Here is a 121,896-nt window from a genome sequence, read left to right as displayed (position 1 = left end):
TCTGAATTCCTGCCTGCAAGAGGACTCCCCAAGGGGATGAATTTTTACTTGCAGTTCATAGAGATAGAAGAAGAAAGCTCCAGCAATGCCATCCAGCTCTTCACTCCCAAGAGTCCCTCAATACATCATCCACTGCCTTGATTTCTTGTGAGGAGGCATCAAGGATGGTGGCTCTAGGCCCTCTGCAGGTACATGTTAATCTTTGGTATCTGATTTTGACTATTTTATTGGAAGCAAAAGGAAGTACTAAGCTGTCATGTGCAAAGTGTCCTGGCCAAGAGGCCCCTGGTTCCCAATGCTACTGATACTGAACACAGGTGCTGCTGCTGGGAGATGCTCCTTTTGGGTGCTGGCATCCAGGGAGCTGAGTTTTGTTCTTTCTGAGAGCTATCAGCAGGGATTCTTGCTGGCATTAGGCTGTGAAACACAGCTGTGTGGTATTGCTGAGCAGAGCGTGGGAGGAAAGCCCCTTTTCAAGTGTGGGGTGCTCACACCCAAAGCAGGGTGTGGGAGCAGCCCATAAACAAGTTGATCTTCACTCTTGCAAAGAGACCACACGAGATCCCAGGCTGCTCTCAGAGCAGGATTGCAGAGCTACGCAATCCTTTCCTCAGACCAACTGGAAAGATGACTGCAATGCGAATCTTCTGGAGCTGCAGAGTCCTACAGCTCCAAATGCAACATAAATTTGTCAAAGGTCCCAATCACTCTCAAAGTGTAAAGAAACAGGATAGAGATAAATGCAGGGGAAAGACAGAAATGTACTGCATGGCTGCTATTTTGGGATATGAGCTTACCTTTCAATTAAAAATAAGGTCTTGAAGCTTAGGGAAAATCTGCACTTAGTTCTGGATCCTATTTCTTTGCCACTCCTTTTATTTACAGAGTAAGTTGCAGAAAGCTGTTGTTATTTTAGACATGAATATTTTTTATTTGAGTGTTACTGCCTACCAGAGACTTTGATTTTTTTTTAATGTTGGCTAATTTTGTGTTTTGAGTAGGAAGCTTCAACTTCACACCAGTTCTACACAGGCCCTTCTGCTATCTACCAGTCTGGGCAAGATAAACCTGTAACTATGACATTCCTCCCTTAACCTCTATGGCTTTATCACGATTTTATTATTGCTCACCTTACTGTGGACTTTGAAAAGATATGGGGAGTATCTGAAGTAGTTTAAAACAATTTAATCTTTTAATTATCTGGAATACAGGCAAATATCCCTATATATCCACCCAGCCTCCAGTTTGCTTTTGGATTCTAACTGCTGAATGAATTAGGGAGAGCAGGGCCAGGCGAGCTGCCTGCACTGATCTCTGCAGGGAGCCAGCTTCCTCCCACCCCTCAAAATGCACTAACCACCTCTGCTCCCACACCAGATGCCTTCCCAAATCCTCAGTCCCTGCCCAAAACATCTGTGCTGTTTGTTCTGCATCACCCTATTGCTCACAGAAGAGGGGACCCCCATGGGCACCACCCCAGCTTGCCCACACTTACGGTGGAAGGGAGCACCCAGGCAGCTTCAAGGCAGGAAAAGTCTCTGAAAAGCAGCAGAATTAGCAATGTCTTGCATGCCAAAGCAAGTCCTAAGGCAGGCAAAGCAGCAGCCAGGAAAGATAGAGACCCATTCCCAACATCCCACCTTGTCCATCCCTCCACCTCAGCACAAGGTGGGAGGCAATGGGCAGCTCCAGCACCCTCATCCTGCTCCGTGGCTCATCCATCAGGAGCAAGGAGGAGGATTAGTGCTTGGCATCAATGTGGGCAACTGCCTGCCTGCCAGGCTTGCTCTTTAAAACAGCCTGTCAAGCACAGATAGCTGTTGAATCAATATGTGCCTGGTAGCTGTTAATGCCACTTCTGCCAGCACAGGGTGGGCTGAGCCACTGCACAGCAGGAAGGATTCAGGCTCTGAGAGAGAGGATGCAGCGCTGACTCCTCAGTACCCATATCAGATGACTGTGAGAAAGCAGTCAAACAGGAAGACTTCAGTGATGGTGTCTCTGTGTTGCCGCTGCCAGTCCCCCTTCCCAGGGCCAAACATGAACGTTTGCCAAGCACAGAGGAGACTGGATATATTATGGTTGGTCAGTTCTTTGAATGAGATGTGAAAGCAGGGGCCTCCACTACCAGCCTCGACAAATCCTTTGCACATCTTGAACAGACCATGAAAATCAGCTGACATCCAGATCGCTGTCTCCTCTTCCTCTGGGCAGCTTCTCATGCCCAGGCTGCAAATTGCTGTGGATAATAGCTGTGACCATTCATCCAGACCATGGCTGCCTACCTGTTCTTGCGTGGAGGGCCCGGGGCTCGCTGGTCCCATTGCAGAGGGGATGATGTCCAGCTATTTGGAGCTGGTGTACTTGGTGACAGCCTTGGTGCCCTCGGACACGGCGTGCTTGGCCAGCTCTCCCGGGAGCAGCAGGCGCACGGCTGTCTGGATCTCCCGGGATGTGATGGTGGAACGCTTGTTGTAATGGGCCAGGCGGGAGGCTTCTCCAGCAATGCGCTCAAAGATGTCATTGACGAAGGAGTTCATGATGCCCATGGCCTTGGAGGAGATGCCCGTGTCAGGATGGACCTGCTTCAGCACCTTGTAGACATAGATGGAGTAGCTCTCTTTCCTGCTTTTGTGACGCTTTTTATCACCTTTCTTCTGGGTCTTTGTCACGGCTTTCTTGGAGCCCTTTTTGGGGGCTGAGGTTGACTTTGCTGGCTCTGGCATCCTGAGAGCTCTTTTGCTGTGTCTTGGAGCTGATTGGAGAAAACATAAAAAAAAAAATCTAATTATTTTTTTACCTTCTACAGAATAATTGTACTGCAAGATGAGTCTGGTTTGTGTATGGCTTTTTGTTGTTTTCTGTTTAAATACCTCCAACACTGGCCTTGTCAACATCTCCGAACGCAAGTCTAATTGGTGTCTACTAAGTAAATATGAGATGGAGCCTGAACATCTTTCTGAGAAGAACACTGCAGTTCCAAAGAAAACACTAACTGCAGCATGGATTAAACCAAATCTTGCTGGAATGGGCCCAAAACTGTTGCAAGGTATCACTGCAGCCACCTCCAGATGAGACTGGTCAAAATTATTTTATGTGGTTACAGTCTCCAGTAAACTCTTTTATTTGAGTATTACTGCCTACCAGAGACTTTGATTTTTTTAAAAGTTGGCTAATTTTGTGTTTTGAGAAAGAAGTTCTATTTTGAAGGTGCTTGCATTTCTGTGACTACTGTCTGGCACCATGTTTTCCAGTGAAATATAAAAAATAATATTGTTTTAAGCTAGCTAGCTGAGCTACAGGAATATATCAGTATTCACATTTGCTATCAAAAATTACCAGAAAGTAGAAAAGCTTAGGGGATGTGTCAGGAATCATTTGGCCAAGAAACAGAAATGTGGATACAAGTCAAAAAGCAAAGTGCTTTTGGACTACATGTTGATGGAAAAAAAATTTTCCTGCTATTGGATGTTTTTGCTTTTGAGAGCAAGCATTTGCTGGACAGTTGACAACAAAAATGCCTGATCCTCCCTCTGAGTTTTTCCTCATTAGGTCTCAAGGTGCAGAGCCATGACCTGCAGCTGACTGCTCGTTGGGGAGAGATTTGTTTCTTTTTTTACTTACAATTTTTTTCCGTAAGTTCCGAGGAAACGAACTACTGGGTACTTATTGGTACTTAAGTAAAAAACAAAGTAAGTGGCCAGAGGAGAGGAGTGCACTCCTTTTGTCCCTGGGGGTTTCTCTCCGAGGAGGAAGGAGCCCGGTCAAGCTGCTGCTTACTGCGGGGAGAATTCACTATCGTCACTGGAGCCCAGTCCTAGGGATTGACCAACATCTATCTGCTCGTGTGTCCAGGAATTCTGAGCTCGCCTTTTCCCGCCCTGCGGGAGCCGCTGTCCCGCCCCACCGGGACATCCCCACAGCTCCAGCTACCACCGCTGGGCTTCTGGTACACCTCATCACCAGCCCGGGATTGCTGCTCGTTCTGCCATTCCAGCTTGGTGCTCCCCAGAGCCCTGTAGGGCACCGGAATCAGACCGCCCCGGGCTTTCTGAAGCCAAACCTTGTTTTTAATGCTGTAGTTGTTGTTTTGTTTGTCTTGTTGTACATCCTAGTAAAGAACTGTTATCCCTATCCCCATACCTTTGCCTGAGAGCCCCTTAATTTCAAAATTACAATAATTTGGAGGGAGGGAGTTTACATTCTCCACTCCAAGGGAGGCCAGCTTTCCCCGTCTTTCAAATTAAGACATTGCTCTCATCCAGAAGTGCAGTAACAAAAAACATTACGTAAACCCATCAAAAAACTGTGTGTGCCTCCCCTACACTACAAATTGACGTGCTTTACTTCATGGACTAAGAGAAATAATTGTGTTGCAACCTGGTATATGGTTTTGTGTTTCAGAGAACACTTAGAAAGCTCCCTTGAAAGACAAGGCTCCTCCAGGATTCGCTGGAGGATAAGCTCACAGCATCACCCCAGGGCTTGGGCTTAGCTGCTCTACATCTCCTTTGAAGATGACCTAGGAATTAGTCTGCTGGCCAAGAGAGACTGGTAGAGAAAAAAGCGCTTCAGGGCTGATGGCACATGGGAAAATGGATAGAAGTAAACAGAAGAGAGAAAGCTGGGATGTAACATATGGTCTGCACACTGTGAGTATCAGAGAAGGACCTAAACGGTGCCTGTGCCAAGGCAATGGCTGCACACTCAACCCTGCCTCTCCTCCTTCGGAAAGAGCGAGTGAGACGTCTGAGGTGTCCATCTGCAGCCAGGGCAAGATGCAGCAGCACTGCTGCAACCAAGTCTACACAAAGTTCCCGGTTGCTCCCTATGGGAGGAGAGACATCTTTGATCCTGAGGCTGGATTTACACGTCCACCCACACCGGCTCCCGATTCCGAATCATGCAAGAAACCTCCGTGGCTCCGTATCAGGATGGGTGATGCTGCCTCCCTCCTGCCTGGAGCAGCTCTGGGCCACTGCTGCTGCTCTGCCCGACCAGGCTCCAGGGCTGGGCTCTGGGACCTGCATGGCCTGGCAGCCACTGGGCAAAGGGCAACATTGGGCACTTCAGGCAGGGCTATGCCCAGCTGCAAGAGCAGGTTGGCATTGCTTGGGATGCTGTGGAATGGGGAGGAAAAGTCACTACAACACCCTCCTCCAAAACACCCTCCTGTCTCGAAGCCAAAGTCAGCACCAGTGTCCTTAGAGCTGGGTTTCTGCTTCAGAAAAGCAGCTTCTTCTCCAAAGATATGATTTTCATGTGCTAAGTTTTTGTTTCTGCCACCTCATGTTCTTTCTTAATTCTTACTGGCATTCTTCCCAGTGGAGGCATTTGGAAGGGCAAGTGCTGGACTGCCTCAAAAGTTCTGGACACCTTTCAAAACTGACATCTGCCCCCTTAAACACCACATTTTCTTCCTCTGATGAAATCACAAATTTTCTTCATTTTTTTCTCTATTTGGGAAGCAATATTGGGAAAAGAAATCCCCTACTGCTCTGTTTGTAGACATGAAAATGTGTCATTTCAATGGAAAATTATTTTTCTACATGAAGAAATAACTGCACTTGTTCCCTGTTCTTTTGAGCTCATTTCCTGACTAAAAAACATCACAACTGAAAAACACAAATGAGTATTTCTTGGGCTTTTTGAAAAGTATGTCCCTCTAAAATATGTATTAATCCTTAAGTGCACTTCTACTGCAGCTTTTAAAAAGTGAATAGAGAGGCACCAGAATGATTTCACAGGGCTCCAGAACAGGTCACATCTACAGAACATCTCCATCTATTTGATCAGCTAATTCCCTTGCGTAGCACAGCTTGGGATCTCCCTCCTCTCCTGCGTATGGCTGCAAAGGGGGAAGCAGTGATGCTGAAGTCCAGAGATCAGCACAAAAGCTTGTGCTTCTCTCCACCCATTTCTTTGGAGCTGACTGTTTAACAGGTAAATAACACCTTCTTTGAAAATAGGTTGTGTTCTTTGTGGTTTATTTCAGCAGTTCCTAGCAGGCAGAGCCTGAGTGCATTTGCCAGGTGCTAAATAAATAATGTTAATAATGGTCAACAGTATCACAAATCCTTCTGTCAACAGTGCAACGCAACCCACAGCAGGTGCTACTCTGGTGTAAAGACAGAAGTAGTGAGATTATTCCCAAAGTGTCCATGTGGAGAGCTTGTCGAGGAAAACAGAAAAGTGACCTTCAAAAGAAAGAGTTTTTAAATAAAACCAGTTCCATATCTTTGCTTCCTTAAGGAAAAAAAAAAAAGAAAAAGAAAAAAAAAAGAGAGTTGGAGAGAGAACCTAAAGAGGTTAACAATTACTGGCTTTTATTTTGGAAGTGTTGCCAGCATGACTGACTTTGCTACTGTGAGATAGACCATTGGGTACAGGTTGCTCAGAGAGGTTGCAGGATCTCCATCCTTGGAGGTGCTCAAAATCTAACTGGACATGACTGAGAAACCCACAGTGGCTGACCCTGCTCTGAGTATGGACTGGACTAGATGTTTGCCAGAGGCACCTCTAACATCCATTCTGTGACTTTTGGAGACTGAAACTGGCTAGAACACACTTTATGAGCTGTTCCCTCCATTGACATTTCCCATGGGATGCTGCAGCCCAAGATTCCCACATGGACCCCTAAGAAGAGATGGTGTTCATCTCCAGGTCCAAGCCACTGAGGTCCCTGGGACACAGAGTAGGGTCATGCAAGAGAAGACACTTTCAAGCAGCACATTTGGAAAGTTTCAGGAAAATCTCTGGGAACATTTTTTTCTTTATGGCTTTGTAGGCTCTGAGTTAAATCAGTTATCAGTGCTGGCAGTTTTTTCCTTCCTCAGAAAACCAACAACAAAACCAACCACAGTAATTTTTCCAGTCAGTTCTAAGCAGCAGCCTGATTGCTGCCAGAAACCAGAGCAGTGTGGAGTGACAGATACATCTTCCTTTGTGTTGACACTCCTTTCTTCAGTATCATTAAAAGGAAAGTGAACGGAAAAACATATTCAAAGATACAAATCACCACAGCCTCTCAGATCTGAAATGGGAGAGGAGCCCTGCTGAGAAATCCCACGTGGAACCTGATGCTGTCTCTTTTCCCCAGACTTGATACATCAATGGAGAGAAACAGGCAGGGAAGCTCCAGTAAGATTTTTGTTCATTTTTGGCCTTGCTGCTGAGTCTCTAGGACTAGTGCCAAGCTCCTGCCATCAGTGTGCATGGGTAACCATGGGTGAACTATGAGCTGGCCTTCTGGACCTCTCCTCATGCAGGGCTGGAAACAGCACTTGGACTTTTTTTTTTTTTTTTTTTTTTTTTTTTTCCTTTTGAAAGCTGTCCTTGCTATGATGAGCTCTGGGGCACTGGGGCATCCACTGTAAATCCCCATGCCCTTTCTGTAATTTCCTACTCAACCATAAAAGTTACATTTCTAGAATCAGCATTTTGTTCTTAGGAGGTTTTGGTGACAAATTAAATATCTGTACGAAAAACTCAAGCTCTCATCTTTTGGACATCTGAAATTCTGGTATTTGTTAATCTTCTGATGTTCTACTTTAATCCTTGCTAGAGCAAATGACAGCCAGTGGGGACCTACTGATAGTTCTGCCCCTTAAATAGGAATGTCCTGTCTGTTCTGCCCAATTATTGCCCCTTTCCTCATTTTCTCCTACTATATAAAAGGAAGGATACTTGGCTTTATTCCTGCATGCCAAGAAATACTAAATGAAATTTGCTACTGCTGCTTTTTGTTTTATTATCTTTGAAACACAAAGGGCAACAAATCAGGGAATGTTTCCACCAAAAGGAAAAGGCTTTCTAATGAATTCACCTGCTCTGAAGTGCTTGTAAGATATGGTAAATATAGTTTACAAATTACCAGGCGTCAACAAATGACTGTTATTGGAAAAGAGAATTTCTGCAAACTGCAAACTCCCTTCCTTTTATTATGTATGGCCATCTACTATTATACAAGAATTTGTTTATCTGTCAGGTGTCATTACATAGTAATAGCTGAGAAAACAAACAATATTTGTGATTATTTGGTAGCAAGCTCTGCCTCAGGTATAATGCAGATCAGAAGCATGATGAGTCATTGTGAGACATTGGTGATGTTGCCTCGTGCAAAAACTGATAGTCATATTTTGGTCTGGAAAGAATTTTTCCCTTGGTATGTTGTCTAGCATGTGATGATGAGGTAATATTTGCTTTGAAGTAAGGAGGAGGAGAATTTCCTAGAATAAGGTAAACTAATCTGAAATGCCTGATTTCTTCCAATGGTGGAGGGGGTGCACAAAACCATTTTAAGTTCCTAGATTTCCTCCCAAGTAATCCAGTGCCAGGACTAAGACACCATCGTTAGTTCCACATGCTCTGATGCACTTTAAATCTCTGCTCCTGTAAAGTTTTCATTTAAATGGCTACCTTTCAAAATTGGATAGACACACACAGTTTTCTAGTGAACAGAGGACTGTGACTATAGGTTAAAACTGCAGATGACCCCAACTCACTAACAAAGAAAGAAATGCTATAAATTCAGTCCCTGACACAGACACACGATCTTCACATTAATCTTCAGATTTCTTTAGAACAAATACAAGCAGAACAGAACACTGCGTCTGAGATCTTTGGCTGATACTTATCTTGCTTGTGTTAACCCATTGCTTGGGAGTTCTGTACAGAATACTACAGGAATCTTTTCTGTTCTTTTGTATAATTTCAATTTATGATTTTTAGAAAGCGCATTTTTAATCACTGGTAACAGCTGTAATTTCTTGTGCTACTTCTGCCCAAGTTGCAAGTATTTCTCAGGGCTGTAGGGGTATCAATCAGAGATTATACATTATTAACTACAAAGTAAGGAGCAGGACCCTGCATCAGAGCTCTCTGCAGAGAAGATACATTGAAATTTTAAAGAAAATATAATTTTACCCATGAGTCAAGTAGAGCAACAGAGAGACAATGTTGCAAGAAGAATGACTGTCAGGAAACTAAATACTGCTTTCTTTATGCTGATTAAGAGTGTCTGAAGTCAATGGGGATTTAACATAGGTCTGAAAGCACAAGTACAATGTTTAGAGATGCTTAGCACCAACAGCTGACATTGCTTTCCACTGGAATCCAAAAGGCTCAGTAATTTACAGAAATCAGACTTCATATTTTATCAATGTTTTGTTACTGTTAATAAGCAAGTACTTAAAGTTTTATTACCTGCTCTTTGTAAGAGTACTTACTCTATACTTGCTTTGGGATAGCTCTGATCTACATGCTTGAGCAAGTATCTAATAAATACAAAAAGGAGAATGATGTTTTCTATGGATAAATACCTGTTAAATATATGTGGGGTACACCTGGTACCAGCATCTGCTATAATTCCACTCCAGCTTTCCCACAGAGTGCCAGGGTTTCAAAGAAACCTGAAGGAGTTAGATTTGATAACCCTTGTGGGTCCCTTCCAATTTGGAATATTCCATGATTTTGTATTACCACAACCATCTTCAGGAAGCCCAACAGAGTCCAACGGAGAACACCAGCAGGCTCACTTCCTTCCTGAGGTTTTATCAATAACTCAAAACGTCACACATAAAATGCAGCATGAGCTTCCTCTCCAAGTTTTAGAATCATTAGGATTTTCTGCTTCTGCCACAATTCCTTTCCTCAAGCAACAGCCTTCTTTTCCCTTCATATCCCACTTCAACTCAACTGGACCCACTGGGAGCCAACTTGTCAGCAGCAACCCCGTGTTCAGTTGCAGGGTTTAACTCCCATCCTTAGACTAGCTCAGCAAAATTGCTCTGGAGGTAAGGAGAGGTCAGAGCCTGCTAACCATGTAAGGGCAGCTGATGTCCAACTGACCTGGGACAATCCTGCTGGGCAGAATGAGCAAGACATCACAGCAGCACCACTGCTCAGAAGCATCACAAGCTCTACATATCTTTTTGGTGGTTTGCAAAGTACAGACTATTGGAGATGAGTGTGAGAACCAAAATCATAAATGACTGGGCTGTAATACCAATGGAAGAAATGTGCTTTATTTATTCCATGACACCCTATGCCATTGAAAATAAAAAGTGAAGATTTGAAATAAATTCCTCTGTGCTGTATCCAAATGAAAATCACTTGCTCTTAATCCACATTGTTTCAATTTCTCTGGAAAAGGAGAAAAGCAAAAACTCACTAAGGCTGCTATATCTAAATAACTCCTACAGTGGAGCAATGGTCTCTAAACTAGTAATGACAATAAGCCTAAAGAACTGCTATCACTTTTAAGCAAACTATTTTTATGCATTTTATGGAGCAATGGAGAATTATCAAAATTCTAGACTATTTTCATAAGTGCTGAAAAAGGCATCCATTAAAAATGTGCTAATTCAGCCATTCAGCCAAAAATAGGAGAGAAGCTACAGCCCAACACCTGCAGGCCGTAGGGAGAGAGTGGGTGGGAGATGGAGAAGAAGCCTCTTCAAGAGATGAGAGCTGCTCTAAGGTAGGAGTTATGTGGGAACCAATGCAGACACATGCAGCACCTCTTCCACCTACAGACCCCACACCCAGGCTTTAGCAGGTTCCTGTAACCCTTTTCCAGCACTGCAGATAATTTAGTGAAAAGAAACAAAAGCTGAGATTGTACCTCAAAATGTGTATTTTGGCCAAACACACTGACTGAGAATAATAATTTGGACATAAATCCATGCTGAAGTGGAAAGCTATGTGCCCATATTAGGCTGAAGACCAGACCAAGGTCATTAAGGCTTTTAAGAGTGATGTGATAGGTACATGACAAATGTAGGTGTTACCACATATTCTCAATGCCATAGATAAAATAAACCCAGCAAAACCTTTTAAAAACTGTCAAGGTATGCATATGGGTCTAAGGCATTTATGCTCAACATTACCACCATCAACTCTCCTCCTACATGGGGAGAAAGTATCAGGCAAGGGCACGATGTGTGCAGCTACAATATAATCAATCATGACCAACATTCCTTCTAAATGAGAGTCTCTCACTGCAATCATCACTTCCCAGTTACATTACTCACATTTCAGCAAGTCCTGAAAATGGTTTCAGAAAAAATAGTAGAAAGCATGCAATCAAAAAAGTCAGAGATATGTGAAAGCTGCTTTATCATGGTGGTAAAGCCTGTGTGCCTGGGAACACAGAGTGTAAACACAGGAGGTGAGGGTGCCAGACAGGTATATTCAAAAGGACTGCATGCCATGCCACAAGCTAAAGGATAGCAAGCAACACAGCATCTGATGTCATTGCTACAGGATACTGAAAATACTGTAATGTGTGTATTAATAATTAATTTGGCATGGTAAAAGCAATTTTACTGTAAAACAGGGATGTGTGACCATTACTGGAGCCTGCAGGGAAACAAAGATAAACGTCCTTCCCCAGATCTCGCATCATTCAATAACCGGATTGGGAACACGATCTAAGACTGCTGACACTTTTTTCTGCTGCTGCCACCAGATCACATTACCACAGGCAGAGAGTCCTCTGAGCATTAGAGGTCATCTTCTGTAGGAAACAGGAAAATGGAGAGTCTGTTAGATGGAAGGAGAGGAGAGAAGCAGGGCTGGGACAGCCAGCTCTGGCAAAGCTCTCCTGAAGAGAAGCTGGCTTTTCTCCAGAAACAGACAGGGGTGAGCATTAAAGACACAGGAGTTATTGAAGGTAAAAGTAAACTCTGAAACAAGAACTGACAATAAACAGTTTTAAAATGTTCATGAATAAATTTATACTGCAGATGAGAGGGAACATCACTTACATCCTTACTTGGAAGTGGGAGGATAAAGGCAAGGCAGGAGGGGAGAAAGACAAAGAAATCCATTCCTTCCATATTTCAAAGACAAAACAATATTATAAAAATTCTAGGAAATAGTTCCAGCATAGCAAGTACCTGCTCTATATTAACCAGGGAAACACTTTTCTGTGTTGCTGTGCTACTGAAGAATTGTTATCAAAATGCACAGATGTCCTTCACTTTGTACTTCTCCTTCCTTTATTCTTTTATTTATTGTTCCTTCCTTCTTTTTCTCACATCCACTGAAAGTGCCAGGAGGTTCAAAGCCCCGGCAGGTTTGCTGCCACTTGGTCCTGTCTCACATGTAGTATTTGTACAGAGACTAACAAAGTACTTTGAACAGCCACAGTGTTGAAAAACTGGCAGCCCTCCAGAAACTTTAAAAGAAATGGCTGTCAAGTTAGCCCATGCCCAAATTCCACATTGTACAAATTGCTTGTGAATAGTGTTTTAATTTACCTCTAAGTTGTGATAACATCATTATTGCATGGATTTAGTGTGCTCGTCACTATGATGATGCATATATAACACCATCTCCTTTCCAGAGAAATCAAGGCATAATGGCATAATTGGGGATACATCGATATTTAAACGAGGCAAGGGTGCAAAGAGCAATATGCTGAAGACTTGGTTGCAACCCCTAGACCAGAAGTGAAGAAAATGGGGGTTGCTGGGCAAAATTACAGTGGTCCTGGATGGTCAGTAGCAATTAGAACAACTAAATGTAAAGCTTGCTTTTCAAAACTCAGAAGGGTTTTCAAAGGCAGCAGGTTTAAAACGCCTGAGGAGTGCCATATTAGCTGTACAATACTGTTATTTTTAACTATCCTTGGCTCCATCCTCCCACATTTGCTTTCCTCCTGAGCTTTCCATGCCCTTAGTTTCCCCACTGCTTTAGTCCAATAGTCTCCCAAGCTGTTTCTTCCCTAGATGCAGCGCTCACCCTTTGCTCTTCTCCCTCTCTGCTGGTGCCTCTCCCAGCACACTCCCTCCACAGAGCTCATTAGTGCCTCTGCTTCCAGAAGCATATCTTTGCAGGTGACTGCTAAGTCCTTTCCTTGAGTTGTGTCCCAGTTATCAGGCAGCTGCAGTCAATAAGGAGGATGACTGGAGCTGGGCTGAGGACCCACAGTGCAGGAGAGGAGATAATATGGGGTTAATTCTGGCATATGAGAAAGAGGAGGGTGGTACAGGAGTCAAGACAGCTGCAGCCACCATATCTTCAGGACAGACCTGCTGCAGCTGCAGTGCATTTTAAGACAAACACATCAAGAATGAAAACAGCCTATATTTATATTAGGTATGGTCAGACAGCTCCTTCCTGACAGGATGTTCTCTGTCCCCCATCTTGTAGCACCCCACTTGTTACTCAGTCAATTTCCAGGTCCTCCAGAGGGCCCAAAGAGGACTTCTGCCTTTCAGTCAACATGGAAGCAGCTTCCTTTCCCTATGCTTCCTTCACATTGGTATTTACCAATGGTTCACTTCAGTCCTTTCAATTTTCCCCTTTTCTTCCTGTTGCTTGATTCTACCTGCCTTTGTGGCAGAGAAATGAGGAGACTCACCAAATGCTTTCCCTGGCCTCCCTTCACACTAGGTTTTATCTTTAAGTGCTGAGCTCCAGAATACCTTCCTTTCTGCCCTTCCCCTACATAATTTCAAGAATTTCTTCAGAAAAAATGTCACATGCTTTTCTGCTCCAGCTTTCTGACATAACCCATGTCCTCTTTGTAACCCCCAACAACACGGGGTAGTTCTGTTTTCCTACCCTTTTTCCCATTGCCTCCTGTACACACTGCCTATTGCATCGCCACCTTTGTGTTTTGTTTTCATTTATTCCTTGCAGCCTTCCTTCATGCAGTACTTTCTGCTTGACAAATACCATTCATATGATCTCTCTCCCCACAAGAGACAGTCACACAGGTTATACAAACAGGTTATAAGGAACAGCTTATAAGAAGAGATCTGATGTGCTCAAAAGCATGTCCATCTTTCCCAACTCTGTCTAGTATAGGCACTGCCTCTGACAAACTTTGCCCATTTACATCCTTGATCATTGTGGCTAAAAGCCCACAGTTTCTTCCTCAGCACATACCACCTGGGTGTGTGATTACCTGGGGGATGGTCCTCTACCTTCAGCTGGTGGATTTCAACTCTCCAGGTGACACATATCGTGTCAGAGATGTGATCTCTGCAAATGGAAACTCTGTCTTCCATGGTCCTCAGGTAAAGGCTATTTTTTAAAAAAATAGCACAGAAAACCTTGCTGCATTGGACCATCTATGTACTTTCACCAAATTCAGGAAAAAACCCTCACCCTATTTTATAAGAAGTTTTAAGGCTGGTTTGAAAGGTAAAGAATTCCTACTCCAAGAGGGTCGATGAAATAATATGACAAGTGTGGTGATTAAGTCTCACCACAAAGGAAAATGTTGAGTTGATGTAGGTGGCATATAAAACCCCCCACTCTCTTTATGAGTCAGGTAAGCTGCCAGAAACTGGAGGTGGAATCCGTGGGATGGAGCTGTTTTCATCCCAGCCAGTTAGTAGTAAGCTCTTTGAACAACAAAAAAAATTAGTTTAAATAACAATAAATATTTTTTAAAACTGAGACTCTTATCTAAATAGCAAAATCTAACAACTACCCTTGATCCTCAATGATGGTGTTTGTAGTCAGTGATAGTCAAGGGAAAAAAATGTTAAACAACTCTTCCCCCCACCCTCTGAGGTTAATGTAGCATTTTTAGATTATGCATCTATTCTTCCATCTCCCACCCAATACATATGATCCTGCAGTCACAGCTCTCTCCTCTCCCTCTGGCTCCAGCAAAAAGGGATGCTGACAAGCTGAAATCCCAGTCTCACCCCACACAGGACCCTTTTCAGAGGAAGAGCTTAGCTCTGCTGAGGAGAAAGCATTTCTCTTACAATAGCTGCACAAAATTGGCTTAACAAATGCATAAAACAAAACAATTAAGGGGGAAAAAGAAAAATATTTTGTGAAGTCTTATTTTGGGTCAGTCCAGCATCCAAGGGATATTTCAAAGATATAGCAGTGTCCCTAATGTAAAATTAAAGTCTTTTCATTTACAAAACACCCTGAACTTGAGAAATATAAAAAGAATGTCCTTGAGTTCAAGGGGCTTCAAGTCCTCCTGTGGTACTGTCAGTGGGAACACAACATCTTCTCTGCTCACAGTGCAGCCTGAGTAAGATGCTTGCTTCAGTACACATCTGAATTTAGGAACATTTCCCACATACTTAATTCTTCAGTCTACCCAACAGAGTCTTCAGTCTGAGGATGGGCAGGAGCAGTGTATTTCAGGTGCTAAGAAATGGATGAAATAGGATCAGATTATCAGCATGAGTAACTTCTTGTTTTCAGCTGGAGAGTGAAAGATGTGGAGATATATGTATACATAAATATATTTAAGCAAAATACATGTAAATGCAAGGGAAGTAAAAGAACAGCTTGGAGAAGAAATGTCAAGAGGAAGGTAGAGTTAGACAGCTGACAGAAGTGAGATATCAGAAAGGAGAGAGCAGGAGAGGATATAAAAAGAATGACACAGAGGGGGAAAAAAGAGATGTAAGAAGAAGATATATGAAAGGGAAAAAAATGAGGTGAAATACATGAGTGGACAAAAAATAGAGAGAGGAGGATGGTAAAGTAATGAGCACAAGGCAGAAACACTGAACATAAATTTGACACAGAAAAGAAAGACTCATAAGAAGGGTCACAAGAAGAAAAAAAGACCTTGCACAGCAGAGAAGATGTGAAATAAGCAGTGGGGAAAAAAATCACCTGCTAGTACAGCAGTTCTCAGAGTCACGGGTGAGAGATGCTGCTGTCCCAACAAGGGACAGTGGCAAACCCTAGGAAGTGACAGGCTAGACCCAAGGAGAACAAAGGACAATGCTGGGAGAAGATAACAATACCCTTGTACTAGGTTGCTGGCTTTTGTCTGAAACAGAAATCACAAACGTTATTGAAATTGCTGCTTAAATCTTACATCTGATACTTGAAAAAAACCTCTTTCCCAATACAATAAATTTTCCTTCTCTCTCAACGCTGGATTAAATTAATTACTGTACACTCAACAGTTGTATCTCCCTGCTGGGGAAGAAAACCCCAGACACCATTCTGCTCAAAGTAGACCTTCATCTCCAGCTCCCTTTGCCTATAGAAGCTTCTGTAGAAATCTTTCAGTAGACAAAGGTAAAATTCCTGCAGTTCCAAAATCACCATGATGGATTTGGCTATCATTAGTAAAATGAGGAAGGAAACAGGGGTAAGCACTCAAAGCTTTTTTTTTGTTTTTGTAATTAGGAAATTTAACCAGTACAGAGGGAAAGAAATTGCTGCCTGTAAATAAACTGTCACTTCTTTGCACATCAAATAATAGGAACAAGAGGGAGTGTGTGGGAAGTACATTCATATTATCCAATTCTTTCTGATATTAACATGTTCAATATAATGAAAACATAATCAGGAAAATAACATATTGTAACACAAACACTATGGAGGCTATAGAGAAAAAACCCTAGGAAGATCAGTGCTCCCAGGGTAGTGCCAATCTCAGAAACTAGAGCTTTATTAGTAGTAACAGGAGCAACATATGGAGATGAATGAAACCATGTTTGTAAATGTGATATGCAATTGCACACTCTCACTTGGCTTTCCTTCTTCACGATCTGACTCAGCCTCCACACTCCCCCATCTTTTGATTCATAAATTCTCGATATCAAAAAATAAAAGTTACAAAGCCAGCACGCAAAGGGCACGAGATGACGTGAAATACAAGGATGCTGGCGAGCACAGAACGTGCCATCAATCACCACCCTACAAATGGACAAATCTGCTGGAGATGAGCAGATAATAGGGCCAGCCTCTCCAGGGGCTCGCTGGAGGACCGAGCAGCAAACCAGAGCTCATCTCCACTGCAGCAGAGGCGCATGCTGAGGTAGACAAATCTATTACAAAATTGTATAATATTGCTTATGTTGCACAGCAGCCACTCGGTTAGGCAGCCCCTGCATCACCAAACCCGTGAGACTGGAGGTGAGAGGAATGAGAAATAAAAGGGTTTCTCATGGCATATACTCCCTGTATTTTTTAAGCTACGGAAAAAAGAGCAGGGTTAACCACAAGCAACACAAACACACAACAAACAGTGCATGACCAATGGTTTACAGCCCTATACACGTACTACATAATTAACAACCTCACGGAGTGTTGGCACAGTGGGGGTCTCTATAGGGGATAATAATCCCCTCTTTTCCCTGAGGGCCGGGGCTGCTCGGCGTGTGTTCGGCCCGGCTGCAGGCGGCCCGGCCCGGCCCGGCCTGCGGGTATCGCGGGCCCTGCAGCAGCGCCGGCCGCGGCCCCGGCCCCGCCACGGCCCGGGCTCGCCTTCGGCCCCGGTAAACCGGAGCCCACTGAGCTCCGGCCATACCGTTCCTACGAGCGCGGCAAAGCGCTGGCAAGGCTGACACCGCTCCGGTGCGTTCGCCGAGCCCGGAGAACGGCGAAGCCCCGACTGTGCGGGGCTCAGGGTCCGGCACAAGGCGGGGCAGGGCAGGGCTGCCCGCGCTCCGCATCGCGGCACGGCTCGGCACGGCTCGGCACCGATCGGCACGGCTCGGCTCGGCACGGCTCGGCACGGCGGTGCAGGCCTGGGCAGCGCGGCCCCGCTGCGGACACTGCGGCGTGTGCGGTGCCCACCGCTGCCGCACCGCGGGCGGCCAGCGCAGGGGAGGGTCTTGCCTGCTGCGCGTCTGGACTCCTCGGCAGGCGAGCTCCGGGCGGCGGCGGGGCGCGGGGCAGGTGCGCACGGCGGGGCCGGGGGGCCGCTCGCTGCCGCTCCGGGCGGATCCGCTCCAGGCGGGCGCCGCGCCGGGCGGGCCGCGGGACCGGGACCCGCCTCCGCTCCCGACCGGGCTGCGACCGGCGAGGCCCCTCGCTGCGCGCCGCCGCCGCCGCGGCCCGGGCCGTGCCGCACCGCCCATCGCCCGCCCGCCGGCCCCGCCCGCCCCCGCCTCTGCGGGCTCCCGCCGCGGGGCCGCCGGGGGCGGGGCGGGCGCGCGGCGCGGCCCGGGAGCGGCTGGGCTCGGCTGGGCTCGGCTGGGCTCGGGCGCTGCGGCGGCGGCGGCTGCGCGGGGCGCTCGGCACGGCCGTGGACGGGCACCTGCTGCCGCTCGCCCACAGCGGCGCCGCGCTTTGTCCGGGCGGAGCGGGCGCGCCCGGCCCGGCCCGGCTCGGCACAGCGGCCGGCGGCTCTCGGGGCGTCGCCTGGCTCCGGCGGCCTGGGCACGGCGGGGAGCGTGAATGAGAGTTTGCTCCGATTTCCGAGCAGGGTGAGTGCCGCGCCGGCCGTCTCGGGGGAATATTTTTTTTTTTAATCATTATTTTTTTTTATTTTTTATTTTTTTGTGTCTGTGCCTGTACACACTAGCCCAGCACCACCTCCCTGGGGCAGGGTTCCGTGCGGGGCGCGGTGTCTCTCGCCGCCCTCGGACGGGGACCCTCGGGAGGGGGTTACTGTGTTTTGGTCCCTCCGTTCCCCTTTGTTGGGCTCTCCCGGGGCTGGGGAAGGGGCGGGCCGGGGGTTGCGGGGCAGCCAACGGCGGTGCCGGCCGGTGTCCTGGCCGGTGTCCCGGCTGGCCCGGTGTCCCGGCTGCCCCGGCGTCCCGGCTGCCCCGGCTGGCCCGGTGTCCCGGTGTCCCGGCCGGTGTCCCGGCTATCCCGGCTGTCCCGGTGTCCCGGCCGGTGGCCCGGCTGGTGGCCCGGCTGGCCCGGCCGTCCGGCGGTTGCGGCGGGCACGGCTGTCCCCGTGCGCGCAGGGGGTGTCCGCCTGTCCCCTCCCTGTTCCCGGGCCCAGCAGGGGCCTCCTTCTCCTCCCCGAGCCCTCCGGCACGGAGGAGCCGCCCTGGGCTGCGGGGACAGGCGGTGGCATCGCCTCCAGCAGCCAAAGGCACCGGCGGTAGTAAACACAGCGCGGGGGGCGGCGGGGAGCCGGTAAAGGTCACATCCTTGTGCACACACAGCCCGGCCTCTCCGGGCCCGCAGCTGCTGTTGTCCTGGGGCCCGTGCGGTGGTGCCGGCGCTGGCTCTGCTCGGCGGTGTTCCCCGGCTGCGTGCAGGGATCTCCCTTGGCGAGCGAGAGCAGCCCGAGCTGCGTCACACCCTCCCCTGCCTCCTCCCGCCCCCGGCCGGGGTGGCAGCTGGGTGCCATCCCATTTAGCAGTAAGAGCTGGGAATGCGGGTTCTGCTGTGAGGTTTGGTTCCCGAGCGGTGGCTGTGCCTGGCCCGGTTCAGGGCTAGGCACATGTTGGTGTTCCATAGCAGCCGGCAGTGTGCGGATTCCTCAGAGGATGCAGTGTCTGGACGGCTCCTGGTGCGGAGCAGGGAGGCACGGGGGTGCTGGAGCAGTAGAGGCAGAGGAATGCTGCTGGAGAGTTTATTCCCAAGGAGACAGAGAGGATGGCACGGTAAATGGCTGTTTTGCAATTCAGGCTGCGAGCCTGGACTCCTCCAGACAGGGCAATAGGTATGCCTGGATTTTGTGGCTTTCTGTGTGCTCCTGTGGGTCATCGCTGAGCTTGTGTGCACAAATGGGGCAAATGGGAAATGGCAGCTTTTTGTCATGTTTTTGTGTCTTGCCTTGTTGATGTAACTCAGGAGTTTTAGGTGAGTAGATGTGGTGCTGTTAACCTTGTGTGATTATGGAATGGATGATGGACAAGTTCTTGGTATCACATTTCCAGTGGTAGTTGAGATGTGTGTGAGGAGAGGAAATATTTAATAAAGTAGGGCTCTCAGGTCCCTGTGCTTTGCATTATCTGGCAGTATCCTGCTTTGCTTTTAGCATGTGATACAGTTTCATTCCACAGAGTTAGAAGTGTTAGTTTAACTACTTTTTTTAATGCCATATTTAGTTATCAAATGTCACATCTAGTTGTTCAGAAAGGGAGGGTTTTTTTTAGTCCCAGTCTGTCTTCTTCAGAAGCTGACAGTTAAGCTACTAGCTCTGAAACTGATGAAATACAAAATTGGTGTTGTTATGGCACTGAATTGTGCAAAATTCCATGAAAGCCTGAGTTATGTTTCACTATTTTTCATATGGTGGCCACAAGAATGTTTGGCTCATCCCTTTGCCCTAATAAAGGTGGTTTTGGGCTGGGATGCCAGACTGAACTGAAATGAGCCATGTCATGCATCCTGCTCTGCAGGTAAGCTCTTGGAGCTGGTTTTGGGTGGTGATAGGTGGGACTAACCTGAGTTCAGGTATCAGACCGATGGGTTTGGTTTTGGTTTTTTTCCTCATTTAACTGTGGCACTATTGTGACGTGATCTGCTCAGCATGTCCTTGGTCAGGGGGTGGCTCTCAAGCAGCCTGGGGTTGGCTGCTGCTGTTTGGATGTGTGTGTGCCCCTCCTTGGCATGGTACAGCTTCTGCTCTGGGTGGAGGCATCTCCCAGGCCTTGACCTCCTGCCTGATGCCTTGACCTCCTGCCTGTTGTCTTGCCAGCATCGCCGTGTCCTGGTGGCCTGACATCAGTACCTCTGGCGGGGAGGAATTCAGGGCAAGCAGCTGGGAAAAGCCTGTCCTGGCTCCGGTCTTTTGTGGGACTCGGTTTCAAGGAGACTGGTAGAAGGGAGATCCCAAATGAGGAGACACAATCGGGGACTGACCAGCAGCCCTGCTATCTGTCCAGCTGGAAACTCCCAGTTATTTACAGCAGAAACAGTTCCCTGCCCCTACCCCTTCTCTCCCTGTGAGTGATACTGAAAGGTTATAGGAATAGAAGATCATTATGAGAACGAATGGCTGGAGCAGTATTACATGCCAAAGAGATTCAGTATTGTTTGAGACCTGGAGGAAAGAAACCCCAGCTGGAATACTTTATTTTGGCAAGGGAACCCTTGCAGTGTCTGAGAAGTGATTAGTACTGCTGTTAAAGGTCAGGTATAGGTCGTGAGTATGAAACATTGTGGATACATACGAAGCACATACATGTGATACTACATATATGTGGTGTGTCTTCACCATCATTCTGGTGCTTGAATATTCAACCCTTAATACGAAGACTTCAAAGCTAAGGAGAGGCATTAACTGTTTAACCCCCAAAGTGATGACAGATCTGTTGGAAGAATAACAAAGATCTCATTTCTCCTTATTTTGTCTGCTGAAAATTCACATTTTATTTTTTGACTGTATCGCCACCAAATCTATAGGGACTCTTGAACACCACTCTTTGCTTTGCATAACATATGGTCTCGTTAACAATTTTACAGTGAATAATTTTCTATTTAAGGAGTAATAGATCACACTTCCTGATGTTTTGGTTTTTATAAGTCTAGGTAATAAATACTGTTCAGGAAGGCTTGAGTCAAGGGCAACATATACCTCACTGATTTTTTGGGGTTAAAGTTATGTAGTTATTTAATGGTTTGTTGTGGTCTCTTCCTTCCTCTTGTTACTCCCCAGTGTTTATCAGGCTTAGCAGCAATACTCTCTAACTTCAAAGTCCCAAAAAGCCCTGGCTATAACCAAAATACTCCTGAATTATTTTCAGAAAATTCTGTTGTCTTGAATTGGAGGTTCTCTTGTCCAAACCTGTGTCAGGCCCAAATAAAGTACACAATTTTCTGGCTTTATCCTGTAGCACTGGTTCTATTGCTTTCCTACATAGATATTTGTAGCTAAAGAATATCTGCATGGCAGCATCCATGCTAGAAGGAGAGACCACTTTCTCTAATGTGTTATTTTTATGACACAGAGTTTGATCAGAGTGAAAGCTTTGGACACCAAGTGCTTATTCAGGGGTTTTCCTAGCAGATTTTCTCTCTGCCCACTGCCCTTAACCTGGCAGGTTAATCCATGAAGTAATCTGTCCACAGAAACACAGACAAGAAATGTACTGCTTCATAATACAGACAAAAATGTAGTGTAGTCATAATGTTGGGTGCTTTGAGGTTTTTGTGTGTTTTGGTCTTTGAAGTTTCTGAACATGCAGGTTTCCTCTTTGCTCCTTGTGTTCATGGTCGTTGCTATAGGACACACACCCACAGACCAAAGAAATTGGGACTTTTCCTAGAGGTCAAATTTTACTGAAAGACTTATAGTTTAGTTGTGAACGCCCCTTAAAATTTTATGACTTAGTGCTGCTTTTTGTTATGACATAAGAAATTGAAGTAAAGAGTCTTTGAAGCTACTTCAGACTTCATAAATATTAACAGGCTCTGCAGTCTTCAGAGAGAGTAGGTTCTGGATATTTTTTTCACCTTAATAGTATGGTTTCATTTGCACAGTAAATCTTTTTGTCTTGACTAAACTGAAAGAGCAGTTATCAGATGCAAATCAGAAATACTGTATTTGTGGGTGGGAGCACTCCTGCTGTGTTTCCCCTTCTCTATTGAACACCCAATCCTTTCTCCTGGTGTGTGCTCTGGGAGCAGTAGATTTAATTCCATGGCTTACAAGACCAGACCTTCAGTGGTGCTTAAATGATTGAAAATGCAGGGGTTTTTACTTCTGAGGGTAGTGGAAGGTAAAGATTCACAACTTGTTCACTTGCATTGAAAAATCCTTTCTATTTGCATCTTTGGTCACTATGTATTTTTAATACTTGCCTGTGTAATGAGGAAAAGAACCCCACAAGTAGTATTCTCTAAACATGGCTTGAGAATATTTAAAATTGTCTCTAGGGTTAAAAACTAATTAGCATTTTAATAAAAACTGAAATTCTTTTTAGTTGCAGCTTCCTATAAATCCCAGGTTGATGCAGAAAGTATTCTGTGATTGCCCATAAATAACATTTCACCTGTAGATACAGGTTAGATGAAGTTTGATGTATTCTTTTAAAGCTTGTTCCAGGTGTCTCATCAGTAATTGAAGAGAACTCATCTTTTTATTTCACAGAATCATGGAATGGCTGAGGTTAGAAGGGACTTCTGGAGATACCTGATCCAACCCTTGGCTCAAGCAGAGCCAGCTAAAACAGGTTGCTCAGGGACAAGTCCAGATGGCTTTTGAGTATCTCCAAAGATGGAAACTCTATAACCTTCCTGGGCAGTCTGTGCAACTTCTCAGTTAGCCCCACAGTAAAAAAAGTGTTTCCTGGTGTTCAGAGAGAAATTCCTGTGATTCAGTTTGTGGCTAGTACCTCTGCTTCTGTCACTGGGCACCTCTGAGCAGAGCCCAGCTCTGTCCTCTCTACACCCTCCCTTCAGCTTTTTATATACATTTATAAAATCCTCCCCCTGAGCCTTCTCTTCTCCGGGCTGAACAGCCCCATCTCTCCCAGCCTCTCCTCACAGGAGATGCTCCAATCCCTTTGCTGGACTATGTCCACTGTGTCCATGTATCTCTTGTGCTGGGGCCCTCAGAACTGGGGACAATACTATGGTTGTGGCCTCATGTTTCCCAGTAGGCTTTAAAAATAAGAAACTTCTAAAGTAAATTGCGCATATCTTTTTGGATGCAGGCCTGGGAGATCACTTTGGTGCTGTACATCACTGATGCAGCTTCTGAGTGCTTTTGCCCTTCCATAGTAGCTAATGTTCCTTGTTTAAAACACTTCAGCATTTTCCTGATCCCATTGGTGCAGGCTTTGACAACTCTTTTGACCTGTGATTAAGGGATTTATGATGAGGTTTACTGGCTACACATGCCTAATGAGCGTAACACTGGATGCTGAGTCACATGGGGGCATGTGTTTTTGGGGTGTGTTGATACAGACTCCTGTCTGAAACAGAGCTCATTGCAGCTTATAGTGAATGTGTGCTTACATTTGTGCAGGCACATTCCTGCTGGGGGTGGTTTGGTTCTCCAGCAGCCACCCTCGTACTCCGTTGGGGCTGACCTGCCTGGCCTGTGGGCACTTTCTGCATAACTGCGTTTCCCCAGAGAGGAGCCTGGAGGTGAGCAGCTGTCTGCAGACTAAACTGAGGGAAGTTTGGATGCTGTGTGCATATATAGGTAATTCTGTAGTTGATGTTAAATACAGGATTTGTAAACAGGGGCTTTATTTTTAGGTCAACAGGGTTTCTATTTTTAGGTGAACACTTCTAGGTGGAGAATAAAGATGCTGGTGTAATGCTTCTAACACTGGACATGGACAGGAGGGAGAGAGAAGAACAAGAAAAAGGCAAAAAGCACAAAACATTACTTTGTCCTTGGGTTTTACATCAGACTCCTTGAGAGGGGACGCTCATTTCTTTACCATTAAGTGTCCCCTCCTGTTAATGTGGATGTCTGTGGTTGGTGAAAATAGGATTTTTGAATGTTCTTAAAGGATATAGCAAAATCATCTCAAAAAAGCAGTTAGCAGTTGCTTGCCTTCTCTATGTCCAAATACAATGATTAATAGGCACCTTTCAAATTTTAGTATTCCCCCAAAAGTGACTTCACAACATGAGAAGTCTGTACTTACCTTAATTGGAAAGAACAAAACCATACTCTTCATGCAGGCCTGATGCATGCAATTAATGACTGAGTGCAATTAGTTTCCATCTGCTAAAACTGTCTTACCAGATTTCTTGACAGGAGTATCAGCAGTTTGTATTGCTGTCTAACATTACTAATGCTTGGCATTTTACCATGTTTAAAAGCCACTTGTTCCTTCAATATTCATGTCAGGTATCAGGGTTACTGACATAGAGAACACATCAAATTCACTGGTTTGGAAACCGACCAATTTTCAGAGATTGAAAATTAGTACCAGATTTTTTAGTGAAGGATACATAAGCATCTTTAGATGCTCTCAAGGCAGGGTTTAATTCATAAACTAAAATTTATCATTAGCTTAAATTTTGAAAACTGACTTCATAAGTTAGAAATGTGTATGAAAAAACTGACTTCTTAAGAGAATTTTAGCTTTAGAGGTACCTTCAGAAAAAGGTCCTCCAGCTCTCACTGTGTGTTTTACTACCTGAGGCTCCACATTCCAGCTACATTCGGAAAATGGTTTGCATGTTTTTCTTTCTTTCTTTCTGGATCTCTTCTCTGCATTCCCAGGTGTGCACAATGACTGCTTTAAAATACCTTGCTGCAACTTCTCAAGGTTAAAAGCATGTTGTAATTCCTGTGGAAGTGTCACAGGGCTGCAGAGAGGTGTGCGGATTTCTAGCTGTCAGCAGTTTTTCAGGAATGTCATAGCCATAGGGGTGGGGAAACGTGAGGTGTCTGGAGAAATGTAGGTGTTTTTTGGACTTCACCTTGAGTAGTCCCTGCTGCTGTGTTACAAGCCTGATGAGGATATCTTTTTTTTCCATGTTGTTTTTTAGAGTCCAGTGGTGTCTGTAGCTGTACAGCTTCAGGGACCCACGTAGTTATGTTAGGACTGATGAAGGTGTCTAAACCTTGTAATTTGCTCCAGATCAGAATCCAGGGAACTGTATGGTTGGGTGCTTTAGGTAAAGCTGTTTCCCATGACACTTCTGTAGTAGTGGGACCGCTACCAGTGTCAGACTTTGTTCCAGGAATAACCCAGAAAATGGGTGAGTTTATGCTTTCTGTGTTGTCTGGAGAGGGTGGGATGTCCAATTTGAGCCTTACAGATCTTAGCAGCAGGAACCAGTCTGAAAATACCTATAACCCCATTCTGCATTCTGATAGTGCAGGGAACAATAGCCTGGGCTCCTGAGCATTTTGTGAAATGCACAACTATTGCAATGAGATACCAGGATCAGGAAAAAAAAATAGCATTTTAAGCACCCAAAGATGAAATGCTGTGTACCTTCAATGTGATACTCCTTGCAGTTACATGGCCCCTGATGAACACAACCTTTACCTGATTCAAATCAAGTGCAAGATGCTCTGTAATCCACAGTCCTATCTCTGAACTCATTTTTGTGTTAGGGGCTTTCTTTATCTTTTCCCTTGCTCACCTTTTCCCTTGTGAGACAGGGAGTAGTGCCAAAGGAGTTGCCTGCACATACCTTGCTGTCTTTAGCTGAGATGTTTGATTCCCAGCAGCTGCCATCCTGTTTGTGTGGAGCAAAGATAGCTATGAAGTGTAGAACTTGGGAGCAGCAAACATCCAAAGCATCCTCATGGGACTTACACTAGGGCGTCTTTGAACTGATGGGATCATCAGATAATAGTAAAAAACATCTCTGTTGACTACTAAGTCTTGCATCACCCTGTAAGGATGATGTCATTGGAAGGAGTGGGAAAAAAGGGCAATCTATCTGAATATATTCTTTATGTAGTCTGACTTTTCCAAGCGTTAAAACACTTGCAGGTGTTATTATAATTAGATTAAGTTTATAATTCTTTGCACTTCTGCAGTGCTTTTATCCTATATCTCACACTCCTTTAAAAGCTAATTTACAAAGTAACCCAGAAGGTACCTCTAAGTGTCCAAGATCACTTTTTGTACAAAAATGTAGTGTGAATGCAGTGTGGCTTGGTTTTGTGTAAAACCCTGCACGGTCTCAGCAGCCATGTGGGCTCACCTGTGGTTGTGCAGTGGGGAATGCCCTTCCCAGCAAACTGTGAACAGTGAGTGTGGTTGGGCACGTTACCCTTGAGGAGAGCTGCCAGCTGCTGCAAGGTGCTGTGCTTGCAAGATTGTCTTCAGATGTGAGAGCTTCCTGGAAACTTGCAGTAAATGAAACTAATGTCAAGAGTTTTCAAAACACTGCAGAAATGTGAACTCTCTTCTCTTCCAGATTATCTGAAGCAAGCCCTTTTCTATTTTGAAGAAATGTTCTGAGTACAAAAGCTTTTGATACTTAAGAAGGGTTTCGGCCTATTTTGAACAACTTTGTCTTCCCTCCGTGGCAGAGTTGCTTATGGGACTGATGACTGTACATGCATTCAACAGCTCTTTTTACTTTCAGTCATGGGAATAACCAGCCAAAGTGGGATAGTTTCGACTTCCCCAGAAAACTATATTAGGCAATATTTTTACAGCAAATACACTTTTTGTAAAGTTATTTCCGCTTCTTTCCTGTTTCTTCCAGTAGCAATCTTTCCCCAGTTTGAGGGCTCTGCCAACAAAGGTTCTGTCTAATGGTGGATCACTTATTCCTATTGAAAATAAATGAAGCACAAATACCATTTCTTGGAATATTTTACAGGAGGAATGTGGAGCTTACTTTGTTTAGCAGTTCGAATTTGTGTGGTGAGCCTCTCTGGCCTTTGCAGTCCTCTGTTAAAGGAGAGCAGGGACAGTATATGCTTTTTGAGCATGAAACAATGGTTGACATTTTCAGTCCAGTTTTCCTGGTGCAGTGCAAGCCTGGCTGTATCCAGTGTCCTTTGAGTTTCACTTGGATGCATACAGCTAACCTGGTTTGAGACACTACAAGGATCTATTCAAAACTCATTCTGTGTTTTGTTGTTAATGCTTTGCAATTGCATCAATATTTTTTTCTTTAGCAATAAGCTCTAAGTATTAAGCTGTTGTCTGTGACTCATTAGTCTGTTGTTGGTGACAGTTAATTCACGGAAAATCCTTCTATGCAGTTTATATTCCTTATTGTCTGAAGCAAAGGATAGCTGTTTGTTTTACCCTGAAGGAGGCTTTCTTCTCATCTGGCTAAAAGTTCATAATAACATCTGAGAGCTAATATGAAAGTACAGCAGACCTCATTCATCAAACAAAATTTTTTGTGTGCTTATTTAACTGTTGAACAATTGTGTCAGATGAGTTTTGAAAACACTACATAGACTGACACAAAAGCCAGTGTCCATTTCCTTGTTTTTTTTACTTCCTCTTCTCATTTCAAAAGCTCCAGCAGAACTAAGTGTTGGTAGTTACACAGAGTGATGTTTTCTAGAACTTTTTTAATCAATGGCTAAGCTGCTGTGTTTATACTGCATTCTTGCAAAAGTCAGAAGAAAACTCAGTTAAAGACATGTGTACTTACTGGAAACACTGTGAAGGGGTTTGACCTTGAAGATGACTGAAGGACCACAGATTGCTCATTATCTGGAATGGGACATGGAAAACTGTGTTTAGGAAACAGATGCATTACTGATGTTTCTGAACCACAGAGGAAGCACCAGGCACGAACTCTTCAGGTAGTTTAGCTACAAGTGTGCAGGTTTTCTTTGTTACAAATTGATAATTGGAATATCTTATTTTTATGTTTAAATAAGGACTTACTAGTAGATTAATATTTTAAAGGAAAAGGTGTTTTGAAAACTGTAGTCTTAACTAGTAATGTGATTACAGTCCATTATGTGCACCCTTGTGTAAGAATACCAGTTTGCAGTGGTCTGACCTCTTCCGTAGGTGTGTTAACTATATGCCAAATCCAAAGACTTTTTTTTCTGTCCATATGTGAGCTCCTGGTCAAAGTCTTAGTGCTGGTTATATACAAATCAGACCCAGCTTTCTGATCCCAGTATCAGTTGTGATTCCTGGGCATTCAGAAACTTTTACACTTACTAGAAAACAGTCTTCTAATTTGGAGAAACTTGCTTTCATGTCTCTGGATTGTGTGCCTGTCTCTTCTGAAGGAATGATTTTAATAAGGAGAGGTTTTTATTTTGCTGGCTGCAATACATCACTGAAAAGCCTGATGTCCCTGGTTTGTTGTGGGGCATCAAAGTTTAGTGCAGCAATTAAAAGCTAGAGCAGTCTCTGATTAAAACTGCCATTTAGTTTCTCAAGCTTTTGTACTGTGCAATAAATGGAATGGTTTGGCAGGGGTATCCATAGGAGATGAATTATCCCTTCATTGTGTATTTACAGCTTTTCTTTTCACCCTGAACACAGCCAGTCCCTGTTACTTGTCAATTCTTCTTCCAAGACTTAGGTATTGTTTAGAGCAGGCTCCCATATCCAGCCATCCAAGTCCCTGTTCAGGTTTAGTCCATCTGCCTAGATCCTGCAGCTGGATGGAGGCTCCAGATGTCTGCAACAACAACAACAACAAAATCCAAAGATACCATCTCTCTTTTCCTTTTTCTTTCCCTTCACCATATTTGATGTTTTGTAATTTGCTTCTGGGCATATTTTGCTCTGGAGATCCCTAAAATATTCAAGAATAATGTGGTGTAACTTTTTTCTTTTTTATTTAAACTTTTATGCAATCATGTAAGCAAATCATAGGTTTGTGAGAGTTCAGTGCTAGCTGGTAGTTCCATCATATTCTTGAGTATACTTCTGACATTAGTGCAAAAAGTCTCAGAATTCCAAGTTTCCATGACTTTGAGAGACTGTGTCTGTTAAGACATTCGTGTCATATAAACAAAAGGCTCAATATCCCTATACTGGAATTTGAGCCTGACTTGTAATTCAACTTTTGGGAATCCTTCTTGAAAAGTTAAATCTATGGTTTAGGTTTTTAAATTCCAAGATTTAAATATGTGAGTATTATTTAAGTAATTGGGAATTAGTTAGAGCTGGAAGAAATCTCAGTTAAGAAACTGACAGTAGTGCCAAAAATGTCACTCTCTGCCTTCATTTATACTCCATTCCCACATTCTTTAGGGAGTTTTCATGAGGTCTTTGGAGGTCTGTGGGTGGTCTCTGGGCTTCAGCTGGCAAAGTGGCCTCTCAGTTTTAACGTGAGGCACACTGGCTGCTCTCTGGCTTTGACTTGAAAAAACACACCATTTTGTAGGAGTGGTTGCATGAAGAACGGTGGATCTCTCCAGAAATCTCCTTTGTGGACTGAGGAGGCTTTGAAATGGGCACAGCTGGAGTGGTTTTATGGTGGCAGGTGGGTGGAAGGGTGCAAGGACCGTGGCTCCCTGCTCCTTGCTTCCCCATCCCAGACATGATTGCTTGGAAAGATACCCTGTGTGTGCATGGCTCTCTGCCTCAGAGTACTTTGACCTTTGGACCTTTATCATTTCCAGCTGAAGTGTCGTTGTGGCATAAATAAGTCCGACAAGGAGTGTAATTCTGGCCCTCATCCCAGCCTTAGAGGCAGACGTAAATGCCATCCTCTAGCTGGCTTTTAACTTGTTTGGTCTGATTGAAATGATGACTGATAGAATCTTATTTCTTCTCCCTTGGTTTCTTCACTTTGTTGCTAAACTCTCTCCTGCTATCTTTGCGTTAATTTAGATCTATTTTGAGTCTGCAGGCTCAACATGTGCCAGGTTGCTATTTGCTGTCATTGGGTTTGGATTATTTTAGCAGCTTGACAGGCTTCGCGTTGAATCTGTGACATTTTGAGACAAGAAAGTACTGGGGTTTTTTTGTAATAGAGCATGGAAAAAAATATGATAATTTAGAGTGCTTTTACAGGCTTGGTTAATAAACCAAAAAGCTGATCCATGAAGTGCAGACACCATTGGATTCATGTGTTACCCCTTGTTTGGGATCTAATGGACCAATCCGGCAAAGATTTTTTTTTCCTTTTCCATGTGTTCAGTACATCTCACGTTGAAACCTGGTGGAAAAATTGATAGTACGGCTGTTTCAAGAGAGAGCTGGCTTCTCTTGGGAGAAATGCCACTTAGCAAATGTGTGTACTCTGGTGGTGATGCCAAGAGCAGTTTCCCCCTTTGCAGAGAAGTGCAGCTGGGTTTGTTGATATGCCCCGCTTTATTTAAAGACTTGCTCTAAGATAATCTTGTTCCAGTTGTTTCAAGCAGCTTCAGAAATGTAGTTGTTAACTTGTGTGCATAACGTTTTGTCATCTGCAGTTATGAGGCAATAGAATATAAAAAGCACCATTAAAACGTTAATTTTTTACAAATATGACCGAATTAGTGTGAACTGGGTAAGCTTATGGCAATTACCTCAGCTGTTTGGTTTATTGTTGGGAAGAGACTTTATATCTTCCTTACAGACTTACGTAAAGCATGATTTCTGTGTTTCCTTGAAATGATGTATTTTTTTCTCCTGTTTTCCTTTACTCTATTCATACTTTAAGGAAGCCTCAAAACTGCCCATAGAAAGTGGCCGCTCATGTCCATCTTTCGTCCCTGTTCCTGTGCAGCCGTGTGTGTGCAGCAGGCTGCTGAAGGTGGGGAGCTGAGTGCTCTGTGTGTGTGTGTGAAGGTGAGTGGGTTATAACTGCTGGCTGGAGCTCATTTTCGGCTGTGTTGAGTGTCTTGAGTGATGAGTTATTTTGGTTTTGTTTGCAAAACAGAAGAGGTTTTGTCAACTAATAGGATTTGGGAGAAAATACTAGAATGTAAGGGAAACTTGAGTAATGTCTTCTTTTTTTTTCTCTCTCTCCCTTTTCCATCATTCTTTCTGAGGTTATTCTACTTTCTCATAGGCTGTGGTCCCCATCTGTAACTGTTGGTGGGGTGAGGGGATGGACTTTGCTCAGCCTCACCTTCGTATTTCTCCATCAGTTGCCTGTTTAACTCTCACTATGGCTAAGCATGTATGGCAGCCTTTTCCTGGGCTGGGCTGGTGTCCATCTTCAATCCTCTTCTCAGAGCAGTTAGTGGTATCACCCAAAGTGGCTTTTTAGACAGCAGTTGATACTACAGGCAGAGGTTGTTGGGAAGGAGCATGGAGGAGATACCCAGACAACAGCTGCTTCTTGGAAGAATCAGATTTAATAGCAAAGATTTCTACTGAGTTTTGCTGTCCAAAGTATGTTAAAATCAACATGTGAAATGAAAGATGTGCAGTTATGGCAGAAGACCCAAGCAGTTTACTGAACAAAAGAGTTAACTTGCAGGATTGGGGTTCTGTTCCTTAGGGATCTAGTTTCTCCCAGGATGTACTTTCTGCTCCCTGGTATGACTATACTAGCTGGGAGTTTGGTTTGGGTTCTGTTCTTTTAAACATTTAGGATTTCTATTGTAAGCATGGGGACAAAGAGCAGATACTGTGGGAATGATGCAGTTTGAAATGTGAGAGAATAAAGGTTTGCCCCTGCCAGGAAGATTACCTTGAGCAGCAAGGCCTTTCAATCTGGAGCCTGCCATTTTCCTAGGTTAATTATTTAAACAAGTAATTGCAGTTCAGATATCAAACTCGTATTTCGGGTACAGTGATTTCTTTCTTTTTACAGCAATTGTAAGAGCAGTGCAGTTGGACTTAGATAAAGGGTTGTAGTCAGAAGCCATGCAGGAGGGGTCTGTGATAACTAGACACCAAGAAGGGTGCTTTCCTGTGTCACACAACTTCCTCTGCTATTTCCTAACTCTTTTACGTGGAGTAAAATCTCTCTCTCATCTTTTGACAAGCTGTGTGGGTGGAATGAAGGAGGCTCTTTTCCAGAGTGCTGCTTTCCAACAGAGCTGCTGTCAGTCTGGTGGGAACTTGACCTTGACTTTTTTACTCTGTGGTAAGATTTCAAAGAATAGTTTACATGGCTTTTACAAGTGACTGTGTAGTACAGACAGTGCCAGAAATTAAACTGATGCCTGAAACCAGACTTACCGTAAAATACTTGATCTTTCCGTGTTACTCCTTCATTTACTTTAGTCTGATAAATCCCATCTTTGTTTGTTGTGTCTGTCCTTTTACGCATTATTTATGCAATTTTTTATACAATATGTTTAGACTTTAGAGGTTGACATGATGAGTAATTGTAACATTGCATTCTTGTGTAATCCATCGTGTGTTTTAACTTTTTGTAGTACCAACTTTGGAAGCATTTTAAGGTTTTTGTTGTGAGAGAGGAACAAGGAATAGAATGAGCAGCAGCTCTGCTTCTTGCAAGGAAATGTCTGTGGTTTGAGGGTTATACACATTCTTTGTAAGCTCAGGGCCAGTATATAGGAAGGAAATAAAAGATTCTGAATTATAATGGTGGTTATAATTGGCATGTGCTAGCTATGTCTTTGTAGTTCTTCATGGAACAGCAATGTTGTATTTAACCACAAGGGGAGAAATTAAAAATCTTTAATGCATTAACATTAATTTTTTAACTACATGGCAGTTGGAGAGCTATTGGTGTTTGGTAAAAGTCTGAGTTCTTTTCCTTGGCCATGTCTGTCTTTTGATTTTTGTAGTCAGCATAACTGAAACACTTGATTTTTTTTGCAACATTAACCTTTCAGAAGGGGGAAGACCCTCAAAATAGACCATCTTGCTGTACTCTGGCCCTTAGTCTTGTTCTCAGTGAGGTACCCTGATAGGTATGTGATTTTGGAAGTGTGAACCTGGCCCTGTGTTTTTTTAGTGTCAGAAAGATTGGGGGGTTCGTTTTATCACTGCATATGTAACACAGCAGTTGTATGTCTGGTCTTTTGCCTATTAGCTTGAGTAATTCCTTGTGTATGGCCTTGCTGTAAGTGAAATCATAATGCAGAGGAGGCTTGGCACTGTGGCTCAGGGGAAGTGTTGCTCAATTGTACGAGGTGCAGAGGTTGGTGAGGGAAGGGGCAGGCTTCTCTTCTGCCCTGGGCTGTGCTCCCAGCTGTGCTCATGGGTGTCCTTAGCTGTGAGCTGTGTCCTGCTTCACATGGGTACATCTTTGTTTATAGACACAGCAAACAAAAAGGAATGCATAGACATTCTTCAAAACTAGACAATGCTATGTACCTTTGCTCTGTTTTGATGGGTTGCTGAGTGAGCTATGATCAGATACACTGAGCTGATGAGGTACTTACTTCTAAGAGTCCTCTCAAAGAAGCCAGGGCCAAGCCAGTCTGTGTAGACCTTGGAAGGCTGTTCTTAAGGGGTCTTTTTTTTTAAGCTTGGATTGCAGCTCATTTCTAGTGTCTTTTTTTTTCTTAGCAGTACCTTCATTCTCTGATTTATCTGTAGTTATTCCTCTGGAGGCAACGAACATGTAGTTGAGATGATGGAAAACTTGGCATCAAAGAGGACTCAATAACTTGCTCTTTTTTAACTTGAAGGGATTGAACCAAAATTCTTCAGGACTGGCAGGGCTCACGCTTTTTCTAAACAGTCAGTGATTACCTTCTTAATAAACTTATTAGTCTGCATAAGATGCTCCTGCCAGTATATGTACTTACGACTTTAAATATTTATTTTAAAGTAGGTTGTGAAAGACCAGCATTATTCTGAGTGTTGTGTTCAAGTTAGACTTCTCAAAGTTTCCATTTGAGCAATGGAAGAGGAGATAAATGCAATGGCAGCTTCATCTTACCCTGTGTTAGTTGTGTCCTGTCTTTCTCCCCCATTTGTCAGCCCCATGTCTCTGTTTTTATAGGCAGAAGTTGTGCTTGCTTAGAGCAGCACTTGTCATGTGCCCCAGTTTCTTACCTGTTGGAAGTCCATCCAGTTCTGAGCTGCCTGAACCTTCTTGTATGCAGAGGCTCTTGCTAAGCTGATGCTCATCCTCCTGTCTTCACTCTCAGCTCTACTCTGACTAATAGACAGCATTCAGAGCAAGGAAGCAGAAAAAAGCCTTTTGTCAATGCCAAGCTGTGACAAACTCTTCCCTGTCCTTCAGAGCAGGGACTGAAGCTCTGGTGTCCGATTTCTGAAATGTGCCTTGTGGCAGCATCATAAACACTGTCTTCAGGGTGAAGCTTTGCGGTTGTTTAACCTCGTTTAAGTGCAGGTGGCTGCTGTAAAAGGATGCCTTCTCCCTCTGCCCACCACCACAAACATTTTCTGTGTGGGAGTACCAAAATCTCCAATAGCCTGTGCTTCCCCAACTGAGCCTGCATCCCTGTCTGCTCTGATTAGACTGACCTTGCCAGAAAACAAACACAAAAATTAGTTGCTCAGCAATGAGCTGATAAACTGCATGAGTGATGAAATGACATAAAGGCTGTGGCAGAAATGAACGGGGTTGCTCCCTTTGGTGTCAACCTGTGATCTAGTGGGCTTCAGGCTTGGCTGGGCTCCTCTGGGATTGGGATGGGAACACAGCAGAGGGGAAAGGAGGGCTCAGTGGGTCACCAGGAAGGGAGCAGTTCTTGTCAGCAATAGCCTTTATCACATCATGCTAACCCTTTCACAGGATATCTGCCATGGCTTGAGCTGGTGGCTCCTCCAGTCCATGCATGCTGCTGGAGATCCTCTCTGCAGGCAAAGTCTTCATGCAAGGCTTTTTGTGCAGCTCTGCTGGAGGCATAATCAGTGTCTCACTTTTATTTTCTCCCACACAGGTGTCCTGAGGAAAAAAGAGTTTTACTTCCTGTTCAGGAGTTAAAATTCTTAATTTACAGACAAATTAATTTAACAAAGTTTCTTAATTTTAAGTTTCACAATGAGAGACAGAAGTTTCAGGATGACAGACAGAACTGTATATGATGGCTTTGTGTTAGCAGAAGAGGTGTTAGGGTAAGCGAGGAGTTAAGGACAAAGTACAACTCCCACAGATACTCAGTGGAAACTATTACTGCCTTTTGTTCCTTGACACAATGGGGCGGGACCTGGAAAGGTGCACCTGTGGTTTGGCAGGGTTTTTTGTGAACCAGTCCACCCACAATTTTCCAGTGGTGTTCAAGTCAAGGCCCCCGGTTTCAGCTGTCTTGGACACTGAGCAGCAGCTCCCCCTTTTCCATCCTTCCCTGGAGGTCACTGGTGCTGCTGCCTCTGGCTGACTGAAGGGCTTGGGGGATCCTCAGGTGCCTGAGGGACTAAGGTCTGCAACTCTGCAGGAACTGATCAGCTAATTTTGGGGATGTCTGCCTTAACATTTTTGCCAAATAGGTGTGAAGTCCTGTCTGAGGAAGGTACAGAAGAGAGTCCTGCAGCCCCAAGTCACCGTTTTCAGTGTTTCCTCTCTTCTCCCAACCCTTTTGTTTGCTGCAGCCAAGCTGAAGGTTTTGAAGGCAAGTCACTTTTACTGTGCAGTCCTGATTTGTCTCCCAGGGAGCTTAATGTGAGCTGAATGACACGTTACTCTCTTTTGGGAAAAAAAAGATAGATTTTAGCTTAATGCATATTCATGAAGCTGCATTATGGTTGCTGTGACAACCTCACCAGTGGCAGTCCAGGTCTGTATGTTGAACTTCTATCTCCAGTCCCCATATTGAACCATAGAACATGTTACACAGCTTTCCACTTTTTTCTTCCTCCCCTCCTCTTCCCAGTCAGTAGATAATTTAAACTGAGTTCACGCTTAATTAATAGATGCATCCGTTTAAGTCTGCAACACCAAAGCACAGCTTCCTGTTGGTTTCCAAGCTGTGTTAACTGAGTGTTCTGCTGGGAGTCTGTAACACAGAGGAAGTGATTCTGATGGGATTTTTTTGTTCGTCTCCCTTTAAGCTTAAATGCAAAATAATCCTGAGTTTACTAAGTATGATGTTTGAAGGCAGCCTGATAATTTATCATGAAAGAAACAACGCACCAGAATCCATCCCCTAGTCTAGCCCTGTATAGTCTAGTCTGTTCCTAGAGTCTTAAGGACTCCTGACCCTGAAAGGAGCTTTTAGTAGATGTTACTCAAAACCAGAAAGGAGTTTGTTCTGGGTATGTTATGGCCCTGAAGCCAAGGGTGATGTAATTGGAAGAAGACTTTACCAGACTGTGGCGCTGAGGCAGTGAGTATTACTTCAGGATGAACCTGTTGTGATGACTGTGTAGAGAGCTCAGTTTGAAGATTTGTTGGCATGTTTGTTGATGTCAGAAATTGAGGGCAGTTGTGCAATGGTTGTAATTTTCAGAGAGCATTTGTAAGCTGCTCTAGGCCAATCCAACTGAATATTTGGCCCAAAGTATTGCAGTCTTAGTTTCCTATGACAAGTGATGACATCATTCTATACTGAGAACCTAAAATGTTGTGTTGTTCTGGATGAGCTCAGTCTCATGTTGGGGCTGTTCATGAAAGGGCTGCATTGGCGGTGAGTTGTGCCCCTTTTGTGTGTTAAATGTGGTTGCTAAGTTGAGCTTAAGGTAAAGTTTTCTTGAAAGGTGCCGACTTCACCTTTACACAATCACTCCCTGTTGCTCAAGAAGAGGTGCTGTAGGTAAAGTTTGGCTTTCTTCACAGATGTGAGTCTTCTGGAGAGTAGTTTGGGAGAAGTCTGTGCACAGAGGTCAGGAAAGTATCCTTTTATCCTTTTATCCTGTGCTATAGGATGACCCTGCTTGAGTAGGGAGGTTGGACCAGATGACCCACTGTGGTCCTTTCCACCCTGACCCATTCTGTGATTCTGTGAAAAACTGAGCTGACTAGGAGCTCTCTAGTTAATCTTTGTCTGGTTAGTTTCTTAAATATTAATAGGTACAAAATGTTCAGAAAGTGACTTGAAATGAGATTCCATTCATTAAAATGAGAAATTGGGGGGGAAAATCATGTAGCAAGAGGGAACTTTTTGCATAGAACATTATTCAGAGGACTCTGAATCTGTATTAGGCTTAGATATATCCACTGTTACTTCCAGTTTTAGTTAGACATGTCTAGAAAAGAATACACCAAGCTTAATTTCCAGTGTATGTGGATGAGTTTGTCTTGTGTTACTGCTTTCCTTTTAACTCTCAGGATATTATTCAGGAGCATTTCAGTGTAGAAGTAATGAACAGCAAACACAATCCTGGTGCTTTCCACTCCCTCAGTTTACACATCCCTTCCTCACAATGAGACCAAAATGCCAACACCAGGAAAACTGGTGTTGACAACAATGTCTGTGTTTGTTCATCCACACACAGCCTGGCTTTTCTCGAATACCCGGGCTCTTATGTTGGACTTCTGCAGAAATGTATTTTGAGAATGAAAGGAGAATATGAAGGGGATGGAATGTAAAGATGAGACCTTTTTGAAAAGCAAAAGGAACTTTTTCTAGCAAAAGGAACATGGGTGCTTTGAAGGTTACTGTACTGTGTCATAGTCTTGTAGAGCCTTTCTGACCTGGGATGAAATTCGTCCGTGGTGTTTTAAGTGGTTTCTTTCTTTGTTTTCCCTCAGGCTCCAGACTAGCACTTGCTGAGGCAATGGTGTTTGACTTTGTGTAGCAGGTTTGTGTTTTGTTAACAGCTAAGGAAAACTGACTGAACCCTCTGTTGTGAAGCAAAGCCCTGTCTCTGAAATGTGCACATGAATATTTAGCTGTTCAATCCCTGCCAGGTCTACCAGGCCACAGACTGTACTCGTGTAAAAACTAAATGCAACAACAGAAAACCAAAACCTATAAACTACTTGTAGGAAACTCTGGGGTGAGTTAAGGCAGGTTTCAGACAGCAGTGGTACATTGGGTACTGCAGTTCCCTGTGTTCCCTCTGCATCCCAAACTCTTCCATGTTTCTGCAGGAGTAGAAATGGGGTAGCAGTGGCATGAGAAAGGGTGGGAGAATTGTCCATAGGAGCACATCTCATAAACAAGTTCCTCCAGATGGCAAGGTGGCTGTCAATATTCCCTGGAAGCTGCTTGTCTGCTTACTGAAGCCTCTCTATAAACATGGGCTGAAAAATTTCTTGTAGATCTCCTTATGATTTTAATGTGAATGTTTGGGAAAACTTGATTTTTCTTAGTATAAATTTGGAATGTGAGTGTGTGTTGGTTTTGGTTGTTGGGTCTTGATCTATTCATTTAAAATAAAAGTCTGACAGTTGTTGGAAGAGTTTACATATTAGGTCAAAATAAAGACATCTCTTTCCTGGCCCTCTCTAAAAGGAAAAAAGCTTCATGCTTGAACAATTTGCGTTAGCTGGTAGATATTAATGGCAATTAAAAAGGAAGTCTTTCAAGATTATTTTATCTAGAGGGTTTTTTAAGCATGGAAAAAATAGACCTTTTTCACTTGATTATTGTCACATGTATGACAGTCTTGGGAGATGGCTGAAATACTTGTATTTTTATTAGAGTGTTATAGTATTTCTTAATGGTTAGTTTGAAAGCAGAGTGAGATGTGGGTCTGCCTTTGCACTCTGAGCTCCTCATGTGCAGTTGCATGGTGTTTTTGATGTAGTGGGTATTGGGAGTTACTAGAAACAACCTGAATGTCACAGCTGAGCTCAGAATGGATGTTTGGGTAGGGATGGGTCTGGGTTAGGTAAGTCTCTTGCCAGGGAGAAGGTGAGGGATGGATAGCTTTGATGGTGAAGCAAGTGTTTTGATATTTAGTTATTTAGTTACTGCATTTTACAATAAATCTAATTCTAGATCAGATTCTGGTCTTTCATTTTACAAAAGCTTCCTCAAGTTTGTCTAAATTTGACTCAAGTGAGTTGGAATACAGAATCTCCAAGAATCTTTTTTCCTAGTGAAATTGCTGAAATGTCACCATAAAAAAAGTTGCTGGTTGCAGGAACAGGCTGATGACATAAAAAGCCTGTCTTAGATCCAGCATTTGGCTGGAGGCCAGATAATGAGTTTTCATAGGAGCTTGTTGGCAAGCTTACATTTCTGCTTAGGTTAATGTAATGTAACTGTAAGTAATTTGGGAACCTGGTACATGCAAAACAATTTTTAGACAAAATGATCTTATTGTTTTTTAATTTTAACTGAGAAGATATTTTTATAAACCAGCTTCTTGTACTTCAAGCATTTTAGAAATGCCTTGGAGTGTGATTCTTTACTATGTCCTCTTTTAATGGTTAACCTGCTGAATAATCCTTTAAAAATATTAACCCTCATGAAATATCTGTCAAATCAATGTATGCTGACTTCATTCAGTGGAATGATTTAAAGAAAGGTTTGCATTTTTAAAAGGCTGGGTGGTAACATATGTAGGGTAAGTCATCAGTTTTGTTAGTAAAAAAATACTGTAAGTGTGTTTGTGAGTAATCTGTTGGCCAGGTTATTCTGTGACCTAGGGCTGAAATGCATGAACCATCCTAGGATGAGAATGGAGTTCAATTTCCCAAAATGGTGCCCCATCCCTGGCAGTAATGCCAATGGGCCTTTTCACTGTCCCTCTGGCTTTTTCAGTCTTCATTCAAAGCTTGATGGTAAGGGTTGGAGATTGCTTTGTCTCAAGATGTTTTTGATGCATCTCATTTCTTACGTGTGATAAGTGAATGTGAATTTATGCTAAGGGAAAGAAAACTGAATTCTGATCTTGAACCATCTGTGGAAATGCTGGATATACCAGGCTATAAAAGACGTCCAGATCCAGCCCTGGCCTTTGAGGAGCAGTGGATAAATGTGGTTTTAACAGGAGAATGCAGAGGTCTCTTGTTTCTGTCCAGGACAGCAATGCACATCTGCAGTAAGTGCTCCATCTCTAAGAGGGCTAGAGGAGGCATGGAATGCATGCTTGTCCTCCGTTGTTACGGGCTGTTGGCTGCCAACCATTCCAGAAAAGGAGTAACACTCTACCATGCTTTATTATTGCCATGCATTGTTGTGTCATATAGCAGTGACAGTGGGGATGATGAACAGACAGGATTTGGTTTGGAGCTGCTTTGCTGGAGGTCTCTTCCATGGTGTGTGAAGAGTGTTCTGGTTGAACATAGATGGAGGTCATTTTGGTGGGATCGAGAGCAATACAGTTGTGCTGGTGCTTATCAGAGGTTTAAACTTCCCTCATACCATTTGTTCCCTAGTAGCTATTAATAGTAGGGCCTAGAGATATTTCTGGATGTGATAGCTGACAAGTTTCTTCATCAAAAAGTCAATGAACGAGCAAGAAGTGTTTCTATTTTAAGCATAGCTCTGACAAGTAAAAGAACTTCAAAGAAAAGCTGTTCTTAGAAAATAACCTTGGTGTGAGTTACCACAAGTGTTTCTCTTTAAGTGATAGATTAAATACAGGGTTGCAACTTTAAGCATCTCTGATAAAGGAAGAATTTTGTGGGGGGTTTTTTGCCTCTTTTGTTAGAGGTTTGTGTTAGTTTAAAACTTCTGTGTTTAATTGAAAGATGCTAATAAAATCTTAGAAGAGGTGCAGATTAAGATGTATTTGAAGGGAACGGTATGGTTTGAACTTGGTGTGAATAGTCACGGCCAAAGTGTTAGGGTGAGTGGAGAATCCATAGGGAAAGTTGAAGAGCTCTGTTGAAAAGTTTGTCCTAAGAGGTGAGAATTGTCTTGGATGCAAAGGCTGTGGTAGCAAAAGGTTTTCCTATTTTTGCTCTTTTCTTTTTACTCCTGAAGTGACATGTGTCTGAATTTACCTTCGCACTTCGCTCTCCCACCAGTGTCTGGGATGATGTGCCTTGAAGCTAAGCATGACTTCTAACAAAGACCATGGTGGTGGTGACCACAGAGGACAAACGGGTAGTACCAGGAACAAGTGCCTCAAAACAAATCTTTTAAAATCTATTTGCTAGAGCATGGCATCATCCTCCAGATAAATTTCTCTGTGCTGATAAAATTGTTGCTGTTTTGTTATAAACTGACAGAGCAGGAGCTTGCTGGAGTGACAAGGAACTAACTGTTGTTGTAGTGATCGAGGAACTAACTGTTGGCTTTGGCTTTTTTTTTTAAAAGTTGGAGGTTAGGATCTTTGGTACAGTGTGATTCATTGAATGGGACCAGTTTGGCGAGTCTGGTTTAAATGAGAAATTATACAGTGCAGTGTCCTGAAAAGCTGTCATTACAATGAGTTTACCCACATAAATTAAGCTTTCTGCTGTTTTCTTTTAAAAAGCAAAATGCTTCTCCTAGTATAATTTCAGGGGTATACAAGATTGTCAGTTATGGTAATTTTAAGGATTTTGGCAGTGTGATTGAATATGATTTATGGTCTGTTTCAGCTGTCTAATTTTTCGTGAAACTTTCTGCATGGATCTGCATCTCTTTGGCTTTTTTCAGTAAACCCTTGATACTTTCTGTTTTGTTAGCCTGAGGTCATAGTGACATGAGATAGCATCGTTACTCTTTTGCTTTAATTTGGGAATTTAAGTTGGTTGTGAAGCTTGGTGGATTTTCTTGTCCTTGATTAGAAGCATTACAAGTTGAAGACTGTTGATTTATCAGCTAAACTATTTTTGTTTCAAGTAACTGGTTAGGAGCTGACATCCTAACCTTTTTTTTGAGTGCAAGTTGTTACTTTCTGCCTGTTCTGACTTGCTTTAAAAACTGCCAGGAGAGAGAGGGAAGAAGGTGAATGATCAACTACTGCCAACCAAATCATGCATCTATTACAGTGTGGAAAAAATGCCTGCTGAAAACCTAAGTGTGTTTTTCCTCCAGTGGCAGGAAGGCACTTGAAAGATGGTTGGGAGTAGTTAGTGATAAGAATGTGTGTATTTAGATTTATTGCAAGCTTTCTAAAATACTCTTGATTTCTTGATCTTGCAGAGACTCCAACCGTCATGTTAAGGTAAAGCAGAAAAGTGCAGTGCTGAACATGCTAAAGAAGTTGGACAAAATAAGGTTCAGAGGTCACAAGAGAGATGAGTTCCTTGATTTAGCAGAGTCTCCAAATGCTTCAGACACTGAATGTGGAGATGAAATCCCGGTGAAGATACCTCGAACGTCAGCTCGAGACAATGAAGAGTTGAGAGACCCTGTAAGTACTCAATTCAGGTATCATTATATTATGTTTTGTAGTTTTCAGACAGAAAAATAGCAGAAATTACTAATTCTTTATCCTTATATTATGGTTGTAACACTTGAAGATTTGTGGGCTAGGAAGTAACTTTACAGTAATAGGCCTATGTTTTGTGGAAAGATCAATTAATTTCTCAATATTAGGGTTCTAATTTTAGATACTGCGTGTTGACAGGTTTGTTAACTTTGGATGTGCTTCTGAATTCTCTACTTTGTTTTGTTGAATTGCTAATGAACATGTGAAAAAGAAAAGGCAACTTTTCTGTCTGAAGACCTCAGATCTGCTCAAATGACACTGTTCAGGACTTTAAGGATGAGACTTCTGGTTGCTTCATTAGTGTTAGAAGGTCACAGGATCTCCTTCTGCACCGCAGTGTTGTAATCAGTAGTGCTTCCATATAATTAGAGCTGGTTTAAACCTGTGAAGGCAGTACTAAAACATTTTGGTGCTGATAAGCAGAGGCACCAAAGCAGGCCTACCTTTTTCAAAGTCAGTGCTTCAGAAAAAGGTAAATATTGGTTAAAAGAATAAAATCCTTCTTTAACTGTTATAAAATGTAGATCCATGAGCTTAGAGTGCTACAGTATTAATTTAGATTTGTCTATATAATTGTATTGTAGAAGTGACTTGGAGTTCAGAATTTATATCACCCTATGAAAACTTACTGGGCAATTTTTATCGCCAAAATGTGATCAGGCTATTGTCTGAAGACCCATGTCTAGGAGTGTGGGGCTTGCTCACAGCAAGCTGTAAATGAAAAGATTTTAAATTGTATATGCTTACACATCTCCTTTGGGGTTGGCAGCTTGTATCCAGTTCTGTAGCTATTAGTTTTTTTAAATTTAAGTGGGCTTTCCTGGTACTCCATACAGTCCTGCTTTATAGGGAGCTTCTCTGCCAGAATGTTTTTCCTATGATCATGGAACAAACAGGTGGTAATGACAGAGCGTGTTTTGGTCACAAAAAGTCTGTTACATGTAAATCCTCAAGCTTCTCAGACGAGGAAGTCTGTTAAATGCTATTCCTTTGCTCTTATTCTACTGAAGACATCTGTCATTTGTTAAGATGCAAGTATTGTGTATACTGGGGCTGCTGCCCTTCCAGTGTGGTATTTTGTCAGTTTTTTTATAGGTAAATACTGGCTTAGTTTCATTAAATTTAAGCCTTTATGTTTTGTGTGGATATATATTAGATGCCTTTTGTATTTTATCAGAAGTATCTGGATGGCAGAGCTAGAGGCTACAGAAAGATCTACATTAACCTCTCTTTCCTGTATTTCTTCAGAGGAATAGTAGCTCCTGGGTGGTATGGAGGATAGCTGAGGGCACAGCAAGGCAAACTTGTAGTTTTGAATAGTTATAACGGTTTAACACAGCTGCAGCGATGGTCTCTGTTTTCTCAAACTGTTGATTTCTGTGTGCTGAGAAGGGAACTTGGAGAAACACTTTGCTTTCTGGCTGATTGCATACTACTCTAGGCTGTTGTGGTTTAAGTCCTTGGGATACAGTTGAGGGCAATTCTTTAAAATCAGGGAGAAAGATAGGAAAGGAGAAATGACACCAAACTTGTTTTGCCCCAGTCCTGTTTGGGAGCTCCAAACCCAGTGTAATGCTGGAACAGCCTAAGAGCAGCAGCTGTGTTACAGGTACGAGCAAAATAAGCAAACTGGTATGAGGAAAAAGGTCTGACATGTGAGGGATAAATTTCAGATGGGAATTTTGAGGGATTAACAGTTGGTCCTCACAGGCATTTGTGCAGTAAGTGCTGCTGCCCATCTGTAAAATGAAGGGAGAAGAAATAATCCCATATGCTGCAGAGATGCCAAGAGTAAAGAAAGTAATGCTTATATATTTAAATCAGTGTTAAAATAGTGGTGTCTGTGGTCATGTGAATGGTGCAATTCTGAATTACTTGTCTTTCTGTCTGTCTTATTGATATTATATAGTTGAGTTATGCCTGGATTGGTTTTAATTCAGTGGCTAAAACTCATAACTTAAATTGCTTCTACAGGGTGTTTTTCTTTTATAGGCTCTGTAAGCAACTTAGTATTACACTTGTATTACACTGATCATGGGAGCACCAAATCTTATTGGTTTCTTCATGTTTAATGCCTTTGGGAAACTGTTGAAAGCACACAAAAACCAATCCAAGTCTTCTGTGTAAATGGAAGTTAGGCTACATGTCATTTCATATAGATAAAAGCTGTACTGTGCTTCCACTTCTGTTCCTTCATTGTTTCTGTTGAAATCTGGGTACAGAACTCATGGTCTTGAAAGAGCAAGATTGGTGGCTTGGAACTGAACACAGGCACACAAAATTAGAGTCCTAGTCCCCTTATCTGCTCTGCCCCTCTCTACTTCCCTCCCCCTGCCCCTATCTGGTGTATTAATCATTATGGAGGCATTAAGGAAAGATCTCTGTCTATTAGAACAGCACAGGGCAGTGATGTGTATGAATGAAGGACCCTTCTGTGCTTCACGGGTTTACAGTGCACTTAAAAATCTCTTCTTTAGGTGTGTATCTGAACTTGACAGGCCTGTGCAAGAGCTTGATACAAATGGAAGTTGCAGAGTAAAAAGCCTTGTCATAAAAGCTTGTGATTGCAGAGCCCTGACCATCTGCCAGGAAGAGCATCATCCTCAGTTGCACTTCCAGCAAATGAAGGGAATGCTCAGTTCCAGGCCACAGTTTGTGCAGTAGCACTGAGTCCCAACACTTCACATGCCTTACTGAAGTTATACGTGTAAAAAGACAGAAAGGATGGCCAGATGAGGTCATTTAGTATTTATCTTTAAATCGAGCTTTACCTATATAGTTCAATAATAAACATATCCTAACCTATGTTTGGGTAAAGCACAAAGCTAGCTCCTGGTCAGAGGACTCTGGAGATAGGATTTATATTTTCTTTTGAATTCTCAGTGGGTTTTGAGAGTTTTTGTTCAAAAGGTGTCTTAATTTGAACTAGTTTGGATTCAGCTTACAGGCTGGCTGCTTGCTTGTGTGGGTTTCCCCCCTCTCATTTAAGTGCCCCAGCTACCAGGTATGCCTTGAATAGGAGATACTTTCTTAGGTCCCTGTGGGTGTTTGGGCATTGTGATCAGATCATTGCCAAGAAAGCAGTGCTACTTAACAAATTTAACTCTCTGCTAAATCTCTCTTTTAATTCCTGAATGTCCTGAGTGGGTCCCTATATTTCCTCCTTCTTTCTCGCTTTACCATAGCTGGTTGTTTGGGGTTCTTTTTAAGGCAAGGACATTAGACACTACATGAAGCCTTGCTATTTCTGCATTGTTTTGTAAAAACACCACAATTGCAAAATAGTAGAGGGAGTAACCTGGTCCATTCCAAATCAATTAGCATTTGATTTGTTGTGACATTAGAAATTGAGGTAATGTTGCTTGCTTAGTAATTAAAGTCCCCTTTATTTAGCTACCCTTCCTATTTATACAGAGGGAGAGATGAGATCCAGTTCTGCATGCAGTTAGATGAATGAACGTGGTGCAGAGAGATCACATCCCCTTCAGAGTGGAGAAAGAACAAACTGTGTTTAAACTGTAGAGGCTGGCACTAACCTGGCAGTGAGAATTACTAGTAAAACTCTCTTGTATCTGGCATATTGTACTGAAAGCAGCCTAATCTACTTATGCGAGTTCCCTGCCAGTGTGCTAGGATTAAATCTGAGTTATTGTGGTACAGAAAACATTAATTGCTTTTGCAATACAGCTTGGTTTTACCTGACACATGTCAATTAAAACCTTAAATACTGTTCTATTGGTCATCTCATTTACAGTGATTGGAAGGTATAAAGCATGATGCAAACATTACAGTGAAGAAGTGAAAGTCTCTAAACCTGGCTAGCACTAGATAGTTTTTAAAATTTATGTAGAATCTAGCTGTGTTTTAGAAGCATGCCAGTATGGGTATGCTTCCAAGAATAGCTACTAAGGATTAACTATTCATGCAGATGCTTTCATTCTTAAGCAGTGTTGTTCAGTTTTTCCTTTTCTTACAGCAGGTAATTGCAGCATTCATGGGGAGCCCTTTAATAATTTGAAGTAAGAAAATGCACATGAGGGGTCAGATGTAAAACTCAGGAGGCTAGAACTTTGTGAGACAAGCTGTGTAGTTTGTTGTATTGCTGAAGACTTCCCCTCTCCTCTTCTTTCCTCAAATGAGCGTAAGCTAAAATTTTCTATTTTAAACTATCTCTTCCCTGCGTTGTGTCCCAGCCACTTCATGGGCTCTGAGGAGTGACTTGGGTGGATGGTCTTGCCCCTGGCAACCCCTGAGGGGTTGGGCATGTTGTGTCCTCACTGCTCCCCATCCTTTGTGTTTGAGAACTGCTCCTTTCCAAGTTAGTGACAAACTTGGAAATCAGACCCCATTTTGTTAGATATTCCTAGAGAAAACTCATCCGCATATATATAATGTTGTGGAAGGAAATTAGAAGTGTAGGGTTAGGCAGTTGTGTTTCTGTGTCATCCTGAAGATGTGCTGTGCTGCAGATGGAGAGCACAGATCCACATCTGTTAGTTAGGAAGTGACTTGGACCCTTTCTGTGGCTGTACAGTGGCAGTGGCAGCACACAGAACAAAATCCCAGGGCTCGCAGCATGAAGGGGTTTTGGAGAGGGAGGGCAGAGAGGTCTCGGGGTGGGATGTGCTGTTATGGAAAACCTGAACTACAGATGGCTTGAAAAATGCTTTTGTGGGGAGATGTGGGTTTTAGATCTGGAGCTGGATGTGGCTTGGACAAGCAAGCCTGAACTCTGCTGATGGGTTACAGGCAGTTTGTCATCATCAGAAACGTTCCTTTAACCCCTCTGTCCCTGTGTTCACCTCAGGCATTTCTCTGTCTTCCCAGGCACTGCCAGGCCTTGCTCATGGTCTTGGCTAAATAGTAACGATTGCCAACATTTTAAGAGGGCTCCTGTGTCAAATACTGTCAAAGCTAGAGAGGCAGAAGGAAAAGCAGAAATCTGTGGAAGCCTTCAAGGCTTTTACTGTGACTCAGAAACTAGAAAGGACATCTGTACAGTGCAGTGCAGTTAATCCAGCCTGAGTCCCAGTGCTGTCCTACAGAGGCAGCAGAGAGGAGAAACCTTTACCCAGATAAAACTGGAATTAATACAAGGATTTTGTTAACTTGTGAATTGAGCCAGATATGCTAATTTCAGACAGAGGGACGAGTTAGAGGGACCAATTTTGAATTCAGAGGCCGGTAGTTGACCTTCACCTTATTTCTTGTTTTCTTAGATGTGTTGGTGTGGGGAATAAACTTCTGTGACAGAGACACCTGCTTAAATGTTTCCCATATCACTGACTTGGGTGTCCTCAGTTTTTCTGAATGTTTCTAAATAGTAGTCATAAAATGTTGTGGTGATGCTAATTTTGGAAATTGGATGCACCACCAAACTTGTGTCACTGTGTATCTTAATAAACCATTTTATTATTATGTGTTAATTATATGATCTTGCTCCTAGTATTCTAGTGAGCAGCCTTATGTTCTATCTCACTGGATTTTTTTTTTCTTTTTTCCTCCTCTCTAAGTTAGAAGTTCATTGGAACCTTTTGTAGCTAGTTTAAAGATGTGTACTTTCTGATTTTTAACCCCTCAGTGGATGTCAGGCTGCTTGGATCCAATGCTTTAGCAGATAAACATGTGGAAACTCTAAGATTGGGTCATGTTACCTGGTATCACTCTCCCTAGTGCTGTGCACCTCTTGCTCTTTCCTTCTTCCTTAGAGGCACAATTAAACCCTGGACTTTAATTATTGACTCAACATCTCTGAGAAGCAAAAGCAGAGCTAGTTCTCTAGATGGATTTCTGAAATGTAGCACATTTTTGGGTGAAATATCTTTAGTATCTTCAATGAAGATGAAAACTTTAATATACTTAAGTATTTGCTCTCCCCTTTATTTTTCCTGTCCTTCCTCACCTGGGGTGGGAACCAGCTGCTGTCTAAGCATGGAGCTGATGCCCAGAGTCCAGACACATTCCTTTTGAGTACAGCACTTTGCTCTTTGTCTTCTATGTGGTTTTATTTATTTATCAATAAAATATTTAAGCAGTGGCCCTGTTTCTTCAGACAGCTCCCTCTGAACTCCTGCAAGCTGGGAGCAGAGAGGTGCTAGATGAGGGTACACAATACAGAAAGCCATGCTAATTAACACCTGGGCAGCAGTCTGTATTTTAATAACACTTCCCTTGTGCCTGCCCATGGAGTGTGTTGTAAGGGTGCTGCTTTTTGGCTTCAGCCACACCATCCTCCTTAGGGCTCTCCAAGTGTCTGGCAAGTGATAGCACTAAATCTGGCAGTGTAAATAAATACAACCCAGCTCTGTAGATAAGAGATCAACACAGAGGTTAAGTCGCATGCTGTGCTCATCTGAAAACAGTCTCTGATAATCTTCTGCAGTGGCTGGAGCAGTTGCAAATGGCATCTCTCACTGCACCTCCCTGGCCAAAGGCAGGAGTGATGGGGAAATGTGGGGCACGGTGAGGAGGATGCTGTGCTGCAGCTCCCGGTGTGAGGATTGCCCTGGGCTCTGTCCCTCTCTGCTGTGGCGTGATTTGTGCCGGCTCCAAAAAGGGAAGTGGCCCAAGGCTGCTGCTGAGCTAACAGCTTGTGCTCCTCATCAGGGCCAGCAGCATTGACAGACTGCTGTGTGGGTGGGTGCTGCTTAGGGGACTGGAAATAGCATCTCTGCTTGGCACTGTATTGAGCAAGGCCAGGTGGGGAGTTGGTGCTAGGTAAAATGCTGGCCAGTAACTGCCTACAGAGTGCTAATATGCCTGTATAGACAAATTCTGAGGCTTAAGCTCAGCATCTGTTCAGTTCAAACAAGAAAACAGATGTTTAATAGGTATTTCCACACAGTTTTATCTTGAAAGTGCAAATCAGTACCAACTGTGAAAGTACTTTGCTTATCAGTAAGCTTTCTGCACATCTTTCCTAAAACATAGAAGATGTCTTGGTTTAATGTCTTCTGTAGATTACTTGAATTTATATATGTATGTAATTTAAGCTGTTGTGGTTAAATGTATGCAAGCTGATGTATGAAAGGAATACAGTTCCTATATGTTTTTGGAGTTCAAACAAGGAATGGGGAATAGTCAGAATAGGTAAATAAATTCCTTTTGTCTCGAGATAATTTTTAAAGTGTAGGCTTCTGTAATCTATCACTTTGGTTTTGAGTTTAAGCTGCTAGAGAAGCTCCTGTAATTCTCATTGACAGAGTTTTCGTACCTGATGGGGACTGTACACAAGTGCTGAGCAAACATTACCCAGGAGATGCCCTTACCCACCCTTTTCCCTGCTGTCTGAAAATGCCCGCTTTGTGAGACAAAGAAGGCATTGCCTGCCTTCTGCTATGTGGGCTTGGGGTTTTTCTGCATTTACTTCATGGAGGTGGTGGTAGTCAGTGGTCTCACTAACTAATCAAATTGCTTTTTAGTTCCTGCTTTCTGCAGTATTTTCAGTATTCTGCTGAGTTCATTCAAGGGGTGCTGGTAAATCTGTTGAGACATTCAGTCTTCTGATTTCCCGCTCTCCTGGCCTGCCAGGGTGAGCTTCTGGGCACCAACAACATCCTTCTGCAGTAATTGGTTTGTGGGGGAGTGGGGAGCCCCTTCCTTGCTGAGAGTAATTATCTAGAAAAGTTTTACTTTTGCTGGCTAATTTTATGTTTAAAGTGTGTAGCATTGACCATTCATTCTATGGGAAGAGGAGAAGGGTAGTATAAATACGGATTTTTAATCAGCAGAAGAAGGGCTTAAATGATGATGCAGTAGAACTGGTAAGGGTGGTGGTGGGAAATACTTTTTTCTGTAGTTTTCCAAGGTGTGCGGAAGTGTGTTCTGTAAATTCACATTTGATTAGCTTTCATTCACTAACTTTGGTCATCTGATGCTGAAAGAGGCGTGTAGAGTTGTTGATACTTGCATCTTGCATGTTTCTCACATGCTTGTTTCTTTACTCTTTACTGCCCCAAAATCAGTTGATATATTTGAACGAAACCAAAGAAAAAAAAAAAGGTCCTTCTGAACCTTCAGTATATTCTGGCTTTCTTACAGGCTGGTCCAGGGACCATCATCATGGCTTCAGGAGTCCAGGATTTTAACAGAACAGAGTCTGACAGACTGAATGAGATCAAAGGTCACCTGGAAATAGCCTTACTGGAAAAACACTTCTTACGTAAGTATAAAATGCTCTGTAGAGAGGGATGGTTTAGAGCTTCTGAAATAATGTTCCTCTCACTGTAGAAGTTGGCATCATAGTTTTGAGGCGTGCTGCTGACGTGCAGATAGTATGTGGGTTTATGCTTCCCTAAGAAGAACTTAAAAGCATTCCCAAGGTTTCTGGGTCACTTGGGTATTTTTTTCCTCATTGCATTCCTCACAACAAACTCACTGTGTGACAAAAGCTGCGTAGTTGAAGTCTTGATGTTGACAACTGCAGGTTGTCCTAGAACTACGTCAACCTTAATGTGCCTGCAATAGGTGTTTTTCTTTCTAGTAGTAATTGCTAAGAGGAGATTTATGAAGGGGAGACCAGTTCACTTTCATGGCAGCTTTCAAATAATACATCTTAAAACACATGTCCCTTAACATTATATGTATTATTGGTGAATAGTGTAAGAAATACAGAGAAGAGTGTAGATTTCAAGTGTTAGTTGTTTGGGTTTATGCTTATCATATGTATACATGTATGTGTGTATAACGAGGAAAAAGTTGTCATTCATAGCTAGAGGCAGCTGCAAGATTTTTGGGATTTTATCTCAGCAGATCTCAACTGTTAATTTTTAAGACAGAATAGTTAAAAACGGAAAAATAGAAAACAAAATAACTTGATAGAAGTAGAGGTCTCTGTAATAAACCAATGAGAATTTTGCTCAGTTGCCTCCCAGAATGGCCATAGTAATATTTTAATTTTGAACTTCAGAGTATGAGGGTTGTTTTTGTGTGTTCAAAGCTTGTCAGATATTTTCTTAGGTGTAGGAGTAACAAGACTATAGGTTCTGTTAAATTTCTAGACTATAATCCAATGACAAGACTTGGGTTTTTATCTTCAGCATGTTCTCAAGGATTTGTCATTAATTTTCTGTGACTTGTTTTTTACTTGGCAATATTTCTTTGATATGTTTTCCCCCCTTGATATGTATGAGGGAGACCTGATAAAGGAGACTGGGCATGAATTTATAACAAGCTGCTGTCAACTTCCACTGATACCTGGAAGAGGTATCATGGTTGGATTGTCAAGCAAAAACTGAAAGATCTGTTTGACTTGCCTTGTTAGTTTCAGTTATTTACTTGATTTTTATTTAACTATTTAGTACAGAGTTACCATGTACTCTTTCCACCCCCAAAGATACATTGCTTAAACTCTGTTATACAATTGGTTTTTTAAACTAGATGGGACGTGTGATTTCTTAACGCAATCTGATGTGCAACAGAAACCATAGGATTTCGCAGAACTGATTTCTGATTTGAAGTAGGATGTACTTTTTGATGTAAAAACATAACAGGGCTCCCAGGCACTTCCATGGCTGGTGAATTCATTCTCCTTCTTAGTGTGTTCTTACAGTAACTAAATGGGGCACACAGGTTTGTGAATATTGGTAGTCTTCAGGTTCCTGCTGTAATTCGAAAACCTTCTGATCAACTGTTACTGAGCTGAATCATTTTTCCTTTGCACAGAGCTTTGTAGTAAACTCCAAGATGAAGGATGAAGAAGTTCACCCTTTTGTATGAACTTTGAGCAGATGTTTGGGACTTCAGGGCAGTGGGATGGTTCAGCTGGGTGGCTTGAGTCAGCCAGGGGTGTTTCCAGCCCTCACCTCTTCACCAAAGCCTGACGTTTGCTGTAGCTGAAATTACAGAGTTGTCCTGACAAATTGGTTGTAACTCTGTACCTAAAAGGAAGAGTAAGAATCATAAACTGGTTGAGAAATAAGTGAGATAAAGCTTATCCCTTACTTGGGCACTTTCCATTCAAAATTTTGGGATGAAATAGATCACCACGTTTGTCGATTGTAGTGAAGTAGGAGTTCAGCTTTGGTGTATAGTTCCTGAGTTCTTACTTTTCCTTTTTCCTTCTCTTTTGAGTTATTTTGGAATTTTTTGATACTAGAAATCCTTCATTATTGTTTTCCTCCCAAAAGTGAACTAATGGTGCACAGAAAAACATTCTTGAAATGTATAGTTTGTTCACTTCGGTTTGCCCTTGGAAGAGAGCCTGGTCATTATTTTTTTAAAACCCTATGATTGCAGTAGGTGTTTTTCAGGAAGGCTAGTTGCTCTGCAGTATTTCCATACTATTTTTAACTATGTAATTCTTTAGGGACACCTTGCTATGATTGTGGTTTTGCATAATCTGTTTGCCATGTCCACATAGTCCATTTCCTCCGGCTGGGCATGCAAAAATCAAAGCAAATTGCTAGTTAGTGAGGGAAATATCTAAAGTTTCATGCATTTCCTTTTTAATGTGCTGTGGTTCTACTTGTTACCAGCTTGATTCTGACTTTTTTTTTTGGCCTCTTCTATATGTCTGTTTGTATTGGTGTCATTAGCCAAGACGTTTAAGGAGGAGAGATTTCCTCTCAGCTGTATGTTGTGTAATGTATAACACGAACATACATTACACAGCTGCAAGTCCATGTGGGTCTGCAATTTGAGGTGCCTGGCTAAAGTTTTTCTCTGAACTCCATTCAACTGTTTGTAGGCCCAAGCAATGGGTGCAGTTTGGCTGAGTAGTGCATTCAGTGAAACACATCTCAAACCTAACTGTAGCCTCTACAAACTGCAGGGGAAATCCAGAGCAAGTAGGTATGGAGACAAGCTGTTGTCTCTAAGGAGGAAATATCTTCATCTGAGATGCCTGTCTTCTTTAGCAAAGAGATAATCTAACCCAGAAATGTGAAGATGGAGAGGAATTGCTTGTGCAGCGTGTGCAGAGCTGTAAATGCAAATACAACTTGTCTGGAAATGCAAGGGATTTAAGCTGCACACTGACGGGAGAATGAGGCGTGCAGAGAAAGGGATCTTGGATAATGTCTTAAGCAAGGGGGAGGGATCATCTGATTCTCCCAGCCAAAGGGGCTAAAGTTGCTTTTCCTGTCTGTGTGGGAATGGTCTTAATCTCTTTGATCTAATGGCTCATTCTGAGCCTTATTATAGGAATGCTGAAAATATGCCTGTTGGGTTTGTGGTGTTGGTGTGGATTTCTTCAGAAAAAGTTTTGGAACACCAGCTGAATGAAAAGTGCAAAGGGCTTAGCCTGCTGAGGTTTCCAGTGCATGTGGTTGGAAGAAGCTTTGTCTTGGAGCTGGGACAATCAGAATAATTTATTTCTAAAGAGCTTTCTGTTATTATAACCTAGTTTTTAATGCAATTGAACACTGCCTTGGGCTAGTTGAGGGCTCAGTTTGGGAAGGCAACTACTGACCCAGGGCAGTTAGATTGAAATGCTAAGATTGGTAGTGGTTTTAATGTTTCCATTTCCAAACCTAGTTGTATCTTAAAAAAATAAAAAATTTTGCTTGGTGCTCTTGCATCTGAAAGACAACAACCAACAAAACAATCTTTCTGCTTTTGCACTTTTCTTGTTTGAGGTGAACACCTTGCTTCCTGTTAGTTCCTGTGCCTGCTTATAGAGGGCAGTTCTGGAGATATCAGGGCTCTTGTCTTGGTGCCACAAGGGGCTTTGTGAGCACGCATGCATCCTGTGGTTTACATGAAATATTAATACTAATTCTAGTTCAAGGGTGTTCAAACCTTTTGCAATGTGGGATTCAGCAGCTCAGGAAAGAGGAATCGTAGCACCAGTTGAGAGTGAGTAAACCAGGTGACTGTTGGAGAAGAGAGTTAGTCATGAACTGGTAAATCAAAGGAAACTCACATGAGAATGAGGAGTACTAGAAGGAAGTATAATCCTCTCCCACAATGGTTTTTGCATTCCACTCCATACAGCAATCTGTGGCAGGAGTCTTTAAGGTATTACCAAATCAATGGTTTCAGTCATGATGTTTATAGCACATGACAAAAGAAGTTGGGATTACGCTGCTTTCCCATTGAAATTTCTGCTCTGGCACACTGTTCATCCTCCTGCCTTTTTGAACCATTTATGTGACTCCACAGTATTTTCTCTGGCTCCCACTTTCTGATGTAAATGGCCTGATGATTCAAGAACAGCCTGGCAGAATACTGGCCATATGAAAGTAGAGCTCTTTAAAACCATACATGATTCTCAGGCAGAGCTGGCATGTTAGAAAGTGTTAGACCTCAGAGGCCAAACATGTGCTGACCAGCAAAAGCCCTATGCTGAGAAGTCTAGTTCTGTACAGAAATGCTAATACCTCCTCAAACAATCCCTGTAATTGTGTGCAACAAATAGACAGTGAAGCCGCGCCAGAGTCCGATTACCAACTGTGTCAGAATACCTTTGGTTTAATTTCTCCTGATGTGAAGGTCACACCAGCTGCAGTAGTGGAGCTAGAGAAGAATAGATTCATTGCATTGGTTTTGCTGTTTTCTTACTGACCTAGCAGCCTGTAATCTGAACCTTTGGTTCAGAAATCTCGAAGCAGAACCTAGAGCTGATTTGAGCTGATGTACATGGTGGATGAAGACCCTGGCAAGAGAGTGAGCAGCTGCTGTGTTTATCTGAGATACCCAAATACCAGCTGTGGGCCATAATAGCCATTCCTTTTTACATGGTCAACCCTTGGCCAAGGGATCCTGGTGCTGCACCATGGGCTCTGAAATACAATGTGCTGATACTGGTGAGTGCTGAGGGTGCTGTGGCACTGGGGCTTACCCTGGATTTCTCACATCCTTTACTCCTTCCTATAAACTTCCTTTCTTCCAGTTTAAAATTCTGGACTCTCTACCATAAAAAAATATGCCCCTGGGAGGTTTACATGTCTCTTTTAAGATTGTAGAGTTCGTCTCATGAAGACTGGTTTACCTGTGGTGACTGGTGGGAAATTTTCATTTTTATCCTGGGCACCCAGAGATGATGCAATAAAAATATGTGAGTCCAGGCTTTGCTATAGAGCTATCTCTTCACCAGGGCTGCTCTCATATGGATAGTAACAAATTTTAAATTTTTTCTGGGTCTGACTTCTGACTGAGAGGCTTCTCAAAAACTACAGAAAGTTTCTTAAGAGAAACTTGCTTTTACCCAAAGATGCTTATGTTATATACTGTCTGTGTTGAGTTCATTTATAGCTTTCCGGGGTGGGGGGGGGGGGGGGAAACCACAAAAAAAAACAAACACCCTCCAAAACTCTGGCTTCATTTTCCTGGAAACACTGTTGGAAGGGGCAGTCGTGAACAATGTAGAGCATTTGTTTGGGGGTCAAGAGGCCTCATTACAGAGTCATGAGCATTCAGGTCTCCATTTCTCATCTTTAAGGACTCTGCTCTGACTGGTGGAGGAGATAGGTTGGGCTTTTGCTTGCTCTCAACTTCACTTCCAAAAGCATGAGGTTCCTGAGCACAGGGGGGAGGGAAAGGATGTGACTCCATCCCAGCATAGCAGCAGGCTGGAGTCCTGGGCTGACCCTTGGTCTGAGCCTGGTTTGTGCAATCTGCCCTTGTCATCGGGCAAAGCATGTACTTGATGATGTAAGTGATGATGGTGTACATGAAGATGTCCTAATGCTGGAGGATCTTGTATTGCCACACTGCCTTTCCATGAGACTGATGAACCAAAATGCAGCACAGTGCTCAGAGGAGTGTATTGTTTGAGTTGCTCCAGAGCCTTGAACAGATACCACCTACACACCGTGTTATGTACGTGGGTTGTGCTTGTTTCTGCCCTTTTTTTTGTGTGCCCAGCTTGGCTTTATAAATTGCAGAGAGGGTGTGAAAACCCAGGCAGGGCAATGGTCAGCTCCGTTAAGCCTCTCCCTTTTGTGTATAACTGGGACAGAGATTTTGGGAGCCCCATGTGGAACCTGTATTTCCCTACTCAGCTTAGTAACACAAAAGCCTTGGAAGAGCCTGCTGCTATTCCTAAGCCAGACGTTGTTTCAACATTTATAGACTGTTTCACTTCTGCCAAAACCAGAGTGAAAACCATTCCTGCTATAATGACAGCATTTTTGCAGCTCTGTTTATTTTAGGTGGCTTTTGCAACACTTCTGGCATTTTTATTCTCTGAAATTTCTGAAAATTCGTAGAGCAGCAGTATTTTTCATTACTTTTAGCTGACCTTTTAATTGTATCTACCAATACAAAGCTTTCCACTCAGTGTTTTGAGAAGGGGGTCTGTCTCAGTAAGCTACATTTTCAGGAAGTGTAATTTAAAATCCTTCCCTAATGAAGGGGAAATGATCCAGGTCTGTGTCTATAACAACATGATAAAGCTCCACTGAAAGCACTAAATGTAAATGGAATTACTAGCTGGTAGTTAGCATAACTATTTTGTACAAACGTTAGCAATGCCATCTTAGCTCTTTCTAACCTCACCCACTCCAAGCAGGACATAACAGGAATGGTGAGAGAGGAGGCTGGAACAGTTTGCACAGAAGAAGAAGACTTTGTCAAATACGTGTTTTGTAAATCAGTCCTCCTCATCATATGAGAGAGAACACTTCATATGAAACTGTTGCTGTTCAGGTGAGGAGGAGAGTACCAGTGAATATTAACTGACAGAGAGGATGATGGCTCAGACTCAGCCTTTCCTCCGCTCCCTCTGGATCGGAGTTGGCTTATTTCCTATCAGCAGAGCTGGAGCCCACGCTGCTCCCCGCCCTGTAGGCGTATGCAAAGAGGCTCAAAAACTGGTCCTCTAAAGCTCTGCTTAGTGTACGTACTGGGGCAGGAGCTCTGTCTTTGGAAGAGTAAAGAGAAGCACAAAGGAATGATGGAAACAAAACAGGGCAAAAAGCGATTGTTTGACTGCCAAACCTGTGTTAAAGTTTTTAAAGGGAAATTGGCATGACTGGTTCTGAATATGACAGGTCACTTATTTGTTATGATATGTGCAGACTTAGCTGGAGAAAGGTGGTATTGAAAATGTGGAGTTTATATTTATCTGTTTCACTTCTCCACTCTACCAAAATGTCGATATAAAACAGGGCAGAGAGGAGGAAAGGATAGGCATTCAAGAGAGATACTTAATCTTTAATGATTCTGTCTGCCTTTTGGCTTTTTATGACACCAATATTCCTATTAAAAAATCTTTTTTGTTATGTTTTCTGTATGAAAGATTCATGCAAACAAGCAAGAGGCCTGACCACAAGGCAAAGCCATTAAACTGACAAATCAAGTTGTTCACAAGCGCTCAGAAAAAAAAAAAAAAAAATTAAAAAAAAATCTTCCATTTCTTCCATACCAGTTGTTGTCCAGCTCTGGAAGACCTATGGAGAACAAGAATGCTGATATCCATTTTGATAAAGGACATTTTTAGGTTCTTCCTTCATAAAATCCTAAGAGTAATCCTCCTAAGCAGTGAGCTTTGGTATTCTCAAGTGAAGTGTGGAAGTCCAAGCATGAAAGACATGTCCTTAAAAGGTGACTTAAAGAAGAAAGGACAGTTAATAAAGTGGAGATGCTAGAGTGATGGCCTAAATAAGCACTTTGCCAAGCATCTGGCATGCAAAGAAGTAGAATATCTCACAATGTCTGGGATCAAAAGTTAATGTTGTATTTGAAATCTTTTGGGTAGATTTATGGTAAGTTCTTTGGCAATCTCCATGGTTCTCATATCACTGATGGAGAAAACATATGCCCCGGAGAAGGAGAGTCATGGATTAGACGAAGAACAGGTAACAAATAATGCACAGTTAAGCTGTATCTAGTTATAGCTATGAATTGTGAACATATCTTCAGAGGAGTATGTAAATTGGAGAGTAACTGTAAGCAGGAAAAAAACAGGTTAGGGAATTCCATTGTGGGTTCTTCCTCCATCACTGCTTGTTGGTCAGACAATGTTCTTTGTTTGTCTTTGCTTTTTCATAAGTGATGGAGCCATTCCATGTCTTTCACAGCACTGCCATTTGCTGCTGGCTTTTAGGGTGAAGACTAAAAGCTCTTCAGTGTCAATGATGACAAAAATAGATCTGTTTTCAGACTCCTGACATTTTGTTAATAGTGTCATATAGTTGGTTTACTTGGGACAAAGTTAACATATTAGCTTTCTGTAGGAACTGGGAGTCTGGTAAGGGCGGAAACTGCCTGCCTGGAGACAACTCCCAGTGTCTGGCTCCATCAGCATGACTGGTGAGATCCAGATTGAAAGTGTGTGGTAGGGATTTAATGTGTTTAGTAACAATTAAATAACATACTTGAATGTTCAAAGAGTTGTAAGGAGATTTACCGTGATTAAAATAGATGTAGAAAGGTTATTTTTGTCCTGTTAAGTAGTGGTGTTTCCCCGTGTAAATATGACGGGGTTGCACACATGCTTTTTGTCATTTCTATTTTTTAACTCAGTTTTCTTGGATTTAAATAAACTGAATTCAGGCAGGTAGAAACAGTGACTGGTGGTTTCTAGCGCCGCTCTGAAAGAAATTTTTGGTCACTTCGTCCCAGAGGGGGATTTTGCAGCATACCTGTAGGCCTAGGGAGAAATGGTATTATATAAACAGCTACGAGGAGGCTCCCTAATCTACCTCCAATCCTGGGATTAAGGGAAACATCCGCTTTGCTGCACAGCAGTTTTGAATTAGAAACCCAACATTCTGCCACGCCTTTCTAGCCTGGTGTATCATCCTTCTTTTCTAAACACTACTCACATTCTGTTTAGTCTCATCAGAATGAAATGCTTGGGTGTTTAACTGCTTTTTATCAGAACATTTCTTACAGGTGAGTATTCTGAGGAGTAAACTGAAATTTTTCATTTGCTGTAGTGGCTGATGCTGTAAGATGATGCAGCAAAACACTGGCTGCTGCTGTCTTTTAGCAGTTATATGGTATCAGATAAGCTTTTTGAAATGTTAAATCTTTCCATTTCAGTTGTCAAATCCTTAGAGTTCAGGTGCAACAGTTCCATTACTCACTTCATAGAGAATAAAATGCTGTAGAAAAACGGAAATGAGTAAGTTTTTTTGGTAACATCAGAGGTACATCACTGATGATGGTCAATTCTCCTAGGGTTTACAGTGCAATAATATGTGTAATAATTACTGTCATTGAAACACCACTCTTGCCGTGTCTTACAGAGTTTTATAGCTCATTTTAAAAGAGCAACAGCATCCAGATATTTTCCTGCTTTTCTACACAAGCTGACTTTGCTAAAGAGCTTCTAAAGCATTTTTTCAGTCACACCTGCTGTCACAACCTAAAGGGTTACCCAGTGTGTAGGTATTTAGAGGTTGTGAATGAGTTCATAGGCTTCTGTAAGACTCAAGGGCATGGAGGTTTTTTGCTCTAAATTTTCTACTTTATTACAGATTGCAACAAAAATCATGGCTAGCAACTATGCCCATGATTTATAACTCAAATATATATATGTGTATATATATATATAAATATATATTGAGCTGTTACAAATTCATGGGAGCAATTAGTAATATGGCAGCAATCAAGTAGATATATACTGTTACAGAGTAGTACAAACTTTTCACTAATAAAGCAAACTTTCCAGTAAAACCACAGAAAATGTAATTATGATGGATTATTTATATTCACATGTACAAATGTTTACATTAATACCAGTATCAGGCTTATTGGACAGATGTTAGAATGGGCCAAACCATCCCAGATGGGAGAGGACAAATCAAACTATCCTGGGTGAGGGTCCAAGATCTCTTGGAAAGTTTGTGTGAAGAATTCATCCTGTTTAGGAAAGGAAAAGTATGTGCAGCATGCAAAGTTCTTGGAGTGAGAAGTTTTGTTTTGGATAAAAATTAGGTATTATCAGAGAGAAACAAGGAAGTGTAGGACACTACAGCTTCAGAGGCCAGTAGATGCTGTTAATTTCTGTATTTCACCCAGAATAGCCAACAGATGTTGTTTTCTGTTCTCTCAGGCCAATTATTATTTTTCTACACTGTTTTCTTTTTCTTGCAGACATAAGAGCCAATGGCAGTTACCAAGTCTTACTTTCTCAGGATGTTTTCCCTGTTTTCAGACTATTTTTCACTTTTCAGATGACAAGTAGCTGTTGTGTTTCCTTGTTTTTGTGCTTATCAGTGGTGTCTCAGGTTTCTATGTACCAGGCTGTGCATTTCAGAGAGGGCAGCTGCACTTCTCCGCAATGCTTATGCTTCCCAGGCCTAGTTCCCAGGCTTGCCAGCATTTTTTCTGTCAGTATGTCAGCAGACACTTTCTTCTTTTAGTAATTTCCCCCCTCTAACCAGGTCACCTTTATGGCTGCTCACTTCACCTGAAGGTCCAGCTAAGAAATGCACTAAGCCTCCAGCAATATTTTAATGTTTCTTGCCCTAGAGAAGATAGTGAGCTGTGATGGATATGCCTGGGAAGGAAATTATGGAAACTGATTATCTGGAAGCTTGAAGCTTGACCTTTTATGTTTTATTCTTTTGTGTGTGTGCAGAGTGGGGAGGATGTTTGAATTTTGGCTGACTGAAGATGAAATCCAAGGAGCCCCTCCATTCTCATCATCAAGGAGGATACTCATCTGTAAAGCTCAGTAGATAGATACCATGGTGCAATGTTCTTATGGATTCTTCTCAGGGGTCTGTGACCTCTGCTCTTTGTAGCCAGCTTCACTCATTCTGCAGGAAATTTGCTTTACAAGTGTAGTTCAACTTGGCCAAATGGTAGATTATTTCAGGGGAGAGAGCAAGGAAGAACTTCCCCCCTGCTTCCCCTCTCTGTGGCTTCTGTTGCTTAGCAGACTTAAGAGTATTTAACTAACTGAACACGAAGGTTTTACAGTGCCAGACCACGCTGCTGCCAAAGTAGCAACAAATACTGCTTTAAGGACTTGATGGGGTGGATTTGAATTGCAGTCATGTATGGGAAAGTGAAATGTGAAGCTATGACAGTCCTTAAGGATTGGATGTTGTCTTTTTTTTTTGGCTTGTTTTCTAGGAGTTTTGTCTCTTTCACTCTGCACCCTTTAACTCTGTCTCTTTCCATAAAGAATATTTGGCACTGCTTGTCCTCTTTGGAGGACAAGAGGTAAAATTTCTGGAGGTTTTGTTTTGGTTTTAGTAGTACAAGTTGTAGTGCAGTCGGAACAACTGGAATTAAGGAGCTGGAAGATCTGACTTTCAAGGATATTGAGGTTAATTTATAATGTGTGTGGTTTTCTTATGTACACAAAATGCATAGTCACTTCCTCTTAATAAAACAAAAAATGCGTAATGAAGATTTTTTTTCCCTTTAATGGTCTTGAGAAGATAACATCTCTGTCAAGCTTTGGGACTTTCTGTGATATCTTCATGATATTGCACAAGCTCCAGTGCATTTGAAGTGCAACAGATGTTCCCCCTCAGCTGTGTGCAGACTCTTGTTCTGGAACAAGGCAAGCCCTTGAAAGTAGGGTAAACTAATTATAAATGTAGTTTTCTTTGAATTTAAAATTCTTTGTGGATACGTAATTAGGGACAGCTTCATGTAGAAGTCTGCCCTTATGCCTGTACTTTCCATTTATTTACAGGAGAGAGAATACCTGCTGCAACAGTGGCATTTCCCTACCCTGCCCTTGGGGATTCTCAGTTTTAGTTGCTGGAGGATAACGTGGTTTCTGTGCTCCAGCTCTTCTTCCGAGGGTCATCTCTCAGTGGGGAGATGGATAACAGCATTCCTTTCTCTTTGGTGGAGTTCAGTCTGTAGCCTCACAGTGGAAGCCATGGTGTCGTCTCCTTGATTCATGTGTCTTCTTCCCACCTCTCCTAATTCTATGCTCTAAAGCTCTCACTTGCTGCAGGAGTACAGACAATATCCCACCAGCAGATGAAGTGATGGGACACACTGCACCAGGGCTTCCTGCAGGGCAGGGAGAGTGCATCAGTTCCTCTGGACATCTGCACTACAACTTCAGGCCTTCTCAGGGAGCATATTGATGGCAGTCAGAGAAGCTGAGATACCAAATTCTCTCATTATCAGAGATTTAGAAGATAGTATGCGAAAAGAAACAAAAGAGATTGTGTAACAACCCTCTGGAGTGTATAACATAGTATTCTAGTCTTGTACAACAGTGTAAAAAGCCTGAACTCTCCTGTGTTTGTCATGATAGTGGAAGTAGCAAGTAGTTTCTGTTCGGGTTTGTTGTGAACTTGAAATACACCTGCTGTTCTACTATTGATTGTTGTGATTGAGCTTAAAAACCATCCTAGGGGAAAAAATGTAGAGTAAATTTTGGTAAAAAAAACAACTAAACCCTGATATTTCCAATCTTATTTTTCCCATGTCTCATATATGCCTGTCTGGGAAAAGTTGCCAGTACTAATGACCTCATTTTAGCTCAAGAGTAAAATAAAGTTGTGAGCAAGGACACTGCCAGTGACAAAAAGCAAGGCTAATTAGCCACAAAAAAGCCTTATGCATTCTTGATACTAACTTGTGAAAAACATTGTGAGAGTGTGTATGTCTTTGTATAAGTAAATATGCGAATATATTTATCTATGTAATTATTACATGGAAGTTATTAGGGCACACAATAACCTTGGAAAAGTGTAAAAAATTTAACTTCATTTCTTGTTTCAAACCCCTTCCTTAAAATTGTAAGGTGCTGAGGCTCATAGAGGGACATCTGACTTGGTGCCAGAAACTGACGGACATGGGTTTATATGGCATCATCTAACTTCTTTTGAGTTCATGGTTTTGTGTTTTCCCACCCACAGACATGAGGGAAGAAAATAGACACTTTTTTTTGTTATGACCACTGGATTTAGCAATAGACGGCCTTTCCTGCTGATTATTTCTTTGGGGAATGAAGAGTATGTTGTTTTCAAGTTAAGATAGCTTTTACCAAGGGCTTACTTTGCATCTTGAAAAGAAGGCTTTAGAGTTGTTTTCCTCCTTGCTTAACAATTGTAATGAAACATTTTGTACTTGATACAGCTGTGTGCTTTTTATGAAGTCTGTCTAGCCCTTGAATACTTGTTTTTTTTCTGGTGAACATATTGGTATAGCACAGCTAAAACTATCCCTCGCACCTAATCTGTCATAATTAGACTTTAAATTTCTTATAGAAATATTTCAGGGTAACTAAATCTTTATCTTCTTCTTTAATTAACAGAGGAGGAGCTCAGGAAGCTGAGAGAAGAAACAAACGCTGAAACGTTAAGGCAGGAGCTAGAAAAGGAACGACAGAGGAGATTAGAACTAGAACAAAGAGTCAATGAAGTACTTAAAGCAAGGTAAGAGAAACATCTTCACTGTAAAGCTGAAAGCCACTTGAGATCTCTGGCTGTCTCTGGGAAGTGCTGCTAAAAGCATATGTTTCCAACCTAGGTGCCCTTAAAATGAATTAGTAGTTCACAGAGAGAGCAGCTGTCTATGTTGTCCTGTAAAACTACCTAATTAACATCCATGTATGTATAACTTAATTGGCCATTCATGCTGCTGTAGCTACAGAAGTGCCATGACATTTTCTAGTTGAGATATTCTTCATTTTACCTCTTCTGATGCCCTCCCTCTGCGATCTTTCCTGCCTGGAGCTACTGAATGCCCGAGCCTCTGCCATGCTATTACATATGCTTATCCTTCTCAAAACTTGTGTCTTCTCCAGACTGCCCAATCCTTGTTACTCCTATTCTAGCAACAGCAAGGATGTCCCAGTGCCACAGCAAAGCCCTGAATGTATGTGAGTAACGAATTTGAGCCTTCCTTGCCACTGCAATGACAGATGGAAGCACCTCCCGATGTCCCTAGGTCCTTTCAGCCTTGAGGATATGCATCTTGATGATGACAAAGCATCACATTTGATGTTTCTCTCCTTGGGTGCATAGATCCTAAGACCATAGCAGTTGCGTGGGGGCCTGGTTGTTCTAGACCACTTGTGTACATAGCTGCCTGTTTAATCTTCCCCAGCAGCAGCTGAGATTACTCAGCTGAGCAGCAACATCTCTGGCTCATCACCAAGTGCTGTCATCAGGAGATAGTGCAGGCTGAGTTGGTGATCACATGCTGAGCACTGCCACTTACTTAGAGGTGACAAGCAAGAGCAAACCAGCAAAATGTTTTGCTTGGATATGCAGTTTCCCAGTGCCATGTGAACTCTTCCCAGCCTCCTGCTTCATTCTGTACTCATTCTGTAAAAATATCTTCCTGCTCAGGCCAGTCTACATCCACTGGTGGCAATGGAAGCAGGAGCTATTTATAGGAAACATGTGGGCCTAGTTGCTTTGGGTAGGTCGACTTCCTGCTCCTGTGGAATCATAGAATTATTTATGGAAATAAAGTTTGGAAAAGACTTTCAAGATCATCAAGTCCAACCGTTAACCCAGCACTGCCATGGCCACCACTAAACCATGCAGTCCAGAGCCTCATCTACATGTCTCTTAAATACCTCCAGGGATGACGACTCAACTACTTCCTTGGTAGCCTGGTCCAGTGCTTGAGAACCCTTTTGGTGAAGGAATTTTTCCTAATACCAAATATAAAAATCCCCAGTGCAACTTGAGGTAATCTCTTCTTGTCCTATAGCTTATTATTTGGGAGAAGAGGCTGACCCCCCACCTGTCTACAGCCTCCTTCCAGGCAGTTGTAGACAACAATGAGAACTCCCCTGAGCTTCCTTTTCTCCAGCCTAAACAGCCCCTGTTCCGTCAAGCACTCATTGTGCTCATCCACAAATCTTTTATTTGCTGGTGTCAGAAGGTACATTGCTGTCTTTCACTTCAGTCTGTTTGCAGACCTGTTATCCATGGATTTATTTAACGCTATGAAGTACTGGAGCTATCTTCCACTGGAACCAATAGAGACAATACATTACAGAAGTCCCCTCAATTCTAGAGAATCATTTTATTTGCTTTCCTTTTTAAAAGATTTTATATTGGTTTGAAGAAGTGCCCCATAGTTACAGAATTGTAAGATTTGGTGAACAACTGTTCAGAATTTGGTTTTTTTGACGTCCTTAATATGAGTCCTTTCTTCTCTTACATTCTCTCCAGACTAAAGAGTTCCAGCTTTTCCACTGTCTCTTTAAGAGTACTCCATCCCTTTCATCAGTTCAGTTGCCATTCAACTGTTTTAAGACTTTTGAACAGTATTCAGAGTGGTGGTGCACCAAGGCTTTAGATAAATGATAGATTACACCTTCCTTATTCTCAGTACCTACTTACAGTGGGATTTTTTTAGGTGATATTTCACAGTGATGGTTTTCCAAAGTCACTGGTTCTGTGCAAGGTTGACCTGTGCTGCCAAGTCAGCTTAGAAGGGGCTCTGGAAGGTCCTTGTGGAAGAGTCTGGTTCCCAAACCAGCACCACAACTGTGCAGTGGGAAGATGGCCCAGACTGCTCTGATGTGGACTTTTTTTGAGTGACGTTTTAGAGCTGGGATGTGAGAGTGCATTTTTATTTCCTGTACTGGTTGGTCTGACTGCATATCTAGACTGTATTGCCTGTTAGAATGGAGAGTTGAAGAGGAGAAACTTGGGCGCGTTGCAGTCTGAGAGTATCTGTTAGCGCAGTATCAGCTGTGCAGAGCAGTGAGCATTGATTGATTCCTGCTGTTGGTAGGTGAAACTGATGCCTAAGGAAAGGATACTTTCTTGCCTGTGACTTGCTGCCTTGAAGTTGCTTGAGACGCAAATTCCAAGTGCTTGTTGTTAGTGCTGTCACAGGCCTTTGGCTCTGTCCCGGGACAGCTGTGCCTGGAGTCCAGGCCATGCACAGAGCAGAAGGGGGAAGGACAATCTCACTGCTGAGAGTCCTGGAGGAGGATGAGGAGCTGGCTTCTGCAGGAAGGTACTCATCATCTTGCTCTGTTTCAAAACAATAAGGCTGACTCAGTCTCATCTGGCCCACTGCAGCTTATGAGTACAAGTTTTACAGAGAAAATAGATGGAAGGTCTTTGTTTATCAATATTTGTGTCAACATCTGTGCCTTGTTGGATTGTGGGCAACAGCAAGTTGCAGGAGTGATATTGCTAAATTAAGGTAGGGATGTCATGGCTCCCTGAGTGCCATTTAGATATCCTAAGGATTACGTTAGTCCTGTCAGCTTGGGTATTCCACTTAGGGATTACATTCAGCCAATTATCCTCTCTACCCAAGTGTTTCTCTAACTAGTCTTACTACTATGTCAACTTTTTGTGACAGGCAGGATGTGTAAGGTGACAACAAAATAAGACTTGGAAAATTTTTCAGTTTCTACCCAGGAGGAGAAAAATTCAGTTGTCCATGATTTTTCCTTAACTTGTGCCTCATTGTTTGAGATTCTTTACTGCTTACAATATTTTGTACTTCATTGTGGACATTTAAAAATACTTTCATTAGGACTGTAGGTGAAACGTTGGCTTACATAGCCAAATATGTAATAGGCCATATTTATGCCTGATGGAAAATTAATTTTATTAAGCAGAGTAACTGCAGAAAGTTCTATCTGCTTATGTCAAATTCACCCTGCTTCTAAGGTACTTGTTTGCAGGTTTAAAATAGATATTCATGTATCCCCTGATTGCAGTGGGAGAGATTTGTGGTACTTAGTTGAAGGCTAGGGTTCCTTTTGCTTGCTGAAGTAAACTGCTAGTGAGAACCAAACTATGCTGTGGTATAAAAAAGAAATTATTTTAAAAGTTGCAGTATTCAAAAGTATTTGTGAGGCAAGTCAATACATGTAACAATATAAAACATGTTGAAAAATGTTTGGCAAGGAGAGAACAAGGTCAAAATCTAATTTTTTTTTTTTTTCTAGTGAAGAGCATGAGCTTCCTTCATTGAGGTCCCAGTTGTGCACAGGGAAGAGGGTGGAGTGGGAGAAGAGGATTTTTGGTGCCCTTCTTTGTCATGGTGTTTATTGTTTGTATATCTGATTATTCAGAAATATAGTGGCCTCAGCTGAAGTTTTCCACAGATACAGTTCAGAACATCCCAACATTTGGAATGGCAGCTGAAGCTTATGACATTTTGCAAGCAGAATAATGCATAAATAATCTGGTATAGTTTGTGTGAGCTGTTAGTGCCATATTTTGCAAATTGTGAGCTATAATCACACAGAAAAGAAAAATAACAAAAAGTTTTGCAACAACACTTACCAGCAGCTTGTGATTTATGCAGCACACCTTGTTATTAGTATCATTGTGAACTATTTTTACAAGGACCAAATAGACAATGCTTCTGCATAAGTCACTGTTCCTTCATTGTGGATGAAAATAGCAAGGGCTTCTGAAATGTTTGGTGTATTTTAATGGGAAGGAAATAGAAAATGTAAACATTTAACTTGTTTTTTTAGCAGCTCTTCAGGGTAAGAAGCCATGTATACCTGAAAGATAGTTTTTAAACTAGGTTAAAAAAATACCTGCGTATTTTTGTATGTATGAGGTTGGAATGTGCTTTTGCTGGCAGTATGCAGATATTCAGGTTGCTTTGGCTAGTAGGAAAGGTGTTAACAGCCTTGAATGTCTTCTGCAACAGTGGTTGAAAAAGTGGTGCTGGATTACTTGTGAACTTGGTGTTGGCCTCTGGGAAAATTGCTTTGAATATGTGTGAGAACATCATGGCAGTGACTGCACCTGTTGTGTTCAGCAGCTCAGGTCTGCATCCATTTTTTTAGGGGAGTCTGTTGGTTCACACACATCTCAACTTGCAGCTGTATTCAAGGCCTAATGCTCACAAACAAAAAAATGTTTAAGGGAAATTGCCTTCAGTGTCAAGGTTCCCTTAACTTTTGTGTTACAATTGCAGCTAAATAAATAACACTTGGGTACTATTCCATGGAGCAACACTGAGTGGACACTGCATCAGTGTGCTAGTTGTTTCTGAGTGGTATGTGTGTCTTGGTCATGAACAGCTCTAATATTCATTAATATTGATGCTTCCCAAATCTCAGTATATTAAAAAAAAGAGAGAAACAGAAAAAGGCAAGTTTGTGTTTGCCTCCTCTACTGTCTGAGGTTGCAGACAGCCTGTGCTTTAAATGGCTGCAATCTCTAGTTGCATGAAGATGACCTAGCTTCATGTCTGGGGATGTGTTGGTGTTACCCGTTATACCCTTTTTCTGGGTGAAAAGTGTGGTCCAAGAGGAATTAATGCAGCTTGTTTTCTTAGGTTCAGGCTGCAGTTAGGAAGTCCACATAGGAACACAGTGTTGTTCTGGGGACCATTTATGTTTTTCAGCCTTTTAAATCAACTCTGGCATGAAGAGTGGTTCAGAAACTTGGAAAGATAATTTCTTCCCTCCGTCAGTGGTCTTGATGAACTGGATTGTTCAACATGACCTGTTTTTGGAATTGAAGTTCCCAGTAGGTGTGCAAACCCAAACAATGAATTCTGAGCTTCCTGTCCTGGATCTGTCTGAAGTGGCTAATTATAACCTGATTCACAGGTGCAGTAATGAGCTGTCATTAACCTGATGATTCGTAAAGGTCAGGTTCTTCATGGGGAAGAAGTAACAGGCAGATGGCAAGTAAGACATTGCCAAAAAAATGAAACAAAAGCACCAAGAAGGGAAGGGCCAAAGCCAACTGTCATGTGCTCATGATGGAGCCCAGTAAAGCTGTTGTACAGAATTTCTTGATGAGATTTTCTTGATTTTTTGCCTAAGAAACACGGGGAGTAATGACGCTGTGCTGCTTCTGAAAATACATCCCAGCATGTCAAAGGAAGACCCAGCCTGCAGATTCTGACAGCTGACGGTGGTGGGATCTTGTCTTGGCTCTGTCACAGGAGTTGTTATGGTGTGACACCACCTCAGTCAGTGCCCCCACACAGCTGGAATGGGTTCAGTAACTGGTTCCTGCCTGCTTGTGGATGACCACCTCCTTTCCACCTAAATACATCTTCAGCTTCAATGAAACACAGTTCCAATGGCAGATTTCAGATGAAAATGCTCAACTGTATGGTGTAACCATCTGATGTGTGGCTGATAAAAGAAAACAAGATAGCACTGTATAATAGTTGGTGCAAATTTGATCATGTTTATTGCTGTCTCTTTTGAGAGCTGGAAGTGGAGGAGATACAAGGGTGTGGGAGAAGCAGCAAAGATAGGAGTTTTTAGGTGAGGAGCCCGTGGCTTATATAGAAACTGGGAGAAAATGGCACAGGAACCAAAGTTAAAATTTAGCTAAAGAAAATAACTGATGACATTTCAGGTGGATTTTGAAAGGAAGAGTTGGTGCACATGCAGAAGCCATGGGGAAAAGTCCTGACAAGTCTTGAAAGCATGAAAGTCATGAAAACGTCTTTCAAAGCAAAAAACCATTGAATTCAGCTCATCAACACCAATAAATGTTGAGGTGTAATTCATGGATCAGTAAATTACATCTAAATGATCTTTTTAGAAATTAACAAGGAAGTGGGAAGTTCATTAAAGATGGGGAATGCTTAGGAAGGAAGGGAGGTAACAAGTTCTATAGTTTCTCCATTATAGTCATTGATATATGGTAATGTTGAGACAGCACACATTAATAATGACCTTTTCCATGTGCAGATGACACACAGTGACATCTTTTCCTAACATCTTTTCTAGAGAAGGAGCAGGAGAGAAGACTGTATGTCCATCTGTACTGCTGTAATCTGCCCAGTGCAGTGGGATCCCTCTTCTTGCTCTTCATTTGCTGACCATGTTTCACTTGATTCCCTTTGTGAGGAGCAAAAGATGAAAGGAACATTTGAAAGTACTTACATTGGCTGACAAATGAGTGATCATGAAATTGCACAACTGACACTTTTTTGTTTCAAGAAGTAATCTTTTCAATCATACAACTCCCTGTCAAGTAAAGCTTGCTGTGGCTGGTGTTATGTTGTCAAAGCTCCTGCTTCATTAGAAAAATCTTTCTGAATGATGTCTGCATGGGTGACTGAAGACTTTGGGACTGAAGCCTGAATTATTCTCAAGACAGGTTGGCAGTTGGAGGCTGTGTAGAAATGTAATTTGAAGGCTTGCACATGTACAGAATGCCAAAAGCATTTGTGTTTTAAAAAAATCTAGTCACTTTTAATGGATGAGAATATTCTTGACTCCTTTTGAAAGGTGAGACCAATGATGCCTGCTGCTTGACATAAATTTTAGAACATTTTTGTTGCAGTTTTTCAGGCTATTTCAAATTTTTGAGATTTCTTTTTCAAATTGCTGTGACCTGTGTATTTTGAGAGCTTACAACGTAACATTTTAAATCATTCTTAACACCTGTTCCTCTTGTGAAGTTGAGTGGTGTTTGACCCTAGTAGTGATGGGAGAATTCAAGATTTGTGCATTAAATTGTGGTTTTTCTCTACTGCAGTGGTTATCAATTTGTGCTATGGAATCCCTTTTAGTTTATTGCTGTGGGAAAAGTCATGGCTCTGAAGAGTTTTTCTTGCAGACATTGCAATGGATATACCACACAAAGGCATAAATAATGCAAGGAATTTGATACTACATTGTTGAGCAGTTGTAAAATGAAATTGAACTGTTGGTGGCAGGGATGACTAAACCCCACCTCTCCTCGCAGTGGATGGTATTTCCCAGGATCATAAGTGCAGTGAATATTTTGAGTCTTGTGAAAGGACATAAGCTGGGTTTTCTCTTGTCAGGATTGTATAATCTCAGCTACGGAAACTATGAGGTTCTAGTGCTTCCTTTGCCTAAAAGAGAATAAATTCTTCATCTGTAGCATTTCACATTGTTTCTGTTTTCTTTGTAGGGCAGAAGAGGTGCCTGCAGCAGCTCAGCAACCTGCAAAGCCACAGGCGCAAAGCAATGGAACAGGTGAGCTTGGTCACATCTCTAACAGCACTTCAGTTCAGCTGAAGTGGATTTGGACTTTTTTTTTTTATCCTTAGAAGATCAAATGTTTCTTCTGAAGAAGCTAAATCAAGCAACTTCTCTCTCTACATGATTCTGCATTTATTTTTTGTAGTTGATTTTGCATACCTGAGCAAGGAATTTATTGTGTATTATATAAGGCCTTTTGGTATGTAATGAAACCTGTTGGCTCGCTTCATCATTCTTGCATGCCTTGCTGATCCTTGACTTACTGGAAAATAGGTGTAATACATAGAAAAAATGTTCTGTTTTGTTCTCAACTGCAGAAGTTCTGTTATGCCACTAACCACATTACTACTTCCTTCCTCTAAAAGAAGAGACATTCTGGAGAAAGAGTGAGCTTAAGAGTTACTAATTTTTTGGACACCTACACTGTCATCTACATTTTTCAAGCTGATGCTTATTATGAATTCAATAATGTACTGATGTCTGAAAGAACTAAGGCAACAGTCAAACTCAGTCTTTCAGTACACTTTTACTTTCCTTCCTACAGCTTGTGATTGAGACTTAGGCTTTTAAATCTGTGGACTAAATCTGAAAATTCCCCTCCTGTACTTCCGTAGTGTCAATGCTTTCTGTAATGTGAACTCTACAACCTGACTTTTTTTTCTCTTGTCAAAATTTCTTTCTCAGTACTTTCTGAAGTATTAGCATGTGGGAAGCTACTTTGTATTTTTATTCTCAAATGGAAGTGTTGTCTCAGTGGCAAGCAGTCACTAAATTCCTTGTTTTTCTAGATTTCATTGTAAATCATTAATAAATAGTTTGATTCTATTTTCTGAGCACCAGTGGCTTTTTCTCATGGGCTTAAATGCATCATTTTTGCTGTTGTAATTGGCTGATTAATCTTCCATGTCTCTGTTTAATCATATATTATTTTCATGAAGTTCTGTACTAAATTTAGTCCTGGAGTAATTATGACCAGTATACTCTTTGTGACATTGCTGTATTGAGCTACATTTCCAAATAGTTTATCTGTTCCTTTTAGACCACAATTTTGTGAGTTACAGGTGATTGGTTTGTTCTCACTTGCCATACCTCAAGGCTTTTACCCTGATATTATTTTCATATATTATGTTATATTTTTCTACTGAAACTGACATTCAGAAAGTGTGCATCAATTGGTTATTTTGCTGCATAAGACTTCCCAGGTAGTATTATGACTGTACATTCCATATATAGCAAGTGGCTTATGCAGCATAACTTCTGAAGGCTGACTTTAGGAAAAAAAGAAACTGCATTTTTTTTTTATAACTCTATAAAGACAAACACACAGTCTTTAAAGTCAAAAGAATATACAAAAAATATATATATATATCCAGCTATCAGTGGTTGGAAAGTGGAAGTAAAAATGCCTCTAGCAGAATCTTAGTTATGTTTACACCTCACTTTCCTGTCAAGTCTCTGTGGCTGCAAGGTGGTTTTCCTGCTTTCTGCTCAGGAGTGTTTTGCTTGCTTTTCTCAAGGTGACCCTTCAGCACAAGAGGGGGAGCACCAAGATTTACATCAGTTTTTTTGTTTACAGAAATCTCTTAACCAGAAGATGTTTTTACTCTGCTAAAAAATATTGTTTGTTAGGATGCTTTACTCTTTGTACTTTGAGTGATAAGATGCTTCCATGTACTGTCCTAACAGCAGTGCAGAAGCCACCTTTAGTCTTATTTTACCAATTTAATGCAGTTGGGAGTCCTGTGCAATGCCAGAAGTAAATAGAAATTTCCATAAAGAGTGTTGGTGAAGAATGGGGAAGCTGTACAAACTCTGCTTCCCACTGAAGCATGGTGTGTGGGAACAGGGGCTGGCATTGGATAAAGATGTCTTCTAGCTTTATCCTGATACTTAGTGCTTCTCTTTTATAGATAAGAGTAGTCACACAGTCTCTTCAAGACTCCAAAAGTGGTTTTTTGACAAATTTGGGGAGTATGTTGAGGACTTCAGATTTCAGCCAGAAGAGAATACAGTGGAAGCAGAAGAGCCACTTAGTGCTAGAAGGTAAATCCCTAATGTCATTGTGAGAAATTGTTGGGGCCTTTACAAGTTGCTTTTTTTCTCACTTTTTTTTTCTTTTTAACCAACCTTTTGTATGGTTTGAGCAAGTGTTTCAATAACAAATAAGAACACCAAAAGTACAGAATTACCTCAAAAGTTTTGTGGCTGCTTTGGACAAAACATGAGGTTTTAAGTTTATCTGCTGTCTGAAATAAAATAAGATTTTTTGTATTGTTTACCACGTTTTGTAATATGCCTCCCAGAAACTGTGAACTGTGTCTTAGTTAGGCTGGAGAGCTTTTAAACTTCAGTTTTCAGTCTGATGTAAGGTAGACTGTATTAGTTACTAGAAACATATTTTGAAACAGGCAAGAATGAAGCTTTACACACATATAGTTTATAACTGTGAAGAGTATTTATATATACTTATATATAAAAATATATATTTATATATATAATATATATATATAATGTACACAAGTGTGCATTATTTATCTATTTAACAAGTTGCTTTTGTCTGTTATTTTTCAGGTTGACTGAAAATATGAGAAGATTAAGTAAGTACTTAGCAGTATTTTATTCATTGTATTTGTTCTGGTTTCATTTGAGAGAATACTTGTGACTTCTTGTCAGTGGTCTATATGCATTGCCTTCAGAATACCTTTTAAAGAACAGTATTAAGATTTGGGTGGCTCTTAACTTCCACTAGGTTAGCCACAAAATCTGTTGTCTGAGGAGCCTGACTCAGAGCTCTCCAGAATGTTGCTGTCACCAGTGATTTCCAAGTCTTGATCTTCTATATGGGTTTGGTGTAGGCTGCTGGAGCAGAGCAGATGAAAGCAGCACTTGAGTCCATGAGCTCTTCCAGTGCCTTGGGTGTGCCCTTCCCCATACTTCACCTGCTGCTTTGATTGTGCTGCTGATGCTTGAGGAAATCTAGTGCTAGTTGCTTAATTACTTCACTTAGGAATTGTGTTTAGGACAGCTGAGTCCCAAGCCAAACAAACTAGGGCAGCTTGTCAGAAGCTCTTTTGAAGAAAGATTTGAAAAGTTGTGTGTTCCACTGCAAAGGAGAATGAGGGCTTCTGAGACTGTCTCTGCAGGAGGCATCATCATTGTTCTCATGAGGAAAGGCAAAGCCGATGTGGTCCAACAGAGAAGATGGCCTTGCAGTGGCCCTCTCCTGTTTCCTTGTGTTCCCTCGCTAGTTTGCCCAAGTAGTGAAACAGCATAGAGGAAGAGGGTAAAGGATAAGAGGGTTTTGGGGAGCTGAGGAAGAGCTCCTCTTGCTGGCTGGATGTTTGTGTGTGGGGGAGCATTTCCCAGCTCAGGCCAGAGGTCTGCAGAGGAGGGAGGCACACTTCTTCAGGGACTCATCTGCTGAGTTGCCTGGCTTAGGATGAGTAAGCAGCAAAGTGTGGGTAGAGTCTTGCAGAGATACAGCCAAGAGGTCTAGCCTGGCTTTGATCTAGCTGGTGATGCAGCAGCAAGGGAGGGAAGGGCTCTGGATGTTGTCTGCCTAGACCATAGCAAAGCCTTTGCTGCTGTTTCCCACAGCATTCTCCTGAGGAAAGTGGCTTGGACAGGTGTATGCTTTGCTGGGTAGAAAACTGGCTGATGGCCAGGCCCAGAGAGTGGTGGGGGATGGAGCTACATCCACCTGGTCACAAGTGGTGTTCCCCAGGGCTCAGGATTGGGGTCTGTCCTGTTTGATATCTTTAACAATGATCTGGACAGCAGGATGGAGTGCTCCCTGTCAGTTTGCAGATGATACCGGGTTGCATAGGAGTGTTCATCTGATGGGGGCAGGAAGGCTCTGCAGAGAAAACCATTTAGGGACATGGTTTAGTGGTGGATTGGGCAATGCCGGGTTAATAGTTGAATGCAATGATGATCCTAAAGGTCTTTTCCCCACCTAAATGATTCTGTGATTCTCGGTTGTTCCTTGGTGGCGTGTAATTCAGTCAGGTTAATGTACATTGTTTTATAATGAGACAAACTGACCTGTACAGTGGTCTTTGGGGTAATATGAACATGGCTGAGAACAAGCTGGTTTTAACAGCCAGGGTACCCTTATAAAGGATATTGATTTTTGTTCCTTTGTCTATACTTAAGAGTTTAGGCATAATCTTTGTCTTGGGTAACACTTTAGTTTTTGGAAACGCATTCTTACGTATTCTTTAACTGTTTAGTTACATTGGTGGGTTTAATTTTTTTGAAAATTTGGATAAACCTTTTTATCATTACATGTTGTGAATATTCCTATAGTTTTCTAATTTGATATTTTGCAATTTACAAGTGATTTAACCACTACCAGCTAATTCTAACGTTGTGTTTTTTCTCTACTTCCATTTAGAGAGAGGTGCCAAACCTGTTACAAATTTTTTGAAGAATCTTTCTGCCTTATTAGACTGGTATTCTATCTACACTTCTGCTATTGCCTTTATTGTAAGTTATCCTACTCCTCTGGGAGTAGTAAGAACTTGGAAAAATACACTATTTGCTGAAATCTGTTGAAACTGTCTTATCTGAGTAGGAGTTGTGCTACAGTTCAAGTGAAATCAAATAGTGTAACTTCATTTGACACAAGATACCACTAGTGGTCACTTTTGTTACATATAAAACCAGTTAAATTGTGTTTCTTGGGTCTCTTGTAGCATAGGTTTGTAATTGTTAAAATAACTTAGAACTGTCTGGATGTTGTTAACTCCTTTCTTGTTTCTCGTCTCCCAGTCCTCGTAATTCAGTGGTTACTTCAACCTCTGCAAAGTTCCTTCTTCTCTAGGGCTAAAACGCTGATAATAGTGGTTACATTTGATAAGAAACTGTTGTCCCCACCAGGGCTCTTTACCATTTGTTAGGATCATACTGATGAGAGGCAAAATGCCTTGATTTCAGTAGGATTCAATGTGCAGACATCAGATCTGTAAAGCTAAGTTCAAACATTCCCATGCTATGTTAATGAGGTTTGGATGCTGCAAAGAGGCATAAGTATCTAGTGGAGTTTTGATTTGTTTTCCTTCTTCCTGTTGTTAATTAAATTATTTAAATTCTTTTGGTCATAGTGTATATGAAATATATACACTATATTCCTCTGTCAAAGGAATTACCAATAGCTGTATGGTAAAAATGTCACACACCTTTTTGTTAAATAATACCTCCCTGTAAGTTACAGACCTTATCCTATTTTGCATGGCACAGTTGAAGGAATATTGAGGAGGAGACTTCCCTCAGAGTGCCCTCTGTCTGTCCCTTTTCCATATCTGCTGATTTTTCTCTTGCCTCACCTGGTGAGCCCGTTTTTCAGATAAAAGCTGAAATAAGAAACTTGAGCTGTTTTTTTTTGAAAGCTCTGGGACCTGGGAGCCAGAACAATGTTTCACTTTGGGCTTATCAGTGAAAACCCTAGTGTCTGTCACAGAGAGACTGTAGTCTCTGTTTTCAGAAGCTGGGAACAAGATACCTTTTGAAGCTCTTTGTGTTTGTACGTTTTACATAAAATAAAACCTGTTTTCCTGCAATCTTTTTAGTCTTGGTAAAGACTTGGGGTTTAATTAACCTGAAATAATACAGTAAGAGTTTATCCTGTTGCCTACTATGGGGCTAATTGCTATAACTTTCTATGCCATAGCTCCTGTGCCATTGCTGACCATATCATGGTCACGTAGCAGATTCACAGACTTGAGGGTTTGCCTATTTCCCTCCTATCCCTTCAAGTAATTGTTGTGTTGAAAATACTCAGTACTCTTTCTGGGGCAGCTGAGAACTAGTTAAGTGCCATCTCTGGAGATTTGGTTCATTCTTAGTTTTGATTTTGCATTCCTGAGTGCAGGGCCATTGTCAGTCATGGAGTGGCTAAAATTTATTAATTATTTTTAATATGAATTGCATGATTCTGAGCCCAACAGCAGAGTGGGAAGTAGTATTTCGTATAACTCACTGTACCCCAGTTTGTAATCCACATCTCTGTTTGTTTTTTCTTCTTAATCTGCAGATTTACATCAATGCTGTATGGCATGGCTGGGCCATTCCTATGTTCTTATTTTTAGCAATTTTGAGGTTATCCCTAAATTACCTCATAGCCAGGTATTTGCATAAATACTAGATTACTCTCTTAAGTAATGCTTTGTTTGAAAGATGTTTATTATTCTTGCACTGAGTTGTAAATAAATTGCTGCCTTTTCTAATGTTGTGAGTTACATTTAACACAGTGAAATTCAAACTCAAATATTCTTAGTGTCATTGCTCAGTTTCTGTAATCTTTTACGATTATTGGGAATTATCTTTGCATTCTGTGGCTTGAATTATCATGAACAATGTTGCATGCTCTCAGACGAGTTCCTCAGTACACTAAAATTCTAATATTTCTAATTCTGTGATACTTAGAGTACTTTCCCAGCAGAGAATATTCACCTAGGCCTAAAATGGCAGTTTTGCCTTTCTGCATAACTCTTGACCTACTTTATCCAAAGTATCTTCCATTAGTAAATTCAGTCTCTTCTAAAACTTAAGTCTGGGGTTTTTAATGCACCTTAAAATGATGTACAGGGCCTTAATGTGCATATTGAAAAATAATGTTCTGATTTCTTAATTGATACTTTCTGTTTGACATTGTATTCCCTGGAAATTGCTGGTAGCAAATAGGCTTCTGAATATGTTGATGTAATTTTCTTCACATGAAAAAATAAGAGAAAAATATTGCTAATACTTTACTACATGCACACCATTAACTTTTTTTGTAAAACCCACAAGTGGGTGATTCTGTTTAGTATCTACTTAACTAATATTTTTAGCACTGGCTATTGTTGGTCACTTGTGCTCTATTGTGCTGTGGGTTCTTCGTTAATTTGGGGATTATATTATTTACTTTTAAACAATAAGTGCATATTGCAAGAAAACTGCTTTTTAACCTTTTACAAATAATCCATATTGATGGATGGAGTTCTTGCTCTCTTTCACTGTGTCCATCATTTCTAGGGGTTGGAGAATACAGTGGAGCATTGTGCCTGAAGTTTCTGAACAGATGGTAGGTCTTTGATCAGCTTCACCTGTACGCCTGCAAAAAAAAATTGCACCTTTAAACCTTCCTCTGTGTTTGTGTGGGTAGTTGGAAAGGAAGGAAGAGCAAGCTGCAAGTGAAGACAACCCTACATTTTTTTTCCTTCTCTTGTAATTTAAAAGTCTTTACTAACAGCACTCTTGGGTTCAGATGCTTCACCCTGAAATATTCCAAACTTAAAACACGTTTCTGAAATGTATTTTAATGTATTAGCTTGGGACAAATTAGGTCCTGTGGGATCTTCAAGAAGTCTTGCATCCTGTTTTCTTTAAGAACATCAAGCCCATCTGTTAGTTTAGCAGTGCCAGCCCCATCACTGAGTTCGGGTACGTGTTCCTCGGTGACGATCTAAGTGTCATTTAAATACTTCCAGGGATAGTGACTCCACTTCCCTTGGCCTGTTTCAAGGTTTGACAACCCTTTTAATGAATAAATTTTTCTGAATAGCCAATCTACATCTCCCCTGGCAAAGTTGGAGGCCATTTCCTCTTGATCTGTCACTTGTTACCTGGGAGAGAAGACTGACCCCCACCTCATTACAACCTTCTTTCAGATAGTTGTAGAGAATGATAAAGTCTCCCATGAGCCCCCCCCAAAGCACAGGAAACTAAAAGTAACCAGCTATGAATGACGTAGGAAGTAGATCTGAAACAAGGGAGGAAAATGGTAAATGTGAGACTATTGAAAGTGAGATGAGTATTGCCAGGAGTGTTGAGGGGTCACCTTGTTCTGACAAGTTTTGTAGAATACCTTTTGTCAGAGCTGCACGTGAATGGATTGTCTCTTTCTTGCCTCAGGAGAACCCAAAAGAGGACCTGACCGTGTCTGAGAAGTTTCAGCTTGTTCTAGACGTGGCTCAGAAGGCGCAGGTACTGTGCTGCTCTTGGCTGTCTCCTTAGGAAAAAGGGATTCATGGTCCCAGTGGTCAAAGGAGGCTGTTACTCAGCATGCAAAAAACAGTGCTTAAAGAAGAAATGTTCTTCTTGCAAAAGGAACTTTATCTGTGAGCAGCAGAGATCTCAGTAAGATTCCTGAAAATGGCATTATGCTTCAGAGAATGGCTTGAGATTCTCTGACTGCAGCTCTGAGCAAGCTCTGGAGGGGAACAGAAGCAATTTCTGTTTTCTAACTTATATATGCATATAAGGTTCTGATAATGTAGATTGTGTGGTAAATCTTAAAAATGTACTGGAGTGTGGATCCTTTTCCAAATCTGCTAGTCATAAAACTGATGTAGGAGATTCTGTTCCTTTAAGATTTAGCTGAACGCTGTGGTCTGTTTAGCTGTGTTAATTCAACAGTTTGCACTGCATCTCTAAAATAGCATGTTTTAAAAAACTCCACCCCCTCCAAGCCTTGAATCTGCTAGTGTTGGAGAGGCTGAAGGAAGATTTTTTCCCAGCTCCATGAAGTTGGATGAGGTAGCAGCTGAGTGACTGCATTATCCACTTGAGCTGCAGCTTGCGCCATGCCTAATGATGTGGTGCTGTCAAAAGGGATTTAACCTGCCTTTGCTAACTGTGAATGCTCAGCTCCTTCCTTCTGCTGGGGGTGGTGCATATGTTTATATGAACACCTTTGGAAATCTATTGGGAAGGTGAAATTTTCAGGTGCTCTGACAGTAAGGATTGGCCAGAGAATATGGCCTGAGTCCTGAGCAGGGGCCAGTTGCATCACCATTTGTTGGAATTACTTGAAATCTGCTGTTTCCAATGGTTTATTATAAAACCTGATAATGGTCTGTTTTCAAGAAGCTAATTGTCATTTTGACTCAGTTACCACTTCCTGAAATTTCAGCGCTCAAAATGTGTGAAGATACCTCCCATTTTGTTATCTTCTAACAGAAGCTCTTTGCTCTTAGATTGACAGCTTAATTTAAAATATTTGCAGTAATGTAAATGCTTTCCAGTCATGACAGTGGGATCAAATAGTTTCTTTATCAATCACAAGTCACAGAACAAGGTTAAATGAGATGGAAGTCATCAAGTATTGCTATTCTGTTCTGTATTTACTCAGTTGTGAAGTATATTAATGGCCAAAAATTAGTTTTAAAAAACCACTTCTGGGAATTGCTGACCAACAAAGTCAGAAAGCTATTTGTTTTCATTATGTGGGCAAAAAACGCCAAAACAATGCAGGACTTGGCTTTAATTCTCTTGCTTCTTATGCAGAATCTGTTCGGCAAGATGGCAGACATATTGGAAAAATTCAAAAAGTAAGTTATCTGATGTGAGATTTTTTTTTCCTTTTAAAACAAGACTTGACCAATATCTATAACACTGATAATAAAATTTTGTTTCTTTTTTTGTTTTCAGCTTATTCATGTGGGTCCAGCCAGAAATAACACAGAAGCTCTACATTGCTCTATGGGCAGCTTTTATTGCATCCTGCTTTTTGCCCTACAGGATTATTGGGCTTGCATTGGGTAAACACAATAAATAATTTATCTGTTACAGTCTAGACTTGATGGTTAAGACTTACATGGTCTCTTGAGGGAGAATTTTAGAGTTTAAGAGAGAAAACCTGCATTAATTAATCATGCAGTGTTTTAAGGTATTTTCATTGTGCTTGGCTTCATTTGTCTTGACCATTTGGAAAACCATCTCAGTATAATAAAAAAAGACGGGATAATGCTTTTGCTCCTTGAAGAGGAGAAGTCTATGATGAGCTGTTAGCAGAACTTCTCAGACTGTCAGCTGTAAGGCTTCCAGAAAATCCTGCATGTTGAAGGTTTTTAGCTCATACATCCTTGTAAACGAAATATGTGGCATGACACAGGAGGCATGAAAATGACAATGTAAGAAAAATAAAAGAATTAGTGGGATGCCTGGTAGGATGGGTTGGAGGATGGAGGATGGGTTAGACAAAAAGAACAGACTACTGTGGGTCTGTTACAGATACTCAGTCTCAACTGGGAATTGAGAAAAGGGTTCTTACTTTATCATGAGAGTCTTTTTGCTAAGGTATGAAGCCATGTACTGTGAACCAACAACTCTTTTTTTTTCCCAATAAAGTAATAATATAATCAAATGAGTATTACTTTTAGTGGCATTGAACTTCAAATTTTATTAGCTTGAACATAAATGTAGGGTTGCTTGACACAGCAATTGAATTTAGATGTGTGAAGAATAACTGTTTGACTCTTAGGAGATCTGAATCGCACTCAGTAAAGTTTTGAGAGAGTATTTTAAGCCCATTTTGGATGGCAGAATGCAAGGAAATAACTTGTATAAGAAAAGAGTTGAGACTGGAAGATAGAGTTTTATGTAGTACATGAGAGCCCTCTGTTGCCGTTAAAATTCTTGCAGCAGCTGCATAGTTGAATGCTCTGATGTGTTTTTTGTTTTTCTAGTATATCGTGTTTTCAGGATGCTTCTGGTAATAAGGAGCATATGTTTGAATTATTCAAATGTTCTCTTGCATAATAGTGACTATGTAAATGTTTAAAAGAATTGGGGATGGGAAGGAAAGAAAAAATATTTTCTGGTATTGGAAGAAGAATCGAAATAGTAAACCCAGGCAAATGGTTTTAACACTGTGACTAAATATACAGAATATGGTTTCATTTGTGAACGTTTGAAAATATGATCAAAACAGCAATGTTCTTAATGCCTCTTCAGCATTCAAACTGAAGTGACCTTTTTTTTCAGGACTCTATGCTGGAGTCAAGTTTTTCCTTATTGATTTTATCTTCAAACGATGCCCCAGACTAAGAGCTAAGTATGATACTCCTTATATCATCTGGATAAATCTCATGACAGATCCTCAGCTCAAAGAAAGATCTAATGCTACAGTGTCAAGACGGGTAAGAGTAATGAATCTTTTTGTCCCTGTGTTCTCAGCCTCTGAAAATCAGATCCCTTTCTCCCTTTTCCATTTCTCCAGTGACTAGAGCACATTAAAGAGAAGGTTAATTAAATCCTTACAATCAATGTTAGTTGATTGTAATATCCATTTTTAAAATTATTTTCAAGATTCACAGTTCTTCTATTGTTTCTATTCATTGTATGAAAGGAATCGGTTATCAAAAATGTGTATGTATGTATAGATATACTGTGAATCATGAAGCTAAACACACAAATATAACACCATCCATATTCATACCAATTTCTTTAACATACATTATGTGCAATTCTGTTGTCAAATACAGTCTTTTTGTATCCACTTTTCTCTCTTTTTGTTGTTCTCTAAATGTTCTTTTTCAGTGGAAATTCACACACATACTTAGGTAAATTGAAGTACAGTTAGTTAAAAAAATAGATAAAAGCTTGAGTATAATATGCAGCTTACTAATGGGATAATCATCAACAAAGGTAGTAAGATAGTTCACATATTTAGACATTATGTCTCATGGTTATTTGTATTAGGTGACCTTTTTAGCGTAGTGATGATAAGTGACTTCCCCATGTTCATACTCTAACAGTACATTTTCTTTTTGTTCAAATGTCATAGTTAAATCACTAAGTATTGTGTTTTGTGCATCTTGATAAATTGTTTTGGGGCCTGACATGGTAACTGAGTCAGGATTTCCCATATCCCTGGATTTTTCAACGTTTATTAGTTTAAAAATTAAAATAGTTGTAGTAAATCTTGAGTCTAATCCCATTTTAGCATTTGCTTAATGCCCCTTAGCACAATATCTAGTTGCATTCATGGAGTTTCTGAGTACTCTCTGAAATGCACAGTACTGAGCAGTAATTCACCCTGGGTATACCACTGGAGAGCAAAAGGGATAAGCACATGAACCCTCATTGTTAAGAAGAAATCAGGGGCTTGGGGAGTGGTGGAGCAGAGGGTGGTAAAATAACTGCAGCACCATTGAATATTTCAGAAGGAAGTGGAGAAGGACAGTCTATTACAGAGAGTGAGTCTTCTGTTCCTGTTTTCCAAGGAATGAGATGAGTAAATAAGCATTTGGATGAAGCCAATGTATTTCTCTTGCTCACAGAAAATGATTTTAAAAGCTTCTGTGCTTCTCACACTTACAGGTTATCTTTCACATACTGTGATAGTTGTGACATCATTTTACTGGGTCTCTCTAATCTGCCTTAGAGGTGGAAAGATACTGAACTTGAGTCCATAAACTTAGAGAGTAATTATTCCTTTTGGCTTTTCTTCATAGCTTTAGTTTTGCAAGTAGAGACAGGGTTTTTGTACTACCAGGTCTGGCTTGGTGGCCTTGGCTTGTCGTCCTGGAAAGGATGTGCAGGACTGCATTACCTGCTTCCGCATGTCTTTGAAAACATTAACTTGATCTCAGTAATTTTACAGAAAGTTTCTTACCCCTTGAGAGGTTTTTGCAAACCTCATAGCATGGAAAAATGGATTTTTGTACTAAAAGGTAAAAACCAAAGAGGGTTTTTCATTTTTTTTCATAGAAAAGGCAGAGCTCAAAAGCATGTAGTGCCAGTATGTGTACATTTGCTTCAGCTTCTTATCATTAAACAGTATACAAGGCAGAGTAAACTTAGACACAATGCAATATTAATTGCCTGTACCACCACTCTGACCTTGTGTCCTTAGAGAACAGTCCTGACAACAGTATCTGATGGGTAAAGGTTGTATGTCAAAAGCTGATGACAGATCAAGTGAAACGGAATATATCTCCAAGTTGTTGGTGACATTTTTAGACAATCAGGACTCTACCAGCATTACAAATCAAATCACTTCCAGTTAGATTTAAGGCTTATCAAAATGCTTTCTTTTAGTAATTGACCATTGGTTGACTCAAGCCTGAGTGGTAAGAGGAAACATTTGCATGTATTAGGCAGGACTAGAAGTAAGGGCAGAGCTACTCAAATTTTCAGCCACCAGAGGGGTAATGGTACTGAAGTTTAAATTCCATTTTTTAAAATCTCTTTATATAACAGCTAGGTAGGAAGCAGTGTAGCAGAGAGTGGAAATAGTCCTTATTCCAGCACAAAAAGCATTAGACCTCTGGCTCTGATCATTTTTATGTTTTGGGCCATGGGGCTTCACCTGGTTGTGTTCATGTCCGGTCAAATAGCTCATCTAAGAAGGCCTTCAGAAAATTCAGAACATCTTTAGTTGCACACAGATTGTTAAATAAGCTGTTATTTTCCTTGGTTCCAGGGACTCAGCACCACAGAAGTGAGGTAATATTAGTTACCATCAGCCATTTGTTTTCCATGTTAACTTTATCTTTTTCCCCTGAGGCATCACTGTCTTACAGGTACCCTGAAAAGGCAGATGGCAAATGCCCTCTGCTGTGCCTGTTTTGTCAGTCTGGTTTCTAGTTAGCAGTTGCAGTTCACGTGTTTTCATTTGCTTTGGATTTCTTTCCTTAGTGTGTAAATCCTGTGAGGTGTTGCATGCTGCCAATTTAGTTTAAAATAACAAGAAAAAGCAGCTGAAGGCTGGTTGGCATTGAGCAGCATTGGGCCTTTAGAGAAGAAGAGCTTAGTCCTGAACTTCCATGTTGTCAGTTTGCCAGTTGTTTAACTGCATGTGCATGGTAGGGCTGGGAGCAGAGCTGCTAGTGCCAGCTTTTGGAATCATGTGGTGCCCCACTAAGATGAGATAAAAGTGCAGGCAAGCTTTCCAAGAGAAACTGCCTGCTGTCCTTCCAGAAGCAAGGCTTGTTGCCAGGGCAGTCTCCAGTGGTTAAGGAGCTCTGTTTAAAAGTAGATTTTACTCAATTACTTTGGTTTCAGCAACTCCATACTACATTTTTTCCCTCCTAAGGATGCTGACAGCCATTCGGATTTTGTTTTATGTGTCAACACTCTCAAAATTCAGTGCAACTTCAAAGCACAGGAAAGATCAGTGGTTCTAATGCAACCTGAATAAGTTGAACTGATGTGCTCTAACCACTCATAACTTTTTTAATTGCACTCATTGTGTGTAGTCTCCTGGTTTGTGAGCAAGGTCTTGCAGTGCCACACTCAGTTCATGTTTTATTCTGTGTATTATACTGTTAAATAGATTTCACTTTTTTTCTTTTGTCACTGTCACATTTGTGTTGTTTGTTTCTTTTCTTGCTAGCTGTCAGGGCATGAAAAGGTATGGATCAGTGTGGAAAACTTCCTTTCATTTTCAGCATTTGTATTCATAATGAGCTTTATGCAATTCTGTGTGGCTTCCCCCCCCCCCCCTTCTTTTTTCTTTCTGAACTTCTTTTGTGCAGTAATACTTTGTTTATCTCTTCAAGACAAACCAAGTACTGATAATATATTGTCTGTTAGTGGTCCCGCTAGTTACAATCATTGGAGCTGTTTGCAGTGACTTAGCTGTATCTAATGACACATAGCCTTTACTGTAGAAAAATGGTATTTTAAAGATAGGTGCTTTTAGCACCATGTGCCTCACCCCAGCAAAGTGTGTCTATCAAAGGGCAGCACTTTGAAAGGTTATGTTCAGATAGCATATTAGAGGCTTGTGCTCTAGCAGCAGCATAGTGCAATAGTCCAAAGTTAATTTATGGAAGTAGTTAATGAAAATGGTTGCATTATAGATTTTTTTTTTTTTTTTAAAGAGTAGTTAGCTAAATTATTTTTGAGAGTGTAGCCTAAATGTTGCTGCTCAGAATTTGGAATCGAGTTTCTTTTTCTGCAGCTTCAAACAGCAGCCTCCAGGGGTTATGTGGGCTCAAGTGCTCCAACTGGAATAAGCAAAGATGAAGACACAAGTCGTTTTCATACCACCAAGAGAGGAAATTTCCATGAAATTTTTAACCTGTCAGAGAATGAACGTCCTTTGCCAGGTATGGTGCCACAGGAAGGTTACATTAGTAAAATACTTTGTAAAAAGCCAAGGCTAGTTTAAAGTTGAATTACTTTTCTGTGCATCGTATAGGTGTAAGCTTTTGATTTAAAAGTTTCATTTTAAATTCAGGTGAATGGAGATGGTCTCTTTCATTAAATATTCTTGCAGCTCTTTGAATGAGTGCACAACCTGCTGTGCCTTTTATGGTTATGCAAATCCAATAGTCAAAATAATGGGAATAATTATGTGTTTGTTTTTTTTTTTTTTTTTCAAAATGAGTGTTAAAACAGATGTTACAATGTCTAGAACATCTGATTTAGGCTTTTCTTTCTAAACACTTTCTGTTGCAGGTATCTAAAGTTTAATAGTCAGTATTTTCTGTTGTATAAGGAGACTGTTGGGGATGGTGCCAGTCTCTCTTTTCCTTAAAATAAGATTTCCTGTTATGACTTTTCCAGTGTGTGAAAATGGCTGGCGCTGTTGCTTGATTAACAGAGATCGGAAGATGCCCACAGACTACATCAGGAATGGAGTTCTCTATGTCACAGAAAAGTGAGTCATTGCACTCCACGCATTTCTTAGGAGGGAAATTCAAGACATTAAAGCATTTTAATCTAAAAAAAGATCCTTTAACAGTGTTTTGAAACAAAAATGCCATTTCAAGGTGCTTTGCAACCTCAAGGAGGCATCATAGGAGAGGGAGAGCTGAACCTGGTGTGTGGCTACGCTTAACAGATGAGATTTTGCCTTGGGAAGGCTTGCATAGGATTGCAAAGTACCTCTATATAAACGGTTGCTAGTAGCTGCAGTTCTTGATGTGAATAACATAATAACTGTACAGATACTAGAAAAGAAACTTAAAACTTAAGTGTACTTTGAAAAATGTGATCAACAGCTATTTGACAAATATTCTTAGTTTAGGGTTTTTTAAAAGCAAGCTGAATGTGTATCTTCCTTGAAATGACAGCAACAAAAAACAACAACAACAACAACAAAACCACAAAAAAAACCCCCCCAAAAAACAAACAAACAAACAAAAAACCCCAACCCCACCCACCCCCCCCCCCCCAAAAAAAAAAAAAAAAAAAACAAACCACAAAACAACAACAAAAAAAACCAAAACATACTGAAAATTAAGCCTTGGTTTCAAATTTTAGTGGATGAGTGGTTGTTTTTTTTAAATTTCTTTACTTACCTCCCAGCCTCCCAGGACTGAATAACTTTGGTCATTACTGTTTGGGTCTTGCACTGAAATTCCTTTGGAGTGTAATGAAAGGAAGTAAAGCTCATCTGTATGCAATGTGATAGAGGCCACTCTCCAGTGTTTAGAAATCTGAGCTTTTGTCTGCAGCTCAATAACATGAAACTAACACACTGTTTTTCATTAATCTTCTTTCAGGATGGTGAAAGATGTATAAGCCTTTTGAGATTTGGTATTTCAACTGTTTAAGGATGTATGTCCCCTGTGTGTTTTTAAAATGCTTGTCAGGTTTAACCATTCAGTGCAGTAATATAAACACAGGAATTTTTTTGTGTGTATGCATATACTGTATGTTCTGGGCTTCCAGACACCAGCCAGTTGCTAAAATTTATAAATGTTTGTGCTAAATTAGAAGCCATAACTGAACTGAATGTCTTTCTTTTATTTTGAAAGTTCTTTTTAACCTGTGAGATTTCAAACTTCAGAAGAGACAAGGGGATATTTGAGAAATTTATTTTAAAACACTATATCAAAATCAGTATTTTATTTTCTTGTTTTTCAGTTACTTGTGCTTTGAAAGCTCAAAATCTGGCTCATCAAAAAGAAACAAAGTTATAAAGCTGTCGGACATAACAGATATCCAGAAGGTATGTCTGATTGGTGTTGTAAATAGGGGAGAAATCTGGTTTTCTGTTCAGCTAGTCATGTTTTATATTTCTGCTTTTGTTATTTTGAAAAAGCATGCCATTGATAATTTGTATAAATGAAATGTAATTCTTTGATTATGAATGTTTCCCAGAAGTGCTTTTTTGGACTCAGCACAAGCAAACTTGGTGTGAGTGTGAAGACAAACTGATTTACTAAACCCTTATACTCCGGCATTTTAATTTTAATTTAAAGTTATATTGTTGATTAACTCCAGCATTGACCAGAGCTATGTAGGCCTTAAGAAGATCTATTGGTAATAGAAATCGTGTATTACTAACTTCAGTTTGGGTGTGGATATTAATAGATGCACCATCTTAAAAGTAGGTGCCTCAGAGGGAGGCAGGATTGTTGTCAGTGGAGAAAGGTAGATCATTAGAATTGGGATGGGCTGGAGGTTCATCTCGTTGGCACCCATCAGTAACAGAGGCAGTGGAAGGTTGGAAGCATAGAAAGGGCAATGTTGCCCTTCCTCTGGTTGAGGTTTATCAGGCTGTGGTTTACTAATGGCTTTACTGGTGCCTTGCATCACTCTCTATGGTCTTTAACATCACTTTTTGTTACCCTTTCTGAGCTTGTCCTCGTCTTGAACAGAGACACCCCATCTTTCTGCTGCATCCTGTACCACAGATTAAATCATGTTGAGCAAAGAAACACCTCAGGCTGGTGTCTACTACTGCATAAGTACTTCCAGATTTTCAAATTAATTCCTTCTATTTCTATGACATGTCTATAAAGCAGACAGCTTGTGCTCAAATTGAACATTCCTACTGGAATTAATAATTCATATTAATGGATTTCAAACATCATGCTTCAAGTAATGCTGATTTGTTGTTCAGTAGGCCTTTACTGCCATAAAGTTTCTTTTGCATCTGTGTAGTATTTTTAATGAAGATGAGACAGGGATCATGCAGTCAAGCATAAAAATGCCTGGTTTTATTTGGAGGTGGGAAATCCAGGTCTGACTTGAATGTCTTTCTCCCTGTGAATGCTCCCAAGTTCAGCCAACTGTATTCCTTCTTATCTTTATGGACTTTGTTTCTAAAAAAACAAGCAAGCAATCCATGCATGGTACTGGATGCTGTGGTTTAGGTGATGTGCTGGTGTTTGGTCTAAGGTGGGAGCTCTTTTTCAACCTTAATGATGCTACGACTCTGTGATACTCTGTTTTCTGTCTAATTTTGAAAAATAAGCTTTTTCTGACCTGCTTGCTGTTCCTCTAAAGAATGGATGGAAATCAGCTGTAGGGGAAGCTGTGGGTGATGCACACAGGCCCATCTCACATGAGCACAGAGTTGAGCTGTGCCCTGCCCACCCCATCTGGCTGCCTGTGGCCCCCTGTACTTCTGGCTCAGCTCCCGTGTGCTGGAGCAGGACTGATGCTGACTTTGGGACTGGGGCTGGTTCCAGCAGGTTGGGCATTGCTGCAGCTCGTGGGAGGAAGTGGAGAGAAGGGTTCTGGCTGTCTAGGTGAGGCTGTACCCAGCGGGTCCAGGAGAATGAGACTCCAGAGAATGGCAGCTGGCTTCATCCTGGTTTTAGTAGAGGTCTCTTGGCTGTGGCTGGAAGGACACGTGCCAGTGATGAATTGTGTAGACTCTGCAGTATCTTTTGCAGTTGTTCAGTACAGAAGGTATCTCATGTCGTTGTGTGTGGTTTTTGTTGTTTTTTTTTTTAGTATAAAGTGCTCTCTGTTCTGCCGGGATCAGGGATGGGTATTGCTGTATCAACACCATCTACACAGAAAGTAAGTAGCTGGCTGTCTCTCGTTTGCTGTGTTGGGTTTTGTACCTGTTTTTTTCCTCCTCTGGTTAGCACCAGCATAAAGGCTTTTCTTATCCCCTTATGCCAGTGGCTGGCTTTTTTTCTTTTTTAAAAAAAACACACTTGTTTATTATTCAGTGTGTTTGTCTTCAGAACTTAAATGAATTAAATATTCAGCTTGTTCTACTGCATCTGGAGTGGTTTACTCTTAACACTTCAGAAAGATTTTCCCTAGCATCGTACATTAGGAGCCTGCAGTCTGCTGTGCGTTCTGACACAAAAAGCTATTGGCTTGAGAGTATCCATGGGGAGGAGGCTTTGAGGTGAGAGGGCCTGACTCTCAGATGAAGTTTTTAAGGAAGTGAAATGTATTAGAAAATACGCCTCATAGTCAAGGATTTAATAGAGAAAGGGATTATTTTGTCTCTATCAATGCATTTCTAGTACAATTAATCTGTTCCTAGTGACTTGACAAAAATATAACTAGAGGAAATTATTTTTCTTTGTGGACTGACATGATGTATTTTCTATCTTTTAGCCTTTGGTGTTTGGTGCCATGGTACACAGAGATGAAGCTTTTGAGACAATTTTCAGCCAATATGTGAAAATAACATCTGCATCATCCAGCAGTGAAAGCTAGTGTCTTATCTTGGAAGAGCTAAAGGAAACTTTCTTATTGTATGACTTGGTAGTGAAAAAAATGAACATCCTCATCTATTTTGCAATAATTTTTCTTGTCTGGTGGTTTATATTCTATCTGTTACATAAACCAAGTGTATTTTATATATGCCTTCATGTTTGTTTTTAAGGTTTTTGTAAAAAAGAAAGACAAAAAAAAAAACCAAATGAAAACAGTGAAAGTGCTATCATCACTATTAGCCTTGCACATTAAGCACTTTTAATGTTTATTTACTGACATTAAAAGCTGGGAAGATGCTCGAAGACCTGACTATATAAAAAATTGATCCCTTTATCTCCACTGATGTCACTAGGGATACGTTTGTCCCTTTATCTCAGTTTTTCCTTGAGATGCGAGAATGATGACTGCAGCAGCCTGAAGTCTCCTTCTTCAGCTTGGAGTTTTCAATTGGGTCCTTTATTAAAACTGATGGCAACACCAAGGAAGTATTAGCTTCTTAGTATTTCCATATGTACAACTGCATTTAATATAACTCCTCTCTGCTAATATTTGCAGAAGAATGTTTTACTAGTTTGGTTAACTTCAGTTTTTTCCTACATAGAGATGTTGAAATTACTTGTACAGTGAATTGGAGGAGAAAGTTTTTAACTATATCTTCCTTAACTCATTAACCAAAGTAAGAGGAAGGAAGGCAGGCAGATACTTTTTATAAAAGAAGGCACCAAAATGTTGTTCCTAAAATGTTAGGCATCTTATAATTATATTTCTATAGGTACTTGTCCTAGAAGGGCTCAGCTGCTGTACATGTTGCATGTACAAGGCATTTGTATGTTAATACATTAAAGACTTGAAGGCTTTTTGTGTTGGGGAGGTGGGAATAATTAAACTAAACTCAGATATGACCTTTTTTAATTTGGCTCTTCTCTTGAGTTACCTTGTGATAAAAAAATATGCTATAATATAGCAACTGAAAGCACTAGTTCCTCTCAAAGCATAATTTGAGGAGCGTTGGTGTGCTTCTGTCTTCCCCCTTGCAGAATTAAATTTTAGTAACAATTAAACCCAACTGCCAGGTATAACAGGGAGGCTGCACTCCTCTAAACTCTCTCAGGCCTGTCTAGCAGCAAAGCACATATTGACCTTTGTCTTTAATATTAGAAAGCTTTTATACTCTGTATAATAGGACCCATCTGAGAGGTTTAGAATTTTATTTGCATTTTCATGAAAGCACAATAGGAGTTATGCCAAGCCTTCCAGAGTGTCTTTTCCTTTGGTGTGTTTTTTGAGTTGAGTAGTATGGGTGTATCCAGACATTATATGAACGGTCCTAAAAAAAAGCAATGGAGATGCAAATTCTTATGTAAAAATGGGACTTAATTTCATGGGCTTTTGTCTGTTTTTTTAAACAGGAATTTCCTTTCTTTGTGAAGAAAGGGGTAAAATGAAGGAGGGAGAGGGGTAGCAAACACCAAAGGGTGTTTAACTCTTAGCACAGTTCTAAATTGAAGTGTGTCAATAAACGCAGGAGGAATGAGGAAGGTGGAGGTCAAGCTGTACAAACCTTATTTTAGTCTGTTCATGAAGAGGTAGGATATGAGAACTTAATACAAATTTTATATGAAGAGGTACTGTTGAATACCATAAATTGGTTGAGTATTGTAAAGTGAAACACTGATGGGGTATGCCCCGAGTGGAGATGTAAGCTAGAACAGGGTACAAACCACTGTAATGGCAAAAATGCAATTTTCAAGGTGTCACTTCAGAGTAGGACTTGAACATGTCTCTAGATGACCTGAAAAATGGGTGCATTTCTAACATCACCATTGGTATGCTGTAACTCAGGGCCTGGGAACTTCAAATATAAGTGAAGCTGGTGGGAAATCCATTTTGCCACCATTTAAAGTGGATGTAGCTTGACAGCTTATGGTTTCATAATTTTACACATTCAGGTTATATGTTTAAGTAAAAATTCTCAACCTTAAATCTTTCTCATCAAAACTACTTTAAAATCAGTTAATATCTTTTTTGTAATTGCTACATATTATAATTTGGCTTTTCTTTCTAGAATCTTCCTTGAATGGCAAATGTGGCTAAGAAATAGGCATTAAAATGGCTTAATGTTATATAAATCTTAATCAGATTCATTCATTTTGTCTTAAGAAAAAAATCCCGTGGGTGTGTTTTAAGGTTATCCTTTTTTTTTTTTCCTTTGAAGAAACAGAAAACTATATTTTTTACAGAGAGCATGCTCTTTTTCTTATTTTTGTATCATTTTTCAAGTGTAATTTATACCTTCACTCTGATCATAACAACAGTTTCAGTAGGAAATCAGTTGACTTGCACTTATTACCTCCTCCCCTCCCACCCTTTAGTGGTTGAACCTCGTGTACAGGGTTGTCCTAGATTCTGGTTCCTGGAGGAGCTATAGGATCTATACTGATGGTGCCAGGACAATTAACCATACCTAGGCTTTGGTGGGGGAGAAAAGATATCATTATCCTTTTCCCAGACTGAAATGCCTCATGTGTACAATATACTCCTAAAATTTATTTTCTGAACAAAGAAATTAGGTATGTCTTATAAAGTATAATGTGCTGACATTTGAAATGAATCCACACTTTAACAGTGTGAATTTAAAAGTTAGCAATCCTTAAAGCAGCAAACCTGGTGCAAACTGCAATGCAACATTGGTTCTAATATGGAGAAAACAGACTGGATTTCTTTCCTCTTTTTTTTTTTCTTTTTTTTTAAATAGAGTTGTAATATAATGGACAGACACCTGTGTACATATTTTGCAAATTTCACTTTACATTGGGTTATCCAGTTTCCTGCTGCACAGCTGCTCCCGTGGTGTCCGTGACTTCAGAGACTGAAGTTCACCCTGGTGTGTTTACTCAGCTCTTCTCCTGCTGTGCCCTCTCAGGTCTGGAGGGCAGGAGGGGATGGGCAAGGAGTGAATGTATACTTGACTTGTGTAATGACACTGAAGCTCTCACCTTAAATTCCAATCTTCCTACTTAGTTTTGCAGTACAGCCTGGTGCACTTGAGAAACAGGCTGGGTCGGGACACTTAATGTAAAGTGCTGCTAAATAGCTGAAAGTGTTGTTCTTGTCATTCTGTCTGTCTGATTGCTGTTTATATTTGCAATTCTGTTCATGTCTGTGGATGTCTGGACCATTCACGTGTAATTGGATTTAACTTCTTTAGAAGTTTGTTGGTTAGTTTGAGTCCCTTTTAAAGACAATAAAAAAGGGAGATGAAAACTGACTAATTCTTTATTACTGACCATTTAAATTCAAAAGCGAAACAAGCTGAAATATGAAATCATGCCTTTCTGTGCACTGTAGCTTTTGTGAGGCAAGATTGAATGAAACAAGCTATTTATTAGTAGCAACATCACACAGGATGCCAGCAGCAAAACTCTACCCTGGTTCTGCAGAGAAAGAGAAAAGGAGTTTTACCCGACTGTGAAGAGATGAAAGGATGTACCTGTTTTTTGGCTACTTAAACCTGTTTGAAAACATTGGTAGTTTTTATTGAACTCTGTACATTTTGGCAGATGTTTAATTTCTACTAATCATTGAAATATAATGGATGTTAAAATTTTTATGTCTGAAGTTTGAGTCTATATTTTGAAATTGTAAATAATTCATTATCAGTGTAACTTTTGTTTGACAGAAGACTTATACTGTATGAATAATTGAAATAATGAAATTATTTGCCCTGTACGTTTTTTAAGAAAATCTTGTTTGTTTAAAAAGTCTTGTATAAATTATAATTTTTATTTAAATAAACCTAAAAATGCTTTGTGCTAATGCTTCTTGCAAACTTCAATTATCTATCAAACTCCACCTGATTTCTTGGGAAGAGGTGAGTTACTGCTTTTTGCAAGATTCACAGCCACAGGTCCATGTCTGGTGGGAGGTGAGTGGGTGTTACTGCTTTTGAAGCCTAAGGAATTTTTTTTTTTTTTTTTTTTAATAATTCCATTACTTTATTGGAGTGTGTATGTATGGTTTTGGTTAGGTCTTTTTCTGTGAGTACATCAGCCACTTTGTGGTTACATGGTTAATTTAATGAATGAAAAAGCAAGCAGTGGTTTCTAAGATGCCACTGCAGGATGGCATGGGTTACACAAGATTGTTGGGAGGAGTACAAGCTCCTGTCAGCCCGAGCTCCACACCACTGTGCTGCAGGTGGGCACTGGAGGTAGGGATCAGCCCTTTTCCATCCCCAGGGTGTGCAGGAGCTGTGCTGAGCAGCACCATTCCTAATCCAGAACAGCTGTTCTGCAGGCTCTGTGTCACCTCAGCTCTCTGCTCCCCCCAGCCCACCCTGCAGTGCTGTTCCTGTGTATCACCTGTACTCTGCTGGGGGGGAATGGCCAGGCTCTCCCATCCCTGCTGTGTTCCAGGGAAGCTGTCCCACTGCCCTATGCTGCTGTTTGCAGGATTCTGTAATTCCAGGACTGAGCTGCCTGCTCATCTCATCCAGACCTGTTTGTCTCTGCAGTGCTCCTTTCTGTGTTGGGCTCGGCTGAACCAGATCAGTCTGGGACAGGTCTTCCATATGTGAATGTGTGCTGCACTCCTTATCTCAATATTTAGTTTTCTCCTGGTGGCAGCAATGCAGCTGGTGATTCAATGGTGTTCTATGCTGGTATTTTAAGTGTTCTGACAATACTTAACTTGTTCAGAGAATACTTAACTTCCCTCTTGTACTGCTTTAATGTGCTCTTTGTTAAATATTTGTACAAGATGAGTTGCATCTACAACAGTACTCACAGAGGCTGGATTCAATCCCACCTGTCTGAAGCCTTGTGGAAGGAAAACGTGGAGCCTGGAAGTCTGGTTTTGGCTATAGACTCCATGGTATGTGTGGGGGGACATGGTCTTCCTGAGAACAGTGCTCACTGTGTCAAGGTCACTTTAGCAGCCCATGAAAAACATAGAATTGTATTGAATGAGCTGTTCACCTGCTCTCCCCTGTAACTGCAATTCCTACTGCAGAAAGAAGGCTTTCCTGCCGCAGTCTGCATTGTCACCACACAGGGTGGCTTAGTGCACATGAGCAAGGCATGGCCTTGTGCAGTCCTGGATTAATGGTAAAGTGCAGTTACAGCATTCAACTTGATGAAGCTGAGGGGTTTTTTTGCTGTTACTTTTAAGTAATTTTCAAGTTTGAGTCCTACTGAATCCCTGGATTCACTGAATTGCTCTCCTTAGTTTTAGGTTAGGCTAAATGTTTTGTACATTGATTATTGGCTCATCTTAGACTTTTGAATGTTTTTATTTCAAAAGTGAATACTGAAGATGTGAGAAGTTAATTTTCTGTCGTAGAGAGGTTGGGATATTGCAAAGGGATCAGTCCCTTGCAGCAACAGTGTCCCCACTGTGCTGTGGATGCTCCAGAAGTTAGGTGGGTGTAGTGCAGTGTGTGAAGGACATAGTTATGGACTGTCTTTAATACTAGCTTTAGCCTGAACTGATGCTGTATTTGGTCTGGTTGGCTTTGACTGGGAAGCAGAAAGATGAGGGGTAGATAAATACCTTTTTCTGTTTTTAAATAGCTGGCAGTTTTCTGTACCTTGAAAGCTGCACAGCCTAGTTGAGATGTGCATTAGGCAAAATTTCTGCTTTTGCATTCTCTATAAAAGTTCTTTCCATCTTTGCCAGTTTCTGTGGCATATTTGCATATGGGTAATGATCTCCTTCAGCTTTCCTTTTTCACTATGCTTCCTTATTAAATACCAAATATTGATAGAAGTTGCTCTTTTTTTCATTCCTAAATTTCCCAAATTTCTCCTTTGTTGTCTCTGACAGTTTTGAATTGAGAACTTTTCCACTGGTTCCTTTGACCTTTGTTTTTCTTCCTTCAGTGTTGTTCCAGTTTTCTTCCTCTCGCAAAAATAACACTGATTTCAGTCCTGATTATTTAGAGATACTGACAGACCATGTCCTGATGAACATGTCACAAGTTCACTAAAGCTGCCTTCACCTCTTACATCTTCCATTTTGTAGAAATTGGAGCTAAATTGCTATGTCTGCTGGTTTGGATTGCTCAGTGGCTTCCATTTTCTCAAGCTAATTTGTCATGTCTTTGCTCCTGATTATCTACATGACTGGGAAAGAAGATGCTTCTTGAACCTGTTGAGCGAGCTCTAAAGTGAACAATCTCTTCTTAAAAAGCCAGTTATACTGGTACAAGCCTTTGTTGAGTGAAATATGTATCTGCAGAGGAGCAAATGTAGATGATTTTGCCTGCTGCAAAATGCTGTTTGGGAAGGAATGTTTGAGCCTAAGCTATTTGCTGAGGCATCTCCATGCCAGTGTCTTGAGCACAGGGTGTGAGGTTTTAACCCATCATGGTTAAGTCAAAAAGGTCTCCCTAGGTTGTTTATGTCAGATAAGTATTTGAGAAGGATCTCTAGTATAAAGTCTGTAAACAAAGCAACCATATTCATTATTGGTTTTGCTTCATGAAAAATGTCACCCCTGACCAGAAATGTCATTGGCCAGTCACAAATACTAACCAGTCACACAACAGGAATAAGAGTCATGAGTTGATTCTAAACCTAATAATCCTTTAAAATACCATGCAAGTTATATATTTGTAGAAATGGCATCTGTACAAGAAGTATTTGGGGTCAAAAGAACCTCTTTGCCAAAAAAAAAAAAAAAAAAAAAAAAAAAAAAAGAAGATTAAATCTTATCTAGATGTTATTTGGGAAAAAACTGCTGGTTGGGTCCTGGAGTGTAAGTTAACAGCAACCTCCATTAGACATTTCTTGTGAAGTGTGTATACATATATACACACACCTTTCTTTACTCTTGTAATGCAAGGCTTTCCTGTGTTTCAGGTGTGTTCTTCTTGCAATACCCAGTGTTTGAGAGGCTTGCAAGAAGTGTTTTATTTGGTGTTGGTTAGTGGACATGCTCTAGGAAGTTTCCAAAGTTACACAGGATGTCATGGTTACTCCCAGCACTCTCCTGGCAAGGGAGATGCCTTAGAAAGCTCTCTTCCTGCTCCTAGAGGGAGCTTCACATTGCTCTCAGAGTGTGTTGACCCCTATTACCAAAATAAGCAACCCTGACTGCACAGCTCATGGAGTGCTGGCAGCTGTGTCTTGTGCTCAAATCCTTCTGCAAGATGAGTGGTTCTGGGCACTTTCCAAAGAAAGCAAAGCCCAGCTAAGCACTGAACTTTGCCTATGTGATGCAGGACTGAAATGGTGAAGGGAAGACAGATGGGATATGAGGGAGAGGCAGCTTTGAGTCCAAAACTGGACTTGTGATGTCTGTGGGTGCTCCTCACACCATCTGCGGCTGAGCAGGGTTCAGGGGGGCTTTTGGAAAGAGGGGAGATACTGTCTTCAAAGCTGTATAAATATGTTGAGACTCTTCATTTAAATATGCCAAAAAGTGTATAAAGAATGTCTATATGAAGAATGTAGATTTATTGTATTGCTCTAATACAGCCATTTTAAAATAGAGCCACTATGGTCATCATGTAAAGTCACTGTGTGGCAAATACCAGTTATATTTGGTGACTTCTCAGGAAAATAAACACAAAATCATCTAAACCTCAGCAAACACTTTGAACCTGCTGCTCTACTAACTCCTGCTTAAGATTTATTTCTACGTTTTGAATAATTTTACCGTTTTATATTCCTGACAATGTGAACAGCTTAATGAAGGCTTACTGTGCATCTCCTGACTTGGACATGACAGGACCCTGTCAAAACCTGCTTCTACAGGTGTGCCAGGCTCCATGTCCAACTGAGTAAACACCTTGAAAAACCAGAGCTGTCATCTCTGTTCAAGCAAACATTTTAAGGTGACGGTGGTTTCATGCCAAACTAAGAGCTCCCTCCCTCCTGCTTCCTATCATATGCCAGTGCTGGGGCTCACCAAACTTTCCTGAAATGGCAGGAGCCCAGCACAGGATGTGAGAGCAGTGAGAGGAGCAATGCATTATCCACCTTTCCAGAAAGCACAGGAAGCTGTTACAGGCTGGCTTGGCTGCCCCTGGATTTGCAGCTCAGGTTTTGGTGGCCATAAGGGACCTGACATACAATTACCTCTGTGTTCCTCTTTTCAGGTTTGCAATGTCTGTCAGATTTCAGAGGTAACTTGTGAATATAACTTGGATAAACATTAAAGGCTGATCCTGAGCATATAGTATTAAAGAATGATGCAAAGAAACTGAGCTAAAATGTCTGTGTGTGCACGTTAACTCTGCACAAAACCTGATTGTGCAAATATTTAAAGAGTTGAAATGCTGTTGTTAGAGGTATGTTTAATCTGCTAAATCACTTCCTTCAGGCACCAACTTTCGGCCTACTCCTTCCCTCAAAACTTCAACCAGAGCTGGCAAAAAAAAAAAAAAAAAAAAAAAAAAAAAAAAGAGAGAAAGAAAAAAGGTGAGGGGGTGGCTGTTGCTCATCAAATTTTTGGGGCCATTGCAATAAGACCAGGGATGGTTAGGGAGGAGGCAGGAAACACAGCCAGGAGAGGTCGTGGGCTTTTTGTTTGAGCATGTTGTCTCAGGGCTGTGCTAGGTTAGATTCATCCCTCTTGGAAGCAGGAGCAAAGTGCCTCCGTGCAGAAGAAGCAGAAGGCATGTTATCAGATGTGTGGCATGTTTTCATCCTAAAAACCACAAATAAGGATCTTGGATGAGATTAAGCTAAAATTTTAAAAGGTTTTGGTTTAATTTGCAGTTTTAGCTCACGTCACTCTTCAGTTTTACCTTCTTTGTGCATGTGTGCCTGTGGACATGTAGCTGTGTGCAGTGACAAAATGGGACAAAAACTTAACCTCTCTGTGCTCAGCAGATATGTTCACATGAAGGTTGGTGAAACTTAGCCTGTTTTTTTCCAGGCCCTTAGCCCCATGCAGTCAGTGTGCTCCTGCAGCTTTCCCACTTCAGCTCCCAAAGCTGCCTCCATACACATCGTGCTCCCAAAAGAGCCAAGGGCCACTGAATGGCTTGGTAGGTGGTGGCACTGCTGAGGTGGTATAAAATGCAAGTAGATACAGGATTAGGTTCTTAAGCCATGTAAAAAAAAGTGCTGATGTCCTATAGCTTTGCAAAAAATCTCACCTTTAAGTTGTAAGATGTGCTGTGGGTTGTAGCAGCAGCAGCCACTGCTAGGAGAAAGCTCAGGATTCCCAGATCCCAGTCAGTAAATGCCTGAGTATTCAAGTTTCTTGCAGGTATACACAGTTTCTAGCACTTGCTATTTTTAAAACCAAGATAGTTTAGGAACTACACTAACTCATATTAGATGGGCGATGTCTTGCTCCTGTTACACCCCATATCGTCAGCCTGCAAAGAACACAATCTTGCACTTAAAACACTCCCAGATCTGTCCTTGCACTGTTGCCAGAGATCCCAGCATTTGTTGTATTTATCTCTGTCTTTATGATTTTCTTCCCTTGCTTTTTGAGAGCATGAGCTGCCCGAGCTGCAGAGCCCACCAGCGCCAGGCCAGGGTGGGGAATGTTGGGCTGGCTTGTCTCTCAGTGCTGCTGAGGTTGAGGGGTTCCTGTGGCAGTTCTGGGAACCAGATCTGTAAGCTCCACACAGAAACAGATCACACTAAGTCCTCTGTAAGCTATTTATGTTATTCTATGGCAGAGATACTTTATAACACTGTATTTTAATCCTTCTTGCTGCTAACATTTTTGGTGGGGAATATATTATCAAAATACAGATGCCAGGTTTCAGTTACTTCTAAGTTTTTGTTCTTGTTTTTAGGAATTACAGCATTGGGTTTCTTTGTTACTGTCAAGAAAACCCTAATAAGAGACACTTTCCCTCTGCTTTCAGGAATGTTATTTTAATGATTGCATCGGGTTGCTCAGGGGTGGATGAACGAAGACCTGACAGGAGAAGACTCTTACTGTGACAGGGGGGCAGGTGAGCTTGCTCACAGTTCTTATTTCTGGCAAAGCTATGTCTCCAAGAGGTATTTAATCCCAAATATTGGTGTTTTAAAGTGCCTTTGATGGATACTCATCCCTGCAGTTGTCCAAACAGACAGAGCTGCTGAAACCTTTTGACCTGAAGGACCCTCACAGTGACCATGAGCCTGATGGCTCCTCCAAGCCCAGTCTGTACTGCTCTGCTGGACTCAGCAGGTGGTTGGAAGTGCCTGCCCTGAGCTCCTGGCTCCCACACAGCTGCAGGGGGAGGTGGAACAGAGCAGCTGCCATACCCCTGCACAGCAAGGCATCAGAGTGAGGCACTGTCCCACTGCAGCTCCCAGCTGAGTACCAGTCATTGCTTTGTTCTCTTGGGCAGGGGGGTCATCACTGCCTGTGCTCAAGCCTGTCCCAGCTGGGAGAAGGGACAGAAATGCCTGAGCTTTGTGCCTCTGCCTGGAAACATGTTGGGCTGTGCCATCCCCAAGGCTGGGCAGAGGGGTGGGCAGAGGTGGAAAGGAATCCTGCTATCCTCTCCTGCACTTACAGCCAGAAAGGTTTTGGGAAAAGCCTGAGCTTTTCTCTTAGCAAAACAGATTTTTTTAGTCTGTTACCCTCATTCCTACCCATTGTTTCACAATTTATGGTGTCCATTATGTTTTAATCATCCAACTCTGTGTGGGAAGGACTGTACTGCTTGCACTGTGCCTTATGTCAAGATTGTGAGAGCAGCTGTGGTGAAGAGAGAGGGACACCCTTATGAGGCGAGTCTCACCTGTCCCATGTCATTTATCCTCTGCTATTAGGTTAACTTTCATACTGGTTTGTATAGTTCCTGAAGTGAAGGAACTACCTAGGCTCTCCTTTTGGAGCCTAAGCCTCCAGATCAGAAATGTGGTTGAGGTAATTTAAATGTCCTTTCCCTTTGTTAGTTTTTTTTTGCTGAAATGCAGCTGCTGAGTGAGGTTTCTAACCAAATTAAAGGGAAGCCCCTGTGGAAATGAAGTGCATTTGTCAGATGTTGGTTTTGATGCTCTCTTTAGGAAAAGCAACATTGTGGTCTGTCTAATTTCATATGTTTTTAATAAACAGAGGCACTGTTGTCTGCTATGGTGGGGTAACATGCAGGAGCCTGCTGAGCTGTGGGGATGATGTGCTCTGGGCACAGAATGGGGATGAGCTGCTCATCCCCATGGGGTTCAAGGGTTGCACTGTGCTGAAGCTGGAGGTCTTCATCACCCACAGGACTGCGCACCTGGGCACTACTGAGACCTCTGGGGTGGGATTTTTAACAATGTGTTTCCTGTGAGCTGTCTCCTGGTGGGCCCTGCTGCATTCAGCTCATTGTTGAAGACAATCTGCATCCTCCCTGAGCCCTGGGCTGGTTCCATCTGCTAATATTTAAAAATGTAGGGAAGGAGCCTGGAATAAGTGTGCTGCTTTAGATCTCACTGGCAGTTTCTACTTGCTCATGAGCAGTGAGGTGAAAATAGCATCTGGCTACAGATCAGTGTGTAGGTCTTGGAAAAAGTCCCTGTGCCCAGTGATTGCAGTAGCATGGAGATGCAAGGCTTTGGCATGCACCCCAGACCTTTATAAGAAGAAAACTCTGCACATTCCAAGAGGAGAAGCAAGGTTATTAATACAAGTGCCCTGTAATACTGGAATGCTTTTGTACCAAGATGGAGGCTAAAGGCTGAAGTAAACAGCTATCCCACAGCCCCCAACACAGCAGTCTGGCAGATGTAGGCAAGGGAGGGATGGAGAGGCCTTAGCTCCAGCAGGATGTGTGCTGGTTCCTTAGGCTCCAACAAGGAAAACAGGTGGAAAATAGCTTGGAAAAGGTTTTTGCCCTTAAGAGTACAATATCTGTTGTCTGTATATTGTGGTTTGAAAGCAAAACGAGTGAGAGGCTCCAAGTCAGAAATACAATTTAATAAGAAGAAAGGTTAAAAGGTAAAATAAAATAAAATAAATGCAATAATACAAAAAACCACTGACAGAGTCAGAATACAACCTGAGCAGGATGGTGGAAGCAGTCCAGGTGAGGTGCTCTTCCTGAAGCAGTGATCCTGTAGAAAGGTCTGGTAGCCCTGCTCCTCTTGGAATCCAGCAGGTAAGGGCTGCTTGCACTGTCCCAAATCCCAGCTTATATCCAGGTGAGAATGCTTGGCTCCTCCCCCTGGGTGGAGCATCTCCCAATGGGATGAGGAGTTGTGAAGTGGGTCTTTGATGGCCCATTAAACAGAGATAACCCCTGGAGGGAGTTACCTGTGAGTCATGGGCCAGGTGTTAATGGGCCATTAGCAGAAGACAGCCCAAAGGAGGGGGGCCTGGGAAGACACTGCCCCACTTGGTTTAACAGCTTATGAAGATGGTGATAGAATAAATACTTTGTGTACATCCTACACTACAACCCAGGACACTGTAATAGGTAACTTGATCAGCCCTGGGGCTGGCCAGTGTGGCTGGGGGTAACTAGCTACTACTTCCTCTGCCACCCTCCACCCACAGCTGCATCTTGAACCACACAGGTGTTACCTGGTGCTCTGACTGTCAGGACATGGTTCCTGAGCTGTGTGGCATTGTGGCATTCCAAGGGGCGGCCCTTCCTGAGCAGAAAACACTGCATTTTATAGGGCTGGAAGGAACTGTGCACTGCAAAACCCTTCCCCTAAGGCTGCTAAATGAGACCGGCATGTAGGCAGGTGTATTGACTGTACCTGCTGTCTATATTGCCTGTTTACACATGTCAAGCATTTTGGGGAGGAAGAGCAAAATAGGGTAAGTAAGGGTAAATATCTGACCAAGCAGAAACTGGCCTCTGGCTTCCTTCCTGCTTCCCAGTCCTGCCATGCACTGGTGAAGGATTCATGGAACATCCCAGCACTCTGGCCTCAGTTGCAGGTGGGTTGATTTCCATAGAAGGGGTTTTTATTGAGAGGGTTTGTCAGACATATATGTAGATCTGATTCAATATAAAAAAAAAAAATAAAAATACAGTAACAATTTTGTTATATCTATCTCTGATTCAATTTGCTTTTTTCCTGAGACACATCAAGCCTTCCAGAAAACAGACAAAGATAGGAAAGAGCCAAGAGACAATGTCATTATTGGTCTAAACATTTTTAGCCTGGCAGTAGCAAACATTAAAAAAAAAATGTATATGTTGTCTCTAATATAATTAGCTGTGGCTGTCAGTATCTCAGGAACAACTAAAATAACCATGTTAGACTGTGCTGGATACTGTGACAAGTAATTTTAAGAGTCTTTGAATGTTTAGTAGTGGAAGGAGGAGGTAGAAGAAGGAAAGGTTATTATAAAAAAATCCCTGAAGGCTGAGGCACAGCAAGACACTGAGGTCTTCTTGCAGACCTCAGTTATTTGCTTTCCCAGGTACAACACTGCCTTTTTGAAGCTGGAATGCATTTTTTACCCCAACACATACTTAAAGCCTTCCTGGTGGACTAATTCCTACTTGCTTCCCTATTCATGCCTCCTAAACTTTGCATCAATAAATAAGAAGTGCAGATTTGGGGATATTCAGTACTATTACAAGAATGTATGTATTTTCTTCCTGGTTGTTTCAGGTCTGGTTCAAAGTCAGAAAAAATTCCAGATTTCATTGAAAAGATGTAAAAAACCACATTCCCTTTTATGACATCAAACTCTCTTGATAGTAGTCCCCTTGAGTGCTGCTTTGTTGCTATAGTGATTACTAGTCCATTTAAGCCACTTTAAAATGGTAATGATGAGCAAGAAAACCAAATTCATAACAATGTCATTAGCATAGCTATTTTTGTGTGTTCCATGAGATTAGGAAATGACCAAAGTCTGGGGAATAGTAGCCTGATTTATTTTCAAATTTTATGGGCTGCTAATGATTTAATGGCAAACAGATCTGATGCAAGCTGCTATCAAAAGACATCAGCTTAGAGCTCTGAGATGATAAAGCTATGGGGCCTTTGTGATCCACTATGGTAGAATAAGCCAATCTAAACTAATTAAAATACCTTCAGGGACATCCTCCACCTCTGGTGCGACATCAGATCTGTCCTCTGTGAGGAATCTGACCCTGCTGAGGCCGTACCAGGGAAGGGAAGCCTGATGCTAACTTGGCTCCCAAACTTTTTGGGCCCTCAAGCCCTCACAGCCAGTCAGCTGAAAGTGGGATTCCATGAGGCAGCACCCTCAGCACCTCAGGAACCACAGTGGTGATGCTGTGCTGGTGGGCCATAACCCTGAACTGGAAATTCAGTGGCAGATCTGCAGAGGGCTGAGGGAGCCCTGAGCTGCAGTGTGTGCTCTGAGGAGAACAAACAGGGAGAAATCCCCAGCACTCCCACAGGACACCTCTCTAGCTGTCAGGACACCTGGTTTAGGTGGAGGACTCTGGATGAGTGGAAGGCATCACACATGCTGCCTGTGGAGTGCCTGGTGAGCTGCACTGTGGAGGGGACATGGAGGGTGACCACTGTGCTGGGGCAGAAGCAGGAGAGGAACCCTTAAGCAGCACTGATGAGGCTGTCCAGGCATACCTGCACTTCCTTTAGTCTTTTGGAGATTGTTTCAGTTTATGATTCACTGGAGGGTATTTAACCCTTCTGTGAATAAAGTAAATGTGTTTCTTATCCATAAGTATCATTGCAAAGGGCGGATTTGGGTTTTGGTTCCTGTTGGGAAAGATGAGACAGGAAAAACTAACAAATATGATTGCCTGGCAAGAGATACTGAAAATGTAAAACCTGTGAGTGAAATAGAAATGAAAGCGAGCTTTGAGATGTAAGCATAGCAGGCAGGAAGACAGTGATTAACTGGAAGATGGGTTGAGTGATAGCAAACAAAGGGACACCAAAAGACCCAAGGCTGTAGCCCCCACCAAGGTATCTGGGAAAAGGTAGATGAGAGAGTAGTCTTTAGAGTTTAGACTACAGAGTGATATGGTAATATAGTAGTTCTCATAGGCTGTATGCAAAGTCTGTAGGTTTTGTATCTCACGCAGGTTGGTCATTGTAAATTAGAATATTCAACACAAAAGGAGATATAATGTATTGTAACAAGGTCCTTGTTCTCTTACCCCTGCCACCTCTCTTACCTCTCTCACCTCTTACCCTCTCACTCTCTCTCCCCCTTTCTCTTTGGGGCATCCCTTCAGCCAAGGCTGGTGGCTGAAGGTCAGGCCCTTTTTACCCACAACCCTTGCAATAAAACCACTTGTTGTCTCAGAGTGTCTCAGGTCTGCGGAGTTCCCTCTCTCTGCTGTCCACAGATGCTCCTACAGGTGCCAGCAGGAGTTGTGATGCCCTCCAGGTCTAGGAAGGATCCCACCCAGCTGACAGGCCTTGTGTGAAGACAAAGGACACTGGATACCATACCAGGGAGCACAGTTGACACAGGCAGGTGACAGACATCTCCCCTTGGCCAGCAGCAAGGTCTGATCCAGGAATGGGGGCACCCTGCAGTGCCACCCCCTGCAAACTGGGTCAGTTAAATAATTGTCCTTGCTAAGGCTATACATCAAGGATGTGACTCCAAAATCTCTTGTTTCATGAAATGTGCTCTAAAAGATATTTTAGTGACTGAAAATCTTAAAAATATTGGCCAACTGGCAGGAGGAGGGGAAGAGCTAAGGTAAAATAATAAAATAGATGAAGTGGCACACTCTATGCTGCTGGTGTCGCTGATGCTGCTTTGGTTTAAGACTTGTATGAGGCAAGAGGAGTCTGAAGTCCCAAATATGACAGACAGGGGTTATCAAAGTAAAGTTACTGTGACTATTTTTATAAGACTCCCAGAAAATTAAAAGCCTCTCCTTTCCCTGTTAAGAAAAAAAAGTTTGAGCTGAAATACTAAAATATCACCTGCTGTTCAAGGCCGAATTCTTTTTCACTTCTGTTATATCCTGAGTCACCCAAAAAGTGACTAATTTCAGAGGCAAGAGGGTGGTGCTTACAGCAGACTTTCCCTGGCAGGAGGCACAACAGGCACAACTGGAAATACTCTTGTCTCAGCACCTGGCTTTAGAGTCTGTCTGCCACTGGTTCCAACTACAATGAGTTGTAAAAAAAAAAAAAAAAAAAAAAAAAAAAATTAAATTTAGAAAAAGCAAGGCATTGATTTTATGATGTTTTTGCCTGACCTTCTTCCCTTTACCAAGGAGTAAATGTGTTACTTGTTGATGCACATACAGTGCTGACAGCCAGTGCTGTCAGCATATGATGTGTAGTGAGAAGTCCCTCTCCAGAAAACAGGCTCTGAAAATCTGGGAGTTGGGCAGCATGCTCCTGAAAAGCTCTCTGGTGTCATCATGGCCCAGCTGTGCCTTGCTAATGCAACACTTGCTTCATGGTCCACCTTCTGTAGGAGAGATGCTTGAAGTAAATCAAAAATTGAGACTGCCACCCTTTCCTTATTTTATATATATACACACATATATAGCATATGTATTATTTATATATGACACCTGGTTTGAAGAAGGTAAGCCAAGGTACACTAAAAATGCTGAACCTAATATATCCTTATAATTTAAACCCAGTATCTGCCTACCCCAGCAGGCTGCTGATGACCCTGATGAACCAGAGGTATCAGTATTTTGGCTCCCACTTGTCAGTGTCATGGAGATGCCACTGCTGGACCTCAGGCACCACAGAGGATCTGGAGCTACATTTGGAAATTTCCATAACCATGGTGGCAGGCTCAGGTGGAGGGAGTATATTTAGATAAGAAGTTTACTTTGTAGGCAACAAGAGATACTATAATTATTGAACCTGTTCTACTCTGAAATTGTTTCTGCTTTCACTGGCAAAGATTAACTCACTGAATAATCCCTTTTAGAAAAGTGGAAGAAATGGAGAAGAGTGGAAGAAATGGTTTTGTTCCATGAAAAAAAAACCTGTGATGCAAGAACTTTGCTTTAATTCAAAGCCTGCACAATGTGACATTTTCCTTTATCTCCTCCATCCATATGTGCCTTCTATATGAATAGTAATGCAAGAAAAGCAACATCAAAATTAAAAAGAAAACCACAATATTTTTGGCCTGCAGAAATTTCATCAAACAATTCATCACAGAAGGGGCTGAGAGAAGGCAGACTCAGTTTGTCATTTTGGATGCAAGCAAATGGAAAGGTAAATGAAAAGCAAAAAATGAAGGTGTTGGGTCACTATCTCTAATAACACATCTAATTCAGTTGTTATTCCATCTCCAGGCTGATCTGGGGATTTTGTTGAACTATGAATTTCTGTACACATATAGGGTTCATGCTTCAGTGCACAGTGCTGATTGCTCATCAGACGCCTGTGAGCAAAGGTAGCTCCTGCAGAAATTCAGTTCTCCTTCTGTAATGAACTTGTCCAAAAGAAAGAAGAAAGAGGATTAAAGTCAGTTATAAATTTTGTGTGGTTTATTTTCCATTATCACCTTTCTTTGCAAACATCTTGCTTCCCCCACATGACTTCTGTATAAATGAACCTATATATATATATTTCTTCCTTTAAATGTAACAGCAGATGAATTATCTTTTGTCAGAGTCATAGAGCAATGAAGAGAACAAACAAAAACCCACTGAGTGGTTATTTATTGCTTGTGATGTTTCAATGAGGAAAGACTTCCTGTTACCAAATTAACCAGCTTCCCTCTCCGTTGATTTGACAATCTCTCCGTTGATTTTCCCTCTCCGTTGACTAACAGATGAACAAGACTGAAAGGATTTGCTATTGCATCTTCTCCTTAGTAATGCAACAGTGTGGACTAAACCTCATGGCAAGCCAGAATGCAGCAGGACAGAGTTCTGTGCATGCAGGGGGTCTCTGGCTGCAGCACTACTATAAATGTCACTCTGGCTCTCTTTCTAGGAGGGAGATTCAGGACAGCAAAAATGGAGCTGTAAATAAGTGGGCTACTTAGAAACCATTCACACAAATAGAATGAGCCTTAGAGTGTGTTTTAGAGCAGCAGCAAGCATGAGAATTTCACAGAAACTGTTTCCTGTTCATCTGCTGTCCTGTTGGAGGCTATTAATTGCTTCTTATTGGAATGTGTATTGAGGACAGCTGAACACCACAGAGCTCTGTGAGGATGGCTCATTTCACCTGTGTGCCAGGCTTAGAGTGAGGGTCTTTCTTGGAAAGTTCACAGTAAATGTTCCTTTGTAAGAAACTTAAACTCTGCAGGTTTTAGGGTAATTACTTTTAAATCCTGCCCCTGTGATTGATCTCTGCTGAGCTTTACTGCATTTCCTACAAGGTATTCTTCTGCATCACTGCACAGCAGCTTCAAGTCTGCACAGCAAGGGCTGAGGAACTGCCTCACATCCCCTGGCTGTTCAACCAGTGGTGGCAATACATTTTGTTTCCACCATCTCAGAAGCATTTCTATTTCTCTTCTTCATGAGTTCTTAGTTTCAAGCAGGTAGTAAAAGCACACAGCTCTATAAAATACATCTTGTTAAGGTAACTTTTTCTATCTTGTGCATCACTTAAGTGATTGTCTAAGTTGTGTTTATCTGCAAGGGTTCCATCAGCAAAAGTTGTATTCCCAAAGCCTGGCTCCTCTTCAGAATTGCTTTTCTCTTTACACTGTCAAGTCAAGTAGGTTTGAATTTTGGTTGTTTTCTTCTTTGAATTGCTCACAGAAGTCATTGAAAAGTCAATGTTTGCCAGTTTTTACCACAGGTATAGCTGGCTTTTAATTAAGCCTCTAAGCTACTGCAGATTGTTTATTTTCTACAGCCAAGTACATATTAGGTTTTATATCCCAGGGGGGAAATCAGTTCTTCAACATTTGTTGTTTGGCCTGATGCAAGTTGGAATATTCACATGAGCACACATAAAAATCTGAACAAATTGTTCAAAAAACACCATCTAATTTGAAAACATCTAGATGTTCTTGTTTCAAGCTGCAATCTACAGCACATACCTGTTCCTGAAACTGAAGTCCTTGGGCCATGAGTTTAGATTCCCTTCGTGCCCATTTTCCCTTGTAGCATTAATCTTCAGGTTCAGCTAACTCATAGACAAAAATCCTGGGGAAGAAATGCCAATTAGACAGCAACCTACTTTGCTTTCTCTCAACCCAGCTTCTTGTGGATTCTTGTCAGCCTCCTGGGAACACATGAAGGTCTGGGAGTCTGAGGATCCTCTCTTTGGTGTAACTACATCTATCATTTACCCACAGTAATGCTAAATCAAAACCTTCTTTTGATAGAAAGCTCCAGCTGGAGCCTTGCAAACTTTTTTCATAATGGCACCAAATTCCCATCTTGAAAAATGAGACTCAAACAACCCACCACATTTCTATGTGGTGAATTTACCTGTGCTATGTTACCTTCAGAGCTGTGTTGACTCCCAGATTGCTCTGACATTAAGCAGGGCCCAGTTGATATCTTAGGTATGGTGGAATTTCTGCCAAATCAGGCACTGTGAAATGACTAAAGAGATTTCTGGGTGCAATCACACAGGAGGCAAGCAAATGTTCTTTATGGCTAAACTCAAAGCAAGTTTTCTTTCCCTTTCCTTCATTTGTTTTAGTGCCCAGGTCTGCCAAGGCTCTGGAGCATCCATCACATATTTATGCTCATTTCAGATCCAGAAACAAAATTAAAAATGCAGAGAGAGGCATTAACATGATTCACAGAGTTTCTAAAAGCACAAGGAAAGCATAAACCAAGGCAAATTTAAAATCTGGATGACATGAGGAGCTTATAAAGAAACTGAGTCTGATGCAGTACAGGAAGAACGTTGATGGGATGGCCTTGTAGCCTTTAAATATTTTCATGTCAGCAGATTTAGGAGGTCAAGAGTTCTTCAGAGGTGGTAAAGCGTAGAAACAGGTAGGTTACACATTGTGACAAACCTCAGAGTAAGAATAACAGACTAAGGCATGGCGAAATAGGGAGCTGAGACACTGAAAATGCAGGCACCTAGTTAGATGAAACTTTGAAGAAATGGCAGATGAAATGATCTTGTAAAATTATCACTGACCAGAAGGGCAAAGTAGTCTCCTTTTCCAATTTTAAGACACTTGTTGGAGAAAACAAACCCATTCCTTCGACACTTCAAAAGCAAACTAATTTTTTTTAATGATTTCAGCATTCAGTGTGTTACAGATTTTAAAATAAATATTTAAAAATAAATAAAGATTTTAAGATAAACTTTAAAATGATCAGTTTTTCATTTAGAGCCATGGGTAAAGCAATATCAAAGCTCATTTGGATCTCAGTTGCTCCCATTTTGGACAAGCTGTGGCCAGGCTAAAATTAAGAGCATCATTTTTATTTACATGGGCTCATGTGAGTGGTAAAGCTGCTGATGGATCCAGCTATAGGATCAGACTCTAACTTTCCTTTAAAAAAAGTGTGACCAACAAACAAGCTCCCTCCTACACTTGTGAATCACAAAAGTCAAGTAAATTCTCGGTGTCAGAGATTTTTTTAAGGCATAAAGACTAATTAAAAAAAAAATCAATAGTAAGTTGTTTTGTTTCCCACTGAAGATTAAAAACCACAGTTTGCTTCCCCAGGGTTCAGGTCTCCTATGCAGATTTTCAGCAAAATCATGGCTGACTTTTTTTATTATTTTTGATGTTTAGTTTTAGATGAGGGTGGAAGTCTTTGGGACAGGTTTAGTTTTGTTATTAGAATGGATCAGCATTTCCGTGCCATCACTGCCTGAGGCATCTGAAAGTGTAAAAATTTTTGGATTTGGAAGCTATTATAAAGTCAAGTGAATCCAATTAAACCTCTTTGAATCACAACCATGTAAGAAATGCAAAATTAAAAACAATGATAAAGAGGAAAATAATTTTTGTAAAGTTCAGTTGAAATTCTCTGAGTCATGGAGCTAAATTGAGGCAAAAATTTTTAGTTACTATTATCTTAAAATAAAATATAACAATGCAGCACAAAATCTAATACTGAAAAATTGCATTCAGCAGTTCCTTGTAGTCTCCTGCTGCAGTGGGACAGCAGCTAAGGAAAGAGGATTCAAGGGCAGTATGGGATCTCTGCTCAGGTGTGTGTGGTGATGTGAATGTTCACATCAGAGAATCACAGATTTATGGAATAATTTGGGCTGGAAGGGACCTTTTAAGGCCATCTAGTCCATCCCTCCTGCAATGACACTTTCAACTAGATCAGGTTGCTCAGAGCCCCATCCAACATGACCTAGGTCATCCTACATGATCTAGAATATCTCCAGGGATGACGCATCCACCGCCCCCTGGAAAACCTTTAAAAGGGAAACAAGGAAACCTGTACCAGTGTTTCACCAGTCTCATCACGAAACATTTCTTCATAATATACAGTTTAAATTTATCCTCCTTTAGTTTAAAACCACCACCTCTTTTCCTATTGTGCAGTTGAGCTTTGTGGAGACTTTTTGATTCTGCTCAAGGAGAAAGGGAAAGCTGGGGGAGGTGCACATGTAGGAGGGATTTTATGGTAAGGGGAGATGAAAGCTTTGGTGCTCAGGGAGAGCTGTGCCTGTTGGGATCTGTGCTCCTGGGGATGGGGTGACCACTGGGGTGCTCTGCTGGGCGAGGAAGGATGATCCAGGAAAACTGGATCAGGATAGCTGAGAGGTTTCACATATGCCAACTTTCTTGGTTAAACACAACTGTAGAAGAAAATAATCCCTTGTGTGTCCATTCTGAGGCCAGACTTGGCTGGGTGCTCATAGTTTTACATGAAGAAATTATGGTTGTACCAGAAAGTATTTTCTGGGTCAACTTTTCCCATTTTTGGGCTCCTATTTTCCCAGTTCACTTCTATCTCACCTGGACACACACCAACTTCTAGTACACAGAACATTACTTTTGTCCTTTACTACCCAGCTCTGTGGTCTGAAATACAGATACTAGAGCAATGAATGTGTTAAAAGAGGTAAAGTTTATGTGTTCATCTAACACATGTTTAGTCTAAATCCGAGTATTGATCACAGTAGGCTTATTCTGATACTTAAGCATGTGCTTGAGCATTTTTATATGTAGGAAATATAATGACATGATATTTATGAAAGCTATTATGAGTTTCTGTGTCATAAGAGATTCATTATCTTAATGGAAAGTGAAAGGTGGTTAACTCATGACTATAATTAAAGTGTTTGGCTATAATTTTATTGCTGGTGTACAACTTTTGCCTGTGTCTATCTAACATTTTGTTTCAGGACAAAGCTATGTATTGTACCACACAAAACCAAATTGCTGAATTTGGTAGCATCTCAGAAGACTGTCTGGTCCATCAGACAGTCAGAACATCTGACCCTCAGAACAGGGTCAATCACAGGGGGGTGCTCAGGACCATGTCCTGTCAGCCAAGGGTGGACACCCTACAACCTCTCAGGGCAGCCTTTCCAGTATTTGATCTCTCACAATAAAAATAGTGGTTAAGTGCTCCATACTACAAATTCTGGCTTTGTATGGTGATTCTTAAATCACCATACAAAGCAAAATAGAAATTAATTTAAATAAACAAATACACATTTCATACTAAGTATGTTTTTACCACAATGTATTATTTTATTGCAGCAAGGAAAATGCTACAGCTGATACAAATACAATGGCTGGATGCATGGAGCTATTTAGGTATCTCATAACCAACCAAAACAAGGCGTGTGTACAGAGCTTCCAAAGTGTGTTCTGAATAACTTGGCCAGGATCAAGGTTGAGCCTGACTCCCTGGCTCAGTACCCTAAACTTTTCCTTTTACTTGATCTGTCTTCTCTCTCCCTCCCCATGAGATCTGAAGTAATAGTTTTGCCCTTTCCAAAGCCTGACACAGTTTATTCCTTGCAGAATTAAGACATTCTGTCTTATTAAAAGGAGTATAATATTGGAGTACAATTGGGGTATTTTGCTTCATGGGTTGTTCATTATGAATGTCACTCAACATTTCATGAAAATATGAAAAAAAAAGGATATTGTATAATTAAAATCTTTTCTATTTTAACCTTCTTAGACATTGCATAAACATGAGCAGGTCTTATGAAGTGTGGGTTTGATCCAAAACATAATAACCCTCCTCCCAAAAAATCCCAGTAAGATGAATGCTTTTCAAGTATGGAGCTTTATCTTTCAGGCAAGCAGTAGCAGTGAACACCGAGTACTTGCAGGCTACAAAATGCAAAAGCAAATTGTATGCGGTGAATTTAAAAAAAAAAAATCCGAGAAGATGAATATCTTAAAACCAAAGCAAACTGTTATTTAAATTTCGTATCAAGAAATATTTTCTCTTTGACACCTGTGAAACAGCAGCTCCTATCAGCCCCCTCAAGTGCTGGGCAGGCAGGGTTTGCCTGCAGGGTTTGACAGCCCAGTCCCACTGGGCAGGATGAAGCTGCCAGCACGGTCAGGTACCGCAGCATTTCAGGCGCTGCTGCAGCACAGCGATGGCTCATTGCTGTAAAATACCTGTAGCACTTCTCCAAATGAGGTCAGCGACTTCGTTAAGAGCCAAATATTCTTGCTTTGTGTTAGGTCTTAATAGAGGATGGTGGAGTCATATCTCAGCGAAGCACTGGATGGCAGTAAATGCCCAGCAAACCCAGGCAGACAAAGGCAATTAAATAAAGCAAGGCAGAGAGAACCTGAAAACTTCAGCTGCTTCAATCATCAGTTCTTTACAAATGGCTATTATATAATATAATAAGTAACTGTAGTTTTACTTATTCATTAGAGAGTTTTGTGCATGGCTACAATCCATCTGCTTTAAATGACTTGAGAGTGAAATTGGCTGTCTCAGACTTTATAGGAGTTGCTGAATATCAGGAAGGAGAAAAAACCTTTCTGTTTTCAGGTACATTGCAAACTGGATGAACAAAAGATTTTTCTTTGAAATTTTAAATAACTGAATGTATTTTCTTATTTGCCAAGGTTTTGCAGATTGCTTTTTTGTATGTGCAGGCAAATGAGCACAGAGCAGTATTGCTTGATATTGCTATTTCTTTGAGATGCATTTTGACTGATAAAAGCAATGGCATTGCCAAGCTTGACACTGTAAGGCATTTCATTTGATAATGGATAACTTCCTGCTGAAAAACCCCTGGCATTTCTGTACACAAAGCATTACAAACCTCTATCAAAAGGCTCAGAAATCAGCTGATGGACAGATCTCAGAAGCTAATTATATCTAAGAAACCAGTCTCCCAGTGGAGTGTACTCACTGGGATTTCACAAGGTGCTGGCTCATGGTCCTGCTATCATCACCATTCTCCACAGCCAGGGTGCAAATACACCCCAGTGGAATTGACTGCAGAAAGTTTGTGTTGGGGAGAGTGATAAAGGGCTTCAGAGCTATCCATTGGCCCAACAGCTTGGGATCCCTTGAGTAATGTGCATTTAACATGGGCTGGATTGCTGGAGATGGAGCTGCATGGCTGGAATATTTTTATGCCGGTACCAGTGACAGGACTTAGGACTGTATTTCAGCAAGCAGTGGCCAGGAAATGGTTTCACGGTGGATAGCTGGTGGGCTCCCAGACTAGCAAAGTGGTCAAAGTAATCCATGGCTGCATGGGAAGGAAATACTGATTAGAAGTGGGAAGGGAAATTATCAGTCTGTGAGGCATTAGCAAGAGCTTTACTGGAACAAACTGACTACTTCTTGGATCCCCAGTTTAAAAAACATGCTGATAAATTGGGGAGGATACACCAAAATACTGCAAGAATGGTTTGAAGTCTGGAAAAGCTTAGAGCATGCCAAGAGCTCAGTATAATTTATCCAGGAGAGCTAAAGTGGCATGGTCATGGCCTATAAGCCCCTACCCAGGGAAAAGGTTTCTGAAGTTTCTGAGTCTTTAACACAGCAGAGCAAGGTTGGAGTCAGGGTCAGAGGAAGGCTGAAGATATAGGATGGAGGAAAATAACTTTTTCAAAGTCTTTGTACATTATCCGTCAGCGTCCTGGGCTCAGCCGTGCAGAGACAGCCATTATTGAAAAAAATGAGCATTCAGTGGATGAGTTTTTCCTCTGGTAGAGCAGTGGGTATCTAGATTAGCAACTTAAGTCAACACTTGTTTTAGATTTATTCAAGCATAAATAAAAGCAGATTTTTGTCTGCCCTTCACCAGATAAACAGCAACATTCCTAATTTTTCACAGCAATATTAAAACAGAGAACTATGTTGCCATGAAATAAATTATATGGGGCTCAGAAACAACATACTGTAGACAACAAGGTCCTTAGGACAAACAGATATTTTTGTTGCAAATGTAAGAGTTCTTTTTATATAAAGAATACCATAGATATATCAGATAAAAGCCTTTGATGCATAGCTAGATAACAGACCATACTCAATAAGTTTTCCAAACATCTTGTTCTGTCTGTCAGATCTAATGATGACTGGTGACTAGACACTTCAGCAAAACGCTGCTTTGCTATTTATTTCTCATTTATTCTCTTGAGAAGTCTCAAAACATTTCCAATTTGATTTAAGGAAGTTTCCCAAAGTCAATTGAACATGCTGCAGAAAGCAGTTCACTTTCATGGTCAATATGCAGTCTATAAAGAACAATAAGGAGAAGGTAATTTCATTTTGATCATGCTAACCTTGTGTGTTTATGCTCTGCTTAGATATTAGTACTCCTGTCACTTGCTCTGAAACTGGAGTTACGTTGAATCTTTTTGTCACATCCAAATTTCACTAAGATGGAGCATAAGGATGCACCCATATGAAGACTGGGCTAGTCAGCAGCCTGAGAGGCATGAAATGAGAGAGCCCACAGCCATGAGTGGTGGTAGACAGCTATTCTTTCAGCCCATGCTGCCCCACAGTCACAAAGGTGGATGTCCTTTTTAAGCATTCCCTTGGCTGTGTTTGAGAATGTCACCAGGGAAATTAGCTATTTTTGCCAAAATATTTGGAGGGTAAATCATTGTCTTCCTCAAGCATCAAAGACCCTCAAGCCATAAAGCTGCTTTTGCATTGACAACATTGACCCCCTAGACTACCTTCAAATCCATACCCATCCTCTGGACAGAAAACATCAAACATGTAGGTGTGATAACCAGTGTCCAGCAGGGATACCTGCAAACCCCAGTGATTATCATGCCTGTCTGTGGAAAGGAAAAGCTGCCATTCAAGAAGGCAGCAAAGGGCCTGTGTTTAGCCTGGTAAAACATGGAAAGAGAGAGAATATATTCAATATTCAGGGAATGGTCCTCAGGGACATTTGATCTGATAGGCAGCTTAGATGCGGGCTATAAACTGGTCTCAAATCAACATAAGCTGGAAATTATCAGAATGTCTCAGTCTATTAGAAGAATAAGAACCATAGTATCCTAGTGGAGGGGATGTATTTACCTTAATAACTTTAAGGTGGATTTAGGTGAGTTTATGAAGGTTGTAGTACATGCTTGCTGAAATGGACAAGGCTGCCTGCTTGACCAGGGAGGTCAAGCCTTGTGCCAGGTTTATCCCTGTTCTCCCAAAAGTCTCATGCCAAATGGCAGTCTGGGTTTTCTGCTTTCCCATACAGTGTATTTATTTACAACAATGATAAGAAATTTTCAGTCTGTGGTTTCCAGACATTGTGGGTAGAGTGAAAAAAAAAAACAACACAAAAAACTTCCTAACCCAGCAAACAAGCTATAGTTTTACTGCAAATTTCAGGCCTGTGGTAGTTTTTTTATGGTTTGTTGCCATATTAACATTTTTTCTAACATCATTAAGTATTAAAATTCCATGATTTAACACTAGAAAATTTGTGTGTGTGGACAAGCCAGCTCTGTGTTTTAATGATTCTTATGTATATGGAATTTTAATGAATATTGCCTTCAGTGGGCCATTTGTCTAATCAAGAATATGTAAAATGCTTCTTTTTCTGTTGCATCTGAAGCGCCGTGCTTGAATACAAGCCTTTGACCTGCCCCCATGCAATTAATGGTGTGATATTTTCCGTCTGCAACCAGACGGGAGATGGGGACAGACCCGTGCAGCTGGGCATCCTGAGGAGCAGGAGGGAGTGGCTTGGGAAAGCTGCTGTGACCTGAGGGTCAGGAAAGGCTGTTAGTGCTTCAGGCATGTGTCTCTGGGAGGATGAAAGGATGCTGAGCCCTGAAGACTGCTGGGGTAGAGTTTCTTTACTTAGACAGAAACGCAGCACGTGGGGTTATGTTGCTAATTCCTTATTCCACTCCCTCCATCTCTGGTCTTAAATAAAATAAAGTCATTTCATAATGACATCCACAAGGCATTCAGGTCTTTGAAAATAAATGAAATACTTTGTAGTCTTTCCTGGTGCTGCTGCTCATGGCAGTGCCTGTTCCTTTGGGGAACCCCTGAGGTCGAGAACCCTGTGCTGTGTGACAGGCAGAACTGGGAGTCTGGAGGACACTGGCAGCAGAGGGTCCTTTCCCCAGACACACCTCTGGGGCAGCAGAGAGCCTGCTTTTCCTGGGCAAGGAGCACAGATTCCCTCTGCCTCTCACTATGCTAAATTCCTTGTGTCAGTGTTAGCAAACACATCTGCTCCCTTCTGGCTTCTTGTAGAGGCCATTCTATCTTATTTCTGTAGAGATGGCCACCTTCACTGCATCCATGTGTCTCTCCCAAGCATCCCTCCCATGTGCTTTCCTGGCTCACTGCTCCATTCCCATTCAGGTGAGGGCTCTTGCAAGGCTGCCTGCACCTCCACAGTGGTACACCGAGATTTTTTTCTGCAAGTGCACCATGCATCTTGGTTTTCATATTTCTGAGGCTGCCCATTCCTAAGAAAGCTTAAAGGAGCTTTGTGTGAGGAGAGAGCTTCTTCAGCTGCAAGTAAGTGAAATCACTTAGCAAGTCACCTTGGTGGGTCTTTCTCTGCTTTCTCCTGGTTTCAAGCATAGTTTAAGTGCCAGGTTGCAAGAAGATGAAAAAGGATAAAATATTGGCCCCTAATACTTGTTTGGCTTGAATAACATGTTTCCCTTGCATTTTCTGGCAGTTAATGGAAGGCTGACATATAAATATTTTGAATATATGGGGTTTTTTTGTTAACTCCTCATATTAAATTCTTCTGCAAATCCAAAATTTGGTGGTTTTATCCTTCAGGGTGCTGAGCCTACACTCGCATTCCCTTGGTGTACTGAAGTTTCCAAATACTTGGAGGGGGAACACTTTCTGCTAATTTGGCATGGAAATTATGTATCATGGAAAAAGCGGGGCTGAGTGATCAAGCAGTCAAGTCCTTGCTATCTCTGAATAGATTTTAAGCTGTGACAGATCGTTCACTGTCCTGGTGCCTACTGGGTTTGGAACTGAAGGAGTTAACAGTGTCAGCCCTCCATGCCCATGGCAGAGGGCTGGAAAATATACTTTTTAGCATAACAGTGCCTTGCCTCCTGAGCAGCATTTGGAGATCTATCATTTTTCTGTTTTAAATTCACATCCTTTCCACAACAATACGAAATGCCTCCATCTCCATGGAAATGCTGGTATTGTTCAGCATTCACAGCTCATGAGGACAAAACACAGAAGATGCATTTTTGCCCTATAAAGAACAGGCCCAGATTCTGTTGCAGCTGCCAGGGGCTCCCCACTGCTCTTTGCTTATTCAGTACCACAGCTCACCTTAAAATGTTTTTAAGCATCAGCTCTCCAGCCTTTCACTCCCTCGAAACACCTTTAAGGAATCTGTCTGTGTGAAAGACCTGCAGGCAGTACAAAACTCACTGCAGTGTGACTGCCCCTCTCCTGGCAGTGCTTCAACACCCCACAAGTTTATGTAGTTGCTGAAGGGATGAATGCAAGAGGCTCTGAGAGTATTCCTTGCTCTCCATATAGAAAAAAGCAACCAGATTTTCCCTATGTTTTACTTTTGTGTATGCATATTATGCATTTATAAGAAAAGACAAACAAACCTGGAGGTATGTTTTATCAACAATGCACTAATTGACTGTCTCCTTTTTTTACCAGCAGGAGAGAGAGAAACAGCTTTTCAGGCAGCCCACCTTGAGAAACTGGGATGATGCCTTTGCTTGGAGAGAGCCCTTCACCTGCACCATCCAGGATGGGACCCCTGACAGCAGCCCCCATACAAACTTTGCTCCCATCCACTTAGGGCTGCTCCCTTTCTGGTAGGCACCCGGGGGAGGAAGGTGATGAGAAGGAGCCCAGTAGAGGTCAAGCACACCAGGACAAGTGGTGGGGAGGACAGCATGAAAGCTGGGAGCCATGGAAGGATGGTGGGACATACTGGTGAACTGGATCACGTCCCTTCTCCTTTCAGGAGGAGACAGAGAGTGACAGTAATGTGCTTTTGTGGAAGTGCTTTGAAATGTGCAGATGAAAAGCCTATACATAAAGGCTAAGTACTATTATTGCCACTTCTATTCCCACAGTATATGCTTATGCTTGGAGTGCTCTACTGCTTCTGTTCTTATTTTTAACACAAACAGGAACAAGAAACAAGATACACCTAAGAGATTGCCAGCCTATGGTGGCATCTTATGTGAAATTATGGTGGTTGGAAGGAGACATTGTTTTCTTGGGATCAAGTCACAGTTTGACCTCATCTGATGACTCCTTACTTGCAGCCACTTTGTGGCCATGGCTGATGGGCACTTGCTCCCTTGTCCCTGGACAGATTGTAGAGGAGGAAACACTTTTCCCTTCCATTAAGCTATTGGTTTGAGAAGTGATTTCCATTAAAATATGGTTTGTAATAAGTAAGACTGGATAAGACATTGGACCAAGCATAAATATTAGTTATGTCAGATTAAAACTAAAACAAACCACTTGGAGTTTAGAGGGGGTTTAGTATGTGACCAAGATTAAAACAGGCAAGAAGCCCCCCAGGCTGGGTTTTGTTGCAGTGGTTGTCACTGCTCACAGCAACATAGATTTTGATGTAAATTTGCATGCTTTTAAGTATAGACTCTTTCTTCACTTTTGAGGACAACCCTGGAGTGCCTCTGGAGTATCACATACTGTGAGCAACATCTGTACAGACAGCATCCTTTTCCCCCCAAAACCAAAACATTTTAAAGCAACTTCTTTTTGCTGTGCAGAATGATGGCAGTTCCCAGAAAAGGCCAAGCCTGCAGAACAAGCAGAGAAGAAAGCCAAGCCAGAGCAGGGTAATCAGCAGTAATGAGCTAGAAGGATGCTTGCCTTGCATTTACCTGACTGTCCAGCAAATACTGCAGTGGAAAAGGCTTTCAAGGCTGATATATGGAAAGAAGCCAGGCTTTCTAAAGTTGATATGAAAATACAAGCTAATGCTTAGTGAGAAAAGCTGCTTATATGAGGATGAATATGGTATCACGTATAACAAGGAATTATTTGGTTTATTTTAAGCTGATTTATTTTAAAATTATTTCTGAGCTCCTGAGGAACTACGTAAACATTTTTCATAGTATTTTACAGCAAAAGCAAAAAATCTGGGTTTTGAAAGAACTTCAAAGTTGCCTCCAGACTGCACTGGGTTTGTGTATCTGCTGGGCAGCTAACACATCAACTTTTTCACAATCTCAGCCCAAAAAGGAGCCACTCATAACAAAGTTACCCTAAAATGGCTGTGGAATATTTTAACTGTGTTTAATTGGGTTCACCTCATAACACTGGCAGGCTTGGTTCTCCCCACTGAGAGAGGAGAGGGACAAGAACAGCTTCCTTCTACCCTACTGAGGTTTTCTGCAATGCCAAGTGGCTGTACCTGAGGCAGCCCCAGTGGTTGCCCAGTCACAGGGGATAAAAATTGGGTCATCTCAGCTGACAGAAGACATTAGGAGTGGTTCAGATGCCTTACGTGGCCTGAAGAATCTCCCATAGGTGTCACTGCCATGGTCAGGGAAAACAGGAGATTGTGACTCTGAAGACCATCTCCAGGTGTTGAAAGTGCCCCGTCTGGCTGAGACATTCCTGCTGGGAGAAGGACACCTACTGAATGTCATAGGAGGGGCTGAGCTCCAAGAGGTGGCCAAGAATGTCTCTTTCCAGAATGTCTCTTGTGTTCTCCCAAGCTGCTTCCTTGGGTGTCAAGTAGACAGTTCTGCACTGACACTGTGCTGCAAAGCCTGTGGGTAGTGACAGATTTTGAAAAGTTTAAGGCAGTCAATTCACAAAGCGTGGCTACTCCAGTGACTTCTACCAGTGCCAGCCCCAAGGTTATTTCAAATGCAGAAATTAGCACCTTTCTCTTGTTAGTCTCTGAAAACCCGATGGAGTTATTTTTGTAAAAGAGTTGCATATTTTTATGGGCTTAACCTTTTATCCTGAAATTTCTCATAACTGTTTTATTAATGCTCAGGAGATCTGAATTACAGGTTGCTCAGCTTAAATAGGTAGGAAATTTAAATTACACTTAAGACTTGTCAGGAAAATTAACCTGAGCCACACCTTCAGCTTGGAATGAGTGGCTGGTGGGTTAGGTACCTGCCACTGACCATCCACCAGGACAACTTGAATTTTGAACATTCAGACATAAATGAGGGATGATGTTGCAGAGGGTGAAAGACCTTCTGGGACCCAGATGCATTTAGGGCTCCCATGTCCTGCTTGCTGCTTTTCAATGGACTGAGCCCAGGGACACACTGGAGTGCAGGAACCGTGAATCCTTCCTGGGATTTCCCACGTGCCACATCCCTGGGTCCTCAACAAGGGCACTGTGTAAGCCCCCATCCCTCTGGAGCTGGGAAGGACACAGTGACCCAGGTCTGCTCCAGGCTGAATTTTAGCAGAGGCAGGAGTTGGTTTAGCTCTGAAGGGGAAACTCTTTCTCCATTAAAAGGTGTAGCATCAAGAGAGAAAATTAAATCAGAGACATTCCAATATCATTTGGTTATTAAATTAGAGTTGACTTCTAACTTCCAAGTTTTTCATACAGTTATTCAAATGCGATGTTAATACTATAATTGTTATTTGTTTTAAGAAAGCTTCAAAGGTTCTACTTACTTTCTTTCCTGAGAAAAGGAGATGACTTTGGCAAAAAATTAAACCTTGAGCTTCTCAAAAAAGATAAAGGCTAAAGCCAGTAGTATACACTCCTGTGTCTTGGGTGAGGGGCTAGGAGTAGAGAGCAG

At 41.6% G+C, this 121,896-nt stretch overlaps 2 protein-coding genes across 7 annotated transcripts; one reads left to right on the top strand and one right to left on the bottom strand.

Annotated features, from left to right (window-relative positions):
• Positions 1-922: 922 nt before the first annotated feature.
• LOC310908473 (histone H2B 5-like) lies at positions 923-17,668 on the bottom strand. Of its 2 annotated transcripts, none has more exons than XM_083859544.1 (2): positions 17,572-17,668; positions 923-2,755 (listed from the first exon to the last, which is right to left on the bottom strand). In XM_083859544.1, the coding sequence occupies exon 2, from the start codon at positions 2,724-2,726 to the stop codon at positions 2,346-2,348; it is 381 nt and encodes a 126-aa protein (XP_083715670.1). In that variant the 5' UTR covers positions 2,727-2,755; positions 17,572-17,668; the 3' UTR covers positions 923-2,345. The 2 variants fall into 2 exon arrangements, with proteins under 2 accessions (XP_083715670.1, XP_083715669.1); XM_083859543.1 differs by lacking the exon at positions 17,572-17,668 and adding an exon at positions 15,610-15,695.
• Positions 17,669-17,922: 254 nt separating this feature from the next.
• Positions 17,923-90,222, top strand: GRAMD4 (GRAM domain containing 4). Of its 5 annotated transcripts, none has more exons than XM_083859538.1 (20): positions 17,923-18,161; positions 41,801-42,011; positions 50,130-50,250; positions 63,217-63,337; positions 70,766-70,830; positions 72,747-72,879; positions 73,408-73,433; positions 75,233-75,324; positions 76,871-76,962; positions 77,854-77,902; positions 78,733-78,804; positions 80,107-80,150; positions 80,251-80,360; positions 81,586-81,740; positions 82,767-82,799; positions 85,511-85,658; positions 86,119-86,212; positions 87,424-87,508; positions 89,245-89,313; positions 89,869-90,222. In XM_083859538.1, exons 1-20 carry the CDS (start codon positions 18,133-18,135, stop codon positions 89,968-89,970), a joined length of 1,851 nt encoding a protein of 616 aa, XP_083715664.1. In that variant the 5' UTR covers positions 17,923-18,132; the 3' UTR covers positions 89,971-90,222. The 5 variants fall into 5 exon arrangements, with proteins under 5 accessions (XP_083715664.1, XP_083715665.1, XP_083715668.1 ...); XM_083859541.1 differs by lacking the exon at positions 17,923-18,161 and adding an exon at positions 19,250-19,354; XM_083859540.1 differs by lacking the exon at positions 17,923-18,161 and adding an exon at positions 39,191-39,287.
• The last annotated feature ends 31,674 nt before the right edge of the window (positions 90,223-121,896 follow it).

Source organism: Zosterops lateralis, assembly GCF_965231275.1.
Source record: "Zosterops lateralis genome assembly, chromosome: 4".
NCBI classification, from domain to species: domain Eukaryota; kingdom Metazoa; phylum Chordata; class Aves; order Passeriformes; family Zosteropidae; genus Zosterops; species Zosterops lateralis.
This window is presented reverse-complemented; position numbering and strand designations above follow the sequence as displayed.

What these genes read in the sequence shown, in the direction of transcription:
- LOC310908473 (XM_083859544.1), bottom strand. Translation starts at nt 2,726, where the DNA reads ATGCCAGAGCCAGCAAAGTCAACCTCAGCCCCCAAAAAGGGCTCCAAG.
- GRAMD4 (XM_083859538.1), top strand. Translation starts at nt 18,133, where the DNA reads ATGAGAGTTTGCTCCGATTTCCGAGCAGG. An exon ending in CTTCTGCTATTGCCTTTATT is followed by an intron (nt 75,325 to 76,870) that starts GTAAGTTATCCT and finishes CTTAATCTGCAG; the next exon opens with ATTTACATCAATGCTGTATG. An exon ending in AGGACAGTCTATTACAGAGA is followed by an intron (nt 82,800 to 85,510) that starts GTGAGTCTTCTG and finishes CTTTTTCTGCAG; the next exon opens with CTTCAAACAGCAGCCTCCAG.